Source organism: Brassica napus, chromosome C8 (genome assembly GCF_020379485.1).
Source record: "Brassica napus cultivar Da-Ae chromosome C8, Da-Ae, whole genome shotgun sequence".
In the NCBI taxonomy this organism is placed as follows: domain Eukaryota; kingdom Viridiplantae; phylum Streptophyta; class Magnoliopsida; order Brassicales; family Brassicaceae; genus Brassica; species Brassica napus.
This window is the reverse complement of record NC_063451.1, coordinates 26,331,345-26,472,174: the sequence shown is the minus strand read 5'-3', so window position 1 is coordinate 26,472,174 and position 140,830 is coordinate 26,331,345. Positions and strand designations below refer to the sequence as shown.

Below are 140,830 nucleotides of genomic sequence, written 5' to 3'. Positions count from 1 at the left end.
AGATTTCGCGCTAAGATAAACACTATATCGACAGTTGCGGATGGTCTGATGACGAAAATAAAAGTTAGTCCGACTCGGACGGACTTTTTTCCTCCGACAAAAAGAATGTAATTTATTTCTGTAGTAAATGTTAATAAACGCATTAAATTTTGTGTACATGCAATTACGATGAACCTTAAATATATGTCTTCCTTTAATTATATAAAGAGTAAAGGGAATGAGATGATTGTTTCGACTTTCGAGCAGGAATTGTCAAAACGTCCATTTAAAACGGAAAAACGTTGTCGTTGATACTATTTTTATTATAAATAACTTTAAAAATTAAGATGAGCAAAAAACTAAGAAGTATTTAAACGTAAATTAATAATAAAACATTATATATAGATATGGTTGACGAAGAATCTTTTCTCCGTCAGTGAGTATCATTATTTAATCACATGTCAAGTAACTGACGTAAGCACCAGTAGTATGTCGCGGAAGCACTACTAGGTCACGTAACTGTCACGTAGCAATCATGCGATGGCTGCTGGAGACCCACAATAATTTCCACTTAACAAGAATAATTAGTGTAACCATTAACCAATCATTGTTGCATGCATGCATGCATCGTCCATGTTATTTTCCAAATACTTTGTCGATACAATAAAGATAACAGTTTTAAATGTAAAAAGTAATCGTTTGAGTTAATTTTGTGGATTCTAAAATTTAACACAGACGAAGCAGCGACAAGTGGAAATTACGGAATAATCATTACATTTATGGTTAATCTATTTGCCAAACAAAATTAGAAAAATATCTGAAGTGAAATGAAAACAAAATATGATTGACCCACTATAACAAATAAGAACCAAGCACGAAATAAGAGGATGATAACTAAGAAGTCGTCACATGAAGGAGTAATCTGTGCGTTGAATGTTCTTTAAAGACGTCGGATTAGATTACAATCTCTCGTTGTGGATATTATCTTCATCTAGTTCGTACTTATTACTCATGGCTCCTCTATATAATGACAACTGCGAAATTGAGTAGCGTACTAAATAAACTAACTTGAGAGCAAAAGAAAGAACACGAAAACTCTAATGGCGGATCCTTTTAAGGAAAAAGAGAAGAGCTTAGAGGAGACCGCTACGTGGGCAGTCGCTGTGGTTTGCTTCGTCTTAATAGTCATTTCGCTTTTTATCGAACGTTTGATTCACAAAATTGGAACCGTAAGTCGTTCTTGTTCTTGTTCTTGTTCATTTTATCATGTTTCGTGTTCTTGTTCTGATTCCTACTCTGTTTTTATTACTTCTTCTTCTTCTCCTGCTCTGCTTCGACAGTTTCGTTCCTCTTCTCGTATGACTAAATCTGCTCTTTTTTTTTTTATGGCAGTGGCTTAAACAGAAGCACAAGGGGAGTCTGTATGAAGCTCTTGAAAAAGTTAAAGCAGGTGAATTATTTTTAAGGGAAACTATGAGCAATAGCTAAAAAATTATATCATGAACTAACCACCAAAAAATAAAGTGGTATTATTCTATGTATAATTATATTAATACAAGTTCTAATTATACCCTTATTTACATTTAAATTACATATTTTCTATTTTTGTAATTACATTTTGTTACATAAATTTTTTCACCCTTTTCATTTCATTTGCTTGATAACATGTTAGTTAAAAGTATTCAATTTTTTTATATAGAAATTCTCTAAGCTTTAGTATTGATTCTATTATGGTTATTAGACTAATTGATCCCCCCCCAAAAACATCTTTCGCTACCTAACTTATTCTTTTCCAATCATACGTTCCAAATAGGGAGAATTGCCAAGTGTGACTCAAAACTTGGAGTCAAACCCAAAACAATACCCCAACTTGGGTCAAAGGAAAAAGTAATCTAAAAGGCTATTGAAATTACAACTATCCCCTTGTGACCAAACAAAAAAACGGAATTTTTTTTACGTTTCTACCCCTCGCAAGTCGTCTGTTTAGACGACTTGAAAATAAGTCGTCCAGACGACTTAACTGAAAGTCGTCTGGACAGTTAGTCTTAAACATAATTTAAAAATTTTGTAAAAAATATTTTGATAAGTGAAAAATGGAAATTATGTAATTAACATATGTCTTAGGAGGTATAAATTAAGATATAACAAATTTCAATTGTTTTCAGCATAGATGAGTGAAAGTAGTGAGTCATGATATTCTTTAGTTTATGTTTCATCAACATATGTTGTAGTATTGTATGTGTTCTTAGGGTTAGATTTTGGAAAGCATTAAAACCGTTTTTGAAAATTTTTAAAATTACTTATGCGTGTTCATTTCTGTGTATAGTAAACATTATTTAAGTATAATTTGATTTTATAACGTGGTTAGTTAGTTAATCTAGTCATTTGAGTTTAGGGGTTCATTTTAGGGTCTAGGACGACTAAATATTAAGTCGTCTGTTGTACATTATCAGCCAGAATAAGTCGTCTAAACCGGACCAAACCTTAAAGTTTACCAATGTACTTTTAAAGCTAACCGGATTATTTACCCAATATATAAGGTGATTTTTTTCTTTTTTTGTTTCATTTTTCGCGAAATTCAGAAACCCTAACAGTTCTCTCTCAAAGGCGATTTCGAATTCCCACGATTTCCGAACAAACCATCGTTCTCAACGTCGGCTATCTATCTCACTTCATTCTCACCGTTGTCGCCACAACTTCTTCTAACCCTAGCGCCGCCGATTCCTCTAAACCCTAGCGCCGCCGATTCCTCTAAACCCTAGCGCCGCCGCTTCCACTATTTCCGAACAAACCGTCGCCCTCGCCACCGTGGTCACCAACGTTCTCACCGCCGCTTCCTCTAAACACTAGCGCCGCCGCTTCTTCTAAACCCTAGCGCCGCCGCTTCTTCTCTGTAAACCTTAGCGCCGTTTCTCTGTAAACCCTAACGCCGGTAAGTCATCAATCTCGAGGAAAAGATGAACATAAAACGTTGTCTCTATCACCGTTTCACGTTTATTTTTTCAGATCTATAACCGCAATGACGAGTACTCCAACTCCTTATGCGACTAATCAGGTCCGCTTTGTACTGGAAGACTTGTAAGTAATTTAAGTCGTCTGGAAAGTCTTCCAACTGGACGACTTAGTAGATGACTTAAATATAAGTCGTCCATTTGGAAGACTTTCCAGACGACTTAATTATAAGTCGTCTACTAAGTCGTCTGGACTTATATTGTTGTCTTTGATTATTTTGCAGACAAAAAGGATGGATATTCCAGAACTCCCCCGTAGGTTATACACATCAGGGGAAGAGCCAGAAGCCCACAATAGCATTTCGTATCATACGGATAACAACAAGTTGCATACTGCTCTTAGGGAAGAAATAAGTCGTCTGGAAGGTTTTCCAACTGGACGACTTACAAATAAGTCGTCTAGAAGGTTTGGACGACTTATTATAAGTCGTCTGGAAGGTTTTCCAACTGGACGACTTACAAATAAGTCGTCTAGAAGGTTTGGACGACTTATTATAAGCCGCCTGGAAGGTTTTCCAACTGGACGACTTACACTGGACTTCTAAAAATAAAATACACTGGACGACTTACACTGGACTTCTAAAAATAAAATACACTGGACGACTTAGTAGAAGGTAGTCTAAAAATAAAATACAATTGAAGGGATAGTAGAAGGTAGTCTAAAAATAAAATACACTTGAAGGGATAGTAGAAGGTAGTCTAAAAATAAAATACACTTGAAGGGATAGTAGAAGGTCGTCTAAATACACTTGAAGGGATAGTAGATAGTAGAAGGTCGTCTAAAAATAAAATACACTTGCTGTGGCTTGATACACAAAGACATACTCTATGGGTTTTGAGTATCTCCAGCAAGTTTCGAACTTGTCTATCACTTGTAACATGAATGGGAAGACTGCCTGGAGCCATCATCATTTCTGCTGGTAATGAGTAGCTAATCTCCACACTCACTGTTCTCATGTCCAGGTTATAATCTTCTTGAGCCATTGCAACAAGTTCAGCATGTGTTGAATCTTCATTCAATAAAAACAATCTTGCTCCTTTGAGATCATCAACCACAAAATCCCAACGGAAATCTCTCAACAACCATTCTCCATACACTGCATGTAACTGAAAAATCATCTGCAAATATTCAAAATAAAACACATTAGTAAACATAGAGAAAATGAAGAAGTTCAATAAACATTGCCGCAGACGACTTAGCATTAAGTCGTCCAGAAGACTTAAAGGTAAGTCGTCTAAAGAGGTCACTTTTGCAATTGAAAATTAAAAGGGACGACTTAATTCTAAGTCGTCCCGCTTTGTTTGTTAAAAAAAAAACTTCAGACGACTTATATATAAGTCGTCTACGAGAAACGGGCTAGTTTTGCATTTGACCGAATCGTGTCAGATCTTTGACTATTTCTGGACGACTTACAATTCAGTCGTCTCTGGGAAAGTTAAAATTTCAATATTTTATGAAAACTTGACGACTTACGTGTAAGTCGTCCTAGGTTAGTTTTGTAATTGAAAAATAAAACTTGAAATTTAACTTTCTCCAGACGACTTAGATGAAAGTCGTCCAGCTAAACGACTTAATTTAAGGTCGTCTGGGATAAGCAAGGTTTGACCAGAAAATTGGGAAAAATTCTGGACGACTTTGCTTTCCCCGGACGACTTTAAATTAAGTCTTCTGGAGGGACGACTTTATATTAAGTCGTCTGGTTAAAGTTAAATTATGAAGTTTTATTTTTCAATTACAAAACTAACCTAGGACGACTTACACGTAAGTCGTCAAGTTTTCATAAAATATTGAAATTTTAACTTTCCCAGAGACGACTGAATTATAAGTCGTCCAGAAATAGTCAAAGATCTGACACGATTCAGTCAAATGCAAAACTAGCCCGTTTCTCGTAGACGACTTATATATAAGTCGTCTGGAGTGTTTTTTTTTAACAAACAAAGCTGGACGGCTTAATTTAAGTCGTCCGTTTGACCAGAAGACTCATCAGTAAGTCTTCTACATACAGATGACTTACTAGTAAGTCTTATACGCGAACAGATCTTGAAAAAAAATTCAAATTCGTACCTTAAACTAGGTGAGATGACTTCGTTTGCACACAGGGTCTTCTCCAACCACCCAGAACCTCAAACGAAAGCAACCGTAAGTCAAAACGAAAGAAATATGGCTCTGTCAACCATAGCCCATATTTTGAATCAAAAGCTTGAGTTTTTTGGATGAATATAGAGAGAAAGTGAAAGAAATGTTGTTTTTAGTTCATAACAATTGAAACAGAGAGAGTGTAAAGAGATTTACGTGCATTAAAGGGCATTAAAAGCTCCAAACAGTTCGTACAAGGTTGTTGCCACTATTCATTGCAGTGGCAATATTGTAAATACTTGAAGAAGATGAGGTTGAGACAGTAAAGAAGCCATTTTCGAAAAAAAAAAAAAAATGTTAATGGCATTTTCGTAGATAAAATGCAGGTGTGGGGTTAAAATCTCAAAAAAAAAGGAGTCAAAAGAAAATGTTAGTTTTCTGTTTGACTCCAAGTTTTGAGTCACTTTTGCAAAAAGCCCTTTTTTTTATTGTAATCAGAGCTTCTGCTGTTGGGATTCATATCATTACTCTTAACAGTCGCACAAACACCAATCTCAAAAATCTGCATTCCCAAGAGTGCTGCATCATCAATGCGGCCTTGCAGCCCCACAGTACTTGAAGAAAGAAATAACAAAACCAAATTAGCATACGATGAAATTAAAAAAAAAAATCTGTGGAAGTGGAAGTGGAAGACTTCTATCTGAGTTAGCTGAATCTTACATCCCTAGAAGAAGTTTAGCCACCAAAGGTTACAACGAATGCCCAAAGGTAACTAATAGTCTCACATATGTATATTAAAACGACCATATGCTTCTTAATCATCCTCTCTAATTTTGACTGATGGGTTGGTTATCTCAGGGGAAGTGCCTTTTGTATCTGCTTACGGAATCCACCAGCTGCACATATTCATTTTTGTGCTCGCGGTGGTTCATGTTATTTACTGCATTGTTACTTATGCTTTAGGAAAGAGCAAGGTAACTACTCTTCGTGTGCATTCTTCTGTGAGAATCATGAAATGTTTATTGATTTTGTTTCTTGAGTATTGCAGATAAGCAAGTGGAAGCAGTGGGAGGACGACACGAAGACAGTAGTATATAAGTTCTCCAACGGTATGTGCTATTAAATGAGAGTATTGATCAGAAATAGTAGGCAGTTGTACGATGAATGCATTCTTGTTATGCAGATCAAGACTGGTTCAGGTTGGCGAAGGACACATCTTTCAGGCGAAGACATCTCAGTTCCTGGAGCAATACGAATGTTACGGTATGGACTGTTTGTTTTTTCAGACAGTTCTTTGGATCTGTCACCGAAGTTGATTACAAAACTCTGCGGCTCGGTTTCATCGCGGTATAACCCTCTTTTGTTTTCTTTTATCTACGGTTTAGTATAGCGTGAAGCGAGATAGCTAAAAGAATGTTTACTCTATATTGACTTAATGTACAGTTTTTATAATACAACCATCACTAACCACCGTAACAAACTCCGTTATAATACTCCTAATGCAAGTCCACTGTGGTTTAGTCGTCATTGGTCAGTTTTAATAAAATTTTATTGTTTTATCTTATTACATAATATTTATGTTTAATTTTTGAGAATCTTAACATGGGTTTCAACCTTTGAAGTTTCCCTAACTAGCCAGAGACAATTTTCCGAAGTTTTTTTTTTTGTGCTAAAGTTTGGTTCCACGTCGAAAGTTGAAAAAATCATAAGTAATATAAAAAATACAAGGGTGTTTTTCAAAACCAACTCATATTTTCAAGTCAAACACAAAACCAACCTTTTTTTTTTGTCCATACTATTCATCAATAAAATTTTCATACTATCCTTACGTTTTTGAATTATTCACAAAATTGCCATTTTTATTTATTTTTTTATTAATTTCGAAATTAACAAAAAACCAAATACACCCTAACCATTTCTTCTTATTTACAAAAATGCCATCATCATCAATTTTTCCAAACACCATGAACCACCATTTTTGAGTTCTAAAACTCTAGAATTCAATTTTCAACCATTTTTTTTCTCATTCTAACCCAAAAAACTTCATTTCCTCTCATCTCCTCTACATTTCCATCTAAAAAACTCTCATAACTATCATTTTCATAATCACAAACTTCATATTTTCAAGTTTTTTCATTAGTGAATCGTTAAAGATGCTTCTTTTTGCTCATATTTGGAGTTTGGACGGTTGAAAAGGTTGGAAACGAGCTTTACACATGAAAAATGTAACTATTTACATGGTTTTCGTTCTTTTTCAGATCTGTGTCGCGACGGTAGACTGTTTTGTATGTCTACGCCTCCGTGGAGACTTACGATGCAGTCTATTTGTCAACGCACGGGTTAGTTTTGCAATTGACCAGACAAATTTTTTTTCTAACGCAGACTTCCCCAGTAGTCTCCGTCTTTACCTTTGACAACAAAAATAAAACTTTCGGTAGACTTACTAAGACGTCTACCTAAAAGAGGTTAGTTTTTCATTTGACCGAACTTTTGACTTTTCAAAATAGACTTCAACGGAAGTCTACAAAATGTAGACTGCCAACAAAGTCTATAAAAGGTCAGTTTTGCATTTGACCAAAACTTTGACTTCGTGGAATAGGTTAGTTTTGTGTTTGACCAAAAAGTTTAAAAAGCAATCAAAAATTTATTAAATTGTAGACTTCATATGCAGTCTTCTTATCTTAAAAAAAAAATGTAAACTGCATATAAAGTCTACTTTTTATTTTGGTCAATTGCAAAACCAACCCGTCGGATTTGAGAGTAGACTCCACAAGAAGTCTACACACCCGTAGACGTTCATTTCAATCTACTGATTTGAAGTCAAACTTGGTCAATTGCAAAACTAACCTCTTTCTAAAAAATTCAAACATGTAGACTGCATATGAAGTCTAGTTCTGAAAGTCAAATCTTGGATGAATTCTGGTCAATTCCAAAAAGTAACTTTTTAAATTGTAGTTTGAAATGAAAGTCTACATGTACAAAATCACAACTTTTATTCAACTATAGAAAGCAACCCGCAAAATGGTCAATTGCAAAAACCAACCCAAAGAGTAGACCTATTTGACAGTCTACGTCTGTAAACTGAAAAGAACATCAACATCTTCAGAGACTGAATATTAAGTTTGCATAGAAAAATCTATACAAATGTGAATTTGTGTATTATTCATTAAATTTTTTCTAGTTTTTTGTTTGACAGTGTGTGTTAGTTAATCCTAATGGGTTTGAGTGATTTTGAAAAGAATTTTTTTTATAATTATGAAGGTATAATTCATTTGATTTGACAATGTTGTTAGCTAATAATTGTAGACGTATTTGTAAGTCTTCGTTTATAGTTTTGCTAGTAAGGCTGAGCTTGTTTCAAAGCTGAAGTCGGTGACTGTGGAATATAAATTTACATTCTCAGCATATAAGACAAGGAAAACTCTGTATGTGGCTAAGTGTCGTGTTCAAGGATGTGGTTGGAAACTTAGAGCAAGTGTGAAGCATGGGCCAAAGACATTTTGGGTGACAAAATATTCGAAAAGGATGAAGAATCGGAAAGGTTGAAGAATGTTCCTTGTGCATGATGGCTGTACACATGGTAAACTTCTTGAAATAACACAAGAAGATTATGATCTGGACAACAAAATTGAGAAGATGGTGCTAACCTATTCCTTACCAAACATCATTTAAAACAAATGACTCCGAATAGGAAAATACTCCTCTTATGCCTGTCACGAATAATCGACAAGTACGGAACTTGATCGAGTTATCTAAGACACACTTTGTACGCCATTGTGTATCAAGCATGCGCCAAATACACTAAAAAGGTTTTGATTGACTATATGTTAGATAATAAGTGTAGACGTTTTTGTAAATCTACAAATGTAGACTGCAGTTGAAGTCTACATCGTAAATTCTATTAAAAGTGTATTTGTGTATTATTCATCATATTTTTTCATGATTTAATTATTTTACAGTGTATGTTACTAAAATTTTAATGGTCTTGGATGAATTTCACAATTTAATGTGTTATAATTATACACTTGATACTTATTGCAAATTGTTCGATTACTGTTATTCTTGAAAATTTTTGGGAAAATTTTGTATAGATTTTCCTCTTCTCACATGTCTGTTAGTTATTATTTTAGCTTATGGTGGTTTTACTTGTTTGGTTGGTTAGATCTTGTGGAAAAATTGATATCTAACAAAAAATTAATAATATCATACAAGTGAAAACAACTAAAAATGAATACAATGTTTATAGATTATGCATTAAAAAATTATCTAAAAATTAATATTTTATTATGAAAGTTATTACAGAGCAATATATTAAAAAGTATTCTTGAGTATGTTTGATTTTTCATAATCTTGATACTTCAAATAAAGTCTTGGAAAAAGTACCTGCAAAATAAGATAGAGTTATGAGAAAAACATAAGATAAAAAATGAAATCATATTTTAGTAGACTTTTTATTAAGTCTACGTAAAGTTATTGTTTAGTAGACTTTAGTTGAAGTCTACACTAATGGAAAATTTTCATATCTAAAAGTGTGCATTTAGAAAATTTGAAAATACTTTGTTCTGGAAAATATTTCAAAAATGGTTTTTTGTCATCCTTGTAACAAAGCAAAAACATAATGTATGAATCTATAAATTTAGTTCATTATAAACACAAAATATCTTATAATGAATATATGGAAAGCTTACATTTTTGGGAAGATGATTTGAAAACATTGGAAGAGAATACCTGCAAAATAAAATAAAATTATGAAAAATAAGATAAAAATTAAAATCATATTTGAGTAAACTTCTAATGAAATATGCTTAAAAGTCAAGGCTAGTAGACTTCATTTGAAGTCTACCAACCGTAAGTTTTAAGTAGATTTCAAATGAAGTCTACTCTATCAAAAAAAATAGATCTGAAAAATAAATACATTAAAAATATGAAATAAGTTTAAATCTAAAAAACTTTTAAAAATATGATTTAATAGACAAAATAGTTATAAATTAAAGACATATTAACATGAATTTTAATATGTAACTTTATTTGAATATAAATACTAGAACACATATTTTAAATCTATAGATGTAAACCTTACATTTCTAGGAGGATAAGAGAAATCCTATGGAAGAAAATACCTGCAAAATAAGATAAAATTATTAAAGAACATAGAAAAAAAATTAAAGTCATATTTTTGTATGCTTAAACTTTGTGGTTTAGTAAACTTCATATGAAGTCTGCAAGTTTTAGTAAACTTCTTTAGAAGTCTACACTGTCTGATAATTTTCAGATCTGAAAAAATCAATATATTTTGAAATGTGAAAATAATTTTAAATCTGAAAATAATTTGCATAATAGAATTTATAAGGTAAACTAGTAGCAAATTAATGTAGAGAGCTTGATCTATAAATTTATTTGAATATAAACATGTAAATACATATTTAAAATCTATTAATCTAAAACTTACATTTTTAGAGGAGATGATGAAATCCATGAGTGATAATACCTACCAAAAAAAGATAATATTGTGAGAAATAAACATAAAAATACACATTTAAAATCTATAGATCTAAAACTTACATTTTTTAAAGGAGAAGATGAAAACCATGAATCATAATATCTAAAATGACAAGATAATATTGTGAGAAAGACTTGAGAAAATTTTAGAGAGAAAGAAGATAATGAGAGAGATTTAGAAACAATTGAGAGAATTTTAGAGAGAAGAGAGAAAGTTTTAGAGAGAAGGGAGAGAGTTTTAAAAACTTGTGCAGTCACTTTAGAGAGAGATTGTATAAATTTTGTTTATATAGGGAGACAAAAATGTAACTAGGTTAAAATTTACGATACTGTAGACTTCATTTGAAGTCTACTAAAATTAAAATTTTGGAATAGATCTTACTATAACATAGTAGACCTTTTTGGAAGTCTACTATAATAATTTAATTATTGTTGTTTATTCTTTATTATTTTAATAATTTTAATATATGATTTATTAAATTTATTTCTTTTTTTTTAATAGTTATAGTATATGATTTCACTTTTTTATTCGTAAGGAACTTAACTTAGTTTAAATATAATGATTTTTTGTAAAACAAATTGAAAAATATAGACTGAAAAAGACGTCTTCAGATAAATAGACTTTATTGTAGGTCTACGAAACACTAAACCACAAATCTCAAACCCTAAATGTTTTGCTTGATAATCAAAACGTCTCATTTATACAAAATATAAACTACTAAACATTAATATGTAGATTTAAGTTAATAAAACAAAATCTAAAATCTAACCCTATGAAATCAACTACTGAAAAACATAACATGTTAGAACCTTTTGTTTCTAAACTATGAACATAGTCTAACACATGATAACCAAATTAGTATATATTCTTCAAAATTGTTCGATTATATGAAATTTTAATTTATTTACTTCATATTATCCATTATATTGATGATTAGTTAAAAATATCACAATAATTATTTTTATACATTTTCAAAATTAAATTATTAGATCAAATTAGAGTGTAGACTACAAAACAAGTCTATAAAGTAGACTTCGTAGGAAGTCTATATATATGTAGACTTCTTTTATTACGTATAGACTTCCAAAGGAAAGAAACGTAAAATACATTTCTGTTTTTTGTTTGGTCATAAAGGTTAAATAGTACTTTCACTACTCCTTTAGGTTGGTTTTGCATTTGACTGAAAGTGGGGTACACTTTTACATTTGACTTGAATATTTGAGTTGGTTTTAGCAAATGTCCCAAAATACAATTTGTTTATTATAGATAATGTCTTACATCAAAAGTTGAAAGAAATCATAAGTAGTATAACTTACTTTTTGTTGTTGTTGTTTAGGCGCATTTTGCTCCTGGGAGTGGGAGCGAAAAGACGCCATATGATGTCTTCAACTATATTCGGAGAACATTAGAAAAAGACTTCAAAACTGTTGTCGAGATTAGGTTTGGATCCATCTACTTGGTTAATTTTTGTGATATCCACCTTGGAAAATATTTTCTTTCTAAATTGCTAAATTTGTGCAGTCCGGTTATCTGGTTTGTAACCGTGCTATTCCTCTTGACCAACTCCGATGGTAACACTCATTGGTTATTACCTCTCAAACACACAATATCTCTGCACCACAAAACTGACATCGGTTATCATTTCAAACAGGAATACATTCTTACCTATGATTACCATTCATACCTTTGATTGTAAGTATAACAAACCGCTAAACCTTTTCTTAAATTCTGTCCACTTGTCGCATTTATTTTAAACAGAATGAATGTAATCTACAGGTGGTACTAATAGTTGGAACAAAGCTTCAAGTCATTATAACCAAATTGGGTCTAAGAATTCAAGAGAAGAGTGATGTGGTGAGAGGCGCCCCTGTGGTTCAGCCTGGTGATGATCTCTTCTGGTTTGACAACCCCAACGTCATGCTTTTCCTTATCCATTTGGTTCTTTTCATTGTACAACGACTCAATATCCCGGTTAATCCTCTTTCGGTTTTTCTTTCTCCTTGGTAATAAACCTATGATTACTAAAAACCCTTCACTTTGCAGAATGCATTTCAACTTGCTTTCTTTGCATGGAGTTCTGTAAGAGACTCATTTCACTTTTCCTTCCAATTTTTTATAGGCCATACTGTTTCTTATATCATTAATCTTTTGGCATCTGCAGTATGAATTCGGTTTCAGTAATTGTTTCCATAAAGAACCTCAAGATATTGCCATTAGAATTACTAGGATGTGGACCCCCCCGCGAGATCGCGGGAGGAAAATAAATGTTAAGTTTTCAATATTATTTTAAAATGATTATACATCAAATGTTTAAAATAAATTAAAATTATTTTTTATTGATATAACTTAAAAAACTAAAGATAAAAAACAATATTCTAAATACCGTATTATAAAAAATATTGAAAATACTAATTCTAAAGTGACGCAACGCTTCAAAAGTATTAGGTTTAATAATCAATATTACTTTTAAATATTATTTTAGAAATGATTATATATTAAATGTTTTAAAATGATAATATATAAATTTTTGTTAATATATATATATATATATATATATATATATATAATATATAGTTAAAAATTAAAAAGATTGAAGATGAAAAATGAGATTATACGAATTTGATTTTAGATAAAATATATTAACTAATGTCAAAGTGGCAATTGGTGTGATTTCTTTGGTCAAACAATTGTTGTATATAAATGATTTATTAAAGTGATGCCATTGGTGTATATATAAATATACTAAAATACTAATGTCAAAGTGATGCCTTTTTTTAAAGATATTAATATACTAATGTCAAAGTGACGCCATTAGTGTATATTATGTATTTAATATATAAAAAATATTACTTTTATTGCATTTGACATTCTATGTCCACCTGCTGGTAAAACATTGCAGCACGTGCATGTCTAATAAAGTTTTACAACAATATTAATATTCTCAAAACTTTTATAGTATTTTATATAACTGACTTTTATTTTTTGGCAATATTTTTATAATTGATTAAAATTCAAAGATTAAATAACCCGAAGCGTGAATTTGTTGGTTAATGAGTAATAAACATTTTCTGAGTATTTTCACCATTGTAAATCATTGAGTTATACAAATCCTCTTGGAACCAAAAACCCATTGCCCCACGTGAAACCATTAGCCTTTGTTTCATTCCAGTCATCTCATTTCACCCAAAACGTTTGTTTATGTTTAATGCTAATACAGACTTCACCATCGCTCTCTCCTATCTACTCTTCATCTATTGGCTTTTTTTTGGTTGAGGAAGAACAACCGTTGTTGTCGTCACCGGACACAACTACCGGAAGAAGCAGCCGTGCCATCAAAATCCAACGAAATGGATCCAAATGATGGAGACGTGGAGGAGACAACACGGAGATCAAAATGAGACCTGCAATCTGATTTATTTTACAATGGAAATTGCATATAAAAAAATAATAAATCTGAGACTGGAGTTACTCTACCTTTTAAAATGAGACTTGCAATCTGATTTTAGAATCCTAACGTCCTGGCGACAACAACAAAGGTCGCTTGCGATAGTTTATGCAATAGTGGTTTTGTATTAACTGATCTTAAACAAATGGAATGAAAGGCTCTGAAGAAAAAACAAATGAATCAGATATTTCTTTCATACAACACGGAAATTAAATGTATAAATCGCAAGTTACGTCGTTAATTATTCAGTCGAAATATCTCTCAAATCCCTGATTTCCACTCACTGTCTGACCCCTATATTTAGTGACTTTATAATGAGTGTCGTCTTGTGTATTTTCTTATACAAATACTAATGATTTTCTGTAATACAAACTTCCCCATGCGAAACTCGTGATACGTTAACGATATTTATTTAAAAGTAGTAAGGCTTTGATCTCTACTTCTTAAAAACCATCAAAACCTAGTGGTAACTCTCACCGTAAACAGATCAACTATTCAATAATGACTGTGACTTAAAAGGAAGGAGAAGATGACATACCTTGACAGAGATCAAAAACAAATACAGAAAATGAAATAGAAGATGAATAACCAAGTATATTTTTAATAGATTTTTGCTGTAAAAAGTTCAATATATAGATCATGAAAAGGTACATCAAGGACAACTCTAGAAGGTGTGTGTTTTTTCAGATGAAAAGTCTTCAGAAAAAGTTGCGATACGACTTAAGAAATACACCAAAATAATTTTGGACCATTAGATAATTAAACAAACAATTACGGCCGTCGGATTGTATCTCTTCAGATTTTTTTGAAAAATTATTTTAATTAGGAAAATTTATGTTGCTAAGGGATGCATTGTTTTAAATAATAATGAAAACGTATGTTTGTTAAGGGATGTGTTGCTTCGATATATAAAAAATACTTAAAATTAGGAAAAATTATGTTTGTGAAAGGACACATTAATTAAATAAATAAAGAAAGTTTTGTCAAATATAATTTTTTGGCTGACAATAGTGAATTCAACGAAAGTGTTTTATGTCTTTTAGATGATAAAAACAAATAATTCTGACTATTGGGTTGAATGTTTAAATAAATTATGAAAATGTATGTTGGTTAAAGGATGTGTTGTTTAGATGAAAATGTATGATTTGGGTTTTTTAAAAAGATGTGTTGTTTCAAATAGATGACGGTTGAAAGAAGAGTTGCCATTGTGTCTCTTAAAAAGATGTGTTGTTTAAAATAGATGTCTGTTGATAGAAGAGTTGCCAAAAAAATTGATGACATCATCATCTATAGAAAGAGTGTTTTATATCCATAAGATCATAAAATATGAAAAATGTTGACCATTGGATCAAACTTTTTTTTTCCTATAAAAAATTGATGACGTCAGCTGTTAACACAAAATTGGTTTGCTATTATATATAGATAGTTGGGTAAGCTAAACATTAGCTTGACAATTGGTTGTGTGAATACTCGGGGAAAAAACTTTATTTAACTGACCAGGTCACAAATTTGCAGACTTGTTGTACAGATACTTTGCAGCTATATGACTTCCACTCTATGCTCTTGTCATTCAGGTAATAAAAAACATAATTTTCAGTGAGATCAATACATGATGATCTTAGTTTTTTTTATGACATTGTATTTGATGAAATGTGTGTAGATGAGTACTAGGATGAAGCCAACGGTATTCAACAAAAGAGTATCCAAGATGCTAAATAAGTGGCATCACAAAGCACAGAAAGAGACACAACATGGAAGACACTCTGAATCAAACACACCAACTCATGACTCATCTCCGATCCATCTCCTTCACAATTCCAACAACCAAAGCGGTGAAAGTTTTCCTAATCCTCGTCGTCCTAGCCACTCTGAGCATCATGACCACCGCCAGTTTTATGATCCTGAGTCTCAACAACAAGCAGCTGAATCTTCCACACATCTTTCTACTTCACATGAAAGTGCATCCATTGAACTTCCTACTATACGACCAGCAAACGCTTAAGAGATGTGGGTTCTTGCGCTACATATCCTGATTTCGTACAATTGTTATATATAAGCACTTTTAAATTACTACATGTTTGAGACCCTAACCATCTATAAAGATGGATGATGTATTCTCTGGCCATTCAAACAAGGGTTTCTCTAATAAACATACGTTTTGTTTCTGAGCGTTATAACGTCCTGAAACATCAGTGATGGTGACATTAATTGTTGATAGAGGTTAAATGGTCACTGTTCTCAGAAGACTCAGCTTCCGAAGCAACGTTACTTGATAGAAAAGCAGGCTGTTTCGCTTCTGAAGACACGTCTCTGACCATCCGTAACTAAGAGGTTTCCATCTCCGTCACAGAGATAACTCCAGAGGAGTCGTTGATGGGTTGGTCTTTATTAGCAACCCATATTACAGTTTGTACAGGAATGTTGTTGTACCATATACCTGCGTACTGACTTGTGGAATTAACAGGGGTGAAGAAACCAAACCTGAACATGCGAGGGCTGGAGAAAATCGTCACTGAGGTTTCTGGAGAAGAAAGCTCTTTCCTGAGCAAGACAGACACTTAACAACAAGAAAGCAAGAGCAAGAACAAAAAGACGTGCTCTCTTTGGATATAGCTTTTCTTTTCTCACTATCTTTACCAACACGGAAGCAAATAAAACTATTGAACCGATATTTTCTAGTATTGAATGTAGCATTTAATAAAATTCTACATACTAAGCATGATTAACCTAGAGACTCTAAATGGGTCTCTTATTTTTTTTTAATAATAAATGTGGTTTAAGAGACTCCGCTAAGAGACGGCAACATTTAGGTGCTCTAATGCAAGTATCTTAATTAAAGGTTTTTAAAAAAATTATTAAACAATTTTTTTTTAACATAAAAGTTATTTATTGAATAAAACATCATAAAATATAACATGTTAAACATTGAATTTTAAATAAAAACATAAAAACAAAGATTAGTAAAATAAACGAGAATAATTTGAAAGAAGCATCCGAGCTCAGTTGTTATCTTCATCACGTCCATATTTGCGCTATATATGTTCAACCAAATCATCTTTCAGTTGTTAATGCATTTGATATCATTTAAGATACGTGGAGGTCCAAAAAACGCATGCCATATCCAGAGATCATATGAAGCAACCGCCTCTAAAACGATCGTTGGTTTACCCGAACCCCGAGAATATTGCCATTTCCAAACGGTGGGACAAGATATTATGAGTTTGTAACCCTAAACCCGCGACACAACAAGAACAAGAACAGAACCTGATTATGTGTTTATAAAGAACAAGACTTGGGACTTTAAAGAGAGAACAAGAATAGTTTATAAAGAAATACTTGATTATGTGTTTTTAAAGAAAGACCAACAATACAAAGAGTTTATATACGAACTTTAACTACAACTCCGTGACACACCAATACAATTTGAATATGGACAATAAGAGAAGAATACAACCATGACACAAGACTACAAAACATGACACTTTACAATATTCTCGTGAGTACAGAACAACAACTAATGACAGACGACAAAAAATACAACCGTGACACAAGAGTCTTCCACTCTCACTGTGAACCCGTGACTTGCCTTCTTATGTACCTGAAAATAATGATACAGACGACAAGAAATGTGAACAATATAATATCAGAAGAGAAGCATGGTGTTTATCAACAACCTCGCACAGGATATTCCTTGCATCGCCTTCAAAAACTACTATCATTGCGCCATGAACCTAGACAACAAACCAAACATTATTGTAGTATCTAACAAAAGAAAAAAGATAAAATTGTTAAGAACAAGAAGGCGAAAACTTGTGGATTGTCTCAAAGGTTGATGCTTTTGAATGATAAAAGAGATTCACACGAACTAAAGCTCATCTAATCTAATACATAAGGACTGAATACACATAAAAGTCCAAATCTTTTTCTATTCAAGCTTTGATCTATATAACAAAGCAGAATAATGGAACAAGGTAGTCAATATATATCCATACTGACTTGCTCAGACATAGTGCTTTGGCTTTCTCGACAACCTTAACAGCGGTATGCTTCAAATCAGCATCAACATAAGGCACAACCTCTGCAGTTCCTGAACCAAAAACCCACAAATCATATCCATAAAAACAGAACTCTAGAAGAAGAAGACGTGTGAATGAAATCAAAGAGCTTACCGGGGCCAGCGAGACCAACGGCGGAGATAAAGCACAATCAACTTTACCTTTCGATTGTTGCTGCAGCTGCTTCGATTCTACTCAGATGCATGCGGTATGAGGGAGCCACAGAGAGAGAGAGACATATACAGCCTATTCGATTCGCCTTTCGATTCACAAAACTACCTCTTCGATTCGCCGACAATTTTTTACCGCTTCGATTCCCTTCTCAAACCAACACAATCACACGGTCCTGCCTTTCGAATCACAAAAAAAACCCTCTTCGATTGGCCTCCGACGCAGGCGAAATTAGGAAACGGGAGATGGAGAGAGAGACAGAGCAGAAAGGAGAGAAAAGAAGAACACGGTGATCAATTTCTTTTTTCCCTTCTCAAAAGAACAAGACTCAATCCAATGCAACCACGTGTCCTATAAGGGACGTTTCTTCTGAGCCCAAAATAGGAGATGTTTCTTAATTTAATTTCCCTTTTTGATTTTCTTTTAATCAAGATTTGCGTTAAGAAACCACCTAAAATACAGAGTTAATCCTGCTCTAATAGTTACTTCAGGCGGTGCTATAAACTAACTAAAGAGAGAGAAGTTAGAGAGATGAAAAGCTCTCGGGCACACTTTTAGAGATTAGTCATTACCCTCGTTGACTTTGTGTACCCGCTAGTTCTTTACCATTTCTTACTGCTTTCAAGCAAAAGTCATTATCCTTCCCAGCTCTGACACGACGCCTTGTTAGAATTGTTTCCTCTTTGAGCGAATATCCTCTGGTCATTAACCTCAAAAGGAACTAGTTTTCGACCACCATGGCCGGCGCCTTCACCGGCGAGGTTTCTGCGGCCAGCAGAAGAGCCTCTACCACCGTCCAACTTCCCCCACCACTGAAGAAATCCACTAAAGGGGAAATAATCGCCTGAAGACCAAGCTCTTAGAGTCGACTGGTACTCCTCTAAGCGGCTCCCGGCGGCTCAGCCTTTACGCTCTACTCCACGTACGACGCCGAACACTTCTCCCTACGACTCAGTCTTCTCTCGTAACCTGGAACGTGTCAACAAGGAAACACACAACACTTAGGACTATCTACACCGCACACCTCTTTTTAGGCTCTGTAATCTTCTCAAAATGAGACGTTTCACATCAGAGGAAAAAGGCAAGGGTAAAATCTCGGACCAACCAACGCGCCCAAGAGTTCGGATAAGAGCTTCAGACCTAGACACCAGTAGGCTCATCAGCGAGAATGCGCTCACTCTTATTGGGCGCATCACCAACCGGAAAGAACAGAGCATGGCGGCAGTGCTTCCTTACCTGACAAGGAAGTGGAACCTAGTTGGAAGAACGCATGGCTCCGACCTTGGAAATGACTGCTTTCAATTCTGGTTCCAAGATGAAAACGACATTCGCACAGTGCTAGCAAACAGACCATATCAGTATGGCCAATGGATGATTATTCTCCAACAATGGGAGCCCATTATCTCACCAACATTCCCCTCCCAAATCCCCTTCTGGATAAACCTCAGAGGGATTCCACTTTACTTCTGGGATGATAGAACCATAAGAGATATTGGGCAAGAGCTAGGAGAACTTGACGACTATAACATCACCAAAACAACAGCAAAGGTCAGAGTGATGATGGATGGCCTAAAACCTCTACCTCAAGATACGATTCTTGAGTTCTCTGCGGGTGAAGAATGTATAATTGCTCTGAAATATGAGAAACTTGAGAACTTCTGCACCTACTGCCTGAGACTGTCTCATATAGATCGAGATTGTCCTGATAAGCCCCCGGTGGCTCGCCTTGATGTCCAAAAACCAGAGAGATCTTACCACTCAAGGGAAGGACCCCAAAGGACACAACACTCTCCTAGGATTCATCATTCTCACCGCCAACACACGGAGAGGATCCCCTCCCCTACACGCCACACAAGAGAACAGACGGCTTTCCAGCAACGAGTTGATCGTCACGGGAATCCTTTTGGGGAATGAACGGCTTCTTACTATTCTAGAGCTCCACCACTCAGGAATAAAATCATCCCACCTACACAGAGACATGAGCCTAGACAGGAAACACATCGGAGCATACCACACAGATACAGTAAGGCTACAACATCCCCCCAGCCCTCTGCTCGTGGAGGGGAACAACCACGAAGAACACTGAATCAGAATGTGAGAAACTCCCCTGAACAAGTCTGGCGAGAGAAAACACAACATGTCACTCACAGGAGAACTGAGGAACCAGCAGGAGAGCAAACTCGACCACCCCTAGAACGTAATCTAGAGAGGGTAGACTTTCCCCCACCACAGTCTACATTACTACCACCACCTAGATCGACTGAAGAAGTTATGGAGGAGTTGCGAGAAGTCACACTCCAATACACCAATTGTGCTGACCCTGTCGAGAGTGCAGCGCGTAGACAGCGAGTGTTGGAGGGGGAGGTACATGGCTTAATGGAAAAGATAGCGGCATCTATTATTGAAGCGGAACAACTTGCTCTACAAGGGCGACTAGAAGGGAGTTTTGCACCAGGCCCTACGGCAGATAGGGAGTTAGAAACGAGTGCAACCGCTATCCCACTTGGCACAGCTCAACCTCCGAAACAGAGCAGGAAAAGAGGAAGACCTCCAGCGGCTAGGGAAATGCAAATCAGCCCGAAGGTCTTCAAAGGATCCAACTCGAGGAAGCGTAATCTAACAGCAGCGACAGCTTCACCGGCGAACCAAGCTAGTAGATCATCAAGGAGGAGTGGTACGGCAGGGACCAACATATCTCAAACTCCACCACAGATACAATTAATTCCGGCGAGCGAACGACAGCAGAGGGATTTTCATCGGCTGTCGCCTCCTCTTCCTTAGCGACTCTAAGTTGGAACTGTTGTGGTTTGGGAAATCCCATAACAGTCCAACGACTAAAAGAGATCCGAAGGAAGATCTCACCTGACATAATTTTTCTATCTGAAACGAAAAATGCAGATTCTTCTGTACTCAAAGAACTGGACCTCCTGGAGAATGATAAACGCTTTTTACTACCACCCAGTCGACCAGGAAGTGGAGGTCTAGCCTTGTTCTGGAGGCCAGAGATCGATATACAAATCCTCTCGTCGATCCAAAACTACATTGATACGCTGATCTCTTTCAAGGGTTTGACCTTTCACACGACCTTTATCTATGGAGAACCAGAGATCACTCACCGTCAAGCTTTCTGGAACCACATCTCGGACATCTCGGGCAATAGAGATACTCCTTGGTTGATCACAGGCGATTTTAATGAGATCCTTGACAATACCGAGAAAAGCGGGGGACCAGTTCGAATAGAAGGCTATTTCTCCACATTCCGCAGCTTCTGCTCCATCGCGGACCTATTTGATCTGAATCACTCCGGAAACTTCCTCTCCTGGAGGGGAAAAATACACAACCATCTAATACACTGCAGGCTTGACAGATCGATGGTAAACAGCGCTTGGTCATACCTTTTTCCATCGGGAAAATGTCACTACTTGGACTTTGAAGGATCGGATCACAGACCCATCATAACCTGTATCGATCCGACTAAGAAAAAAGGGGGAAGACTATTCCGGTATGACCGAAGACTCAGCATCAACCCAGTGGTTAAACGCCTAATCTTGGACACTTGAAACTCAGCCACAAACCTACCAGTTTGGCTACGACTGTCCAGGTGTAGACATGCCATCTCGGCTTGGAGTAAAGAACAGTTGGCAAACAACAAGCTACGTATTGAGAGTCTAAAGGCAGAAGTTGAAGCAGCTATGGCAGATACGGTAGGAGAGGACACTCTCATCGCACGACTCAACTTAGAGCTTCTTAGAGCCTATCAGGATGAAGAATACTTCTGGAGGCAAAGGAGCATACTCATGTGGCTTGCAGCAGGGGACATGAACTCGGGTTTTTTCCACGCAGTATACAAAGGGAAACGGGCCAGGAACCGAATTGCCGTGATTAAAAATGCTGAGGGTACTACACTGCTTGAGGAAGCACTTACAGCACAGGAGATAACCACGTTCTACCAAACACTCTTCACCACAAACTTTGGAGCGAACCTCCAACACGAGCCAAAGTCTGTAGTCGATCAAGCACTCACACCGTGTATCTCAGCAGAGACGAATGAGAGACTGATCCAAATACGATCACCGGAGGAGGTTAGGGTGGCTATGTTCTCAATCCACCCCGATAAAGCACCCGGACTCGACGGCTTCTCGGCTTGTCTCTTCCAGTCAAATTGGTCCACAGTGGGTGCTATCATCACAAAGGAAACACATGAGTTCTTCCGATCTGGATTGCTACCGGACCACATCAACGAGACACACGTAAGGCTCATCCCAAAGATACATAGCCCGAAGTTGGTATCAGACTATAGACCCATTGCCCTTTGTAATGTGGTCTATAAACTGATATCGAAAATAATCACCTTGCGACTGAAACCGATACTACACGGCATCATCTCGGAAACACAATCAGCGTTTGTACCGGGAAGGGAAATATCCGACAACGTGCTGATCATACATGAGACCTTACACTACCTCAAAACATCTAATACCAAGAAGAAATGCTCCATGGCGGTGAAAATGGATATGAGTAATGCATATGATCTGTTAGAATGGGACTTCATTCAACTTGTCATGGAGAGAATGGGATTTCATAGGACCTGGATAGCGAGAGTCATGTTGTCTATAAGGAAGGTTTCCTACTCGTACCTGTTGAATGACTCAATTCACGAATCAGTCATCCCGACTCGGGGGATTCGGCAGGGGGATCCGCTCTCCCCCTATCTCTTCATACTGTGTAGTGAGGTCCTATCTGGGTTGTGTAGGAGAGTGCAACAAGCAGGCCTGTTATCGGGGATCAGAATAGCAAGGGGATCTCCTCGGGTCAACCACCTCCTTTTTGCGGACGACACTATGTTCTTCATGGGATCCGATGAGTTAAGCTGTGATACATTAAACTCGATCCTACATAAATATGAAGCAGCGTCTGGAGAAACCATCAACACCGACAAATCGTCCATCACCTTCTCTGCGAAAACAGCCCAGGAGACTCGATCCCGAGTCAAATCTCACCTTGGTATAGCAAGAGAAGGAGGGGTGGGAAAATATCTCGGTTTTGCCCGAACATTGGGGGAGGAGAAAGAAGGATCTCTTCACATCGATCGTGGATAGGATGAGACAACAGGCTGGTAACTGGTCAACTAGGTTTCTATCAAGTGCTGGTAAAATGACTGTTGAAGTCAGTTCTCTCAGCATCACCGACACATGCCATGTCCTGTTTTGATTTACCCGTGAGCCTTTGTAAGAGGATACAGTCGGTGCTAACACGGTTTTGGTGGGATGGTAACGATAACAAGAAGAAGATGTGCTGGACCTCTTGGTCTAAGTTATCAAAACCGAAGAAACTAGGAGGACTAGGCTTCCGGGACATCCAGCTCTTCAACAGGGCGCTGCTGGCCAAACAATCATGGCAAGTTCTTACGAAGCCGGACTGCTTGCTCTCTCGGGTTTTGAGAGGTAAATACTGCCATAACACCTCCTTTCTCACGGTCGAAGCCACCTCTTCATGCTCTCACGGATGGCACGGTCTACTTCACGGTCGCGATCTCCTTGCACCAAATGTTGGCAAAGCCATAGGAGATGGCAATGCAACAAGAGTATGGAAGGATGCTTGGATAATGACTGACACATTGGTGAAACCGATAGGACCAGCTAACGAAGACGACATGGCTCTCTACGTCTCGGATCTCATACTGCGGGGCTCAAGTGAATGGGACAAACAGAAGATTTACCGCCTTCTCCCAATGTATGCGGAGAATATCCTTTGTATGCGACTAAGCCGACTGGGAGCGGAAGATAAACTGGTCTGGCCACTAAACGCATCAGGCACATACTCAACGAAGTCAGGTTACTTTGAAGCAGTCAAGCAACAAGATCAAGAGGAGGCACTGCAACACCAAGCGACGAATGCACACAGAAACCATCTCCAAAACTTCAACTGGATCAAGAACATATGGGGGGTGAAGACGGCGCCGAAAATCCAAGTGTTTATATGGAAGATAGTACAAGACGCCTTACCGCTAAGTATGGCTCGACAACGACGAGGCATCTTGACTCATCCGGTTACATGTGCGCGGTGTGGGGCTCCAGAATAAGCTGACCACCTTTTCCTCCACTGTAGTTTTACCAGAAGAGTGTGGAGCAACCTACCCACCATGTTGGCTTTAGATCTTCAGCCAACTAGAACTTTTGAACAAGCTCTAGGGACCTCTTCAGCACTGACTTGTCTACCACCTACGGGAGTATCAGTTAACATCTTCACGTGGGTCTGCTGGTGTATTTGGACAGCAAGGAACCTTCTTGTGTTTGAAAACAGAACACTAAACCCAAGTGATGTCATCTGTAATGCATTGCGTTTTAGCAAGGGAATGGCAGGAAGCTCAGACACACACAACAAAAGGCCAACACAGAAGGAACAACCTAAACGATAACAATGGGACTGGGGCTATCTCTCTGTTTACGGATGCAGCTTGGAGATCTCAAGATAGGACTGCAGGGTGTGGCTGGATCAGCTATGACCCATGGACTGGAGAAACGAGAGAAGGCATTTCTACGGAACTCTTTGTCGCCTCACCCCTAATGGCCGAAGCACTGGCGGTACGGGAAGCACTCCTACAAGCTAGGGCCCTTCATCTATCCAATATATGTCTCAAATCAGATAACCAGGTGCTTATCAAAGCACTCATCTCGAAACAACATCCGGTGGAGCTCTACGGAATCAACTTGGATATCAAGAATATATCATCATCTTTCTTGTCTATTTCTTTTGCTTATGTCCCTCGAGAATCAAACTCTGCTGCAGACGCTCTAGCGAAATCTGCCTTGTATCACGCAAACTCTATGCTTCGCTTTTAATCTTATGAATGGAATGTTTTGGTTGTTCAAAAAAAAAAAAAAGAATGTAGCTTTAAGGTTTTGAGTTAAATGACGCTGTGATGGTGTGTAATAAGCATTAATGTCTCGGGATATAAGTCCAAAATGTTGTTATGGAGAAAGGGTCAAGTGAAGTGGCACTATTCTAATTCTAAGGTTTCTAATGAGAAAAAGGATCAATGCGGATCAAGCTGTAGAAATATAGATCTAGCGGTCCATTTTGAATAATAAAAGTGAATAAAAAATTGTCTAAAATATTATAAAGTTTAGATAATTTATATTAAAATTTTATATTACTATTTATTTTATAACTAAATGTTTGAACAATTTAAGATAATATATATTATTGTTTCACAATTCTTAGAAAAAACTCAAAATTTAAATGATAAAACGAATAAAATATAGCATTGTGTAAATTCTTTTAATGATACGCATATATATAATCTCTTTGAATTAATTAAGAATCATTATATATATTATTTAAAATATTCAAAATCTATTAGTAATACATTATTTTATGAATACATTATTTTGTTGGTACGATAAGATAATGCAAAATGCATCTATTGACGGCGGTCTTCGTAAGTTTGACTGACCATATGACCCGTCGTTTACGACTTTTTTCACCTGTGAGAGTCATTTCATCTTCTTTTAGTAATCAACTAAACGCCACTGTCTGTCAAGTGTCACTCAATGAGATAATAACTGAGAGATCGTCACATGAAGGAGTGATCAGTGCGTTGAATGTTCTAAAAAGACGTTGCGGATCTTATCTTCATCTACTTCTTCCTTATTACTCATGGCTCCTCTATATATAGTGACAACTACGAAATGGCATAGTGTACTAAGTATAACTAAACTTGAGAACAAAAGAAGAAGACGAACCTCTTTGTGCTCTTAAAAATAAACTAATGGCGGATCCGGTAAAAGATAAGATAGTATATGAGAAGAATTTAGAGGAGACCGCTACGTGGGCAGTCGCTGTAGTTTGCTTCGTCTTAATAGTCATTTCGCTTTTTATCGAACGTCTGATTCACAAAATGGGAACCGTAAGACGATCTTGTTCTTGCTCATTTATCACGTTTCGGGTTCTTGTTCTGCTTCCTACTCTGTTTCTGCGTTAGTTGTCACTCTGTTTTTATTACTTCTTCTTTTTCCTGCTCTGTTTGATCATTCTTCTCTTATGACAAAATCTGCTCTTTGTTTTTTTTTTCAATGGCAGTGGCTCAAAAAGAAGCACAAGGGGACTCTTTATGAAGCTCTTGAAAAGGTTAAAGCAGGTAACAATTTTAACTTTTAAGAGAAACTATGAGCGATAATTAAAAAAATTATCATTCATGAACTAACCTACTAACAAATAAACTGATATTATTCTATATATAATTATATTAATACAAGTTATACCTTTATTTACACCTAAATTACATTTTCCAATTTTTTGTTTTAACCTTTTGTTACATAACTTTTTCTTCCTTTTCATTTCATTTGCTTTATAACATTTAAACAAAGTGATTCATTGTGATGGTTAAAAATATACAATTTTATTATATAGAATTGCTCTAAGCTTTAACCTAAATTTATATTTTTTTAATTGTAATCAGAGCTTATGCTGTTGGGATTCATATCACTACTTTTAACAGTCGCACAAACACCAATCTCAAATATCTGCATTCCCAAGTATGTTGCATCGTCAATGCGCCCTTGCAGCCCCGACGTACTAAGAGCTAGAGAGAAAAAGAAAGAATACAATGAAACAAAATCACACTACAAAAACAGCGGTACGACGGACATTCCGACGGAAAATGAAATCCTCGGAATATCCCGAGGAAACACAAAATTTGGTTTCCTCAGAATTTCCTCGGAATATACCAAGGGAATTCCGAAGAAATACTAATCCGTCGGAATATTCTTATGGAATACCGAGGAAAAACGTATTCCTCGGAAAAAACCGATGAACTCCGAGGATATATTTTAGCCGTTAGAGAGCCGTTGGGGGATTTTTAAAATTCCGAGGAAATTCCGACGAACTAGCCGTTGGCGTCGGAATTCCATCGGAATTTCCTCGAGCTGTCGGTAGGATTTCAACTATAAATACAAGCCCCCTCTTCCTCTTCATTCACTCCATATCTTCATCTTCCCTCTTACTCTCTTTACACACGAATTTGATTCATAAAAAACATGTCTTCTTCAAATTATTTTCGTTCTTGGATCGATCGACCTCATTTGGATCCGAACACGAGATTGCTTACGGAAGAATACCAACGAGGTATAATCGAATTCATGGGGTTAGTTCACCGACAACCGGAAGCAAAAAAAGGTATGTTAAGATGTCCTTGCTCTAATTGTAAAAATAGAAAGGTTATTAAAGAGTGGGATGTTTGGACTCATCTATATTTGAGTGGGTTTACACGAAGTTACAAAATTTGGTATCATCATGGGGAAACTGATTATGAACATGGTAGTACTAGCGAACCTCAGCCAGCGGTTAGATTAGAAGAACCAATTAGAACGGATGTAGATTATGGTGTAGGTACTGAGCAGATGGTAAATGATCATTTTAGAGGGGAAGATTTACCCAATGCACAAGCTAGGAGATTTTATGATATGTTGGATGCTGGAAAGCAACCATTGTACGAAGGTTGCAGAGATGGTCATTCAGTTTTATCATCTGCTACAAGATTGATGGGCATTAAAACAGATTATAATTTGGCTGAAGACTGTGTGGATGCGATTGCTGATTTTGTAAAAGGTATTCTACCCGAGGATAATGTAGCTCCTGGTTCATACTACGAGATTCAGAAACTCGTAGCTGGTCTTGGTTTATCGTATCAGGTAATAGATGTATGCAGCGACAACTGCATGATTTATTGGAGGGCGGATGAACAGCGGGTTACATGCAAATTTTGTGGAAAGCCTCGTTATAAAGATACAAGTGGAAGAGTTCCAGTGCCATATAAAAGGATGTGGTATTTGCCTTTGACGGAAAGGTTGCAGAAGTTGTATCTGTCTGAACGCACAACGCAACCAATGAGATGGCATGCGGAGCACTCAACAGATGGTGAGATCAGACATCCTTCAGATGCAAAAGCGTGGAAGCATTTCCAATCAAAGTATCCCGACTTTGCGTATGAGAGAATAAATGTCTACCTTGGATTATGTACTGATGGTTTCAGCCCGTTTGGCAAGAGTGGAAGACAGTATTCTCTATGGCCCGTCATTCTTACACCATACAACCTACCTCCAAACTTGTGCTTGCGACGAGAGTTTTTGTTTCTCTCAATTCTCGTTCCCGGACCAGAGCATCCTAAGAGATCACTTGATGTGTTTCTTCAGCCACTAATATATGAGTTGCAACAACTATGGGCTCAAAGTGCTGAAACATACGATGTTTTGTGTAAAGAAAACTTTCAAATGCGGGCAGTACTAATGTGGACAATAAGTGATTTTCCAGCATATGATATGTTATCTGGATGGACAACGCATGGAAGGCTATCATGTCCATATTGTCAAGATAACACTGATGCTTTCCAACTAAAACACGGAAGGAAAACATGTTGGTTTGACTGTCACAGGAGATTCCTACCACCTGATCATCCATATCGTAGGAGTAGGAATTTGTTTACGAAGACCAAGAGGGTGTTTGACAGTCCACCTCCGGAAATTTGTGGGAAAGATTTAAAGATACAACTAAGAGATTTTGGTGCAGAAAGGACGCCAGACGTCGGTGGACATGAGCGTTTTCCGGTAGATGCTGTTGGAGACCTACATAACTGGCACAAAAAAAGTATTTTATGGGATCTGCCATACTGGGAGGATCATCTGCTAAGGCATAATTTAGATGTCATGCATATTGAGAAGAACTTTTTTGACAATCTCATGAACACGATCCTTAATGTTCAAGGTAAAACAAAGGATAATTTGAAGTCAAGACTGGATTTAGTCGATATATGTGCTCGTTCAGAACTTCATGTTGATGAGAATGGTAGGGCTCCTTTTCCCATATACCGACTTGATGCAGAGGAAAAAGATGCGTTCTTTGATTGGATTTCAAACGATGTGGAATTTCCAGACGGTTACGCATCAAATTTGCGTAACTGTATCGACAGAAAGGAATGAAAGTTTACTGGCTTGAAAAGCCACGATTGCCATGTAATGATGCAGCGCCTCCTTCCGTTTGCCTTCAGGGAACTATTACCACGAAATGTTCATGAAGCAATTGCAGGGATAAGTGGTTTCTTCCGCTATTTATGCATGAGATCAGTGACTCTTGAAGGTATTGAAAATTTGAAGACTAACATAGCCGTGATTCAGTGCAACCTTGAGAAGATATTTCTTCCCTCATTTTTTGATGTTATGGAGCATCTTGTTATTCACCTGGCAAGAGAATTGAAACTTGGTGGTCCTGTGCAGTATAGATGGATGTATCTGTATGAGCGGTATATATTCCATTTGAAGAAGATGGTGAAAAATTTAAGTAGGGTGGAAGGTTCTATAGTCGCACAGATGATCAATGAAGAAACTTCAAACTTTGCCGAGTACTACTTTCCAGCAGAAGTTCAGACCAAAAACAGAAGACCTGCTCGGCATGATGATAGAGGCGAACGGGCAACATATCATGTTACGGTTCCAGACATTTTCACAGACGTTGGACGACTTAGCGGAAAACCAAAGGACCGTCGGCTTACTGAGCAGGAGCGCAGTAATTTGCAAACATATTTGCTCACCAACTGCGAAGATGTTCTTCAATATGAGGGGTAAATAAATTAGCTTACAAATTTTTATTTTAACATGTTGAAATTTAAATCTTAATTAATTACATTATTGTCATCATATGTACAGGATTTTCATGGCAGAAAAGCGGTTCGAATATAGATACGCCACAGAGGACGAGCTAGAAGAAATGAAGCAGAGAGAATTTTCTGGATAGATGTTTACTTATGTGAGTGCTTTAAACAAATTAAAATATCATTTATCACATATTTATACTAATTCACATTTATTGATATAACATATATATGTGCTATTAATATAGGTGTCTGCTGGTTTGGCCAGAGGTGAAACATTTGACGATTGGATACGTGAGATGGTCGTTGGACCAAAATTTGTTGTGAAGTCATATCCGAGATTTTATACTCGAGGATATGCATTCACAACTCAGAAGAGGAGACGTTCGAGTACGACTTATGATGCTGGCGTTTGTTCTGCATCAGGAGATGATGTATACTACGGACACATATGTGAGATTTTGGAAATCAAGTATTTGGGCATGGTTGAATTGCGCTGTACTGTTTTCTATTGTGATTGGCACGACAACACTCTAGATCGAGGTGTGAGAACAGATGCATTTGGTGTTACATCAGTAAATTCGAGGCGAAAGCTGCAATATTATTATCCTTTCATTCTTGCTTCTCAGGCCGATCAGGTAATCAAATGTTAATTATTTAGAATGATTCATCATCATGTGTATTAATTTATAATTTTACTAATAATTTTTTAAATGTTACAGGTTTGTTATATCAAGTACCCCCGGGTAAGGAACAGAGATGATCCATGGGTTACTGTTACAAGACTCAACCCGAGAGGCCGAGTTCAGAGAAGTTCTGAGCTGGAAGACCCACTACAACCAAGCACATCCGGCAACTTAAGTGCAGCAGAAGATTTAGCTGGAGTTGGCCTTGTAGTCGATTTAACCGACTTCGGAGAGGAAGTCGTCGTTCACGTAGAGGATGAACCAGTGATTGGAGAGTTTCACCAAGATCCAGATTCAGATTCATCTGGTGATGATGACTCGGAAACAGACTAGCATCGACTTTTTTTTTTTTAATAGATATTCCGACGGAATTCCGAGGAAGATAACGGTTTCCTCGGAATTACCTCGGAATATTCCAAGGAAATTCCGAGGAAATAGGGTTTTTAAACCGAAAATAACGTTTTGCGGTTTGAATAACACTTATATAACCCTTATTAAGTATCTTAGACTGATTATGAAGTCAAAAATTTGTTCCTTACCCTATAATAAACACTTTTCCGATTGTATGAACGAAATCCCCACAACATAAGAGAAAAACTTATACACTTTAATGAACGGTAAAGGGAATACTTTCAATTCGTTTTGTAATTTGTTATTTCATGGTTTATGATCATCTATACAAAGAATCCTCAATGGTATGCATTACAATTGTATAAGAAATGAAATACGGCAAAAAAATTGATGTTTTGAAACCCCAAACACTAGTTCCCCGGTATTTCCTCGGAATATTCCGACGGAATTCCGAGGAAGATAATGGTTTCCTCGGAATTCCCTCGGAATATTCCGAGGAAATTCCGAGGAAATAGGGTTTTTAAACCGAAAACAACGTTTTGCGGTTTGAATAACACTTATATAACCCTTATTAAGTGTCTTGGACTGATTATGAAGTCAAAAATTTGTTCCTTACCCTATAATAAACACTTTTCCGATTGTATGAACGAAATCCCCACAACATAAGAGAAACACTTATACACTTTAATGAATGGTAAAGGGAATACTTTCAATTCGTTTTGAAATTTGTTATTTCATGGTTTATGATCATCTATACAAAGAATCCTCAATGGTATGCATTACAATTGTATAAGAAATGAAATACGGCAAAAAAAATTGTTGTTTTGAAACCTCAAATACTAGTTCCTCGGTATTTCCTCGGAATATTCTGACGGAATTCCGAGGAAGATAATGGTTTCCTCGGAATTCCCTCGGAATATTCTGAGGAAATTCCGAGGAAATATGGTTTTTAAACCGAAAACAACGTTTTGCGGTTTGAATAACACTTATATAACCCTTATTAAGTGTCTTAGACTGATTATGAAGTCAAAAATTTGTTCCTTACCCTATAATAAACACTTTTCCGATTGTATGAACGAAATCCCCACAACATAAGAGAAACACTTATACACTTTAATGAACGGTAAAGGGAATACTTTCAATTCGTTTTGAAATTTGTTATTTCATGGTTTATGATCATCTATACAAAGAATCTTCAATGGTATGCATTACAATTGTATAAGAAATGAAATACGGTAAAAACAAATTGATGTTTTGAAATCCCAAACACTAGTTCCTCGGTATTTCCTCGGAATATTCCGACGGAATTCCGAGGAAGATCGGAATATTCCGAGGAAGATAATGGTTTCCTCGGAATTCCCTCGGAATAATCCGAGGAAATTCCGAGGAAATATGGTTTTTAAACCGAAAACAACGTTTTGCGGTTTGAATAACACTTATATAACCCTTATTAAGTGTCTTAAACTGATTATGAAGTCAAAAATTTGTTTCTTACCCTATAATAAATACTTTTCCGATTGTATGAACGAAATCCCCACAACATAAGAGAAACACTTATACACTTTAATGAACGGTAAAGGGAATACTTTCAATTCGTTTTGAAATTTGTTATTTCATGGTTTATGATCATCTATACAAAGAATCCTCAATGGTATGCATTACAGTTGCATAAGAAATGAAATACGGCAAAAAAAATTGATGTTTTGAAACCCCAAACACTAGTTCCTCGGTATTTCCTCGGAATATTCCGACGGAATTCCGACGGATATTTTAGTATCCGTAGGAATTTCCTCGAAATATTTTCATTTAACCGGGCAAATATTTCGCGAAAATTGAAATTAGAATTCCGACGGAATTCCGACGGATAGTATCCGTCGGACCCTAGGTTTTATAACCACGAGCCGCTTCTTCTTCCCCATTTCTCTCTTCTTCCTCTGCGCGGCTCCTCTCTCCTCTCCGGCGATTTCCTCCTGAATTTCGACGATATCTCCGGCGATCTCCCCCTTCTCTTACACAAATCATGTAAGGACCCTACCCCACTCTCTTAGGTTCTATTTGTTAGGTTTTTGTGTAGATTTGATAGATTTTTGTTAGGGTGATTGGTTAAGATTGTGATTTGGTTGTATAATAGGTTTAGAATTGTGATTTGGTTGAATAATTTGTTTTGTTGAATTGATTTAGAATTTTTTATAATTTTTTTATTTTTTTATTTATAAAATCGATTTTTGTATATAAATTCGATTTTTGTGTATAAATTCGATTTTTGTATTTTACAAAACGATTTTTGTATATAAATTCGATTTTTTGGATTTTACAAAACGTTTTTTGTATATAAATTCGATTTTTTGGATTTTACAAAACATTTTTAATATCTATAAAACTTTTTTTGTGATTAAAAACTATTATTTGGGATTTAAAAAAAATATATATATATATATATATTTTACAAATTTATATATTTATTAAATATATTTTTTTAATTTACAGGTCTCATGATGATCAGACCCGGCCTCGACAGCGTCGTGGTCGTGGTGGTACGGGGAGCCAGTCTCGGGATTCCAGCCATTTTCAGGATTCCCCTTCGCCCCACAGCTCCTACCATACATCTCCCTCTGCTGCACCCGCTCCTGCTCCTCTCGCTCCCGCTGCTGTACCCGCCCCTGCTCCTCCGGGTCCTCCGGGAGTGATGAGTGTTGCGGAGTTGGTTCGACAGCCCAGTCGTGACCATCTTCCCTATCTCACTCCGTATCCACATGGACGGGGTCAAACATGGTAATTAAACATATTTTTTTTTTCTTTAAAATTTGATTCATTATTAACCGTTTGTTCTTTTTATTAGGTTCAACCGATCCGGGAACGGGATCAGCGCATGGATCAACCGTATGATGTACTCGGCCCTCGACAGGGGACATCCGACTTTCACTCACTTCCCTACCGACAAGCAGCATCTGTGGTTTCGTCAGTTTGCGGTAAGTATTCTAATTTTTAATCTTTAATATAAATTTTCTACTAATTGTGTTTTTTTTTCAGCAAGAGTTCAACTGGAATTCCGATGCGACGCTCTTTATCTATCACCACTTCGTCCATAAAGTTATGGACAACTATGGGAAGCAGATCCACGAGTGGAAGAAGAAGTGGGAAATCAACAAGGTTTGTTTTTAATTTATTAAACAATTTTTTAAATTTATTAAACGATTTTTTAATTTATTTAACTATTTTTTTTTTATTAAAAGGTCCCAAAGTCGATAAACAACACGGTCTGGACGGAGTTGTGTGCGCATTGGGATAAGGAAGAGACGAGAGAAACTTCTTCCACCAAGTCCACCAACCGCAGGAGCGACCGTAAAGGGAAGGGCGTCTTCAAGCATAACTTGGGTGCTCAATCTATTGCCTCTCTGGGAGTTCGCATGGTAAGTTCAGTCGTTTTTTCTTCAATTATTTAAATTTTGAAATTTTATTTTTTTTTGTGCATTTCTTTTAATTTCTAATGTTTCTTTAATTTATGTTTTTCTCAAGGCGGAAGAAAATGATGGCGAGCCGGTTGATGATCTCGCCCTAATGAAGAGGGCGTATACCAACAAGAAGACCGGCCAGATTGATGACGGTCTTGTGAGGGAAGTGGTCACCCTGGTCCAAACTCAGGTGCAGGACGAAGTGTCTCAGCTTCAAACCGAGGATGACGCTTCGACGGCTTCGTCCAACTTGTCCCGGTTTCGAATCAACGAAATCGTTGAATCCGTAAGTTCTTTTTTTTTTTAAGTTTAATTCATTTATTTCTTGATTTAAATTTGGCTATTTTCTATTTCAGTCGGTTCCAAAGAAGAAGAGACGTTTGGTCGGTTTGGGTCGTCGCATCCGGTCGGTTCCTCCTTCTTCTGCACCACCGCCCTTTGTTGATCCAGAAGTACTTACGGCTCAGTTGAAGGATAATGATGATCGCATATCTTTGTTGGAGACCCAGATGGCGGCTCAACAGGCGGGCTATGAGGCACAGAGGAGGCTGAACCATCAAATGATGGAGATGATGCAGTGGATGTACCCGAACGAGGTGTTCCCGGACGTGCCAGACCCGTAGTTTTTTTTTTTCTAAAAACTCGGAATGTTTTATTTTTATTCGTGAAACTTTGAATATTTTCGAATTTAAATTTTAATTTTAATTTAAATTTTAATGATTTCAATTTTAATTTTATTTTTATATTTTCGAATTTAAATTTTTAAATTTTTATTTTTTAAAAAACAATTAATTTTTTTTAAATTCCGAGGAACGGTGTCCCTCGGAATATACCGAGGGACATGTTCCTCGGAATATAACGAGGGACCCCGTTCCTCGGAATATAACGAGGGACCCCGTTCCTCGGAATATACCGAGGGACATGTTCCTCGGAATATTCCGAGGGACCCCGTTCCTCGGAATTTTCCGATGAAAATTCCGAGGAACATTTCGTCGGAACTTCCGAGGATTGGACCATCGGAAAATCCATCGAAATATCCCGAGGAAGCTCTCCCTCGGTGGTTCATGTTATTTACTGCAATATTGTTACTTATGCTTTGGGAAAGAGCAAGGTAACTACTTATTTTTTTAATGTAAAATTTGTTCAGTCAGATACTTTGCACATCAAGTGATTCTAGATGTAATATTGTTTGAAACTTATAAAAAATCAGAGTAAAACACTTAGTAAAAAACGTATGTCGAGAATCAAACATCCATCATGTTCTTAAAAACGTAATACATCTTCCAATATTGTATTGATTTTGTTTAACTTGCATATTGCAGATGAGGAAGTAGGCCTGAGATGGATCGGGTATCCGGGCAATTTTAAGGTATCCGGATCCTTATCCGGCCGATCCATAATTTTATTATCTTTATCCGGATCCGGGGTTCTCGGATATCCGGGTGTCGGATATCCTTCTAAAAATTGTAATATCCGGCGGATATCCGGATCCGGATTTGGATCCTTAAAATAAATAAAAAATAATATTAATATAAATAAAATATTAAAAATAATTTAAAAATAAAAAAATATATAATGGTTTTAATTATTTTTACGTATAATATTATAAAATTTACATAAAATTTACATATACTATTATAAAAATGAAAATATATTAAATAAAGTTAGTTTTTATACATAGATATTACTATTTTTGAAATAGTTATTAATGAAACTTACGGATTCGGATATCCGGACTAAAAAATCAAGATATCCGGATCCGGATCCGGTTTTGACGGATCCAACATTTTACTATCCGGATCCGGATTCGGCCTCTCTAGATATCCGGATTTTCGGATCGGATCCGGATCGAATCTCGAATCGAATCCGGATCTCGGATAAAAGTCTCAGGCCTACGTGGAAGCACTGGGAGAATGAGACCCAGACGATAGAATATCAGCATTTAAACGGTGTGTACTCTATAAAATGAGAGTATTCGATCAGAAATAGTAGGAATTTTTACTATAAATGCATTCTTGTCATGCAGATCAAGGGAGGTTTAGGTTTGCGAAGCAAACATCTTTCGGGCGAAGACATCTCAGTTCCTGGAGCAATACGAATGTTACGCTATGGATTGTGTGTTTTTTCAGACAGTTCTTTGGATCTGTCACCGAAGTTGATTACAAAACACTGCGGCACGGTTTCATCACGGTAGTGAATCTTATAACCTATTTTGTTTTGTTTTATCTACTGTTTAGTATAAAATGAAATATGAAATCAGAGAGAGCTAAATGAATGTCTTCTCTATATTGACTTAATGCGTACACTTTTAATAATACAACTGTCACTGACCAACATAACAAAGTCAGTTATAATACTTCAAATTGTTATATCTGCAGAAAATGATCTAACATTAGGAACAATGTAGTTGGAAGGGATTATAAATGAGAAAATTGACAAAATAATCCACAACATTCAAAAATAAGCCAAAAAAATCTCCAATTCACAAACACGTCATTTTAACCTTCAACTTCTAGTCAAACACGAATAAATCTTATACTTTCGTTGACCAAACCATTTCAGTTTCGTCAAAAGTCAATTGTTTAGTGCCGTTAGTTTATATTTAACGGTTGACTTTTAATAAAGCCAAAATGGCTTGGTCAACAAAAATATGAGATTTTTTTATTCCAATTTTAAAGTTGAAGATTAAAATTGCTTATTTAAAAATATCTTAATTAATAATTGTTGTTTTTCTTTCTTTTTTTTGACATGAAAATTGTAGTTTTTCATATTGATTAGAATGACTAACCTAATCAAATATGTTCAAATAAGCTTAGATATAATATTTTTAAAAAGAATTAAAACTAAAAAAAATTAACAAAAAATCTTAATTAAAAATACAATTATAATGTAAATTCAGATATAACAAAAAATAATTAAGTGCTTATGTTAAAAAAAATTAAGAATTAAAACATAAAAGTTGAAGGTAAAACCCTAAACACGTTGTTGTTAGAAGTATGATCATATATACGCCGGCGGCTGATGTATAGAAACAGTTGCTGGAGTCAGCCGAAGATACCTTTCACGCATTCGCCTTCAGCCTTTTTCACTTGCCTCATCTTCTAATTATAATTGTATTTTTAATTAAGTTTTTTTTTTAAACAATTTTTAGTTTTTAATTCATTTTTAAAAATATTATATCTAAGCTTATTTGAACATATTTTATTAAGCTAGTGATTAGAATCGATATGAAAAACAAAATATTTTGTTGTAAAAAAAATAACAATTTTTAATTAAGATATTTTTAAGTAAGCAATTTTAATCTTCAACTTTTAAATTGGAAAAAAAATCTCATATTTGTGTTGACCAAGCCATTTTGGCCTCATTAAAAACAAACCGTTAAATATAACTAACGTCACTAAATAGTTGACTATTGACGAGAATGAAATGACTTGGTCAATGAAAGTACGAGATTTATTCGTGTTTAACTAGAAGTTGAAGGTTAAAATGGTGTGTTTTTTAATTAGAGTTTTTTTTGGCTTGTTTTCGAAAGTTGATGGTTATTTTTTCAATTTTGCCGATTATAAATAGTGCCCTATATATTAATCCTGGAGCATTACAACTTATTTTCGTAGCCACGTATCATCACAAGACTGATTCTTAGAATTGTTATAAAAATAAGTTGGTCCATATAAACATATACTATGGTTTTTATTCAACTAACTATCAAATTAATTAGTAGTGTACAAAAGAATATTTTTTTATTTCCTTAAATAAAAGCGACGGAATTACCTAATATGGTTAACATATATATGATAATTAATGATTATGAATCATACATATTTGATAACAATTTTTCTACCTCTCTCTTTTTTGTTTAAGTTTATACTATTAAAAGAAATTAAATAATCACATTAATCATATAATAAAAAATTAGATGTTTTCTTATATGTTATATTTTGAATTTTTAAAAACGACTATAAATGGTAAAAGTCTCAAATTGAAAATTTTGTGATCAATGGTTTAACTTTTTTTTGTTCAGGAAAGATACAAATAATCATATATCGTAGGGGTGAGTGTTCGGATACACGTTCGAGTTCGTATCGGGTATTTCAGTATAAAGGTATAGAACCCACTCGGGTATTTCTACATTTCGAGTCGAGTTTGGGTATTTTATGTTTGGGTTCAGATATTTTGGGTTGGGTTCGAATATTTAAATTTTGAAGAAAAATAAATAAATTATTCATTGTTTAAGTTTTTTGTATTTAAAATATATTTTAACTTAACTGGTTTTCTAATTTTTAAAATATTAAACTATTAATAGGTTAGAAAGACACTAATTTAATTGTTGTTTTGAAATTTTAGATTCAACTTTGTTAATGCAAGAAATAAGAGCTTGATATGTATTTTAAGTGAGTAGCAAATGATTTTGTCCATAATTATATGTATATTATCTAATTTTGAGCAATAAACATCATTAATATAAATATTTTAAATAAAATGAGAGAAGTAAACTAGAAATATAAATATTCATTCGGGTTCGGATATTACCCGTTCGGATACAGATATTACCCGAACTGGTGAAATAAGTAATTTGTTTTGTTGTTCTTGAATTAGATGATTTTTAGACCAAACTGGTGAATATATACTAGACAGACATTTATATTTCGAGTTTGCATTTATATTTTATAACAGCTTGATATATTAGATCTGAACACTAACCTGTTAATATAGTTTGCAGGTGATTTTTTTTCCAAATTTTGATTCTTAGATATGTATCTGGAGTGAAACTAATTTTTACAGATGTCTATTTTTAAAAACTGACACTTATGTAATTCACTGAATTCATAGAAGAAGTTAAAAAAAAAGAAACTTAACTAATATCAATGAAACAAAGACGGGAACGAAAGCACAATTTTATAGAGGTAGAAAATGAAATCACTTATGGAGAGTCAATAGCAAACAAATCGAGAGCAAAAAAACATAATCCCATTTCGTCATTATACAATCGATGTTGCCTATTTAGTTTTGGTGATTTGTGTCTGCCACAAAACTTAATTTCTTTTTGTGCATACGAAGTCTAAAAAATAAACAAAATGAGATGTAATACGTTAACTATTCAACAACGATGATATATTTAAGAGACCAACATTTGTATTCTTCATTTTATAATCGATAAAAATTATAATGTCGCAAAATGTTAAAATCATTTAATAAATAAACATTATTATAAAAACTCATTCCGCGTATGCGCGCATGTTAACATCTAGTATCTTACTATTTGTTTAGGCGCATTTTTGTCCTGGGAGTGGGAGCGAAGAAATGCCATATGATTTCTTCAACTATATTCAGAGATCATTAGAAACAGACTTCAAAACTGTTGTCGAAATCAGGTTTGGATCTATCTAATTGATTACTTTTTATCATCCAACTTGAAAAATTTGTCTAAATCTTTGCTAATTAAATTTATGCAGTCCGGTTATCTGGTTTTTAACCGTGCTATTCCTGTTGACCAAGTCAAATGGTAACACTCATTGCTTACCTCTCAAACACACAATATCTCTACACCACAAAACTGACATCGGTTTTTACTTGAAACAGGACTTCATTCTTCCCTCTGGTTACCATTCATTCCTCTGATTGTAAGTAAGTGGAAATAGGGGAAGGAGTCAGATTTATCCTGATGGTAGCAAAAATAACAATACAGTTTATAATGCTATGGCAGGAGGGATAATAAGCAAAATTTTATGGAAAAAGGGGGATACGAAATAACCATAGTGGATGCATCGAATGAACGTCAAGTAATTGATATTATCTCTCAAGGCCTATAACTTCTTGTTTCAGAGGGTGAATCCATTAAACTCGATCAACCATTAACAAGCAATCCTAATGTGGGTGGATTTGGTCAGGGGGATGCGGAAATAGTATTTCAAGATCCATTACGTGTCCAAGGCCTTTTGTTCTTCTTAGGATCTGTTGTTTTGGCACAAATCGTTTTGGTTCTTAAAAAGAAACAGTTTGAGAAGGTTCAATTATCCGAAATGAATTTTTAGATCTGTCTATTTCCCTTTATCAAATTCGTAAAAAAAGAAAGAACCAAAAAAATTATCAAAAGCCTTTTTGCCTCTCTTTAGACTTTCGATTTCGACCAGGTGTCAGGAATTACTTGTCTGATAGTCCTAATCCTATTATGTATATTAAGAAGAATTCACTTGACCCCTTTTTCTTTATTTTTCAATACAAATTTGTATTGAAAAATGGGATGGGGTGTGATGTAACTCTGTCGTTAATGACCAATTGAAATTGATAGAATGTATCAATAATCAAGAGTTTTTTTGTAATGTAATTAGAATGAAAATTTTTGACTAGATACTAAAATAAGATAAGGAAAGCAAGCGCAGAAAACATGGAACTATAAATTGGCGAAATAACAAATTTTAGGGACTATAGGGAGTATTACTTGTCTTGCGAGTCTTCGACACAAGAAAATGATGTCTAAAATTCTTTTTCTTGTGTCGATCTTGTCATTCTTAATTGTATTCGTTAAAAAATCATATTCTTAGTTTACATATATATTACTGTTTTAATATATCTATATTAATATATATCGTATATATAATTATTAATTAATATTATAATAATTAATAGTTAATTTTTGTAGTTTTATATATTTTAATTTCAAGTTTGATGAAATACTAAATAAATAAAAAATAAGAAAAAACTTATATTAGTTTAGACAAAATTTTAATGATAGATCTAATGATAAAAAATATTGTGTCAGTCGGGAAAGCAGAAAAATAAAATTAAGTGATTCCCCCCCCCCCCCCCCCCCCCTCTTTTTTTCAATCTTTGAAAGGTTAATAATAAATACTATATGTTCGTAACCTACTAATCTAATTAAGTTCATTTTTAAAAAGCACGATAAAAATTGTTCTGATTATTAGCAGTTCAACGGGACCCCCTCGAATCAGACAAAGAAGGAAGAGTTGGGCCCCGTTGAGTTCTTATGTTCTCACGTCTATAACTCAGTTCATCCAATTTCTACAGGGATGAACCTAATCCTGAATATGAACGATAAAAAAAAAATACCTATTAAACCGATCACAAGAATACCAGCTACAGTACCTATTACCCAAAGAGGAATCCTTCCAGTAGTATCAGCCATTTATCCCGCTTCCCTCCACATTTCATCGAGTGGTCATGCTAGAAACATAAACAGTCAGAGATAATTATGATATATAATCCATCTTTTATTTTGATAGTTTTTTCGATTACATGGATTATATCTGTTTGCACAAATACCTCGACGAGTGCCGCTCGTTAATACATAGAGTCCAATCAGCATATCTTGAGTCGGTACAGAAATGAGATCTCCAATAGCTGGAGATAAGAGATTCATATGAGAAAACATAAGTAAATGAGCCTCTGCTTGAGCTTCTAAAGATAAAGGCACATAAACAGCCATTTGATCCCCATCAAAGTCTACATTGAACCCCTTACAAACTAATGGATGTAAACAAATAGTGCGTCCTTCCACTAAAATGAGTTGGAATGACTGTATGCCTAATCTATGTAGAGTAGGTGCTCTATTCAGTAATACGGGATGCCCCTGCATAACTTCTTGAAGGATTTCCCAGACAATCGGCTTTTTTCACGAATTTGACTCTTAGCAACTCCTATGTTCGAAGCCAGATGTTGTCTAATTAGACCACGAATTACAAATGTCTAGAAGAGCTCTATTGCTATTTCGCGAGGCAATCCACAGCGATTTAATGAAAGTGAGGGTCCAACGACAATCACCGAACGCCCCGAATAATCGAGCCGTTTGCCAAGCAGAGTCTCGCGAAATCTTCCCTCTTTTCCTTCAATTACATCTGAAAATGACTTGTAAACCTTATTATGACCATCCCTCATGGGTTGTCCACGAATTCCATTATCAAGAAGTGTATCCACGGCTTCTTGTACCAATTTTTCTTGACACATTACTAATTCCCCTGGTGTAGAACACAACAAACTGAAAAACGGTTCTTAGATTTTGTCCACTTGCAGCCTTTCTTTTAAACAGAAAGAATGTAATCTTGCAGGTGGTTCTAATAGTCGGAACAAAGCTTCAAGTCATTATAACCAAATTGGGTCTAAGAATCCTAGAGAAAGATAATGTTGTGAGAGGTTGCCCTATGGTTCAGCCTGGTGATGATCTCTTCTGGTTTGACAACCCTAGCATCATGCTTTTCTTTATCCATTTGGTTCTTTTCACGGTACCGATTCAATACTCTTTCTCCTAAAGGTATTAATAATAAGATATTGATAATAAACCTATGAGACCACCCACAATGGGGGGTGTTGAAAGTGCTCCAATGAAGGTGTTGAAATTTTGTGTCTATCTACGTGGATTCAACAAGTGTTGTAAAGTTTCAACTGTTGAAACAAAAAATGTGCGGCCTAGCGCTGTCACATGTCGCTTCATGATTGGGCAGAAAACTTCTCATTGGTTTTGTAGATTTTTATTTTATTATTATTTTCACCCAATAATTCGAAAATATTTATATATATAAAACTTTTTTAAAAAAATATCAAAATTATATCAAAATTCAAAGATTTTTTTATTTATAAATAGAGACTACTCTCATTTCATCTGGATACAAAATAAAAAATCATTTTTCATTATAATCAACTATTTTTGTGTTTTAAATATGTTTTTGTTAAATAGATCCTAATAATAATTCTTATATGTTATTTTAGTTTTCAAATTAATTACAATCAAATTATTAATATGTAATTATTATGTTGTAAGAGATAAATATATAAATTAAAAATAGTGGGGTAGGATGTTGAAATTTTTAAAACAAACCATTGTAGAGGGTTAAGATGAAGTGGGTATTGAATAAATGAGATGGAAGAGATAGAAGATAATGTTGAATGTTAAAAATGAAAAAGTAGGGTGTTGATAATGAAATGGGTGTTGAAACCATTGTACATGGTCTGAGTACTAGTAACTCTTCCAGTTTTGCGTTTTTGACGGGAAAAGTGTATTTTCGCGTTTTTGGCGGAAATTTTTTTTTGCGGTTTCGTCGGGAAAATACGTTTTACCAATTTTGGAGGGAAAATACGTTTTACCAGTTTTGGAGGGAAATGAGTTTTTCGGTTTTGGCGGGAAAATACGTTTTTCCAGTTTTGGCGGAACAATACGTTTTTCCACTTTTGGCGGGAAAATGTGTTTTCCAGTTTCGGCGAGAAAATAAGTTTTTCCTGGTTTTGGCGGCGGAAAAATACGTTTTTCCGGTTTTGGCGGGAAAATACGTTTTCCCGTTTTGGCGGGAAAATGCGTTTTCCCCGTTTTGGCGGGAAAATGCGTTTTCCCCGTTTTGGCGGGAAAATGCGTTTTTCCGGTTTTGGCGGGAAAATATGTTTTTCCGTTTTGGCGGAAAAATGTGTGTTTTCCGTTTTTGCGGGAAAATGCGTTTTTTCCGGTTTTGACGGGAAAATGTGTTTTCCGGTTTTGGCGGGAAAATAAGTTTTTGGGGGTTTTGGCGGGAATATACGTTTTTTAGGTTTTGGAGGGAAAATGCATTTTTCGGTTTTGGCGGGAAAATGCGTGTTTCCGGTTTTGGCCGAAAAGTGTGGTTTTACTGGTTTGGCCGAAAAGTGTGTTTTTATGCAAATGTGTGTTTTACGTTTTTTGAGAAAAAACGCATTTTGCGGTTTTGGCGGGAAAGTTTGTTTTTTAGTTTTTGCGGAAAAATGTATTTTTCGGTTCTGGCGGAAAAATGTATTTGCAAAAAAAGTAGAATTTACGGTTTAAAAATAATATTTTGACCTTAAAAGGAAGTTTTTGTCATTTATCATTTTGGACCGAACTAGATGCATCTGCATCCAGATGCACCATCAAGACTCACCTTCATTTGGGTGATAATTTGAGATGAGTTTTTAAAATTCACCTGGGTGATCCATCTGGATGTAGCATTAAAATGCACAAAACGAACATCGATTTGCATCTTCGCCAAGATGGATCACCTGGTTGAGCAAACGAACAGCACCTCACTTGACTTTTGGTCATAATAATACGCGGGAAAAAACCATTATTTAACTGACGAAAATCACAAACTTGTAGACTTGTTCTACAGATACTTTGCAGCTACGTGACTCTTCCACTCTATGCTCTTGTCATTCAGGTCATAAAACATAATTTTCAGTGAGATAAATACATGATGATCTTAGTTTTTTTTTTTTTCTGACATAGTGTTTGATGAAATGTGTGTAGATGGGTACTAGGATGAAGCCAACCGTATTCAACCAAAGAGTATCCAAGATGCTAAAGAAGTGGCATCACACAGCACAGGAGGAGACATATCACGGAAGACACTCTGAATCAAACACACTTCACCATGGCTCATCTCCGATCCATCTCCTTCACAATTCCAACAACCGAAGCGGTGAAAGTTTTCCTAACCCTCCTCCTTCTAGCCACTCGGATCATCATGACCACCGCCAGTTTTATGATCGTGAGTCTCAACACCAAGCACCTGAATCTTCTACACATCATTCTACTTCACATGAAAGTGCATCCATTGAACTTCCTCCTATACGACAAGCAAACGCTTAAGAGATGTGGGATTCTTGATTTACATATTTTAATGTCGTACAATTGTTATATTACAATAAGAACTTTTACATTACTAGAGTTTTGAGACCTTAACCATCTACAAAGATGGATGATGTTGTTTAATAAACATATGTTTTGTTTCTGAGGATTCTAACGTCCTGTGACATCAGTGATGGTGACATTGTTGATAGAAGCTTTAGGTTCACTGTTCTCAGAGGACCCTGCTTCTTCTGAAGCAGCAACGTTCCTTGTTATAAACGCAGGCTGTTTCGGTTCTGGAATGTCTACAATCTCGCTGCTGAGCATTGAACACATTGTAGCAACACTTGGCCTATCGTTAGCAGATTCTTGCACACACAAAAGCGCAATATGAATGCATTTCCTTATTTCTTTCTCAAAAACTTGCTCAAAGATCACAGGATCCACCAGTTCAGTAATCTCCCCTTCGTTCCAGATTGACCATGCCTATTAAAAACAGAGAAGCTCAGAATAGTCTCAAGAGAGTTATAACACTTAGTATAGTTATGAAAGACTTACATAAGCCAAAAGAGTTGAATTTGAGTTTCTTCTTCCACTAACAATCTCTAAGAGTATCACTCCTAAGCTGAAAACATCAGACTTCTCTGAAAACAGTCCTCCCATTGCATATTCTGGTGACATATAGCCGCTGCATGATGCATATACCGGTTTAGTACTGTTTTTGTAGAGAAGGTGTAACATATCACATATGGTTAGAAACTTAGAAGGAAGTAACTTACTATGTACCAACGACCCTTCTTGTGTTTGCTTCATCTTTATTCCCTGGGAAAATCCTAGCCAAACCGAAATCAGATATCTTGGGAACCAGATTCTCATCTAACAAGATGTTGCTAGCTTTTAAATCTCTGTGAATGATTCTCAGCCTAGAATCTCTGTGAAGGTACAGAAGACCTCTACATATCCCATTGATTATGTTAAACCGTGTCTCCCAAGCAAGAAGTTTGGCCTTAACCGGGTCTGAACAGCACAGTAACTTCTATTAACATTGGAACAGAGTTTTGAAACACACACACAAGATAATGTAACACTTACTGAATAGATAATAGTCTAAGCTTTTCTTGGGCATGAACTCATAGATTAGCATCCTTTCATCTCCTGCAATGCAGCAACCAAGTAACTTCACTAGGTTCCGGTGTTGCAACTTAGATATCACAACCACTTCATTAACAAGCTCCTCAAGCCCTTGTCCAGATGCTCTTGACAGTCTCTTCACTGCAACCTCTTGCCCTTCTTGCAACTTCCCCTGCAACGAAAACAATGTTAAGAGTTATTGGAGCCGGCATAAACTCTTGTTGCCATAAGTCATAATACTTACTTTGTAGACAGGACCAAAGCCGCCTTGTCCGAGCTTATTTCTAAGAGAGAAGTTATTAGTTGCTGCAGCCAATACTTGAAACTCAAACAATGGTAGCTCTTTCAACTTTGCTTTATCACCACCAGCTAAGGCTTCTACTCTGTTGAAAATCTGCTCAGCGTCTCTTCCTTTCTTTCTCGCTGAGAACCAATCCAAGATGTTATTAAAACCAAAATGTCCAATGACTTAGAAGAACAAAACATAGTACCTCTTCTCTTCATGACAAGCCGCCGTGCCATGAGACCACAAGCTGCCACAACAAGTATACCTCCAGCCAGTGATGAACCAATAATAACCGGTCGTCTGTCCGGAGTTTCTAGTAGAGAGTTGGCAAGAAGTAACAAAATTAGTAAAACTGCAATGTTAAGAGTCCGACTGGTAACATGAAGAACAAATAATAACTGCGGTGCGGTTCTATCCGTTACCATTCAAAGCCTTAAGTAAGAATAGGAGTAAAGGAATAGTAATAACTTAACTGATTTCTGAATGTGCAAGACGGATATAAAGATCCATTCCACCAGCAGGCAACTCCTGTGAATCAACTAAGCTACCATTCCAAATCATGCAACCATAACCTAACCCATGAGCACAAGCTATACAAGAACATGTCCGCAAACAAGTCCTTAAACACTCTGGCTCACTAGCTTCTGATCTTATTGCAAAGTCAGGCAGCTTCATTCTCCTCAGCCTTGTAAACCCATCAGCACTCCCGTTATTGTTCTGTCTCTCACACTGCAAAGGTGTCCTTCTTGTGCATCCACCAGTCCAGTTCCCATTGTTCCACTCTACGAGGCTCCTTGGCCTAAACCCTTTAAAGCAAGAACACGGCGGGTTCTTCCGTGGGTTGCACGTAGTGAATGGACCGCATCTTCTGTAGATATCACACTCGCTTGCCGGAACTTGTAACCCCACCGTCCAGTTTCTCCTAGCTTCATTCCAGTCCCTCCTGATCACAGATCCTCTATAGTCCATGTACAAGTATCTCAACGTGGAGTCATTAGCATATGACATGGTGACTGATCCGTTAGTATCATCATTAACCGTGAATCTGAAAAGAAAGATGACTCCTGGCTCCACATCTGGTAAACCATTAAACATCTGCCCGTTCCAGGGACCACTGCGCCACACCGTGGCGTTATTATCATCCATGTTCATGATGAAAAGCTCTGGATACGCAGCGAGAACGAGTGCAGCGGTGTAGCTCCCTGGAGAAGGATCTGAAGGGCTTTTCCATGAAGTTATCGTGATGTTCTCTCCTGAGGCTCTTGCGTTTGTTCCGACCACCATGTTTGGTAACCAAGAATCAGTTGGGTGCCTGAAACTCTCCCAAAGAGTTGTTTCGCTGTTGTCATCTTTTAGCACGAGGTTCCCTGTATCCAAAAGCTCAGCGACGGTAGAGTTGGAACGGGCTTGAGTAGTGACGTTAGTTGACCATAGAACACGCTTCTGACCATCCGTAACTACAAGGTTTCCTTCTTTTGATACGGAGATAACTCCAGAGGAGTCGTTGATGGGGGTATCTTTATTAGCAACCCATATCACAGTTTGTATAGGAATGTTGTTGTACCATATACCCGCGTACCGGCTTGTGGAGTTAACAGGGGTGAAGAAACCGAACCTGAACGTGCGAAGACTGGAGACGATGGTCTCAGAGTCACTGAGGTTGCCGGAGAAGAAAGATCTTTCCTGAGCAAGACAGACACTTGACAAGAAGCAAGAGAGTGTAAGAGCAAGAACAAAAGGACCCATGCTCTCATGAAGTCCCATAGCTTCTTTCCTAAACCGGAACCAAACAAAACAGAGCTAAATATGGAAAGATTCTAGTATTGAATGTAGCATTTAAGAAGCATAAGGTTTTGAGTTAAATGACGCATTGATGGTGTGATGAGCACTAAATATCTCAGGAGATAAGTCCAAATATTGTTATGGTGAAGGGGTCAAGTCAAGTGGGCATTATTCTAATTCTAAAGATAATGCAAGAAGCATCACTATACAGTTTACTATTTTTTTTCTGTTAACGACGGTCTTCGTACGTTTGACTGGCCATATTGGCCCATCGTTTACGACTTTTTTCACCTGTGAGAGTCATTTCAATCTTCTTAAAGTAAACAACTAAACGCCACTGCCTGTTAAGTGTCAATCAGTGAGACGATAATGCCTGCTTTGTTGTTGATAATTCTCTATTTAATTACTTATCGTCTCACTGATTGACAATGTCCGCTCTGTTTGTATATATTAATTTTAATATATTCTAGTTAAATTTTAAAAGGTCAAAAGTTTAATAATTAAAGAAACATTAGACCACAATTATCGCAGATGATAATTGGAGTTTCTAAGCTCATGGAGCCCACATAAATGGCAAAATTTTGGTTTAGTTACGGGTTTAATCATGCTCTTAGAACCTATAATTTATATGAATTTTTAAAAGGTTGGTGGTGCAAGATCAATGTTTCAATTTCATGGCTAACTCCAATTCTATAGGTTGTATGCAATTTGGAATTTTTTTTATTCGGTCTCTACTGATAAGGGTTATTGAAATTTGGTTTAGTTACGGGTTTAATGAATGGTTCGATTCGTTCCGGTTCTTCCAGCAACCTTCGTGTGTCTTAACTGACTTCGTCGGAGAACAAAAGTTCCCAAGATTTTTCTTAATAGTAAGGAAACGATTCAAAAATAAAACATAGCAAATTTAACAAAACATGTAGCAAAGTTTTAAACAACAACACGCTCTCAAGGTTTTGTCTTAACATAAACGATCAACCACACGAGATGGCATTTAGGATAATTTAAAATACGAAGGGATCTAAATAGAGATGTTATTATCATGCTGCATTGCATCAAACGCTAACAGCCACACACTTCACCAGTTCAGACACCCCATCGTCAACGACAACATCACACGACTCCATCTTACCCCAAATCTCTCCTCCTTGGCGTCTTTCCAAAGCGATCTCCGCACAGCAAATGATCTTACTGCCCTCATGTTTTTTAGGAAAGAAGAGAGCCAGCTTCTTCTCGCCGTAGCTCACCGCATCACACCACTTCGACTGAGAAGTCTCAGCCGCCAAAAACTCTTCCAAACCGTTGACAACACTCCAACACCTCTGCTTTCGATCAAAAGCCCTCAAAACCGCCTTCCCGGAACAATCGTGGTAGTACAAGACATCATCAACCACACACGCACCCTCCCAGTCCTCAGAGTTCATCATCTCGTCCATCACTTCCCATTTCTTTCCCACTGGTCCATAAACAAAAGAGTTGCGGTTGATGCAGCCTTTCAAGTAAACCTTACCCTCCATCACCACAGAGTCAGACCAAAAGGGGCCTAGACCTACAGCCATGTCTTCCTTAACCAACTTAGCCCCCCAGGATTGTGTTTCTGTATCGAACACTGTCACTGCCTTCCTCCACCCTTTCCACCACCCACCACTCTCCTCAATCACATGACAAAACGAATCACCGAGTACATAAACCTTCTTCCCGACCGCGTTAACCACTTTAAAGGACATGCGCTGAGGGATGTCGGGGATGGGCTGCACCGTGTGAGATGTGCAGTCAATGCTGAGCGCGTCGATATCGTTAAACACATACACCTTCGAACCAACAGGGACATAGCTTCCACGGGAAGACATGGTGGGAAGTGACTGGACAAGGACCAAGCGGTTAGTGCAGTTGAGTTTCCTGTGAAGGATGTAGAGATTGAAATCACCGGTGTTGCTGTTGCGGAGGACGGCGAAGAGACGGTGTTGGGTGATGCCTAGCTGAGATCGCCTCTTGTAGAGCTTAGACGAGGCGATGAGTTTCCGGAAACTCTTGGAGACGAGGGAGAGAGTCGGGTAGTGGCTTCTGGGTACGCGAGCTACGATGTCAAGGGTAACGTCGTTTGGAAGTGACGGAATCAGAGGAGACACTGACAGCTCCGAGAATCGCTCCATTAGTTCAGACATCTGACACAGCTTTGGTTGAGTGAATCAGGAAATTAACCTGAATAAAAAAAAAAAGGAAATATGTTATTGGTTAGCCTAAAAGACTAAAGATTACTCGCTGATTCCAAGTTCAGACATCATTTCAAGTTCGGACATTTCAAGTTCAGTTCAGACATTTCAAGTTCAAACATTCCAAGTTCAGACATGTTCAGACATTTTAAGTTCAGACATTCCATGTTCAGACAACATTTCAAGTTCAGTTCAGACATTTCAAGTTTAGACATTTCAAGTTCAGACAACATTCCAAGTTCAGACAACATTTCAGGTTCAAACATTTCAAGTTCTTTCAAGTTCAGACATTTCAAGTTCAGACATTCCAAGTTCAAACATCATTTCAAGCTCAAACATTTCAAGTTCTTTCAAGTTTCAAGTTCAGACATTTCAAGCTCAGATTCCAAGTTCAGACATTTTAAGTTCAGACATTTCAAGTTCAGACTTTTCAAGTTCAAACATTTCAAGTTCAAACTTTCACGTTCAAACATTTCAAGCTCAGACATTTCAAGTTCACACATTCCAACTTCAGATATTACAGGTTCAGACATCTCCTCGTATATCCTCTCAAGCAAGAATCACAAAGAGTAAATAGCTAAGAAGCTAGGAAGCTGACTCCAAGTCCAGACAGAGAAGTACCGAAAGATTAGGATTCACTCATAAACAACAACATACATACATAAAAAAGTTTCAATCTTTACCAGACTATTGGTCAAGAGATGTACGCAGGAGGTACAATCGGACCATTTTACCACGCATATTTCAACAAATAACCCCCAAAAATATTACACTCAGATTTCAACAAATAAAGATAAAATCGTAAAGAAACCAATCGAACATGAGAAATGGAGAGTGAAAGTAAGAATACTTCAGATTTTGAGGACAAACCTGCAAATGGCGAGAGCAACCAACTTAGGGTTTCCGTACGACAACACTCTGAAGACCACAAGAGACGACGAGTTGCATGAGAGAAGAAGAAGCAGAGAGTGTGGGATAAAATCTCTTAAAAAGGAGTTAAAAAGTTAAACCAGTGTCGTTTTACTTTGGGCCTAAAATAAAATAAGTCTTATTACGAGGTCCAGTGGCTAATATTTAAATTTCACTACTTCTTAGAAACCATACCCAAAAAACCGGTTCGGTTCGGTTTAGTTACGTTAAAATACACATACGATTCAGATCTTAGCTAAATAAACCAAATCGCAGTTCAGTTTGTGCTTCGTACGTTTGAACGAACTGTATTGCAATAGCTTTGGAATACTCTGTTTGAACCGAGACTGTCGATAAACTAGTAAAGAGAAAGGACGAGTTCTCGTCGGTAGTTCAAGACAAAGACGTGTTTTATTAGATCAATGTCGAAACAGTGTTACAAAAGGGGGGAGAGAACAAAGGAATTAATCCGGCGAAAGCTGGTTCGTCGGACCGTACAAGTCGGCGAGAAGTAAGATAAGAAACCCTAAATCTAGCCGAAAGTGAGTGTAATAGTTTACGGATCCCCTCCTTGTTGCCTTTTTTCCTCCTTTTATAGACACATGCTCGTTAACCTAATGTGCTTTGTCCTGACGGGCCTCCTCGAGTGGTTGGGCCGACGTGTCGGGCCGCTGACTCGAGTCATCGAGCCGACGACTTTCGGTTGGTCGTCTGGCCGATCAAAAGCAGTCTAAAGCTGAGTCGATCACCGGCTCGCAAGTCGACGAGCCGACTTTCTTTGTTGTGATCATATGTCTGGATAATTGTTTTGTGGGCCTTTTGGGAGGGCTAGGCTCATATCCAACAGTAAGTCCCCCCAGTTCGCTGGTGAATAGCGTAGCCGACTCAGCGAATTTGTAAGTAGGGTTTGCAAGACAATTGTTCCAGGTTTATGATCTTACTCGATTCCTCGACTGTATGAGCAGCTCGTTTATTCTCACTCCATGATTTGACCGATTCGATTTGGACCGGCGGTTTCTTTCGGTTTTGATTTCGACTGTTGGTCTCGATTCGAACCGGTCTTGGTTTTCCTCGAGAAGTTGAAACGTCGCGAGTCGTGGTGAGCTTCACGCGCCCAAATGGGCCGGTCTAAGTCCATCTAGGCCTAATGATGACGCCTCGGGGTGCGATGCGCTCCTTGCCTTATAAATACCCCCCCCCCCCCCCGCATCTCATTTTCTCCACTCTTCATCCGGTTCAGGTACTTTCTCTCTCTTGCTTTCTGCTTCTCTCTCTAACTTTGTAGTCTTAGTCCTTTGAAAATGTCGTCGGGCGGTAATGGTAGGCTTTCCAGGGCACAGAAAGGGAAGACTGTGGCGAGAGCGACCGAATCGAGTCCAGCTCGTGTCGTCGAGTCGAACTCTCTCTATGACTTCGAGACGATTCATCGTGAAGCCATGAAGTATACGGAGAATATGGATATGCCTCAGCGAGTCCTCGTTGCTGAGTCGGCACGTCAACTCCGCGAGGAGAGAGAGGCTGCTTCGTTGATTGCGAGAGACAGTCAGGGTGGGGCAATTGAAGGAGAGGCTTCTCTCCCTGACTCCGTTCCATGTTGTTATCACCCCGAAGGGATTTTCGAGGATCTCCCGGCTTTGGCGCCGAAACAGATGCGTTCTCCTGTCGTGGAAGGACAAATGTGGGAGAACGTCGAGGAGACTCGTTCGACTCCTAGCAGCGTGAAAGCTTTGCTGAGAGAGTGCGGAGGAGTCGGAGTGACTTTCCTAATCCCGACGAGGTCTTAGAGGCCGTGGTCCCCTTCGTTGGGGTTTCAGTGTGTCTACGAGTCATACATTCAGAGCGAGACCAAGCTCTGGTTTCCGATTCCTCGACTCATCACATCTTATGCGAGACGTCGTGACGCAGCGATGAGCCAGTTCTTGAATGGCGCGTTCCGTATTTCGGTAGCGTTGATGGTGACGGCGGCGGAGATCGATATCTCAATGAGCGTGCGGACTCTTGAAGAGCTGACCTACGTTAAGTCTATGGGGGACGGATTGTTCTCGATTCAGATGATGCCCAACTATAATGTGATTGTTGACCACCCCAGCAGGACGGCCAATTGGCAGCGCTTCTATTTTTATGTCAAATCTGATGGTTTCTCCTTCGAGGAGCCGCCCGGCGATTCCTTTCGATTTTTATGGAATCATAAGCTCGGTAGAGCGCTGTTGTTAGCTTATCGACTATTTCTTTCTTTTATTTTCTGACTAACGAGTCCTCGTTTCATTGCAGTCGATCACCCAGATTCGGCCTCCTATCTAGAAGAGTTCATTGCTAACGCTCGTGCCGTCGTGTCGCGTGTTCAAGTAAGTTGGAAAGACATCACCGTCGAGAGGATTCGAGGAGCCATCGATAGGATTTCAAAGAGTAAGTTTTCTTTTCGTGATTGCATATTTTTCCTGGCTCGCGTCTGTTCACTCGAGGCCTTTATCCGGATCTGACTCGTCGACCTCTTGCAGGGGACTGGAGATCCGATTTACCACCTTTGATTACCGGCAACAAGCGGCGCTTTTCGATATTCAATCGTGCCGAGCAAAAGGTGATTAACGCAGCTAGAGAGATGAAGGAACTTCCGGACTTGATCGCACTAATCAAGAAGAAGCTGAGCGGCGGGAAAAAGACATCTTCTGCGACTCCTGTTGGGGTCAAAATCGATCAAGACGGAATCAATGTCTGAAAGTCCGTAAAAATTGGCATGAACGTTTTTACGAAAAATAAATCTTTGGAAAAGATTTATTCTTACGAAGAGCCATGCAGAAGAAACACGAGACATCAGAGAAAAGCCCGAAAAAAGTCGCACGGTTCGACCGAGGTCGAGCCAAGCTCGGTCGTTACGTAGCGACCAAGCTCCGTCTCGCTCGGTCGCTAAGTTACGTCCGAGCATCCATCTTGCTACGTAGCGACCGAGCTCGACCCTCTAGGATAAGGACGCTGCTGACCGCGGTGGAGGATACTGCGATATAAAGAGAGAGTGTATCACCGGCTTCTAGTTTCGATAACACGGGAGGAGTCGTAAGATACTGTTTGAGTTGTTTGAACGCCTCCTCGCACTTCTCGTCCCAAACAAAACGTTTGTTTCTGTGCAGTAGCTCGTAAAAAGGGAGGCATTTATCTGTGGACCTGGAGATGAAGCGGTTCAGCGCCGCGATCCTCCCCGTGACTCGCTGGACCTCTCTGCTATTCTTTGGACTAGGGAGGTCTAGTATGGCGGTGATCTGCTTAGTTTTTGCCTCGATTCCTCGCTGGGTGACGATGTATCCCAAAAATTCGCCTGAGGTGACGCCGAAGGTGCATTTGGCCGGATTGAGTTTCATTTTGTATTCGTGCAGTGTTTTAAAGCACTCTTTTAGATTGTGCAAATGGTCCGTCGCGTGGAGTGACTTTACTAGCATGTCGTCGATGTAGACCTCCATCGTCTTCCCCAGTCTGTCGGCGAACATTTGATTGACGAGTCTTTGGTAAGTCGCGCCGGCGTTCTTAAGACCAAACGGCATCACTTTGTAGCAGTACGTCCCTCTATCAGTGATGAACGATGTCTTCACCCGATCATCCGGATGCATCATGATCTGATTGTAGCGTGAGAATGCATCCATGAAGGTCAGGAGCTCGTTTCCAGCAGTCGATTCGACTAGTCTGTCGATATGCGGAAGCGGGTAACTATCTTTGGGGCAAACCTTGTTTAGATCGGTAAAGTCAACGCAGATGCGCCACTTCCCATTCTTCTTCTTGACGACGACCGGGTTAGCCAACCATTCGGGGTATCGCACTTCAGTGATTGAACCAGCTGCGAGGAGTCGCTCGACTTCTTCGTTGACAGCTTTGCTTCGGTCGTGGCCGAGCTTGCGTCTCTTCTGGCGGACAGGCTTGATGGTTGGATCGACGTTAAACTCGTGGGACGTGATGGCGGGATCTATTCCTTTCATATCCGATGTCGTCCAAGCGAATGTTGATACGCTCTTCCTCAGGAAGTTGACGATTGCCTGTTGCATCTCTTCGGAGAAGAAGGCGCCGACTCGGACTACTTTGCTTTAGTCGGAGTCGTCTATCGCGACTTCTAGGATCTTGTCTCTTTGAGGTTAGATTTGCTTTGCTACTGCGTTGATGCGGGGAGTCGATTGTTGCATCTTCATCGTTGCAAATAGTAGATCAAGAGCAGCCTGCTGGTCTCCGCGAAGTGTCTGAACCTGGCCGTTCAGTCCTGGAAACTTCACGCACTGATGGTACGTCAAGGATACTGCCTTGACTGAATGTAACCAGGGGGTCCCGAGGATCATGTTATAAGGAGACTTTGTTCGGATGACGGAGAACTTGATTGTGCGTGTCACACCGCATGCATACACTAGGAGTTTGATTGTCCCGATCATCATCTCGGAAGCTCCGTTGAATCCTGTGAGGGAGCGGGATGACGGTTTAATGTCACGCAAGTCGACTCCCATCTTATCGAGCGTATCTCGAAAGATCAGATCGACCAAACTGCCAGTAACGATCAGAACTTTAGCGACGTCACACTTCACGATTCTTAATTCGACGAGTAGGGGGTCGTTATGAGGTAGGTGGACGCCGATGGCATCGTCAGGTGAGAAAGTGATAGAGGAATCATTCTCAAGTTTCGATGGCCATTTCTTCGAGGTTATTGCCTGCCGTCGATGGTCCTTTACTGACCGGACCGAATCGCCGCAAGAAGGTGAGCCACCCATAATTACGTTTAAGAAATTCGGCTCGACGATCCATTTGTTTCTTAGTTGAGTTCTCAAATCGCTATGTGAGTCCTCAATAATGGGTTCGTGTTTGTCGTCATTTTTGGACTTCGCTTCCTCGAGCTTTCGTCGTAAGTCTGAACGTTTAGGTCGACTGAGCTTGATCCTGAGATCTTCTGATTTTGAGTTGAGCTGATCGCGAAGATCGATGACTTGGGGCCTGAGATGGGATCGAGCACTGGATTCCACGACCTTTCTGGCCCTGGAATCTTCAATGATTGAGCGAAGATTGTTGTTAAAGTCATGGATGCGATTGGTTGTCTGCGACTTTTGCCTGAGCTTGTTCCTCAAGTCGTTTGATCCTTCTGGTCCGACGTTCTCATTTGGTCGCTTGCTGGAGTACTCGTGCGAGTCGTGGACCTGTTTGTCCTCTTCTTCATTTGAGGAGGGACTTGGTCATGCGAGGATGACTTGGACACGTCGACGATTACGAGGTTGCTCTTCTTTGACTTGTGCTTCGCCCTCGTCTTCATCTCGCTCTTCTGGCTTGTCATCCTTTGTGCGCTTTGGCCGAGTTCCAGACTTATCTTGATTCTTCTGAGCTTTATTTTCTTTGTTTTTGCTCCAGCTCTTGGTGTTGTTTGACCTGGGCTTAGGAAGCTTGACGTTGGTTGTTCCGTTTTCGTAGGATGAGAAGACGGCATCGACCAGATGTCTTCAGTTCCTCGTGTCGTGCGCCTTGGACTTATGGTAGCTGCACCATAGGTTTGGCTCGGCTGGGACAGGATTCGAAGTTGAAAGGTGCTGAAGAGCATTGCGGCCTCTCGTCGTTCTCCCAGACGTTCCAACCTTTCTCGCGTACGACGACAGTCGATCCCGAGGACGGATTTTTGTCTTCGACCACATAGACGAAGCTCTTTGGCTGGTTAGGCTTGTTGCCTGAGGCGTGTTGTCGAGGTTCTTGGCGTGCCTCAGGAGCTTTTGGAGCAGTCGCCGATTTAGCGGCCGTGTTCAGTTTCTTGAGTATCGCTGCTGTATCTTCTTCCATTCGGATGAAGTTGTTCGACCTCGCGATTGCGTGCTGGAGCGAAGTGGTGGGGTTTCTGTAGAGATCTTCGTAAAACAGGGACTTGAAGTAGAGGGTATTCATCAGCGCGTCGATGGCGACGCTGTCTGGAATTTGCACCTTCGAGGTGACCGTTTTGAACTTTTCCATGAAGTCACAGAGGCTTTGGTTCGCCCCTTGAGATAGATTCCAAAGGTCAGATAAGGTCGTTCCTTGTCTCGTAAACATAATGTACTGCTTGAGGAATGCGGTCGTCAGGTCGTGAAAGTTATGGAGAGGTGACAATAGCCAGCGTCTCTTTCCTCTTCGGAGAAGTTAGTTCGACCCATCGCGATATTGAAAGCAGTGATGTGGTCGGTTGGGTCTGCCTTTCTGGCGTATGTCAGAAGGTGGATTTTTTCGGCTGGTCGGTACCGAACGTCGGTGACTCGCCGGGAAAAAGGGGTTTTTAGGGTTTCGGCCAGGACGTGTTCGATCAGCGGCACTGCCGTAGGCCCTTCGAGCATTCGGTCTTTCATGTCCAGGAATGACTGCTTGAGCTCAGCGAGTTCCCGGACGGTGACGAGGTCTACGCCACCAGGTGTTTGAACCTGGGCGGCGTTTGTGTTCGTCGTGTTTTTGGCGCTGGCTGTTCGGTAAGTGTCGAACAACTGTTTTCGGACCGTCGAGGCCGGATCTCCTGAGTTTCCGGCCAAAGGAGCGGCGATGCCGGCGAGTTGTTCGTTCGTCGCCTTCTGTACGGCGTCTTGCTGTGCCATCCTCTCGAGTATGGTATCTGCGAAGGCCGCTGCTGTCGGGGCGCCTCCAGTCCTAGGTGACTCGTCATCGGACGGCGAGTCAGGTCGAGCCATGATCTTTGCTGACGCTACTCCGTCTGCCCCACGGTGGGCGCCAACTGTTTGAACCGAGACTGTCAATAAACTAGTAAAGAGAAAGGACGAGTTCTGTAGGTGGGTCAAGACAAAGACGTGTTTTATTAAACCAATGAGTCGAAACAGTGTTACAAAAGGGGGAGAGAACAAAGGAATTAATCCGGCGAAAGCTGGTTCGTCGGACCGTACAAGTCGGCGAGAAGTAAGATAAGAAACCCTAAATCTAGCCGAAAGTGAGTGTAATAGTTTGCGGATCCCCTCCTTGTTGTCTTTTTCCTCCTTTTATAGACACATGCTCGTAAACCTAATGTGCTCTGTCCTGACGGGCCTCCTCGAGTGGTTGGACCGAGGTGTCGGGCCGCTGACTCGAGTCATCGAGCCGATGACTTTCGGTTGGTCGTCTCGCCGATCAAAAGCAGTCTAAAGCCGAGTCGATCACCTGCTCGCAAGTCGACGAGCCGACTTTCTTTGTTGTGATCATATGTCTGGATAATTGTCTTGTGGGCCTTTTGGGAGGGCTAGGCCATACCCAACAGACTCTTTTACTTTTTGGACAAGGAACACGTAAATTTTTTGTTGAAATGCAGATTTAGCTTCGTATGAGGTCTAAAACTTGCCAGAGAAAAACACTAGCCATTCGTGAAAATAGGTACACGCAGAAAGTCTCTTTAATTGGCTGTTACTATTTTATTATTCACCACAAAAATTGAAAATCTTGGTGTACTTAGTCAAACATTATTGTAACAACCCGGTTTTGGGTAAACCCGTGGGATTTAATTTTAGTTATAATTTCCCTAACCTTTCTCGATTTTGACCAATATTCTGCAACTATATATTGTGTAAATATCTCCTACCTAAAACCTAAAGACGTGCGCCGCCAATGGAGATGTTATGCTCAGCGAACCCATACCCTTGTCAATCTCATCATCACCAGCCACCGTCCGTGCCCCATGAACAATCCAGCACCGAGAGCCACCGTTGTGATATCACCACCTTTGTTCATTGTCCCGGAGCCACCATGTCACGTTTGAGTTATGGGCTGATCGTCAAAGATCAATCGTCATTGTTTTATGGTTGGCACGATATTATGATCTGAGAAGCATAAGACGTGAGGAAGAAACGAGCTAAGAGTGAGCCACCATCTCATCACCGTCAACCACTGATTCGCGCCGCCATGAGCCGAAAGTCACCGTAGGTGCATTCCATGTCATCGGAGATCCATGTCGCCGTAGTCCAAGTCGCCGTCAGCACCGCTCGTCAACTCCATTGTGATCCCGATTCATGATCATGTGATGTACGTAAGACCATGTGACGTTCACGTTACGTAAAGTTCTCAACACGTGCTCATTGGTCAAGCTAAACCAAGGTTAGGGTTGTATACCTATATACTTGATTCTTACGTCAAGTTTCTATAAATTTATACACCATAATCTAATCATAATCACCTTTTTCCTTTGTGTAATAATGTTTTATGTTCCAATTGGTCCGGAGGTGCCACTTTCTCAAGCCAAGACGAAAGGCATTATTATACTAAGACGTTTCCTTGTTTCACAAGTCAACCTGTTTTGCTTCTTGGTTGATTTCTTTATCTCCAATCTTGACTAAGGTGAGGGTTTTTCTTGAGCTTCTCTTACACAGCTTAGGACCTCGAAAAAGTATAATTTATTTCTAATGTATTCCGTCTATGTGAAATCGAAGCTGTCATTGTTTGCTTAGTTTTAGGTTCTTTGCTTAACCGGAACTAAGGTGTTAGATGGTTCAACAATGTTTGTTCATTAATAATTGATAATATATATAGTATATTGATGTGATTTGGATGATAGCCGACCATGGGTGTATCGGCTGGAGACAGTACATTGGGTGTGGTGGATGCTGCGGCACAGCGTAGTCGACCTGTTGTGCCAAGGCTTGGAGGTCGATAAATCGTCTACGGGCGTGTGTTACCGAGCACATATTCGCTGGTGTTTTTGGCCTGTTAGTGGGCAGCGAGTGTGCACCTCGCTAGGACCATTGTTTGATCTCTGGATATTTTAGGTACCGTGTTTGCAACGTGTTAGGATTAAATTATATTTATCCGGAGTGCTATGTTTGGATCCATGGACTTCGGGTTTAGTATCTCATACCTCACTGAGTGACTTCCCTGTTACTCACCCCTCTCTCTTCTCCATCTCAGGTGAGACTGACGAGTTTATGATATTTGGACGGATTGGTGCTACTGAGCTTTTTATTCGGATTTTTATTTGGGCTTTGGGTGAGTGTAATTGGATATATGGGCTTTTATTATACGAGATATTGTTGGTGGCCTGCTGTTCTCCGGATCGGAGGTGAAGATTGTCACAATTATATGCTATTGATCCACTTGTAGTTAAATAACTGGTTACCGTCGTTTATCATTGAAATATAAGTGATCAGATGATCATGTCTGAGTCTAACTCCGTACACTCAACGGCAAATTATTATATATATAAAAAAGAAGTACCGTAGCAGTCAAGTAACATACATCATTTCAGGGCTCTGTTTCATTTTAGGACGCTGTTTCTAGTTGAAATTGTGAATAAAACTTTTTGTATCAGTTGAAACATTCAAAGTATTGTACTTTATTTCATTACATGACACTTGTCTTTTTATGCACCACCAAGAATTAAAAAATTTGAAAAAAAAATAAAGTCAACCTAATTTGGTATAGCAGCCAAACGCGTATGGCTGCTTTGGTCAATTTAGGATGGTTGAATCAATGCAAGTAGTTTGAAAATCAAACCATCTATTAGGTTTCATTCATATTCATATCTGAAGGAAGATCTCTTGCAAACACATAGACAAGAAAGATGAGTACTCTCTTTTGATCAAAAAAAGAAAGAAAGATGAGTACTCTTTACTTTCCTTACTTGCTTTTGTTAACTATGTTCTCAACTTATAGCTTTGCAAATATAACCACATCTAATCCTTTGTCGATAAGACAAACTCTTAGCTCTCCTGATGGATCCTTTGAGCTAGGATTCTTCAGTCCAAACAACAGCTCTCAAAACCATCAATACCTTGGAATCTGGTTCAAGAGAATCACTCCTCGAGTCTACTTTTGGGTAGCCAACAGAGAAACCCCAGTAACGAGCCTCACTGCTAATCTCACAATCAGCAGTAACGGAACTCTCATCTTGCTCGATGAGAAACAAGAACTTCTCTGGTCATCTGGAGAAGAAACTCTCCTCACATCAAACCAATGCCATGCTGAGCTTTTAAACTCTGGAAACCTTGTGGTCGTAGACAACGTTACAGGAACATATCTATGGCAAAGCTTTGACCATCTTACAGACACCATGCTTCCTCTCTCTTCTCTCATGTATGATCTCCCTAACAACACGAGACGCGTGTTGACTTCTTGGACAAGCAACACAGACCCCTCTCCCGGCGAGTTTCTAGCCGAGCTTACTCCTGAGGTTCCACCGCAAGGACTTGTGTGGAAAGGCTCGTCGCCTTACTGGAGAAGCGGGCCTTGGGCGGAGACTAGGTTCTCAGGGATACCAGAGATGGATGGAACTTATGTGAATCCATTGACAATGGTCCAAGACGTGGTCAACCGGACAGGAGTTTTGACTTTCTGTGCGTTGAGAAACTTTGATGTGTCGTACATAAAGCTAACACCAGATGGGTCGCTGGATATTCACCGGAGCAACGGTGGAACCAATGGGTGGATCAAGCATTTTGAAGGTCCTAGAAGCTCATGTGATCTGTACGGTGCATGTGGGCCTAATGGTTTGTGTATGAGGTCCATTAGTAGTACTACTCCAACATGTGCATGCTTGAAAGGGTTTGTGCCAAAGTCAGATGATGAGTGGAACAGTGGGAACTGGACTCGTGGGTGTGTGAGGAGAACGGAGTTATCATCATGTCAGGGAAAAGATACATCAGATGGGTTTTACCGTGTTGCTAATATGAAGCCTCCGGATTCTTATGAGTTGGTAAGCTTTGGTGATGCTGAAGAGTGCCGTCAAGGATGTTTGAGGAACTGTTCTTGCTTGGCCTTTGCTTATATTAAGGGAATTGGATGCTTAGTGTGGAACAAGGAGCTATTGGATATGGTTCAGTTTGCTGAAGAAGGAGAGTTTCTTTTCATCCGTCTTGCACGTTCTGAGTTAGGTAAGTCTTAAAGACATCACAAATCACATTCTTGTTTTTGTTTTTGTTTTATATTGTCTTAGCAATATGGTTTACAGTTTATTTTCTTGGTGATTCTCTCAGCTGGAAGCAAGAGAATCAAGATACTCGTTGTTATTGCTATCAGCATATGCATGTTTATAATCTTGGGGCTTGCAGCTTTTTGGTGTTGGAGATACAGACTGAAACAAAATGGTGAGACTCAATCTCTTTTGTTTTCCCTTCACTTGGTCATAGTTCATTTTGTTGTCAGAATCTAAATGATTGAAGCTCTTAAGTACTAATACATGGATGGATACTTATAACTCATAGGTGAAGCGCGTGTAGCCATGGAGACTTCAGAAGATTCTTGGAAGAGTAGTTTGAAGTTAGAAAATGTCTCAGGTTTAAATTTCTTTGAGATGCATACCATACAAACTGCAACTGATAATTTCAGCATCTCAAATAAACTTGGTCAAGGTGGATTTGGAACAGTTTATAAGGTAAAAATATAATCTCTACTTCTCTTTTCTATTTACTGTTTTCTTGTTCCCTTGATGAGACTCTCTCTGTGATTACAGGGGAAGCTACAAGATGGGAAAGAAATAGCTATAAAACGTCTCTCTAGCAACTCTGGAGAAGGCACAGAGGAGTTCATGAACGAATTAAAACTCATCTCAAAATTACAGCACAGAAACTTGGTTAGGCTTTTAGGATATTGCATTGAAGGAGAAGAGAAGCTATTGGTTTATGAGTTCATGGTGAACAAAAGCCTTGATACTTTTCTTTTTGGTGAGCTCCTACTTCTTCACCTACCTCTTCATTTCTCATTGTTCTTTTGTGACTTACATGCTGATCGGTTTCTCTTTATCTATAGATTTGAAGAAGAAGCTGGAGATTGATTGGACTAAGCGGTTCAATATCATTCAAGGTATTGCTCGTGGACTTGTTTATCTCCACCGTGACTCATTCCTCAGAGTTGTACACCGTGATCTTAAGGCCAGCAACATTCTCTTGGACGAGAAGATGAATCCAAAGATATCAGATTTTGGATTGGCAAGGATGTTTCAAGGAACTCAGAATCAAGACAGCACTGGCAGAGTGTTTGGAACTTTGTAAGAATCACATCTCTTCTCTCGGTTATGTTGAAATCAAAGGTTTTTATTCTAAAGTCATTATGTATTTGAACAGGGGATACATGTCTCCTGAGTATGCATGGACAGGGACATTCTCTGAGAAGTCTGACATTTACAGCTTTGGAGTTTTGATGCTGGAGATTATCACTGGAAAAGAGATATCAAGCTTTAGTTATGGAAAAGAAGGCAAGAACCTTCTTGCACACGTAAGAAACAGTTAAAATCTCATTACAATCAAGTTGAGACAAATCTTGGTTTCTTGATGGTTTATAGTTTTTTTTCATTGTAACAGGCATGGGAATCTTGGAGCGAAACTGGAGGAGCAGGTCTACTGGATCAAGACATTGCTGATTCTGACTCAGATTCAGTTGAAGCAGTGATGAGATGTGTTCAGATAAGTTTGCTATGTGTTCAGCATCAAGCAATGGACAGACCAAACATCAAACAAGTTGTGACAATGCTGACGTCTACAATGGATCTTCCAAAGCCTAAACAACCAATGTTTGTTTTGGATACGAGTGACGAGGATTCTCTGTCTCTCAAGTCTAATGATGCCAAGGATTTGTTCTCTGATGATGAAAATAAACCGGTTCAGGAGTAACCGGAATCCCCTAATTAAGTATTGAACCGATTCTTGTATATATGGTTCAGTGTGGATCCAGAATGTAATTGAAATTGTTTTTTTCACAAGGGAAATAACATCATACTATATTTAAAGTACCAGGAATATCATAGTGTAAACTAACACTACAAGAAAACAGCGGTATTCTGACGGACATTCCGACGGAAAATGAAATCCTTGGAATATCCCGAGGAAATTCCGAGGAAATTCCGAGGAAACACAAAATTTGGTTTCCTCGGAATTTCCTCGGAATATACCGACGGAATTCCAAGGAAATATTAATCCGTCGGAATATTCTTATGGAATACCGAGGAAAAATGTATTCCTCGGAAAAAACCGATGAATTCCGAGGATATATTATAGCCGTTAGAGAGCCGTTGGAGGATTTTAAAAATTCCGAGGAAATTCCGACGAACTAGCCGTTGGCGTCGGAATTCCGTCGGAATTTCCTCGGGCTGTCGGTAGGATTTCAACTATAAATACAAGCACCCCTCTTCCTCTTCATTCACTCCATATCTTCATCCTCCCTCTTACTCTCTTTACACACGAATTAGATTCATAAAAAACATGTCTTCTTCAAATTATTTTCGTTCTTGGATCGATCGACCTCATTTGGATCCGAACACGAGATTACTTACGGAAGAATACCAACGAGGTATAACCGAATTCATGGGGTTAGTTCACCGACAACCGGAAGCAAAAACATGTATGTTAAGATGTCCTTGCTCTAATTGTAAAAATAGAAAGGTTATTAAAGAGTGGGATGTTTGGACTAATCTATATTTGAGTGGGTTTACAAGAAGTTACAAAATTTGGTATCATCATGGGGAAACTGATTATGAACATGGTAGTACTAGCGAATTTTGTGGAAAGCCTCGTTATAAAGATACGAGTGGAAGAGTTCCAGTGCCATATAAAAGGATGTGGTATTTGCCTTTGACGGAAAGGTTGCAGAGGTTGTATCTGTCTGAACGCACAGCGCAACCAATGAGATGGCATGCGGAGCACTCAACAGATGGTGAGATCAGACATCCTTCAGATGCAAAAGCGTGGAAGCATTTCCAATCAAAGTATCCCGACTTTGCTTATGAGAGAAGAAATGTCTACCTTGGATTATGTACTGATGGTTTCAGCCCGTTTGGCAAGAGTGGAAGACAGTATTCTCTATGGCCCGTCATTCTTACACCATACAACCTACCCCCAAACTTGTGCTTGCGACGAAAGTTTTTGTTTCTCTCGATTCTCGTTCCCGGACCAGAGCATCCTAAGAGATCACTTGATGTGTTTCTTCAGCCACTAATATATGAGTTGCAACAACTATGGGCTCAAGGTGCTGAAACATACGATGTTTCGTGTAAAGAAAACTTTCAAATGCGGGCAGTACTAATGTGGACAATAAGTGATTTTCCAGCATATGGTATGTTATCTGGATGGACAACGCATGGAAGGCTATCATGTCCATATTGTCAAGATAACATTGATGCTTTCCAACTAAAACACGAAAGGAAAACGTGTTGGTTTGACTGTCACAGGAGATTCCTACCACCTGATCATCCATATCGTAGGAGTAGGAATTTGTTTACGAAGAACAAGAGGGTGTTTGACAGTCCACCTCCGGAAATTTGTGGGAAAGATTTGAAGATACAACTAAGAGATTTTGGTGCAGAAAGGACGCCAGACGTCGGTGGACATGAGCGTTTTCCGGTAGATGCTGTTGGAGACCTACATAACTGGCACAAAAAAAATATTTTCTGGGATCTGCCATACTGGGAGGATCATCTGCTAAGGCATAATTTAGGTGTCATGCATATTGAGAAGAACTTTTTTGACAATCTCATGAACACGATCCTTAATGTTCAAGATAAAACAAAGGATAATTTGAAGTCAAGACTGGATTTAGTCGATATATGTGCTCGTTCAGAACTTCATGTTGATGAGAATGGTAGGGCTCCTTTTCCCATATACCGACTTGATGTAGAGGGAAAAGATGCGTTCTTTGATTGGATTTCAAACGATGTGGAATTTCCAGACGGTTACGCATCAAATTTGCGTAACTGTATCGACAGAAAGGAAGGAAAGTTTACTGGCTTGAAAAGCCACGATTGCCATGTAATGATGCAGCGCCTCCTTCCGTTTGCCTTCAAGGAACTATTACCACGAAATGTTCATGAAGCAATTGCAGGGATAAGTGGTTTCTTCCGCGATTTATGCACGAGATCAGTGACTCTTGAAGGTATTGAAAATTTGAAGACTAACATAGCCGTGATTCAGTGCAACCTTGAGAAGATATTTCCTCCCTCATTTTTTGATGTTATGGAGCATCTTGTTATTAACCTGGCAAGAGAATTGGAACTTGGTGGTCCTGTGCAGTATAGATGGATGTATCTGTATGAGCGGTATATGTTCCATTTGAAGAAGATGGTGAAAAATTTAAGTAGGGTGGAAGGTTCTATAGTCGCACAGATGATCAATGAAAAAACTTTAAACTTTGCCGAGTACTACTTTCCAGCAGAAGTTCAGACCAAAAACAGAAGACCTACTCGGCATGATGATAGAGGCGAACGGGCAACATATCATGTTACGGTTCCAGACATTTTCACAGACATTGGACGACTTAGCGGAAAACCAAAGGACCGTCGACTTACTGAGCAGGAGCGCAGTAATTTGCAAACATATTTGCTCACCAACTTGCGAAGATGTTCTTCAATATGAGAGGTAAATAAATTAGCTTACAAATTTTTGTTTTAACAAGTTGAAATTTAAATCTTAATTAATTACATTATTGTCATCATATGTACAAGATTTTCATGGGAGAAAAGCGGTTCGAATATAGATACGCCACAGAGGACGAGCTAGAAGAAATGAAGCAGAGAGAATTTTCTAGATGGATGTTTACTTATGTGAGTGCTTTAAACAAATTAAAATATCATTTATCACATATTTATACTAATTCACATTTATTGATATAACATATATATGTGCTATTAATATAGGTGTTTGCTGGTTTGGCCAGAGGTAAAACATTTGACGATTGGATACGCGAGATGGTCGATTTCCCCCTGAATTCCAACGATATCTCCGGCGATCTCCCCCTTTTCTTACACAAATCATGTAAGGACCCTATCTCACTCTCTTAGGTTCTATTTGTTAGGTTTTTGTGTAGATTTGATAGATTTTCGTTAGGGTGATTGGTTAGGATTGTGATTTGGTTGTATAATAGGTTTAGAATTGTGATTTGGTTGAATAATTTGTTTTGTTGAATTGATTTAGAATTTTTTATAATTTTTTTATTTTTTTGTATTTATAAAATCGATTTTTGTATATAAATTCGATTTTTGTGTATAAATTCGATTTTTGTATTTTACAAAACGATTTTTGTATATAAATTCGATTTTTTGGATTTTACAAAACGTTTTTTTGTATATAAATTCGATTTTTTGGACTTTACAAAACATTTTTAATATCTATAAAACTTTTTTTGGGATTAAAAACTATTATTTGGGATTTAAAAAAAAAATATATATATATATATATATTTTATAAATTTCTATATTTATTAAATATTTTTAATATTATTAAAACTATTTTTTGTAATTATTAAACTATTTTTTATTTATTAAAACTATTTTTTTTTATTAGTTCTATTTTTATATATTTATTAAACATTTTTAATATCTATAAAACTTTTTTTGTGATTAAAAAATATTATTTGGGATTTTTGTTTTTAAAAAAAAAATATATATATATTTATATTGTATAAATTTCTATATTTATTAAACATTTTTAATATCTATAAAACTTTTTTGTGATTAAAAACTATTATTTAGGATTTTGTTTTAAAAAAAAAATTAATTTATATATTTCTATATTTATTAAATATATTTTTTTTAATTTACATGTCTCATGATGATCAGACCCGGCCTCGACAGCGTCGTGGTCGTGGTGGTACGGGGAGCCAGTCTCGGGATTCCAGCCATTTTCAGGATTCCTACCATACATCTCCCTCTGCTGCACCCGCTCCTGCTCCTCTCGCTGCCGCTGCTGCACCCGCTCCTGCTCCTCCGGGTCCTCCGGGAGTGATGAGCGTTGCGGAGTTGGTTCGACAGCCCGGTCGTGACCATCTTCCCTATCTCACTCCGTATCCACATGGACGGGGTCAAACATGGTAATTAAACATATTTTTTTTCTTTAAAATTTGATTCATTATTAACCGTTTGTTTTTTTTATTAGGTTCAACCGATCTGGGAACGGGATCAGCGCATGGATCAACCGTACGATGTACTCGGCCCTCGACAGGGGACATCCGACTTTCACTCACTTCCCTACCGACAAACAGCATCTGTGGTTTCGTCAGTTTGCGGTAAGTATTCTAATTTTTTACTTATATTTTTAATCTTTAATATAAATTTTCTACTAATTGTGTTTTATTTTCAGCAAGAGTTCAACTGGAATTCCGATGAGACGCTCTTTATCTATCACCACTTCGTCCATAAAGTTATGGACAACTATGGGAAGCAGATCCACGAGTGGAAGAAGAAGTGGGAAATCAACAAGGTTTGGTTTTAATTTATTAAACAATTTTTTAAAGGGCAATTGTCCAAAAGAACACCTTTCAAGTTTATGTCACAAAAATGACACCAGGAAATGAAAGTCACAAAAATGACATTCATTAAAGGGCAAAATGTCACTACTACCCTTGTGTTATAAGAATAAAAAAAACAAACAATTCATTTCCTTCACTCGCGACTCTTCGAACCGTGTCGTGTTCGGCTCGGGAATCTTCAAACCCTCACCGGCACTGTCGTCTCCGGCTCGCGAATCATCGTCTCCGGCTCGCGAATCATCGTCTCCGGCTCGGGAATCATCGTCTCCGGCTCGGGAATCATCTTCTCCGGCTCGCTAATCATCTTCTCCGGATCGCTAGTCATCTTATTCGGCTCGCTAATCATCTTCTCCGGCTCGCTAATCATCTTCTCCGGCTATCTAATCATCAGCGTCACACTCTCTACTCTCAAAATCGGACACAAATCACTATGTAACTTTTTAAAATTAGGGTTTTTGAATTAAAATTTGTGAAGCTTGCGTTTTGATTTTGATTTGTTTGTTACTCTTTCTTATTAACCAGCGAAGCAAATGAAAGACTTTTGAATTGTGGGAACACAAAGTTGTTGGAGCATAATTCATCTCTTTGAGGTATGTTGCAGATTTAACCTTCTGTGTGTTTGTACAAATTTATAAAATAAAAGTTTGTTGTCTCTTGCTGCATCTATTGAATGTTTTTAGAAGATTTCCAGAAAGCATTTGTTGCTGCATCTATTGAATGTTGAATATTGAAACTCGTATGGTAACACATTTTGAAACTTTTTTGCTTGGAGTCTTGTTTTGATTAGGAATGTTGATATTTTTGATAGGGTCTTGAATTTGCTTATGAGTCTTTTGTTGCTTGTGAAACTGTCTAGTGTTTATAATAATTTCAGGAAACATTTGTTTTTGATAGGGTCTTGAATTTGCTTATGAGTCTTTTGTTGCTTGTGAAACTGTCTAGTGTTTATAATAATTTCAGGAAGCATTTGTTGTGTTATTTCAGGAAAGCCTTCCAGAAAAGTTTGAAATTTTTTTTCCTTGTTTACGCAGGATAGAAACAAGATGGGAGATTCAGTGCCTCTAAAACTAGCACTGCCAGAGCTGAAGTATCCTATTGGTTCACAGCCAAAGCAAAAGTCAGTAATCAACCAATATTCCGGCTCAGAGTATATCTCCATTGTTGACAGCATCCTAAAACCAGATGAGATGATAAGAGTCCGAGGATCATTTCTGGGACCTATAATGAAGCTCAGTGAGAGAGGATTGAAGTTATCAGCAAAGATGGTCTACGCCATTCTCACTAGAAGCATCGTTTCTGTCAAGGAGAATGAAGCCTGGTTCCATTTCGGTGCGCAGCCAATGAGGTTCTCTATAAGAGAATTTCATATGATGACAGGCTTGAAATGTAGTGGTGCATTAGAAGGACCACGAAGGGAAACCGATAGATTTAATTGGGAATTGCTAAAGGGGCGTAGTCATAAGTTAAGTGACGTGGTGGAACAGCTCAGAAACACAAGAGAAGATGCTTCTGAGGAGAGAGTATGCCTCGCAATGCTCATCCTGGTAGAGAGCATATTATTGCGGAAGAGCAAAGGAGGGAGTTTTCCTTTGGAATATGCGAAAAATGCACAGGATATGACATATCCATGGGGGAAAGAGGCTTACATTGTGCTCCTGAAGTCAATTCAAAACGCTGTCGCGAATCATTTGGAGAATAAATCCAAATTTGAGTTGCAAGGTTATCCTCTAGTATTCCTTCTTTGGATACTAGAGTCGATTCCTTTGCTAAGGAATAAGTTCAGTAAGTGTGTACCAACAGTTGAGGTTCCTGGGCCGACTTACTTGTGTGAAAAATACACTGAGGTAGAGAATCCATCACTTGATAGGGTTTTACAGGTTGAAGCTGATACAAAGGTAAGCTTTTCCAAGTATATGTTTCTCAGTTTATTTGGCTTCTTCTTTTTAATATGTTTCTCATTGGTCTTTTTTAAAATACTCTCAGCTGAAGGTCCATTGCATACTACCTTCTATTCCTCATGATCCAGAAGATGATATCTCCATTGAAGACAAATATAGTGACGAGCTGGAAACACTGAAAGATGTAACAAAGAAAGGGTACAAGCTTACAGCCGATGACTGGGAAAATAGGTGTGTAGACACATTTGAAACATTGGATGCTCTTATTCAAATGATGGCAAATAAGGAGACTGGCCAAGCTTCTACTCCGATTGATGAGGATTCAGTAAATGAAAAAGTGAACAGGATCATTGAGGTAATGGAGGAGAATCTGAAGAGCATGAAGGATCGAATGTCATTACTGGAAGAAGAAAACATGCATCTTAGAGCCCGTGTGTCAGAGTTGGAAGGAAACAACAATGTTTTTCCCACTAACGTGACACAACAGGTAAATTCTCAAAACATCTTCTTTTACATTTGCATTTTCAAGTATTTTTTGGAAGATCTTGTACATATTCTTGAATGCCTTCCTAATATTTGACAAACAGCGATCCAGTGGGACACCTTTATCTCCAATGTCTCACACGCAACCATCGAGTGAGACGCCTTTATCTCCAATGTCTCAACAGCCTAATTTGACACATGAGGTATGTAACAAATAAATATTGTTGAGTTTTGAAGTAATATTTGAAAGCTTTTGTACTTCTTGAATGCATTCCTGATTTTTGCAGGAGACAATGATTGAATCAGCTGCATCTCCAAAGTCTCAACAAAATGAGGTATATGCTCAAAATTTTTAAGAAAATATTTGGAAATTCTTGTACAAAATCCTGAATGCCTTCCTGATTTTTGCAGGATTACACGCAACCATCGAGTGAGACGCCTTTATCTCCAATGTCTCAACAGCCTAATTTGACACATGAGGTATGTAACCAATAAATATTGTTGAGTTTTGAAGTAATATTTGGAAACTTTTGTACATATTCTTGAATGCATTCTTGATTTTTGCAGGAGACAATGAATGAATCAGATGATGACACTCCTGCCCTTGATACTCAAGTATTCTCTCCTAATCTGACAAAAGAGGTATATGCTCAATGATATTGTTTTCACAGTTGGAGTTTACAAATTAGTTTTGGGTGATTTTTTTTACATATAAAGGCTTTTCTGATTTTTGACAGAAAGAAACAAGTGAGTCACCTGCTGAGAGGCCATCCAATCCTAATCAGGATGGAAAACCAGATGATGAGGTAATATTTATTCTAGAAATTATAGTTGAATGTATTCATGATGGCCTTTCCTGATATTTTTTTGCAGATTGTGAGAGAGAAATTAACAAGGGAGTCACCTGCTGCTCAGAGTCAAGTTTCGCAGAAAAAAACAGTGGAAATGAATGAGACACCTTCTTCTCCAATAGCTCCAAAGAGTATTGAAACTCCCGTTTATACTCCAAGTCAGACTCAGGAGGTACATGGTCAAAAACAAAATCTTGGATTTTTAAGTTAATGTTTGGAAGCTTTAGAACGTACTCTGGATTGCCTTCGTGATAATTTTTACAGATTGAGAGAGAGCCATCGGATGACACGCCTACCCTTGATAGTCAAGTTTTCACTCCTAATCTGACAAAAGAGGTATATGCTCAATGACAGTTGGAGTTTACAATTAGTTTTGGGTGATTTACATATATAGACCTTTCTAATTTTTGGCAGAGGGAAACACAAACCTCTACTGATGAGACGCCACCCAAAACTAATCAAGAAGAAGGAAAAACAAATGATGAGGTAATATTTACTCTAGAAATTATAATTGAATGTATTCATGATGGCCTTTCCTGATATTTTTTGCAGATTGTGATTGAGTCACCTGCTGCTCAGACTCAAGTTTTGCAAAAAGAAACACTGGAAATGAATGAGACACCTTCTTCTCCAATATCTCCAAAGAGTATTGAGGCTCAAGTTTTTACTCCAATTCAGAAACAGCAGGTAAATGCTCAAAAAATCTTGGAGATTTCAAGTAATGTTTGGAAGCTTTTGTACGTGTTTTTGATCCCCTTCCTGACTTTTTGTTTTTTTTGCAGACGGTAACAGAGGGAACGTATGAGGCTACACAGCCATTGACTGAGATCATTTCAGCAAACAATAAAAAGGTAAGCATAGAAATGTCTTTCATAAGTACAACTTGAATTTTAAATTGTAGAAACTTCTTCATAACTACCTCTTTTATTTTATTGTTATTACAGAAGGATACACATGCTGTGCATCACACACCTTCCTCTCCATTGTCTTCACTAATTGCACTAGTTATTGAAGAAAATAAGAATGTTTTGGTAAGAAAAAATATTTAAAATGTTTATGTAATATTTTTCTATTCAACTAACTCTTACCATTTACTTTTGTCTTATAGAGTGAGACAGAAACTGCGACCCAATATTTTTCTCTAAGTGAGGGAGAGGAGACACAATCAAACAGAAAGAATTAAGCAGAAGAAAATCTCAAGGATACTACAAAACATACAACTGAGCTAGTTTCCACAGATGTTTCGAAGACACAACCTCTTACACAGCCTCTTACTCAGCAAACACAGCACCTTCAGACAAGTGAGGGAGAGCAATCCGATGAGACACCATCAGAGCAGAATCAAGCAGAAGAAAATCTCAAGGATACTACAGAACCTACTACTGAGCTAGTTTCCACAGAGCCTACTACTGAACCTACTACTGAGCATGTTTCGAAGATACCGCCTATTATTCAGAAAACAGAGCATCTTCAGACAAGTGCTATAGATTTTTCATAAACAAACGAGGTATGCATCGAGTATATTTGATCTTTAATTATTATTCTAACAATTTGAAACCGCTGATGTTACTGAATCTTCATTTTTCATAGGTTGAAGTAAGCAGGCTTCTAGCTCACTTTCAAATAGGCGCAGAGGTTGAGATTTTGTCTACTGATGACGAAATATGGTATCCAGGAAAGGTTGTTGATCTTAAACTGTGTGAAGGACTAGAGGAGCTGACAGTTGAGTACACGACACTCTTCGCAGACCAACATAGACTTCAGAAACTTCAGGATACTATCACGGCTGACAAAATACGTCCTGCAACACCAACTAGTGACCAAAAATCCTTTGAGATGATGGATAAGGTAGAAGTCTTTTACAACAATGGCTGGAGCAGCGGACAAATTAGCATGGTACTTGGTGATAACACATACTCGGTGTGTCTCTATACTTCTATGGAAACTATTCTATTCAAACATTCAGATTTGCGAATTCATAGAGAATGGAAAGATGGAGTCTGGAAGATGGCAGATAAGGTAAATCATAACTTGAATTATACTTCACGTGAATTGTTTGATATACATACATTTTAGTTTCAGGAATGGTTTCCAGAAATTCCGATTGCAACAAATTTGATAATATTTTGCTTGGTGTCTATTGTTTGATTAAAGGTGAAGCCTGATAAGAAAAGGAAAGCTGCTGCCTCATCACAAAATTCAGGAATGGATAATGTTTTCCTAAGAAGGAGCGAGAGGGTGCCTAAACGATCTAGAGACACAAAAACTCCATTCAAGTCTGACAGAAATCCGGCTTTAACTGTAATACCTGAGATTATACCTGCAGTTGATCCGTTTTCAACTCCTGCGGAACATAAGCTTTCAAGGCTTCAAAATTGGATGACATTAAAGCCCGGCATGCATGAAACGTAAGCATGTTTCTGTCCTTGTCTATATATTCTTATATTTATGTATAAAAGGTTTAGTAATTCCTTTGAATCTTTAATCGACTGCAGGTCCCTATCAATCAATGATAATAAGATAAGGAAATCTTTCTTTCAAAGCATGGAAAATGCAAAAAAGGACCTTAAGAAAGAGGTAATTTCTTTACATATGTTCTTGCCTTGAGCTTTTTTTTAAAAAAAAATTCAGGAAGGATTTGTTTAGTTTCAGGAATTAGATAGTAACAAAATAGATAATGTTTGCATTTTTTTTTGCAGCACATTGATGGAGCCTTTGCAATGCTAAATTGCAGAAGAAATGAGAATGCTGCTTGGTTCCACAACTACAAGATTCCAAAGGCGTGCTTCCTACCTATGGAGTTCTTGCATTGCTTGCTCTCTCATGATTTGGCTTACAAGAAAGAAAAGGTCAAAGGTAAAAAGATTTTCAACGATTTATTTAAAGATATTGTAAGAGGGAAGGTATATCCAGAGAAGACATGGGGAGAAGATGTTGATGTTGTGTATGGGATTACTCTTGGAAAAAAAAGCAATGTCTGGATTGGGATGGAAATTCATTTGAAGAAGAAAAGAATCACAGTATATGATTGTTTTCAAAAGGAAAGCAACAGCATTGATATTCCTCAAGTGAAAAAGTTGGCAGGTATGTATAAACAATTTGTATTTGATGTATTCAACTGTTTCTTGGTTTGAAATATTCAACTGATTCTATCTTGATATTGATTTTTAAATATGACAGTGTTGATTTCTGATCTGCTGGTGGAATCTTCTGGTGATGAGGTAGATAAAGTGAAGATGATTCCATTTGAGGTTGAGCAGGCACAAGGTTTACCCAAGACAAAACATCCTTTCAACTGTGGGATATTTCTTGTCAAGATTCTGGAGTGCCAGTCATTGAAGATAGGAGACATGACAAAGATTAATGATGACAATGCATTGGAGCTAAGGAGAACCTTGTCTTGTGAGATCTTCAACCAATTTGTGGATGAGAGCTTTGGGAAATGAGAATGATGCATCAAAACATTTTTTGTTTTAGTTAAGACTCGGTTTTAGTTATGACTGTTTATTTTGTTATGTTGTTGGCGTCTGGTTACATAAGAAAGATTGGAAGGATATCAAGTATTTTTTTGGGTATCATATATCTTGGAAGGTTAAATAATGTTTCTGGATGGGTTTCCAGAAAAAATTGTAAGCTTAAAATTGTGATGTTTACAGACAAAAAAAAAAAAAAAAATTAGATCCAAAAAGGATCGAACCCAGAGGGAGAGAGTTTGCGTATTTGGATAGTGTGGGATTTTAGCCACTAGGCAAAGAAGAATCATCTGTTAATGGATTACATTTAATTGTATTTAACTCCAAACTGTAACACAAAAAAAAATTAAAATTGATTTTGAATCCACCACTTATCGAACCCGGGGATAGAGAAACTTTTGTGTTATGAAATGCCTCGGTTTAACCGCTGGTCTGAAGTGAATCATCTGTCAAAGAATATTACATAAGCATACTTAAACCAATTAATATAGGATAGGTTTCCAAAACCAATACCTTTCGATTGGAAAAAGACAAAACTCTTGCCGTCTCAACACTCTCGCCGTTTCAAACTTCACGAATCTCACTCGTCTCCGCCTCTCGAATCTCTCTCTCATCTCCATATCTCTCGATCTCCGACGAAAACCCATCTCCAGAACTCTCTCTCTCTCGATCTTTTACGCGAGCTCTCTCTATTCTCCGAGAAAAACCATTTCTATAGCTCTATCTCTTTAAGGTATGTTGCAGATTCAACCTTATGTGTGTTTTCTTTCTGAGAGATTGGTCTCCTGGTTTTTGCTTGTGTATAGACTTGCTCGTTTTAACCTAATATGATTGGTAGAATTCTAGTTCATGTGAAAGCATGTGTATAGACTTCAGAAAGGATTTGTATTGTTTCAGGAAACCCTTCCTGCAGATTCAACCTTATGTGTGTTTTCTCCATATCTCTCGATCTCCGACGAAAACACATCTCCAGAACTCTCTCTCTCTCGATCTTTTACGCGAGCTCTCTCTATTCTCCGAGAAAAACCATTTCTAGAGCTCTATCTCTTTAAGGTATGTTGCAGATTCAACCTTATGTGTGTTTTCTTTCTGAGAGATTGGTCTCCTGGTTTTTGCTTGTGTATAGACTTGCTCGTTTTAACCTAATATGATTGGTCGATTTCTAGTTCATGTGAAAGTATGTGTATAGACTTCAGGAAGGATTTGTATTGTTTCAGGAAACCCTTCCTGCAGATTCAACCTTATGTGTGTTTTCTCCATATCTCTCGATCTCCGACGAAAACCCATCTCCAGAACTCTCTCTCTCTCTCGATCTTTTACGCGAGCTCTCTCTATTCTCCGAGAAAAACCATTTCTAGAGCTCTATCTCTTTAAGGTATGTTGCAGATTCAACCTTATGTGTGTTTTCTTTCTGAGAGATTGGTCTCCTGGTTTTTGCTTGTGTATAGACTTGCTCGTTTCAACCTAATATGATTGGTAGAATTCTAGTTCATGTGAAAGCATGTGTATAGACTTCAGGAAGGATTTGTATTGTTTCAGGAAACCCTTCCTGCAGATTCAGCCTTATGTGTGTTTTCTTTCTGAGAGATTGGTCTCCTGGTTTTTGCTTGTGTATTGACTTGCTCGTTTTAACCTAATATGATTGGTATTATTCTAGTTCATGCGAAAGCATGTGTATAGACTTCAGGAAGGATTTGTATTGTTTCAGGAAACCCTTCCTGCAGATTCAACCTTATGTGTGTTTTCTTTCTGAGAGATTGGTCTCCTGGTTTTTGCTTGTGTATTAACTTGCTCGTTTTAACCTAATATGATTGGTAGAATTCTAGTTCATGTGAAAGCATGTGTATAGACTTCAGGAAGGATTTGTATTGTTTCAGGAAACCCTTCCTGAAACAAGATGGGAGATCCATTACCATTAAGACTAGCACTGCCTGAGCTGAGATATCCGATTGGATCAGAGCCAGAGAAGACGATATCGATAAACCAACACTCGATAGTTGCTTATATCAAAACTGTTAAGGAAATTCTAGGAAATGATGAGTTCAACAGAATAAGAGGGACGTTTTTGGGACCGGTGATCAAGCTTGGAGAGAGGTCTTTGAAATTATCAGCTAAGATAGTGCACGCAGTTCTCACCAAAAGCATCAGGACAGTGAAGAGACACGAATCCTGGTTCCATTTTGGTGCTCAGCCAATGAGGTTCTCTATAAGAGAATTCCACATGGTGACTGGTTTGAAATGTAGTGGTGAAGCAAGAGAACCACGAGAGGAAACCGAGAGATTTAAGTGGGACTTCCTAAAAGGGCGTACTCATACAGTAAAGGACGTGGAGAAGCAGCTCAGAAACACAAGAGAAGATGCTTCTGATGAGAGATTCTGCCTTGCAATGCTCCTCCTGATTGAGAGCATACTACTACAGAAGAGCCTTCTCGACGGTGGCACAACTTTTACTTTGGATTATGTGAAAATAGCGCAGGATATGGATGTCTTGATGACATACCCATGGGGGAGAACAGCTTATAATTTGCTGTTAAAATCACTTCAGAGAGCTGTCGACAAAAGCCTCGACAAAAACAATTATGATTTGCAAGGATTCCCTATGGCATTTCTTATATGGATACTTGAGTCAGTACCTTTGCTACAGTATGCATTCAGTCAAGTGGTTCCTATTCTGAGCGTTCAACCGTCTACCCCAATATTTTTGTGTGAGAAGTACCTTCAAATAGCTTCTCCACAGCTGATAGATGTTCTCCTAATTGAAATCAAAGATCATGTAAAGTTTTTACATTATTTTTTTCTTGTTTCTGTTTTGCCTTATGATTCTCCATTTAAAAGCTAATTATTTTTATGGTTTCAGCTTAAGGTCATATGCATCCTACCTCCTATTCCTAATGATCCAGAAGCTGATGTTTGCATGGAAGACGAAGCTAATAAAGATCTGGATGACATGGCCGATTTATCCAAGAGAGGTTATAAGTTTAAAATTAGAGATTGGCGAAACATGTCAGTAGACCTATACGGTGCTAATGAACAAATAAGAAGAGCATCTTTACTGTTTGGGAATGGAGGGATGAGTCAAGCTTCTTCTTCGTATCAGGAGGAGTCTTTGGAATCAAAGATCAACAGAATCAGCGAGATGGTGGGAGATAATTTAAGGATCATGAACGATCGTTTGTGTTTGATTGAAAAAGACAGGAAACAGATTAAAGAACGTGTGACAAAACTAGAGAAACTACAAAGAGTTACTTCATATGAAACTCCAAACAATGAGGTAACTTTTTTTCGGAAATTAAAATTAATGTTTATCTAGTTCTTGATTCAGTTTTTTTTTTGAGTTGTCAAGTAATTTTGGAAGATGTTATACATATTTAGGATTGCCTTCCTAATTTTTGTTCTACTTGCACAGACTGACACAACTCCATTTCATGAGACGGCTTCCAGACAAGGTGAAGCCAATACAGATCAAGCAGATGAACAACTTAACAATGAGGCAAGTATAATTTTGAAAACTGTTGGTATTTATAAAATTATGAATTTGGTTGTACTTCAATTAATTTTTGGAAGTTCTTGTACGTGTTCATAATCCCATTCCTGACTTCAGGATACACGAGAGCCTATGAATGAGATCACGAAAGAGACACCTGGTTCTCCAATAGCTCAACAGAATATTGAGACTCCAGTCCTTACTCCAATTCAGACGCAACAGGTACATTCTTTAAAAAAATGGACTTTTCAAGTAATTTTTGGAAGCCCTTGTACGTGTTCATGAAACCATTCCTGAATTCAGGAGACTCACGAGCTTATGAATGAGAACATTTCACCAAACATTCAGGAGACTCACGAGCAAAATAAGGTATTACTTTTATTTTAAAACCTTTAATAAATATAAAGCAACTATCAAAATGACTGGATATCCTTGAATCTAAACCATCACAGGATGTAGAAAGCAGAGTTCAAAATACCTTTGAGATCGGAGCAAATGTGGAGATTTCATCACAAGATGACAATACTTGTCATAAATGGTATCCAGGAAATGTGTTGGCAACATATTTGGTTGATGGGGTTGAGATGGTGAAAGTTGAGTACTCCGCACCGTCTCTGGACGAAAAGAAGAGGAAAAGGAGTGTTGAGACACGTGTATCAATTGACAGAATACGTCCTCAACCACCACCTGAGAGACCTGGAGCGAAGAAAAGTTATGAGCTAATGGATGACGTAGAGGTGTTCGACAATGGTGCCTGGTGCGCTGGAAAAGTTAAAGTCATTTTGTTTGATGGCACGTGTTTTGTCTCTTTGAACAATTCTACTGAACAAATTTACTTCAACCATTCTGAGATGCGAAAACCAAGAAAATGGGTAGATGGTGTTTGGAAGATGACAGAAAAGGTAAAACAAATGCCTTGGATAACTTGAATTGAAAAATAATGTCATTTGTTTAATATCTCGGTATTGTTTTTCAGATAGAAGAAGAGCAGACGCAGAGTGTGAATCCAAGTGAAGGAGATGGTGATAAAAAGGTATGAAATATTTATACATCATACTAGGAATTAAGATATAAATGTATCTGAATTTTTGTCATTCAAAAAGGGGAAGGCGAAGGCTGTCGCTTGTAAGAAGAAGAAGAAAGCAAATGCTCAGCCAGTAGATTTGCTTCCTTTTCTACAGCGAGAAGAGAAGAGGCCAATACGACCTAGAAACCCTCCTATGCCTGTAACACCTGAGGTAATCCTTCCAATTGATCCATTTGTGACACCTGAATTTCCTCGGTTTTCAAGGCTTGCACACTGGATGGATCTACGGGGCATATATCGTGTGTAAGCAACTTTTTGTCCTTGCATAAATATTCCTAATTTATTTTGTAAAAGTTTCGATTGATACTAGTTAATTTTATCAACTACAGACCGTTTTATATCAATGGAAGAGAAATTGAAAAAGAGTTCTTTCAAAAAATGGACGATGCAGAAAAGAATCTCAACAAAGAGGTAATCAACACTCTGTTCTGTCTTCTATTTATTTAATGTTAATAATTAATGTGGTTCTGGATGATGCAATGTGATTAGGAAAAGGATATGATTGAGTTTTGTATTTACAAACTCTGTTTCGATTCTTATTGAGTGGTAATAATGCTTTGTGGATATTTGATTGTGTCATATGTTTAGGAAGAGGTTGAGTTGAGCTATGTTAGATGTCCATGTTATAGCAGTTCTATATGAAGTTTCTAACTATATTGTTACATTGGCAGCACATAAATGTTGCATTTGAAATGCTAAATTGTAAGAGGGTTGAGCAAGGTGCTTGGTTCCGCAACAACAATCTTCCAGCAGCATGCTTTGTACCAGTCAGATTCTTAGAAGTGGTTGGGTACGCTTATGAATCTGTCAGGAAGCCACATAAGAAAAAACAAACGTTATTGGAGGGCTGTGTAGGCGAACTTGTGAAAGGTTTAATACATCCAAAGAAGGTATGGCTGGAAGATGTTGATGTTATATATGGTGTCATTGAAGATAAGTTGAGCTATCACTATATTGGGGTGGAGATACAATTGATTGATAACACAATCACACTCTTCCATTGTGGTCTTCCAAAAGCAAATATCAAACGTGCTCTTAATCAAATCCAAGAACTGGCAGGTAAAAACTCTTTGTGATTTATTAATTTTATCATTCAGTGTAGAAAAATCAGTTTTATTTATATTGTTACATTGATTATGGATAGGATTGTGAAAGTATGCGTATCCTGAAAAAAGAATTTTAGCTAATTTAGAAAATAAAAGTTTGTCTCTTGCTGCTTGTGCTTGTGATGCATTTTTACATATTCATTTTGTTGTCTGTTGGTGATTAATTTATTGTATAATTTTGGGTATTTATGACAGTGTTGATTAGTGCCATAAAGATGGAACTTCTTGGTGAAGAGGTTAATTTCGAAGATATCAGTCCATTTCAAGTTAAGTTTGCAGAAGGGCTTCCAAAGACAAAATTTCCATACAACTGTGGTATTTTTGTTGTGAAGATGCTGGAATGCAGGTCACTGGGATTGAAGAGCATGGCTAATATAAATGATGAAACTGCGATGGACTTACGAAGCAAGCTATGTTGTGAGATCTTCGACCAGTTTATGGATAAAGATTTCCAGGAAGGTCAAAGGAAGTGAAAATGTCATATTTGTTCTGTTTTTTACTCTGTTTTTCTACTTTGACGTTAATTATCCCTAACGTTTAAGTTTAAGTTTGTAATGAATTATCCCTAACGTTTTTTTCATTTAGATTGTTATTGAAAATTTTTTAGGATGTCTTGATGAATTGTCAAATGCTTATGGTACTTTTAGGATGGGTTTCCAGAAAAAGAGTGAGAAAGCAAAATGCACCATAGCCTAGCAAATTCCTTTAAAGTTTACAAAAAAAATGAAAAAGAATGTGATCCGATGTCAATTGAACTCGTTAACTTTTGAATATTTAATTAAAAACAGAAAAAAATGTGAGTATACACAACGGGTATCGAACACGGCTTATTGTGTGATAAGGGTACGCTAAGAGTAGAAGGGCTTGCCACTAGGCTATGGTGGATATTCGATAACAGTGTAAATGTGAATTTATTTAATCACCGACGATAGATTTATATAATCTGGATATCATTTTAGGTATTCAGGATAGCTTTCCAAAAACAAATTCCTTTAATGTTTACAAAAAAAATGAAAAAGAATGTGATCCGATTTGGATTGAACTCGTGAACTCTCGAAAGATGAATAAAAGTGTGCTAGGCTTAGGTGAATCATCTGATATATGTGTCCACATAAATGAATTTAACCGCATTTTATGTCAAATTCAGGATGGCTTTCCAGAAACGAATATGAAACCGAGATTAGCCAGATATAAGACCACTAATCCTCTACATTTTAATCAGTGTTTTTGTTTTGTTTTGACTGAAACACAACACAAAAGAAGATGATAGCATGAGATTACTCATAATGTGGTTTCTTAAAACAAATCATAATGTGGTTTCTTAAAACAAATCATAATGTGGTTTCTTAAAACATAAGCTTTAAAACATAAAAAAAGAGAAGATCATAACATGAGATTACTCATCCAACAGCCACTTTTCCTCAAGCTTACACCAATCAGGAACTTTGACCTTCACATCAGCAAGCATTCCATCCGCTTCCATGAGTTCTTCTTTGAGTTTTTCCAACTCAGCAGTGAAGTCAAATTTTCCTTTAGCCTTAATAATCTCTTCAAGCAACTCGATTTCGGAAGCAATGGAATTTGCTTTGCTGGCTGCCTGATGCCATTCAATTTCAGATAGCTTGTGTTCGTTGGACAAACGAAGAAGAGCCCTGTAACGTTCCACAGTTTTCGCCTTTCCTTTGTTGAAACCATCGGAAGCATCAGATCCGTAAACCTCCTTTATGGGACGCTTCATCATCTTCTTTGACCCTTCCATTGAAACTTGATGAATGAGAAAAGAATAAACACAGAAGAAATGAAAGTCAGTAAAAGAGAGATCTGATATCTTCCCTTGTATATATAGAACGAAAAGTAACCCTTCGATTACTATAAAATGGTTTAGAAAGCAACCTTTCGATTATTGAACGGTTACTGAGATAAATGATGTCTGTTTTAGAAAGGAACCGTTAAAAAAAAAATCTGATTCCAAGGGGAATCGAACCCAGGTCGAGACAAGTGTATAAGTTTCGAAAGATAGGTGGTTTAGCCGCTAGGCCGAGGAGAATCATCTGGTAGATTTTTCCACATAAACTTATTTAACCGTACAAATTGTGATTAGCAAAATTTGGAGAAAAAAAAATAAAAATATACACATCTCCAGGATTCGAACCTGAAATGTCTGGGAGGAAAGGCGGAATAAGGTATACCACTAGACCAAGTGTGTTTCAATCGTTAGGTGAAGTAAGTAACAGAATATATTTCTTTTATCTGTATTCAACTATAATTTTTAAAAAAAAATCTGATTCCAAGAGGTATCGAAACTAGGTCGGGACAAGTGTTTCAGATTTGGAAAGATAGGTGGTGTAGCCACTAGGCTGAGGTGAATCATCTGATATAAGTGTCCACATAGATGAATTTAACCGCAAACGTTATATTATAAACTTTGGAAAGAAACTCTGAGTTTCAGGATGGGATTCCAGAATAGTTGAATATTACTGTGTTTCTTTCTAGCAAAGAAATTTGAACTAAAATTGAAATGAGATCAAAAGATAAGATTGTATAGTACAAAAAATAAGGAAATTTCAAATTGTGATTTAGAGTTTTGGAGAGTAATACATTAAAACCTAGGTTGTATATTACAAAAATCAAATTTTCCATCAGCTTTGATAATATCTTCAAGCAACTCGATGTCGTTTGGAAGAGACTCTTCGATTCCTGAGATATATGCTTGAACAAAAAAAAAAAAATCAACCATTACTCGTAGGAGAGTCGAACCCGGGTCGAACAAATGTTTCGGTATCATAGGTTTGGTGGTTTAGCCGCTAGGCTAAGGAGAATCATCTGTTAGTTGCTTCCACATAATTGAATTTAGCCATATAATTTATAGTATAATACATTGGAAAGATCTTTGATAGTTCAGGATGGGCTTCCAGAGTATGCATGAATAATATACATGAATATTAGTGTGCTTCTTTCTTAAACTAGAAAAAAATGAAATGAGATCAAAACTAAGGATTAATATCTACATATTTGGAAAATTTGATAATGTGATTTGCAAATTTTGGAGGAAAAAAAATATATATATACACATCTACTAGGATTCGAACCTGGAGATGACTAGGAGGAAAGAGGGAATTAAGGTGTAGTAGCCACTATGCCAAGTTGATTTCAGTCATTACATGTTGTAAGTAAAGTAATATATTTCTTTTATTTTTATTCAACTTAAATTTTTTTAAAATAGTATGGGCATCGAACCCGGGTCGAGTCAAGCATTACAATTTCGACAGATAAGTGTTTTAGCCGCTAGACCGAGGAGAATCATCTGTTACACTTTTCCACATAAATATTCTAAACATAAAATGTTGTATTATAAACCTTGGAAAGGAACTCGGGATTTCTGGATGGGATTCCAGAATAGTTGAATATTACTGTGTTTTTTTCTAGCAAAGAAGTTTAAACTAAGAATTGAAATGAGATCAAAAGATAATGTTGTATATTACAAAATTTGGAAGAAATCATACTTATTCGGGATAGGGTTCCAAAAGAAAAAATGTATATGGTCTGGTGCATATCATGTAACCATCAAATAGCCAACATCCAAATAATAATCAATAAAAATGTAGAACTTCATCCTATAGGCCTCTCGCATGTGCTCTTGTTGTGCCCTCCTGTGCCACATCTGCTGCACTTGTGGGACTGAGATTTAGATCCAGGAACCCCAAACTCGCCAACGGATCTCTTTCTCTTTGTAGGAGGGCGTCCACTTTTCTTTTTGGTAGCTGGAGGTGGGCAAGACAGTTCATCAATATTCTCTGGATAGGTGGACGTTGACAACTCTCCACCAGGATGTATGCTTTCAGCATAAGCTTTAGCCCACGTTTCTGTCAAGTGAGAAGCATCAACAAAAAGGTTTTCATCTCTCTTGATATGCTTAGCAGCAGCGATGGCATGGATGCAGGGGATCTTGTCAATGTCGAAAACATTACATGTGCAATGCCGCTTCTCCAAGTCAACAACAAACTTCATTGTTTCATTCTTCACCTCAAACTCGCTTCGATCAACTTGATACACATTCAACAACATTGCGGCCCCTAACCTAGATACCAATTTCTGCACAACTTTTGGAGTAACCAGGTGCTTATGTTTCGCAGCCGCTTCGCGTCGCTCAAAAAACCAAGTGGTCATCGTCAATCTGATAGTTTCAAGGAGAGAGATAATGGGCAACTCACGAGGCATCCTCAACATAGAATTGAGAGACTCTGCAATGTTGGTAGTCATGATATTATACCTGTTCGCAGGCGCATAGCTTCGTGCCCACTTCCTAAAATCAGAATCTTCCAGATACTTAGCCAATTCAGGACATTTATCCTTTATGTCCTTGAAGATTAACCAGAACTCGTGACACGTATAGGCATCAGCAGCGCTTTCCACCAGAGGTAGCAACCCAGTCTTCGCATATGTAGGAGTGATGTTGCGGAGCAGATGGATCCTGCAAATTCCATGGTGAGATAAGGGATATACATCCTCCAACGCTGAAGAAATGGAGTTAGCCCTGTCTGATACAAAAACAAGATCCGAAGCGTCCGGGATCTTCTGGCTCAAACCTCTAAAGAACCATTTCCAAGAGGCGCCATTTTCTGCGTCAACCACTGCAAAGGCGAGAGGATATAGATGATAATTCCCATCTTGAGCACAAGCTGCCAATAAAGTCCCATTGAATTTTCCCTTCAGAAATGTACCATCTACTGCAATAACTCTCCTCATCAATGAGAATCCCCTTATCGAAGGACCAAAAGCCACAAATGCATACTTGAACTTTCCTGCAGCATCCACATGTTGATAAGTCAAGGAACCAGGGTTTGTTTCTGTGATTTTATACAACCACCTAGACAAATTGTAATAGCTGTCTTCAGGAGTCCCTCTAACCAAAATCTGAGCTTCTTCTCTCACTCTCCAAGCTTGTTTGTAATTGATGTGAACACCATGCAGCATCCTGACCTGTTCAATGATCTGTTTCGGTTTGAGACCTTCCTTTTTTTCTCCATAATTGCTGCAAATCAAAGAACCCAACAACTTTGCAGATGCTTGTCTGTGGTTGGCTTTCCTGTGTGTTGTATCGCATGTATGCTCATGAACATACTTTTTAACAACGAAAAAATCTGAAAGAGGTAGCTTGATAGCACGCATCCTCCACGTGCAATTTTCATCAACACAACTCAAAAGCACTCTTGACTTGTTAGAAGAGACAGTCTTGTACTCAAACTTCCACTCTAAAGCCCATTTCTTCATCCTCAACATCAACTCTCTCTTTGTCTTAAAATAGCTATTCACCTTAATATCGCCAGCTCCTCTCGTGGTTGGTGAAAGTCCAATATGGACAGGGCTAAAATCCGGAAGAGCATTCAGAGGAACTGTAGAAACACCTTCATATAGAAGACTCTGCAAAAGTCGAGTAGTTCTGTAAGGCATAATACTTGATTATGAAGCATATCATGCAAACACAAACAGAAAAAGGGAATTAGGGACAATGTACCTGTTTTTCTCTCTGCACAGTAGAAAGAATCATTGGATTGGCATTCAATGGAACAGGAGAAGCAAATGTATCAAAAGCTTGAGTGTTACAGCTAGCTGGATCAGTACTAACCTGCAAAAGTCCAATATGGACAGGACTAAAATCCGGAAGAGCATTCAGAGGAACTGTAGAAACACCTTCATATAGAAGACTCTGCAAAAGTCAAGTAGTTCTGTAAGGCATAATACTTGATTATGAAGCATATCATGCAAACACAAACAGAAAAAGGGAATTAGGGACAATGTACCTGTTTTTCTCTCTGCACAGTAGAAAGAATCATTGGATTGGCATTCAATGGAACAGGAGAAGCAAATGTATCAGAAGCTTGAGTGTTACAGCTAGCTGGATCAGTACTAACCTGCAAAAGTCGAGTAGTTCTGTAAGGCATAATACTTGATTATGAAGCATATCATGCAAACACAAACAGAAAAAGGGAATTAGGGACAATGTACCTGTTTTTCTCTCTGCACAGTAGAAAGAATCACTGGATTGGCATTCAATGGAACAGTAGAAGCAAATGTATCAGAAGCTTGAGTGTTACAGCTAGCTGGATCAGTACTAACCTGCAAAAGTCGAGTAGTTCTGTAAGGTATAATACTTGATTAGGAAGCATATCCTGAAAAGTATAAGGAAGAAAAAAAATCATACAAACCTTAACACACAAACAACAGGTTCCATCAAATGCTCTAGTCTTGGAAATGAAAGTTCTGAGCTGACGAGTATTACCTATCGAGAGTGGGGGGAAACTTTCAATAATACATTTCATATCCAATGAAATACCATAACTCAAACTGATTTCTTCCTCTTTAACACTAAAATCTTCAGAGACAATCTTCATCAAATCTTCATACAGTAGATCTTCTTCTATGGAAATGATTGATGCATTCCTCTTCAAATCAACAAGAAACTCCCACTGGAGATATTCTTTTGAGATCCATTGTCCACAGATGCACAAAACTTCCATTGTTCTACAAAATCAACTTCAATTCATCAACAAATGAATAATGTAAAACAAAAACTAGATAATGTATAACAAAATGAAATGATTCAAACCTTAATCAAATCAGACACACGAGAGAGAGAATGAGATGAATAGACGTAGAAACGACAGATCAATTGAGAAACGACGACGACGACGACGACGATAAATAAACGGAGAGACGACGAAGACGGATCAACGGAGAGGCGAAGACGACGACGGAGAGACGACGACGATGACGACGACGGAGAAACGACGACGATGACGACGACGGAGAGACGACGACGATGACGACGATGGAGAGACGACGACGATGACGACGAGGGAGAGACGACGACGACGAAAGACAGCGATGAGGAGAAGAAGAAGCGATGAAACGAGGACGGCGACAATTGATTTCAAATTTTTCTTTTTAATTACTTAAAGAAGAGGGCATAAGGGTAAATTACCCCTTTAGTGAAACATATTTTTGTGATTTCTGATCCTGAGTGCTAGTTTGGGGAGGAAAACTTTGTTTGGTGTTCTTTGTGTCATTTTCTCTTTTTTAAATTTATTAAACGATTTTTTAATTTATTTAACTATTTTCTTTTTTTTTAATTAAAAGGTCCCAAAGTCGATAAACAACACGGTCTGGACGGAGTTGTGTGCGCATTGGGATAAGGAAGAGACGAAAGAAACTTCTTCCACCAACTCCACCAACCGCAGGAGCGACCGTAAAGGGAAGGGCGTCTTCAAGCATAACTTGGGTGCTCAATCTATTGCCTCTCTGGGAGATCGCATGGTAAGTTCAGTCGCTTTTTCTTCAATTATTTAAATTTTGAAATTTTATTTTTTTGTGCATTTCTTCTAATTTCTAATGTTTCTTTAATTTATGTTTTTTTCAAGGCGGAAGAAAATGATGGCGAGCCGGTTGATGATCTCGCCCTAATGAAGAGGGCGTATACCAACAAGAAGACCGGCCAGATTGATGACGGTCTTGTGAGTGAAGTGGTCACCCTGGTCCAAACTCAGGTGCAGGACGAAGTGTCTCAGCTTCAAACCGAGGATGACGCTTCGACGGCTTCGACCAACTTGTCCCGGTTTCGAATCAACGAAATCGTTGAATCCGTAAGTTCTTTTTTTTAAAGTTTAATTCATTTATTTATTGATTTAAATTTGGCTATTTTCTATTTCAGTCGGTTCCAAAGAAGAATGGACGTTTGGTCGGTTTGGGTCGTCGCACCCGGTCGGTTCCTCCTTCTTCTGCACAACCGCCCTTTGTTGATCCAGAAGTACTTACGGCTCAGTTGAAGGACAAGGATGATCGCATATCTTTGTTGGAGACCCAGATGGCGGCTCAACAGGCGGGCTATGAGGCACAGAGGAGGTTGAACCAGCAAATGATGGAGATTATGCAAAGGATGTACCCGAACGAGGTGTTCCCGAACGTGCCAGACCCGTAGTTTTTTTTTTCTAAAACTCGGAATGTTTTATTTTTATTTGTACAACTTTGAATATTAACTAATATGATTTCAATTTTAATTTTAATTTTATATTTTCGAATTTAAATTTCAAAAATTTTATTTTTTTAAAAAAAATTAATTTTTCTAAAATTCCGAGGAAATGAACCCTCGGAATATACCGAGGGACTAGTTCCTCGGAATTTTCCGAGGGTTCAAATTCCGAGGAAATAAACCCTCGGAATATACCGAGGGACATGTTCCTCGGAATATACCGAGGGACCCTTGTTCCTCGGAATTTTCCGAGGGTTCATTTCCTCGGAATTTTCATCGGAAAATTCCGAGGAACATTTTGTCGGAACTTCCGAGGTAAATTCCGAGGACGTTCTCCCTCGGTATATTCCGAGGAGATTTCCGACGAACTGGTGGTCCTCGGAGTTTCCTCGGAAATTTGTTTCCTCGGAATTCCGTCGGAAAATTCCGAGGGATTTCCGAGGGAAATGGAATTTCCGAGGAGTTATTTCCGAGGACTTGTTTTGTCGGTATGTCGTCGGAATAACGTTATTCCGACGACATACCGACGATTTTTTCTCTCAGTATGTCGCTGTTTTCTTGTAGTGTAATAGCAAATAGAAGAGCAATTTTTTTAATTTTTTTAACGTCTGATTAATTATATTCTTATAACAATGAGAAATGTTACATAGATAATTCTATAGCCGATAATTCTACCACCTTATGAGAATACATGTTTAACTGTGCCACTCCGAACCGTCTTATGATATACATGTTCGATGGTACGCTATGTACCATAACGAAGATTTTTTGTAACTATTTTCTTTATAATATACATAATTAGCATTTTCTGAGATTTGAACCCCTGACTTCCTGGTGTATAAACATTAATGAATCTTTAGTCAAACCACATGATTAAGGAGCTTATACTTTTTAATAGATTTTATATAGTTTTTTTTTTTGACAAACCGCTTTTAGTATATTTTAGTTAGTTTGAATAGTTTTTACTGACTTTTTAAATATTTTAGAATGTTTTGTGTATTTTTAGTTTCTTTTGTAGTGTATTAAGATATTGGTTAAATCTATATCTGAACCAAATTCGAAAAGAATCGAACTGAATCCTATCTAAATTCTCTTAAAATACTTTAGGGGCATGAACATCTAACTTAATTAAACAATAGCCTCTTCTTCTTTTATGTGGGATTCTATGTTTTTCATCAGGTTGCTTGATTTTTCTGTCACATTAGAGTAACACTTAGCTCGTTTGTTAATAGTATATAGCAAGTATCTATTTGCAAGATCTTTCAAGTGATTGGGATAGTTTAGATTCAAACATGAAGGTTTGAGCCTCTTCGCCGTGTTGTGGTGGTGGTTTCTTTGAATGTTTGCAACCAGGGTCGGCTGAGTATACAAGGCTATACCAATTTCTTTTTTTGAAAATTTTATGTTCAAATTACATATATAATAGTACATTAAAATAAATATAGTGTAATAAGATAATTTAACTTCTTACAAAGTTTAAATAAAAATAAATGTAATTTTTTATTTTAATTTTTTTTTAAAAAATTTAATAATTATAAGGTCCAAAAAAATTTTTGCTATAAAAGTTTAATAAGTAAAAGGTAGCTCGTTTGTTAAATAGTAGTATATAGTAAGTATCTATGTGTAAGATCTGTCAAGTGATTGGGATAGTTTAGTTTCAAACATGAAGATTTGAGCTTCTTTGCCGTGTTGTAGTGGTGGTTTCTTTGAATTTAGTGCGACCGTTCCTGACCATAACAATTTTATTTATTAAAAAAAATTATGTTCAAATTACATATATAATAGTACATTAAAATAAATATAGTGTAATAAAAATATAACTATGTAAAAATAATTTAACTTCTTACAAAGTTTAAATAAAAAAATAAATGTAATTTTTTATTTTAATTAAAAAATAATAATAGTTATAAGGTCCAAAAATAATTTGCTAAAGTTTAATAAGTCGGGTCCAAATTCTTTTTTTGCCCTAGGGCCCATCATCGTATTGAGCCGGGCCCTGTTTGCAACTAACCATCTTGGGCTTATTTACACCGATGTTACAAGTTGAACTCCGTTCATTACTCCGGTTGATAAGCAGAAGGTTTCTAGTTTCTACAAATGGAGTCGGGAACGAGCTTAGCCTGATGATTAAGCTCAAGGTCTCAATCATACAAATCAATGGACGAACAGAAGACACGTGCTTGATGGGAGCTTATCCTCATCCTGTTGTTGTCTACTGTTCTTGGGTTTTATTATATTAAAAATTTGTATTTCATTTTGCTTTTATTTCTCGTCTTCCTTCGTAATCTGGCTCTTTAGTGGCCCAAACTATGAATCTTTATATATAAAGTTGGTTTTTTCCCTTCTTATGACATGTGGAAGGGGAGTTTGTTGACATGTGTCCTCATGTTTTTTTTTTGTATTTAAATTCTTTTTCTTTTAGATTATTGCAATTTTCTCCATCAATTTCTAATTGTGTATTATCTAATCCTTCTCATACTTATTGGTCTCTAAAATTCAAGAAATAAATAAAATAATCTTTATATATAAAGTTGGTTTTTTTCCTTCTTATGACATGTGGAAGGGGGGTTTGTTGACATGTGTCCTCATGTTTTTTTTTGTATTTAAATTCTTTTTCTTTTAAATTATTGCAATTTTCTCCATCAATTTCTAATTGTGTATTATCTAATCCTTCTCACACTTATTGGTCTCTAAAATTCAAGAAATAAATAAAATAATATAAATATATTTTAAATATTTAATTTATTCACACCTAAAAATAGCAAGACTTTTCATCATTTTATTATTTTTACTAATTTTTATTATTTCATTTACAAATTATATTTATTTCAATATTAGTATCATAAGATAATCAAATTAAGAATAAGAAACTAGACAACCAACACATAAACTAAAAAAGCAGGACAAAGGAAGAATAATAATCGAAAGGCCAAAGCCACCAAAAAGCAGGAAAATATATGCCTAAAACACCGGAATCACAATCAGTAGCTAAAAAGAAAGAAACACCTCACAGACTAAAAAAGAACATACAATACGGCATGCAACTGAAAAAACACAAAGCTCTGGATAGAAGGGACCAAAGCTCCAAGAGACTAACTCCGCACACCTATACCAAGGAAAACACGGAAAGAAAAGAAGCAACTTGAGAGAGGGAGAATGGAAGACAACCACCAAAAAATCAGAGACTAAACTTGAGACCAGAAATAACCTTCCAAGCCCACATAGCATACACGAACGAAAACATTATCCAAATCTCGACTGGCAAACATGGTGAAAGGGAGAGCCACCAGAGATGCGATGAAAGCTGCAAAGAGATGCAAGAATAGAGAGGGAAAGGGAGACGGAGCGAAATCAGAAAACTATGGAGCCGTCCTCGAGCTATATATGAAAGAGAGCATAGAAGTCAGAACACCAAAAACTGGATCTTGAAAACCAAAACGAGCAGAGACTATTGACGGTAAGCCAACGACGAGGAATACAAAATCAAAGGCGAATAAACTCTGACCCAACCAAGGAGATGCAGTTCCTAACATCAGCTGAAATCTAAGGAAGAAGAGGAGCAATCAATATTGACTGGAACAGCCTACAATGCCGTGGGAAGCAACCGAACAACTGAAAACTCATAAATCCGTTCTGCAACAAATACCATATAATCTCATAGGTGAAGAAGGCAAGAAGAACAAGAGAAAAATGTGAGTCTTTTTCCGGTGATGGTGAGAAGCACCGCACACCAGATTTGTAACGAAATACATAGACGGTGAGGACTCAAGTTTAAAATATGGGGAGAGGGCAAAAATCATCTTAAAAATTATAATTTTCAAAAGTATGAAAAAAATATAATACAATTTTGACGATGAAACCGTTAATCTTAGAATCAACAAATGCGTAGATGCAAAGTTATTGAAATTCAATATTAGTTTACGTTAGAGGCTCATTTGACTACTAACAAGTACTATATACACAACAACACATTATTAAAAAAAAAACAAACGCAAAATATATTAACTTATCACCTACTACATAACAAACTAAAAACATCAATTAATGATCTTAACAAATAAAAACGATAACATAATTACATTATCCAAAAAAAATCATGTTCTTAGCAATAATAAAACAATATTCCGCGGACACCCCCAAGTATAATATAAAGTCGACAAAAAAAAAACTACTGAACTTGCACTTTTTCAGAAATTTGTTGAATATAAAATGAATTAAATACCAACTTCGGTTCCGCTTTTATTCATTTTGTCTTTCTTTTTTTAACACTAATTATATTGATCATGAAGAAATACTGGGGTGGAATGCAGATGTGAAATACAAGGCCGGCGGTAATAACCACGGAAACTAGATCGACGAAACCACAGTTTCCCGGTAAAGAAGTTCTAACATAGGGAGACAAAGAAAATTACAGATCCATAAACTAAAGGATGAAACCTTCTAAAGCTGATAAACATTTAAAACCAACAAAAGAAATAACAACTCAAAACCAGTAAACGATTACGATCATGCGTCCATCTTCACTAAAAACCAAGATGATAAAGGTTCCGTTTTTGTTCATTTTATCTAAAACCCATATTTATCCAAAATTATATAAAATAAACCAAACTGAACATTGTCTATATATATACTTCAAAACTGCCATCCAAAAATTTATATGATATCTTAGTTGTTGATCATATCAAGTGCGTCTTAGATACAATCCTTTTGAGAATCACAAGCGTGCAAATATGACCATCGGATCGAGAGATCCTTAAAATTGTTTCTAATACATGCGAAAGATTTCATATATATATATATATATATTAGATGTTTCACAAAAGATAAAAGCTTTATAACATACTATATATTTAGGGATTCTTCTCTTCCACCTCCCTGCCAAGAGCGATGTCCATCTTCATCTTGTTCATCTCTTTCTTTGCTTTTTCAACTTCTTCTTTCGTTGGTTTGTTCCTCTCACCGTCTACAAATTAACAGACAAAAAACATTACAAAATTAAGAACAAGAACTAAAAATGCATAAAAGAAATTAACCAAAAAACAGTAAACCTGTCTTCTTCACTTGGGTACGTAGGGCTAGGGTTAGCACTCTTCTTCGCTTCCACAGAGCTCATCATGTTAGTATTCATCTTGAGTTGTAATAAGAGAATTGGGAAAAATGGAAGTTATTTTATAGGCAAACTCACCACCTGTGAAATGAAAAATTTGTAGGTCCCCCTTACTTGGCAAAGCTAATTGTTACAGTTTTTGTAAAATCCCTCTACTAAATATCTAATACAGTATATCATAAATTTATGATAATTATAACTCTATTATATTTGTATTTCCTACATTTTTGTAAATTATAGCTAAAATATAACTAGAGTTTCCAAGGTTTCTAAGTTTTTTTATAAGCAGTTTCTGAGGTCTGCTGATTTATAGAGATATTATTGATACTTATATCAATAAAAAGTTATTTGGTAAATACTTTATTGATGTCTAGGGCACGTCCAGCTCATCACATACACTTTACAAGGTCAAACAGATAGCTCTATTTAAAATTCGACGGCACGTCCAGCTCATCCCCCCGCTGCCCCAGCTTCTTATTAAAATGCTTGTGGTGGCCTCCTGGGTCCTGGCGCCCTTCGTCTCACATTTGTTCTCTTATTTGTGAGTGAGAAAAAGAGCATAAAGGTCAAAATAAATTATACTTAAATAACACATTAAAGAGATGTTTACATGTAATACTGCAACCACCAATCCCTTCATTATTTCTCTGCAAAGTATAATCGGTACTAGACCCCATATGTAATTATAACCGTACAGATATGATTAGGACATGAAATAGTGACAGTTTTTTCTCTTCTTTTTTCTTGATGTCGTCAAACTAAATAAGGGAATAAGCCGAGTTTTTAAATTGAATCTGGGTTTATTTTTATCGAATTTAAAGTTTTCAGTCATGTACAAATATTAAAGTTGTAATACGGTTTTGTGTCAGTTTTACTCAACTCCAAATCAGTTTGATTTCAATTCTTTTAATAAGATTCAGCAAAAAAAAAATTCAATATCACTCGATTATGTTTTTATTCATTTACCTAAAATCCATCAAAAATTTATTTGAAACCGTGCAACATCACCAAAAATAAATCTAAACATTGTCTAGACTTTGATTTGACAAAAGATCCATAAAATATATTAGCTATTGATTATTTTTTTGCTTAAAGCTATTGATCATTATATTGACTATTGAGTTCCTCTTCAAAATGAATTCTTTTGAGAAAGTTCAAAAAAAAAAATTATTTTGAGAATCAGGGTTTATTCATAATTTGGTTGGTGTAAATTCTGTGATAAATAGGATCAGGGTTGATTCATAGTTAAAGATCGGACGACTATTTTTTGTTTACGAAGCCTAATACATAGTATATTAATGATAACCGCATTTATTTGTATATTTTGTTTTTCTTATTAGTAGGGGTTATTGGTTGTTGTATTTTAATTGATTTGAAAATCTAAACTAAATCTAGTGTTATTGGTTCTATGATTTTCAAATATGCATTAAAATAATGTGTTATTGGTTTAATGATTCATAAATTATGTATCAAATCAAGTGTTATTCAATCGTACGAATTTACTAATATATTTGATTTTATAATGGATTTGAATGGATTTGTTTGGATTTTTTAGTTAGAAATACAAAAGACTCAAATCCGAAGGAAAACCTCTGGATTTGCATATTTTACTTGGATTTATAAATATTATATGGATTTCTAAATTAATCAACATATATAAACCAATAATGCTTAAAGTATAAATTAATTGACCTTTGTAACGTTTTGATGTAGTTTTGGTTTCGATGTGGTGGCCCACTGCCTAGTGGGCCTTGTGGTCCAACATTTTTCTTGAAATTTTTCTTTTTTGGGACATTTATTTTCCAAAAAAAAACAATAACGGACCAGAAAAAAAAAAGCAGAAAAGACTACAGACGAAAAAAAAATTGTGATCACAAAACTAATCATTTTCAGAAAACCCTAAAATTTCTGTGGGCGTCAACATATAATGAGAATCTTCCGCAGACGATCACGTGACAGGTCAGGGTTAGGTGTATTGGTCAAGCTGACTTAAGCATTCCAGACTGAATTTGACTAGGTTTATGATGTATAAATCAACAGATGTACAAAACCCCAAGTGCTTCTAGTATACATCAATAGAACTTTAATAATGTATTCTCTATAATTCTTTACAACTTACCCTATTTAAAAGAAATATTTATTATCTATAACTCTTTAGTATTTTTTTTACATTTAAAAAGTTATATATTACATTTATTCCTTATCAAGTAACATAAATAATTTCTAGACAGTATTCAAAAAATAATTTGTTTATGTGTCGTTACCATATTCATTTTCACCAAAACAAGATCACTTAGTATTGAAAAATTGTGACATAACATTCTTAATTATGAAATGTTTAATTTCTTTTATAAATATTCATATTTTTTACAAATTTTTTTAAATATGGTAATAACTATTAATTCATACATCAACCATTAAAGTATATTTATTTATAAAAATTACTTTTATTAATATTTTGAAATATAAAATTGACTAATATTTTATTTATGTTTCTCATTTGGTATATATCTATATATTATCAAAAAAATTTGTAAGTGTGCCTTACAAATATAAAACTAGAACAACACTAATCAAATAAATTTTCGTTCATAGTTAATTGAAGGAAATTTTATTTAAATTTAACTGTTCATTCTGTAAATTAACAAATTGATTTTTACCAGTTTAGCATATTTTAACTAAAATAACAAAAGCCAAAATTTATTAACATTTATATAGATTTAAATATATAATTTTACATCTAAGGGATAATATTCATATTTAAATAAATAGTCATTATCATATAAATAAAATGTTATTTTTAAACTAAATTTTCAAATTATCATAAAAATATTTTTTAGAAAATGTAGTTTTAGTTCTAGCAAAGTTTAAATAAAATAAATTTAAATTAACTAAACCAATTTTTTCCTAGACATTATTTGAGAAAGAAGTTGCTTATATATCATCACCATATTCATTCTCACAAAAAGATGACATGACATGAAAAATTGTGACATAACATCAGTCGATTATAACCTGTAATTCTTTTACAAATATTCATATTTTTGGCAAGATTTTTTAAATATAATAATAACTATTAACTCCAAAATCAACCATTAAAGTATATTTTATTTAATTTTTTTTATTAAGATTTTTGAAATATAATAATGACTTATTTTTATTTATATATATCAAAATTATTTGTAAGTGTGCCTTACAAACATAAAATTAAAATAATGATAATCAAATAAATTTTTGTTGATAGTTTAATTGAATGAAATTTTATTTAAACTTTATGGTTCATTATGTAAATTAACAAAAAAAAAAAATTCCAGTTTAACATATTTTAGCTAAAATAAAAAACTAAAATTTATTAAAATTTATATAGATTTAAATAAAAAAAAATAAAAACTAGGAGATAATTTACATATTTTTAAATAAGTAATATAATAATTTATTTTTATACAATATAATTTTAATTGTATCTAGTTTAAATAAAAAAATTTAAAATAATTAAACCAAATCAAAAGAAACAAAAATATATATATTTACATTTTTGGTTTTATTTTTCCGAATCGATGTAATTAAAATATAAAAATAATAATGTTAACATGTGAATTAAAATTAAAATTAAAATATATTTAAAATTATTACTTATTCTTTTTTATTTTTTTATTATTTCTCATATATTTTTTAATGGTTACCGGTTTGAGTTGTTATATTATGTTTTTTTTTTGGTTTCAGGATTAGATGTGGGTGGGCCTTTTGGTCCAACATTCAAATTGTTCATTAGAATTCGTTTGGATATTTCCCTTTTCTTTGGTGAAATCCTTTTGGTCCAACATTCAAATTGTTCATTAGAATTCGTTTGGATATTTCCCTTTTCTTTGGTGAAATGGACATTTCCCTTTTGCACCAACATAGCCTTTTCAAATATATTAACATAAAAAAAAGGAAACCGATGTTCTCATAAATATATTTACATTTTGTCAAACATCATTGATGGATTAGGAGTGTTCGATGTGCGACGCTCACCCATAATACCGAATATAGATTGGTCCATATGGACCGTATCAGATTGGTCCGCTGCTTCTGCCCACCAGTAAAAGTTGTAAAACCGCAAAGTTTAGGGATCTTTAATTATGCTTGTTTCTTGTATTCTAAGTTATCCAGTTTTCGAGAGACATAGATTGTTGATGCTTCCTCAGCAGTCGCGCCATTAGAAATTCCATTGTGAACAGTGCATCGAACGGAGTCCTAGACTCCAGGTACTTTGGCTAAACCGCTTTTTCTCCCTTACGTGTGTACGTATTCTCCAGAGCTTCTCGGTATGATCTCACCTCCTCCGTGAATGCTTCCAAGTTTTTCACATTCCCGACCACCTAAATTTGAACAGATCGAGATATATGTATGAAATTAAATGAATATATACAATCACATTCATAATAGCTTTCTTGTTGGAAAAGTTACTCACCTCTTCCGCAGTCTCGCCGGCTTTGACGTATGATTTCCGGACACGAACTGGTTAATGTTTTTATAATTCTAGGCTTCTTAGCTTTTCTAATATACTTTAGATTACAACTTCGTATGATATTTTGAATTAAAACATTTGTAGACATATACAAATGTCTACAAAATTGTTGATTAAAAATCATGTTTTAAACATATACTTTAGCCTACTTACAAACAGCTCTTAAATATTTTAATAGATAGGAAATAAATTTGTCAATGAATGGTATCACGTTTAATCTAAAACTAGGTTAAGACCAACGCAATTGCGCGGGCTGAACGTCATATTATTATTTATTTATGTACATTTGTGTATGATGTATATAATTAAATTAGATTAAGCACCTAAATCAAAACAATACCTCTTGGTAATTAAATCAAAACAATCATTTTATTTATTTAATATGGTATATAACTAATTTCAATGACATACACATAGATATTTAGTACATTTTAATATAAATATTTATTATTGACATTTTACATAAAATATTTCATATAGTACAATTTCTAATGTGCGATTTTTTCAATGCAAATTTCAAAATTAAAATATTAAGGTTTCAATACATTTTTAGAAACTAACATATTTATGTATTTTATATGTTATATAGTTTAAGTTTAAACTATATTAATATATAATATGAATATCTATTAAATGAGACTTTGTATTCATACGATTTATGATTATTTGTAGCTTGTTATTACAAAAAAAAAGTTAAACTATTGATCACAAAATTTGAGTGTGAGATATTTAATGTTTTTAGTAATTTATAGTCATTTCAAAATTTTAAAATATAACATATACAAAAAATATAATTTTGTATTATATGGTTAATGTAATTGTTTAACTCTTTTAATAATATAAAAGTAAACAAAAAAAGAGCTAAGATACAAAGATTGTTATCAAATATTTATTATTCATAATCATCAATTGTCATATATATATATATATATATATACGTTAATCATATTAGGTAATTCTATAGTTTTTATTTAAAGAAAATTCGAGAATATTATTTTGTACAGTATTTATCAATTTGATAGTTAGTTTAATAAAATGTATAATATAAGTTAAGATGAACCAACCTATTTTTTAAAAAATTTTGAATTCATGATGACACGTGGCTACAAAACAATGTTGTAATGTTCCTCGGTTAATATATAAGAAATATAATATATAAGAAATATTCCGTGTTCACCTTACTTAATGCTTGATTAATTTAATGTCAAAGAAAAACGCGCTAAAGAAAATTGCATAAAATGTGAAATGTCTACTTAAATGCACAGACGATTTTCCTTTTTTTTAAAATGATGATTATATAATATACTCTCCTAAGTACATGTGTAGAGATTTTAATTAATGTCACACGATTCGGTCTATATTTTGGATCATAAAAAGACCTCTAATGAAATATTAATTTTGTATTAAAAGGTCAATGGCATGAATTGTAATAAACACATGAAGAAATGTTATTAATTGTCAAAAGCTCCATAATCGAACAACTATTACAAAAAAGGAGAAAAACAATAAGCGTCAAAAGGAAAAAAAAAAAAAAAGAAAGAAAGGAAAACTAACTATTAAAATTATGAATTTAAGGAAACTAGTATTAATTCCTCGAGGTTGCACCCCAATATATATATATATTAATTTAGAAGCCCTAAATCGCTGCTATAACTTTCTCTCGAAGATTGAGCTACAATGTGTTTGTCTACGGAGACAGCGGAGCTTCCTATGCATGTGGTGACGGATGAGATTCTCACGAGATTGCCTGCTAAATCTCTGATGAGATTCAAGTGCGTTTCAAAGCTCTGGTTATCGCTCATCCGCTCACGTTATTTCTCCAACCGTTTCTCAAAGGTCCCATCCCCTCGTCTTTACATGTGTTTATGGGATCAAGCCACCATTGGTGACAATGAAACATACACATTGGCTCCTCTAGACACTAGGCCTTCAACGTCCACCTTTGTTGTTGACGACAATCTGCCCGACCCAGCGATTGGAGGTTACATCTTGCAAAATCTTGGTGGCTTCATGATCTACGTCTATAGGAGAGAGCCCCATATCTATAACCCTGCCACCGGACAATTGATAGGCATCCCCTTAAGAAGTTCCGACCACATCGTCGTACCTCCTGGAGGAGAAAAGGTCGTCACCTATTATTTCGGATACGACCCACTTAGCCACAAGTACAAAGCGGTCTCCTTGATTAGCGTATTCTTAGAGGAAACTAAACAAGTCATAAGTTCAGTGAATTATATCTTTAGCCAAAAAAATAAACTAGGTTATTGGAACAAGGCTGCTCTAACCACTACAAGAAAACATCGGCATACTGAGGGAAAAAATCGTCGGTATGTCGTCGGAATAACGCTATTCCGACGACATACCGACGAAAAAAGTCCTCGGAAATAACTCCTCGGAAATTCATCTTTCCTCGGAAATCCCTCGGAAATTTCCGACGGAATTCCGAGGAAATGAATTTCCTCGGAATATTCCGAGGACTTTTTTCGTCGGAAATTCCTCGGAATATTCCGAGGAAGATGTCGTCGGAATATTCCGAGGGATACACTTCCTCGGAATATTTCCAAAATTAAAAAAAAAAATTATAAATTTATTTTTTTAAATTGAAATTCGAAAATATAAAATTAAAATTGAAATAGAAAAAATATTTAAAATACAAAAAATAATAAAATAGTTTTTATAAATAAAAAAAATGTTTTATAAATACAAAATTAGTTTTAATAAATATAAATATTTTTATAAATATGAAATCATCTTTTTATAAATACAAAATAGTTTTTATAAATACAAAAAATAATAAAATAGTGTTTATAAATCAAAAAAATGTTTTATAAATACAAAATTAGTTTTAATAAATATAAATATTTTTATAGATATGAAATCATCTTTTTATAAATACAAAATAGTTTTTATAAATACAAAAAATAATAAAATAGTGTTTATAAATCAAAAAATGTTTTATAAATACAAAATTAATTTTAAAATATGAAATCATCTTTTATAAATCCAAAAATCGAATTTATATACAAAGAACGTTTTGTATATTTAAAAATAGTTTTTATAAATACAAAAATAAAAAAATAGTGTTTATAAATCAAAAAAATGTTTTATAAATACAAAATTAGTTTTAATAAATATAAATATTTTTATAAATATGAAATCATCTTTTATAAATCCAAAAATCGAATTTATATACAAAAACGTTTTGTAAAATCGAATTTATATAGAAAAAACGTTTTGTAAATACAAAAATAATAAACAATTTATAAAACAAGTTCTAAATCAATTCAACACAACCAAATCACAATTCTAAACCTATTACACAACAAATCACAATCCTACCCAATCACCCTAACAAAAATCTATCAAAAAACTTCTAAAATCATCAAATCTACTTAAAAACCTAACAAATAGGACCTAAGAGAGTGGGATAGGGTCCTTACATGATTTGTAAGGGAATGGAAAGGATTCGCCGGAGAGATCGTCGCGAGAGAAGGTGGAGAACGCCGGAAGGAGAGAGAGATCGCCGGAGAGGAAGAAGAGAGAAATGGGGAAGAAGAGAGAAATGGGGAAGAAGATGCGGTTCGAGTTTATAAAACCTTGGGTCTGACGGATATTTTCCGTCGGAATTCCCTCAGTATTTTCAATTTCAATTTTCGCGAAATATTTGGCGGCTTGTTTGCCCGGTTAAATGAAAATATTCCGAGGAAATTCCGACGGCCACTTAAATATCCGTCGGAATTTCCTCGGAATATTTTCATTAATTCGAGGAAAAAGAATATCCTGTGCATATATTTCTATTAATTTATATTGTTCCTCGGAATTTCCTCGGAATATTCCGAGGAAATACCGAGGAACTAGTGTTTGGGGTTTCAAAACATCAATTTTTTTTGCCGTATTTCATTTCTTATACAATTGTAATGCATACCATTGAGGATTCTTTGTATAGATGAGCATAAACCATGAAATAACAAATTTCAAAACGAATTGTAAGTATTCCCTTTACCGTTCATTAAAGTGTATAAGTGTTTCTCTTATGTTGTGGGGATTTCGTTCATACAATCGGAAAAGTGTTTATTATAGGGTAAGGAACAAATTTTTGACTTCATAATGAACGTAAGACACTTAATAAGGGTTATATAGGTGTTATTCAAACCGCAAAACGTTGTTTTCGGTTTAAAAACCCTATTTCCTCGGAATTTCCTCGGAATATTCCGAGGGAATTCCGAGGGAATTCCGAGGAAACCCTTTTCTTCCTCGGAATTCCGTCGGAATATTCCGAGGAAATTCCGAGGAACTAGTGTTTGGGGTTTCAAAATCTCGAATGTTTTTTTATAAACGAATCGATCGATGGATTTATGTCCAGAAACGCATCGATCGATCACTAAGATGGAACAAAGCGTAACAATGTGATCGATCGATGAGATTATCCCATCGATCGATCTAGGATATCAAGTGTTCCTCGGAATTTCCTCGGAATATTCCGAGGAAATTCCGAGGAACTAGTGTTTTGGGTTTCAAAATCTCGAATGTTTTTTTATAAACGCATCGATCGATGGATTTATGTCCAAAAACGCATCGATCGATCACTAAGATGGACCAAAGCGTAACAATGTGATCGATCGATGGGTATATGTCCAAAAACGCATCGATCGATCACTCGTTCGTCGGAATTTCCTCGGAATTTTGTGAGGAACACATTTTTCCTCGGAATTTCCTCGGAATATACCGACGGATTAGTGTTTCCTCGGAATTCCGTCGGTATATTCCGAGGAAATTCCGAGGAAACCCAAAATTTGGGCTTCCTCGGAATTTCCTCGGAAATTCCTCGGGAAATTCTGAGGATTTCATTTTCCGTCGGAATGTCCGTCAGAATACCGATGTTTTCTTGTAGTGAACTCCAACGGACTTTTGTCCTCACATGCCTTCCAAAGGAGGAATCTCTATCGATGCAATTATTTATTACTTGGCTTTGGTGGATAGAGATCGATTTGTGGTTGTTAGTTTCGACATTAGATCTGAAGAGTTCAACATGATCCAAGTACCCAAGCTGCATGAAGATGCCCCGGTAGATACCCCAGATCTGACTCTTTTGGAGCTTGGAGGAAAAGCAACTCTATGTGACCCAACCAATCTTAGAGACAAGGGTGTCTTGGCCTTATGGACCCTGGAAGATGTCGGGAGCAAGAAATGGTCGTCCAAGAGTTTGGTTTTGAAGCCTTCTCAGCTGCCTTTAGTCGACAGCATTACATTCAGGGTAAAAGGTACAACTCAAAACGGCAAGGTTTTCCTGATACCAAAGGATTTTCTTTCTCCTTTTCACATTCTCTCTTATGATATGCAAAACAATGATATGAGAAAGATTGAGATCAAAGGTATACCGGACGTCTGGTTTAATATGTACGAAGAAGCTGACCTACATTTTGATGTGATGTTTATGGACCAGAGTGAGAGCCCAATCTATATTGATTTCCTGTCCTGTTTTGACTGGGGAGATGGAGATTGAAAGATGGAAGAAATCAAACATATCACGGAATAATGAATCTGAAAAAAAAAATCCAAGAACATCAGAGATTGTAGAAATTAAAATTGGTTTAATCCTTATAGTACAAATTTATGCATTTTCTATATTTATTCTAAAAGAGTAGCAATACTTTTTCATAAACACTTTTGTGCTTATTCTTGTTATCAAGAGATATTAAACCCATATGCTCTTTGAAGAGTAGCAAGTCTAGTTAGGATTCTATTTCTAAAATCAACCAAGTAATTCGAGTCGACAACCTGATACTGTCTTCACCGAAACAGAGCTTCGACGAGAATGCTGCAAGTAGAAGAAAAACAAAACGCGTATTCAATAAAACCACCATAACTAACTCAAACAGAATAGTTCCAATTCTTTTCCCTCTCTTTAGAAGATATTCCAGGCTACGTAAACTGATAAAGTAGTCGTCTTTGTCTCTACAAGAAAGCTGAATCCACCTGAGTATTGAACTATATATATGTATATATATGGTTCAATATGGCTCCAAAATGTAATGCAGTTGAGCTGATTTCTCACAAGGTAAACTGAAATTGTTCAAAGAAAATAACGACTAACGAACATCAAACCATATTGTAACGTACCATGAATATTATACTGTAAATTTAACAGCAAATAAAAGTGCAATTCGAAGTTATAAAAATCATTATACACTCAAAACTTCACCAAAAAAAAAAAGAATTTTGTAGGAATGTCATATAGTTAAGAGCCTTGCAAATAGATAACCAAGAGTAGATTGTCTCGTTAACTAACCCTAATCAGCGTTAAACGTTCTCTAATGATTGTAACACATCAAGATTCTAGTAACATATATTTCTGGCCTTCCTATATACTACACGAATCACAATAATTGAGCTTGTTATAGTCTTCACCTCGAAGTTGTTGCTCGTGGGGATAATAAATATAAGCTATATATATATATTCTTGCATATATGAAATACCTAGAACCATCCTCATAGGTAAGATACATAACTAAAGATGGAGATAATATATAGAAAAAATCAAGATGTCATAAAAGTAATCTATATATAATAGCAAACTGAAATTTGGAATCTGCTGACATCATCTTTTTTATAGGAAAAAAAAAATCAGAATCTAATGGTTGAAATTGTTTTAATTTGATGATATAAGAGATAAAAAGTTATCTTCCTTTGAGTAGCTGACATCATCAAAAACTGTCGTTGTCATCTTCCCCGAATCGTTTCCTATTCTCAAGCAACACAACTCTCAAGTCACAACCCTTAAATGGTGTCCCTTATCAATCTATATATCTATGTTCCATGTTTTCAACACATCATTCATCCGTACGTCTTTTCACGCAGAATCTCACAATCAATTTTTACGTGATCGCCTTCGTAAAAAAATTGACAAATTCTCGCTATCCCCAATTTTCTAAAAGATCTTGCGTCTTTTAGCGTTGTTAATCTTTCATTTTTATGTGTACATGTTCGGCTGAATCTCGTCTTCTTTTTGGCTACGAGCAATCTGTTTCTCTAATTATTTTTTTATTCCGATTTTTTGTTTACGAAACTCCTACTTTTGTTTCTGTTACTGGTATTTTATGATTCGCTGTGGTTTTAGTTTTTCGTTAACTCATGGTTGTTTGGTGTTGCATCAGACAAAGTGGCCTTATCTTGTCATATTATATTTTCTCTAGAACAGTAGTTATTGATGGTTTTGATCTAATACTTCTATTTATAACTTTTCTTTATCGACTGACAACTTCTTTCTAATGGAATGGATGTAATTTCAAGTGGTTGATGTCTGGATTTTAAAAAACTTGACAGATCGTTGGGAATTTGCAAATGAGAGGTATTTTAGATTGCGCAAACAATTACTATACTATGCTCCGGCATAGCCTTAACAAAATTCTCAAGAGCAGAACTCATATGTAGGTGAGCACGTTTTTTTTTTACTGAACAATACTTTCATTAAGACTGCAGCCTGAACTTACAAGAGGAATGACAAACATACAATCCAAACTGCTCAAAATATTGAGAAGCGAAGCAGACAGATAACAGGTTATCTCCTGATACTAAAGCTCCGCACAAGGAGCAGGGCCGGCCATGGGCCAAGCCCAATGAAACATTCGCCTTGGACCCCCAAAATTTTTGAAAATTTTTATATGTAAATAGGCCCCCAATTTGTAAAAAAAATTTTTTTAGGCCCCCAAATTTTTGAAGTCTTCAACTCCAAACTCTCAGGGCCGGCCGTGACAAGGAGACTCATGAAACTAAGAAAATTACATATACGATCAGTCAAAAGTCACAACACTTCCTTCTTAAACCAAGGTAAAGGATCGCTGGAGACATTGAAAACCAAAGATCTAAATAGACAGGACCTACAGAAATTAAGAACATGGTACGGACCCCAACATTGTATAACCCGGCGAGGCCACAATGATAGTTGTGGGAGACCAACAACATCTGATAGATCTATCAAAAACAAAGGCTAGAACTTTAGAAGCCAAGAGTAACCACCAGGACATGCGTCAGAACAAACACTACCGGCAACCGCAATTAGACGAGCCATTGACTACGGAAAGAACCCAGTCCGGCAAGACCACCAACGGCAAAGACGAGGAAACTGAGAATGCTTTCCTCAAGATATCGCATCCGTACAAGGACGATCTTCCACGAGCAAGAGAAGCGGTTACGAGGAGGTCACACCCAAACACCAGCATCGACAAGGCCAACGAGCGCTACAACAGCAAGGGCGATCACAAGACATGGAGCAAACTAACCACCGCAAGGTGAGCACGTTTAAGTGAGGAACTCTGGACTCATAAAGCGTGGAAAGTTACAAAATCAGTGGATGACAGTTTTAAACTATATTTCTTTGTAACGTGCATGTGTATTAAGAAAATTAAAATTTACTAACTCAACATAGTAATGATGCCGTGATAGTTAAAATACTAACTAATATAAACAGTAAATAAAATATTATTTACCAGAAACAATATAAGATTTTGTCTAATATAAAAAAAATTTCTACAATAATTTGAAGTGTCACTGTAATTAATGGTAACTGTTTATATATTGAATTAAATGGTGCTGATTAAGAGTTCCAGTTTTAAAAGAGCAGTAATAAAAATAACACCTTTTTAAAAAACTTGTGTTTTGTATCTACTAAGACTTTGACCTTGATGCTTGTTGATAGTCATTGCAAAACATAAACAATCTACAGTTAATTCTTTAGGTGTTGATAGATATTAATATATATTTTTATTTTAATGTAAGCAAAATAAACTGTATGATACAAATATATTATGTATTCCATGTGGCCATAAGCTCTGTGAAAAGTGTTTAATTAGTTGACTACAAATAAACGGTCTTTGTCCTTTAATTATGCCGTTATTGTTTACCTTAAACAAATTACTATTTTAATATAATTAATTATAATGTAATATTTATAAAGTACAACACACCCATATTTACTTTCTCTTTTTAATATTGGTCTATATTTTTCAGATGTAATTCATTATTTTATTTAAGAACACCAACTAAAACATTATAACAATTGTTTTTCTTATACTTTCCGGTTTTACTCTGGATGAACTTAACTTGTAAAAATAGTATTAAATATATTTGGAAATATTGTGACCAAATATATATCGGCTATTTCTGACTTTGTAGTATAAGAAAAACCAACTTAAATGTAAAATAACCGCATAGATATTAGGATCAAATCTACGAATGGTGGTGAGTAGTGAGATGCAAGCATATTTGACGTTTCCAAAAAAAAAAATTGGGAGTGTTTAGTGGACAAAGATGAGTTGTTTTTTTACGTAACTGCTATAATTTTTAATTAATTTATTTAAAACATAAACAGTTGCCCTCTCTGAAAATTCTTTTGTACGATTTTGTCATTTTCGTTTGATTATTATGAGAAGTGAGGAAGACTCACGTTTATAGAACCAGCAACCAAACATTATTTCACCAATTAGTAACTTGACATAATCCTACAATACTGATTTTATGATTTATGTTTTGATAACGTGTTCAATATGTATTGCAGTGCATCCTCATATACCACATAACCTTAAAGTTAAAACTGCTATTAAAATGAGTAATTCATTATTTTTGCAACTGGAAAAGTGGGGCGAAACACAATTATTAATCCTGAATTTCGAAAACGAGTAGATCTATCTCCATTTCTCCAAAACAGTCAACTTGTTTCTAGAAATCTCATTTTTTTTTCCATGATTGTGTTGAAGATGATAATCCTCAAGCCCTTTATCTTCATGGTTTGGAAAGTTTATGTGTATTTGGAGAGCTACACAATGGATGCTTTTATATTGAAAGAGCCGCAAACATTTGTGATGAAAAGGCAATAGTTATGAATGCTCTCATTTTTGTATGTTTTGGATTACCTGAATCTGGAGTTGATGTACTTGACAATAGCTGACTGGAACAACAACTTAAATGCGGTGACTTCATATGCCAAAGAAATCGAATTGACTTTGTTGCAATTTTGTGTTACTGGTCATGGTGTACTTGAAGGAACTTGGTATTGTCCATTACCAGAATGCGAGTTTAACCATGCATTTTTTCCATGTTCACTTTGTTTTTTTATAGGCACTCTATTATTATTAAAAATCTATGTTAACTTGTAATATCTATGTTAACTTGTAATATTTAGTTTTATGTTTCAAACGTTGTCAACTGTTTCTTTTTATTATTGTGAATATATTTGACTACTATACATTTGTGACCCAGCATGGTTAAATAGGTACACGCTGAACAAACGCTAATGATTTCAAACCGTGTCTGCGGTAATGTAATATTGATAAAATTGAAGTTGACTCTCCTGCGAATATGGACAAGTTAAGAAACGCGTGAACATTGTCGTGAGAGTGTTTCTTTAATCTTCTTGCAGACGAGATGAGATAACATTTTTGTTTACACATTTTGAGACTAATACAATTGATAATTTTAAATAATTATCGGAAATAATGAAACTACATAAGTATAAATATCAATCAAATATAAAATTTCTACTAAAACAATTGATAAAATAAAATTTTCGATTAAGTTGAATAATTGCCACTTTGAAAAGTACTTATATACGAAGTTCTCTATTAAATACTTAACTGAATATGTTATGTAATTAAATTACTGAAAACCGGTATAACTGAAGACATTAATTTTATGTTTTAACCATTGTAACATTTGGTTCATACCTTTTGCAAGTGCATGACTGTGCGTATAAATGATTTCTTTGTTGAGAAAGAGTGGCTACAACTTCAATCATGGAACTACCTGAAGATATTGTATGCGATATTTTATCGAAGATTTTCAATCGGTCAAATAAAGATTTTGGAATTGTAGATTGGTCAATAAAGAGATTTATAGAATCTCAAAATCGTCTTTTATTTTTTAAAAATCTAAAAATTAGGAACGTATTCAAACCTCCATGCAATGAGAGGTATATTTCTAAACATAGTAACTTCGTAGACGATTGTGTTCTTCTTAATAACAATGTTGAAGCCATGTTTTTATCTGGCATAAATGAATTCTATTTTAAAAGAGACAAACATAAAGTTCTCAAAGGATTAAAACATGCCGCAAGTTATATGCATGCAAAATCCATGTATATATTAGGTATTAATGTTATTGGAGATGGTGATTTAACACAAGGCTCTACATTAATTAAGGAGATATTTAATAGCAAAGGAATATTTCAGCTTACAAAATGTTATACAAGTCTTAAATCGCTTTCTTTGATGCTTTCAATGAAAAAACACAATTTTTATAGAGACATTTTGGACGGAATAGAAGTGCAAAAATATTGTTATTGTGTAGATTGTTTAGTATAAAAAGAACTTGTTAAATTCCTTAAATATTTTTATAATTAAATAGTAAAAATGGTTTATTATTTCTCTAAGAGGTTATTAAATGTTTGAATTTGTAGCATACGATTTATTTTGCTTACATTAAAATTTAAAAATATATATATATATATCAATAGTAAAATAATATTTTCAGTGATTATTATGTTTAAATTTATAAAAAAAAATTAAAATATTAAACTAATTGAGATGAATGTAACTTACCATATGTAACTAAAATCTGGAACAAAATAAAAATACCAGTTGTATTGTACCTTAATAAGGTTTTTTAATATTATATATTTTAGGGTTTTCTGCAAAAAAAACCCTCAATGTGGTTTTTTTTGCAAATTAATCCGCGAACTCAAAAACCCACGGGTCAACCCTCCAAGTGCCAGTCAAACTGCAATATAACCCTCGACCGTATTTATGTGTATTTGACTGTGTATAATTTTAACATTTTTTCAATACTAGGTCGTTTTGGCGCTAATTTTTTAATGAAAAAATTTTGTTGAACTCGTGGTTTGAAATTTGAACCTTAAATACCATGTGCATGCTATATAACCATCTCGGCCAACAAATATATTTGTTTACTTAACAAACGCAATTATATAGATTTCTAAAACGAAATGACCTTGTTTTTCTCGGACATGGGAGCTTGCGTAAATGCACAATGAAGGTGGGGTTCAACAAATTTTTTTCATTAAAAAATTAGCGCCAAAACGACCTAGTATTGAAAAAATGTTAAAATTATACACAGTCAAATACACATAAATATGGCCGAGGGTTATATTGCGGTTTGACTGGCACTTGGAGGGTTGACCCGTGGGTTTTTGAGTTCGCGGATTAATTTGCAAAAAAAAACCACATTGAGGGTTTTTGCAGAAAACCCTATATTTTATTATATGCATCATTGGTTGATTTAGTTAAATACTTAATATTTTAAACATGTTTTGATTGCAAAAGCATAATTATAACTTTAGATCAAACGGTGTGCCGGTACCATTAGAAGGAAGCTCCTGACTGTTTTGGTTGTGGTGCTGTTGTTGACCTTCTGCAGTTGAACATGTAAACAATGGCAAAGAAGCCCCCGCCGCAGTTTCATGGGAAAGCGCCGGTGCATGTGCTTTCAACAGGGGCATGGAAGAGGATGAAAGCGGCGTTGAAGAAAATGGAGTTATGTGATTAAAAAGTTATAGATGTTCTACCGGTACAATATAAGAAGGCGGAGACATGTTAAGGAATGGAACTAAGTTTTGAAACAGTTTGGTTGGTCCTGCGTTTGAGCTTGGAAGAACTTTTACTTAAAGTTGCATCCCTTGGCTTAGTGTCTAAGCAATCCACAAATGAAATACCTAAACAAAATTAACCAAGTATTTGAAAATGTTTATATTTAATTTAGTATTGTTTCCCCCGCGAACCGCGGGGGTCCGAATCCTAGTACACGTAATAACGATCCGATGTTTCAAAAAATTTATCCTCTAGAAATTTCATTTCAACATTAGCATAATATGGGGTAGAGCAGGAATAAGAAGGAGGATAAACACAACGATGAAGAGAATAATAGCGTAACAAGTCCATTTTCTCGAGCTCTTTTGGTTCTCCCTCGCGTCTTGGAGCTGATCAGTCCCTCTTCTCACAAACGAGCTCGCCTTAGCCACATGGCTCTCTATATTGTTAAGCTGCTGCCCTTGCGCTTCCACTAAAGCCGCCATGTCCAAGAAAACTTGGTGCAACTCCAGTAGATTCTTCTCAATCTCCTTCACCGCATCATGTCTTTCTTGAATCTCAGAGATCGTGTCCATGATTTGACCTCTTCCTTGCTCTTGAATCGCTTTTTGGAGGAAGTTTTCACTCTCACCGCTTGCTATCAAGTTATCGATTGTTTGCTCGTCCGCTTGTTCTCCTGTTATCGTGAAATACCTTCACCAATTCCGACATAGTCATTATTAATAAGGGGTCTAACTCACGTTCAAAATCTAGCTCGAAAGTGAAAGATTTATGTCAGATGTGGAACATTTAATAGTCATATATCCTTGCAACACAAGAAGACAAAACATAGCAAGCTTGCAATACAAGAAACCTAAAAGTGGAAATACCTGCGCTCTACGGTTTCTTTATACTCATCGTTCATCCGTGCACGTAGACTTTGGAAACTATCCATCAAATCCTTGAGCTTCTTCCCAAGACCACTAACCACAGAAGACCGGGTCCTATCCGTAGACGAACCGGGTCCACAACCCGGGACATTACGGCTGTTAGCGTTGGCTTTCTCTAAGGCTTCTAGCTTCTGCTTAATGATTTTGACTCTCTTAAGGACCTGACCTACGTCAGCATCCATCTTAGCTCGCAGCTCCTTGACCTTTTTGGCATTGTGCACCGTCTTGCACTCTTCGTTCGAGTCTTGAAGCTTCTTGTAAAAAGTGTCGACTCCTTTCATGTCATCTTTTACATTTTCGACGTCCTCAAAAAACTTGTCGAGGTTCATCGTTTCTTGACCTGCCTCCACATCCCCAAACTGAGCTTGGTTCCTCTTGAACGAATTTGAGAATAAATCATTCATTTTTTACTCTTTTTGAAAAAAAATATGTAACAATTATTATTTTTGTGATTTTTTTTTTTTCTTTTCAATGCTTTTGAATGATGATGATCATCATTGTCATATTCTGTCAGAGTACGAGGAGGTTTTGTTGGGAATGAGAGTCGCAAGCAGTTTTGGTAATTATCTAAAATTGGTTTAGTGGCATAACTTTGTCTTAACTAAATTAGCTAACTTTTTGAAAAAGACGTAGTTACCCATGTAATGGGCCGAGCCTAAAGCCCAAATAAAAGTCCAGTTCTCCTTGTATCATCTTCTTCTTCAATATTAACTTGGTTTTGACTAAAACCTCAAACAAACCCTACTGAATCGCTTCGTCTCTGATCGGAGGAAGTATCTGGCAATGAATGTAGAGGATGAGGGAGCCGCGGGGGCATTGGCTCCGCCGACTAGAGCTAAGCACATTGGTATAAGAGCTCTAAAGAACAAAAGCGTCACCGTCTCTTTTGATGAGAAAGATCTCAGGTATCGTTAAAAAAAATCTAAACTTTCTGCTGTTTCTTTGGAGTCAGAGTCGATACTCAATCTGGGTATCTTTAATGGATGTTTGCTTACGTAATTATCTGATTTTTTTGGTGTGTTCCTTTAAGTTCTGTTTTGTGCTATTCATCATCATCATCCATATGTTATTTGGATAGTTTCAAGAACAGTATCATGTTTTTTATGATGCATGAGTGATCATAGTTTATGATATGTCAGAGAGATTTTTAATGCTTCAATCATTTGTGGATATTGTTTCTTACTATTTTGTTTGAAACAGAGCCTGATGCTTCAACTTCTGGTAACTTTTCATAATCACTTTAGTTTTCAGTTTGGAGATAATTTCACGTTTTGATTGAGAAAGAGAGCTCTACTAATGGTTGATAGTTTTGTCTCTGTAACTTTAGAGAACTGATTGATTAGAATCGAGAAGTTGCACTGTTGAGTCTTTTTGTCTTCATTGAATGCTTTTGCCTTAGGTATGCATGTTCTGATATTTGATGTGTGTTTCCTTGTGGGTCAAAAGGAACGACGATGTATGATACAGGGGAGCTTAAAGTGACTATGACGACAAGCGAGATATCTCGTGAAGAGGATGAGCCTGTTCGCAGGGAAAAGACCCAGTCAACAGAATCCGATGGTTCCACGGCCAAAGCCTCCACATCACAGCCGGCGCCTTTGAGGAAATCCAAACCCTCGAAGCAGAACCGGAGACACAAGTCAAGCACCAAAACCATGAAGAAAAGAGATAAGAAGAGAACAAGCAAGAGGGATCAAGAGTTCACGTTAGTAAAGAGAGATTTGTTTTGTTTCCCTTTTAGTGACAAGCTTTCATCAATCACATTTGTAATGTCTAGAGACTAGCGCAGAGAGAACAAAAGATACATTATTAACCACTATCCTATGTTGTTCGTTAAAGAAAATCAGTAACATTCACGTTAACAACAAAAAAAGAAAACAAAAAACTTCTCTGGTCTAAATCTTCTCTTTCAGGAATCAATCTCTCTTGTTCATTCTCATCTTAGCTTCGGTTTCCCCACTATAAGGAGCAACGTGGAAAGCGTATTGCTGCATAACAGAGAAGACAATCATCTCAAGAACCACAAGCACGTTTTGCAGAGCTTCCCCAAGCTGCTCCACCTCCAGCCAGAAATGATGCGACTTTATCAACCCCAATCCCACCAATACCTCAAGCACTACTCCCTGCACCAACACACAGGTTTCTCAAGATCAAAAGAAGAACAACAACAATGTGATAATCCTAAGTCTATTGAGATGAGACTGTGTATATATACCTGCCAAAAGCAGAAGAATACTATCCCTTGAATGCACATGAACTTGGTAAGCGGCTTATGAGGCTCCAACTCTTTAGCAAAAACATGGAAAAACTTCACCAAAGAATACAAAGCCAAGTATACCGAGACGTTTAGAACAACGGTGAAGATCCAGCTCAGCCACGGTGGATAAATCCCGAGAAGCTGCAGTGATATCATCAAGAAGGAACACACAGGGCGGATAACACAGAACTGCCACGTCCAGTTATTGAGCTGTTCCAGCGTGCTGTGATCCAGATGTGTGGTCCGAGGAACGAATAGCGTCATTGGAAACGAGTGGTGGATCTCTCTCCCTTTAATCTCATCAGGGATGATCTGTCCGCTCGTGGATATGTTGAGGTAGCTATACATCAACGCCAAGAACTTAGCAATGACCTGAAACAACAACAACAACAACAAATCAAGAAACAGCCATAGAGAGGGAGAGACTCAAGAATCGAGTTAACCTACAAGTGCCTCATAGCAATCTTTAGCGGCGTCTAGAAACATGAAGAAGGGTTTGCTTCCTTTGGCATCAAGCAAGCCCAAAAAGGAGGTGATAGCGTAAACGGGAGCCATGAGGACAATGATGAGAATGGCTCTCTGCTCTTTAGGGTTCTTCCAGTAGAAGAGGTGCTGTGATATGAGCTGCATGGTGAAGTGCATCGAGAGCAAGACGCAGAACACGGATCCCATCACCGTGATCTCCGAAGGAGATAGAGTTGACAAGTCAACCATTCTGCATCGAAATTGAGAAAAAAAGTTAACTGAATGATTCATTCACAAAGTTTCTGACTTTTCAATCAGATGTTATACTCTAGAGAAACCCAGAATCAAATTAATTCATGAACGAGCTAAGAGATTCCAAACCAAAACGAATAAACAGCTGAATCGAGCTGAAAAGGAGACAACTTTCTTTGAAAGCTCTTCAGGGTCACTCAAAGATCGAAGCTTTATGCAGAGAGGAGGATCCAAACCTGATTGAAACAAGCGGGTGACGTCTATTGAAGAAGAAGACGATTCAAGATGAGAACTTCACCGTACTGTGATGGTAACGATTCTTCAAGTAGTGAAGCTGTTCTTCATTGACCGGTTGAAAGCAAGAGACAAGTCAACGTTTCTAGATGAAAAAGTTAGACACTAAAAAAGAAAGAAGCAGGAAAGTTTTTTTGGTTGAAATGTTCATAAAAGAAAATTAAGACTCATTTCTTTTTCATTGGTCAATGCATTTAAATATTATAATTTATGGATTTTTTGAGAACTATATAATTTATGGTTGAAAAACTTTTTTTGAGGTTATTATAAGGGAAATTGACTTTTTCTGACGGTCATTTTGTAATGTAAGAAAAAAAAAAGACGCAAACGTTTTAGCAAACATTATTTGTCACGCAGGGATGATGCTGTTACAACCGACGAATATGCTTTAGTTAATAAAATAGCGACTCTTTATCTTAACGTTTATGTATATCTCGTGTTCCTAATGTCAACCTTACGATAGGAACGTATGAGACTAGCAATGTCTTGCTTGCACACAAACTCAACATCTTTTATTATGTTACTTGTCATTAACCTAACTTGTAAGTCCATTCTTGTCTCTATATTTACAATATGTATGTATATTCTGTTTGCAAATTCTCTCAAGTTGTTGTAGACAAGAGAACATAGAGAAGACACTCTTATTCTACAAGAAAAGATTTGAAGTTTGGAGATATGGCATCGGCTTTCAGATCACCCACAAGGTTGATTTTTGTATTTGGTGTAATGGTTTTGTGTTCGGTTTCTCCTGTCCGTAGTTGGAGTAAAGAAGGTCATATTCTTACATGCCGAATTGCTCAAGTAAGTTGATGATCCAGTGGGTTTTATATAAATGAATTATGCATACAAGTAATACTATTGGGATGTTAAGCCATACCAAGTTTAAAGATTCTTGGTAGAGAATTGGTAGTTCTTACAAAAGTCCGTGTGTGTTTATGTGGTGTGAACAGAAACTTTTAGAAGCAGGACCGGCACATGCCGTAGAGAATCTACTACCGGATTACGCAAAAGGAGACTTGTCCGCATTATGTGTGTGGCCAGACCAGATCCGACATTGGTACAAGTACCGTTGGACCAGCCCTCTCCATTTCATCGACACTCCCGACCACGCCTGCTCTTACGAATACTCCAGTAAGCCATAAACCGTGGCCGTTTCTAGCTTACTATATCTACTTTGGTTCTATTGGTCTTGAACCGTAGTTAACTAATACTCATACGGAACAAGGTGAAAATAATTGAATTTTGATATATAAAACAGGGGATTGTCATGATCAACATGGGTTAAAGGATATGTGTGTGGATGGAGCAATCCAAAATTTCACGTCTCAGCTTCAGCATTACGGTGAAGGAACTTCTGATCGTCGATGTAAGTTTTTTATTTATTTATAAAAATATACAAATACTAAGTCTATATAATTTGCCATTTCTCTGATAATTTTATTTTGATTACATTTCTTCATCTTCAATTTCAAAGATAACATGACTGAAGCCCTTCTGTTCTTGTCGCATTTCATGGGAGATATTCATCAGGTTTATTTCATCATTACACATTTCTTGTCAGATATTTTATTTTAGTTTGTAACATAGTTATAAATTTTTCTTTTACATAAAAGCCGATGCATGTCGGATTCACAAGTGATGAAGGAGGAAACACAATAGATTTACGTTGGTACAGACACAAATCAAATTTACATCATGTAAGGCTTCTTTTTTCCTCTTACAAATTTGAAGAACTTGATTACGAAAAAAGATTACCTAATAAAGAAAATGTGAAGGTATGGGACAGAGAGATCATTCTCACGGCTCTAAAAGAATACTACGACAAGGACTTGGATCTTCTCCAAGAAGATCTTGAGAAGAACATCACCAATGTACTAACCAGTTGTATATATTTACTATAATTTTCATATATAATCGTTTGTTTATACCGTGGGTTAAATATAAATGGGTTATCCTATATATTAGGGATTATGGCATGACGATCTATCTTCGTGGACAGAATGCAATGATCTCATCGCTTGTCCACACAAGTAAGTTATAAATTATAAAGGTTGACAAATATAGATTCCTATAAAAATTTGGGTTCGGTGGAGGAATTGTAATTTCTAAAACAAAAAACTATAGATAAAATGGATAATTCTTCTTGTATGCGCAGGTATGCTTCGGAGAGTATACAGTTAGCTTGTAAATATGGTTACGAAGGCGTGAAATCCGGTGAAACATTATCAGGTATGTATTGTTTGCTTATAAAAGTATCTTGTACGCAAACAAAATAACCAAAAGAAAATTAATATAACTGAGTTGTGTCTAGTTTCAGTTCAGTTTTGAGTTTCTTGATAAACGATTAGGAGTGACCTAAATCAGATTGTCAATGTTAAAAAAACATTTTCAATATGGTAATGGCATACGACAAATGTCCTTCCAACCACAGCAAATAACTTATACATGCTTTATTCGTCTAGAGATCCAAACGACTAGCGAAATTTTAAATGTTGGAGGTATTAGTCTTTTCATACTACTTATGCAAATAAAACAGAGTGAAGGCTAATGACATTGATTAGATCGTTTGTTAAAAGACATTATAAGAAATAGTGATTAGTGTTGGTGTAAGACTAGCCATGATACTAGCTAGAATGTCTTCAGAAAGAGTGATCTCGTCACATGTACACATAGTCATCATGAACCGAGATTATAAAGAGAACATATGAGGAGTTCAGTGGGTTACGAAATTCAATTTCTTGATGTGAAGAAGATTATTCTCTCTTTTTGTGATACAAAACTGATTTAGAGGTTAATAAGAAAACTGATTTCCGGAAATATATACTTATGCAGAGGATTATTTTGATACAAGGATGCCAATAGTGATGAAGAGAATTGTTCAGGGAGGAGTTAGACTAGCCATGATACTAAACCGGGTTTTCAGTGATACTCATGCTGATGTTGCTGCCACTTGAACCGATCCAGACCAGACCGGATCATCAAAGCATTTGATTAGGAGATTATTTGGTCATTTCGCAAAGTTAAATAAGACTGATCGAATATTCATTTCTTTGTAGCTATTTCCATTTGACAGCTAATGCCTGAGGGCTAGTTATTTATACAGATGTGTTTAGGATTAGGTCATATATTCCATTGTGTGTTTGTTTTATAAACTATGACATGTTAAAAATAAATAAGAAATCTAAAAGAGAAAAATATAGTACTACTATTGATCACGTGACTCTTGACACTACATTGGATTTGTACAAAACAAAAAAGATAAAACGAATCGACCAAAAAAAAAAAAAAAAAAAAAAAAGATAAAACGAAAAGAAAATCAACAACCTAGAGACTAAACAAGATCACCACTCTTTAATATGAGATTTCACTCTAATAAACTACATAATAATTCTGAAGAAATCAACAAAAATATTTAATATGAGAAGCAGCAGTTTAGGATCCAAGGAAGTTTTTCGTGGAGCCAAAGATAGAAGCAAAAGAATTAGCAAAGCCAAGCAAGATCCCAACTTTGACTTGCCCTCTCTTTGGTATCGGACGGCCACCTTGTTCTCTGGCATCTCTCCTAGTTCCATTTCCGCCGTTGATCATGCTGACTTTTCCTCTTCCTCCCATTTTCTGCTTATCGAAGTCTATCGAAGTCAAAAGTCTTCTGGAAAGTCTGAGAAGAAAAAAGTAAGTCTTTAGGAAAGTCTAGAGAGAAGAAGAAATGAGTAAACTGAAGAACAAGAATGTTTGATTTGTTGCAAGTTACAACCACAAGAGGATCCATAGGTCTTTATATAAACGTTAAAGTGCTCTCCAAAATAACCTTGGGTTTGGCTAATATTACAAGTTTGATCAATATATTATTCACTATCTGCTTGAACGTTTTTGCCCCTCGCCGCCCCCCTTGGATTAGATTAAGGACTCGACTGGTTTAAACGCAGCGGTTGCGGATTGGATCAGATTAAGGGTCCGACTGGTTTAAATGCAGCGGCTGCGGGTGCGGGAGTTTGCGGATGCGAATGGCTGCGGTTTCAAGCGTTATTAAACGATTTGTATGACTGGCACAACGTTTGAAAATTGTTGCGTTTGCGGGATATTTGTAATTGGTTGATTATAAGATATTGCAGCGGTTTAATAATAAATTATCCATATTAACATATTATAACAGTATAAAAATATTAAAAACATACTATTGTAATAAAATATAATAATTAACAATATAATATGATTAATAAAAATATTATGTTCATGAATAAAAAATTTAAATTAGTTGAAAGTTATAATTTTAATAAAATTTGTTTCGAAGATTTATATTAAAACTTTTTAAAAAATATTTTATTTTGTTTTATATATGTGTATATCTTTATATATGTGTGTATATTAATGTTTAATTTTTTTAATAAATAGTTAGTTTAAAGTTTTTAACTTTTTATAAAACAAATTATGATACTGTTTGTGAATTTTAATTAATATATAAAATATGTATATATTTTTAGTATAATATTTCCATTTTTAAATTTTAATTTTAAAATATTTTTAAAACCAATTTTATTTTTATTTTTCCACCTGCAACCGCAAACGTTAGCTGGAACCATCTTTTGATTTTAAGAGGTTCAGAGCAGTTTGGAGTGATTTGTAGCGGTTTGTATGATTGTTTTGAAACGCTGTCAACTTGTACCAACCGCAAAAACCAGTCGGACCCTAAGATCTTACTTTAATTTATTTTTCTAATTAACTCGATCTTATTCGATTTTGTTTAATAGGGGTTTTGTTGATCAGATTAGGGTTCTCCAGAATTCTAATACTTTACTCTAAGGTATATTTTACTAACAATGAATTTATGGGGTTATTTTAATTTTTTATATTTTAAGACTAAAATAAATTTGGATAACTATTTATTTGTTTATTCATGTTACCAAACTTAAATTGTTATAGTTTTTTTTTTTTTTTGATAAAAGCATTCATAAATTGTTATAGTTTCGTACTAAATATCATTTTAGTTTTATTATTGGTTATTTTTTGTTTCGATACAAGGATTTTCATTATCAATTAATTCTTATTAGTTAATTTATAAATTGGTTAGTAATGACTAATGAAGATAATGATCTTTTGATTGCTTCGAGAGTTGGTAAACCATGGTTGTAATCTAAAAATGCACAATAGATAGACTCTATCCAGGTGCATTGCATCAATGGCTGCAAGCTTAGAATCAATAATTAGTTATGAAGAAAAGTAAGTAGCTTTATTTAAAAGTGGACACCAACTTGTAATCCCACTAAGGATAAACTCGAAAGTTATATCATAAGGTTGGATTGGTCATCTAAAAAGCGACAAAATATTCTGACAGTCTTAAAGTGCTCCATGATGATTAATAATAATAATAATCTACTCTCTCTGTTTTTAAATGTAGGTAATTTTAGTAAAAAGAGTTCGTTTCACAATATAAGTAGTTTACATATTTCAATGCATTTTTTTCATTTATTGGATATTGTGTGACCAATAAAATAATGTCAAGCTTTTTATAATTGGTTGAATTAATTGATTAAATGATATATTTTTTTAGATAACAACTTTTTAAATATTTGTGTTTTTAGGTAAAACTACTTATAATTAAAAACAGAGGGAGTAATAGATATTCCATTCCATTTTGCACCAAATTCACAAAAAGCTTACATTTGTTAGGTATTCACCGAAAGTCAGACAAATGAAATGTTTCTTAATAATTTGCAGACTAGCAACAAAATTCACGTGAGAAAAATAAGGTAACACGCCTTCGAAAGAATAAAAAATAATAATAAGGTAACTGTTGTAAAAATAACGAAAAAATCTATCTTTATTCATAACATAGAAGTTCATTATATAAGAGATTACACCGTCATAGATAAATGGAAATATTACAAATCATAATCTCTTGATTATAATCCATCCACAATCTGGTTCATAACACTCCCCCTTAGATGTCATAACCATTTAGAGCTTGTAAAGTGTTTTAATGTTGTCTCATTAAAACCTTATCAGGAAAACCCAATTGGGACAAAACCATGGTGAAGGAAAAAGAGTACAACACACATTACTCCCCCTGATTTGGACATTACTGAAGGTCCCTTGGACCTCTCCAATTTTCTGCAATCCGTGGGTGATGAAGATCTTGGACAGAATATGCTTCGTCCTCGAACATGATAGTTGGTTCTTCTTTACCATCGGTTATGCCATAATCTGATCGAACATATTGAGTCATCGACCTCAAATACACACACACGAAATCTTGGATGATGTTGTTGTGATATGCGTGTACCACCATGTGTAAAACATAACCTGTCTGAAAAACAAATCAACAAAACCAAATAACCCCTCCTCTTTGGGCTGGTTAGTATAAAATAAACCAAAATCAAAGGCTTCTTCATCGTCCTTCTTATGGACCAATCAGATCAGTGTCTAAAACAAGACTTCTGCATCGTCCATCTCAGGACTAAATGGACTTATTTATCGTCCACCTTTGAACAGAATGGATCAGTGTCCAAAACAAGTGATCTCACGCCCATGTACTAGATAATGGGTGAGACTGGTCCATATTAAATCTCTTGAGTACAATTTTCTGTATATACTATTTGATGCACAAAGATTTCATTGTTAATGTACTCAAGCTGTAATCCCAAACAAAACTTTGTTTTCCAAGATCTTTCATCTCAAACTCTTTCTTGAGATATTCAACTGTTTGGGAAATTGTATCCAGAGGTTCCTAAGATATTCAGATCATATACTTTGATGATTATCAATATTGTTATCGAGAACTTGTTGTACTTTCAGCTCAATACCCTCTAGTACTTTCATTATCCAGTGGACCATATAAATATGCAGTCACTACATCAATTTGCTGCAAGTCTAATTTTCTCTCTTATATAGCCAGACTTATGAGAAATCTAAAAGTAGTTGCATCCACCACATGGGAGTATGTCTCCTCATAATCTATTACTGATCTTTGTGAGAATCCTTGTGCAACATCAGCTTTATATCTCACGATTTCTATTCTTCACAAGACCCATTTATATCCACTGGTTTTAACATCATATGGCGTCTTAATCATATGGCCAAATACGCCTTTCTTCCTTAAACTATTTAACCCCACGTTTCCATTCAACAATCTGTTCTACGAGTGCGCACTCTTATATTGACGTGGGTTCATGATGCTCGTTTATATTCATAAATTCAAGTGCTACCTTGTATGCAAATAAATCATCTTATGTCAACATTCCTTATTGGTTCCATTATGTTCCAGACATGATATAATCGATTGAGATTTATTATTATCAGGACCTTTAATACTTTGCAGCTTGGCATCCCAAGCTACATTGTTTGGTACCTGTACCTTAGAGCCGGCCGGCCTAATCTCCATGTCTGGGATGGTTTCCTTAGTAACATCGGATTTGGATTTTGATTATCATTCTATGCACCTTTCTTTTGTTTTCGAAGATTCTTATCTTTTGGAACCTATTTGGTCTACCACGTTTCATACGTTGTCTAGACTCTGTAGCAACTTGAATGTGTCTCTTCTTGGACATCAAATTCGTTGGTGCTTTACAAGCTGGTTTATATATGACTTAGTCATTCTTTTTCGGGTCAGCAAATGTGTCTGACATTTGATTATCTAGCTTTGTAAATGTATAATCTTTGGACGTCTATTTCACATTCTTTAATCTGAGGATCTTGCCAAGACATTGATGGTTGATTCCATTCTATTTCTTTTACCATTCTTTTACCAGCTTTATTATTTTTCTAAAATAATCCGTGTACCTGGCCTCAAATATAATCATCCATAGTTGGCTCAAAGTACTTTATTATTGTGGGAGAATCATATCCAACATATATCCCCATCCTCCTTCTGAGTTCCCATCTTAGTTCTCTGTGGTGGAGCAATTAGTACATAGACAGCACATCCAAATGTCTTATGATGGGGTATGTCTGGCTCTTGGCCCGTTAATAATTGTAATAGGGGATATTACAATGGCCTGATGCGTATTAACTTAGGTGCATGTAAATTTCGTGTGGTCCAAGCTGTGAATGAGAGTTTTGACCTCATAAGTTATGGTCTATCAATCAGCTATTTGTGTTTTAAAAGATTTCGGCCAAGCCGTTCTTGGTATGGACATGTATCACAGAATTGTCCTCACTTACCGCATGGACATACCATAATCATTTAAACACTTGAGACATGTATTCACCAGTATTATCTAGACATATAGTCTTTATTTATGAAAAATAGGTTCGTAGCCGTTTTACTGGTGATGGCCTAATGAGTTTCCCTTGTGTACATGCTACACACGTGAGATTCTTTGGGATAACTCTTCTTATCTTTTAATGTGTGCCTTTTGAATATCAATTTTTGCATCATGTTTGGACCAGGATGGCCAATCCGGTCGTGCCATAAAGTGTATATTTTCGCAGGCTTTTAGCTTCTATCATACTGATCTATGCATAGTCTAGGTCAGTAGAGAATGCATGTATAGTCTTTTGGACTTATTATGGCCTTGGGCGATTTTATATATATATATGAAGGAACTCTTTGTTTCCTTCGCCCATTGTTTCAATATGGAAACCATTCATTCTTATATCTTTAAAACTCAATAGGCTGCTCTTGCTCTTAGAGCTGGGTGAATATAAGGAATCACTGATTTCTAGATGCATACCCTTAGGCAATAATATATTAGCCTAGCCATAGTCTTCTTTCAGACTGGCGATACCTGCTTTAGTACTTATATTGGCATTTTTCAGTGTACTCATATAGAAAAATTATTCATTCATTTAATCTAAGCTGATAATGTAATATAAATAAATTCAAGGAGATAAAAATCAGAGAAAGCATACAAGCAAAACAATCACACAAGTTTGATGTCGAAATCAGATTATCAACTTGATTCTTTTAGGCAATCATAAGTCTCATATTCCATAAGATCATCTTGATCATGTTCGAAATTATTTTCACCATCTTTATAGACCAAGTGGGTTTCAGGATTCTTCCCTTTCAGACTCTTTTTGATAGAGGTCACAAAAATGTTTGGGAGTCCTTCATATCTTAGCCCAATGGTTCTCCATTCCACATCAATGTCACACTGATTTGGTCGAGCTTTGTGGTTTAAAGGATATACCACGGCCACTGCCTTGACCATGGCTCAAATTGGGTTGATACCTATGGCCTCTGCCATAGTGATTCCCACGGGCAAATGTTTTATAGTGCCCATGGCCACGTCCTTTCCACCCTCCACAGCCATGGCCGTGTGGTCTATCATTCTGGACGTGGTTACCTTCTCTCTTTTTTTCTTCTGCGGCCTTATTGGTATCAGGTAATGCGGTTAATCCAGGAGGTCTCAATTCACTGTTTCTCATCAGTAATCCATTATTTTTGCCCAGCTAGCAATAGACTCATCCACAGACTTATAGTCCTGGATTCTGGGATTCTTCCAATCAAATAGGGTCTTTGGTAATAACATTGTTCTTTGGTGATCATATCTCGATTTTTAACTATGTCCAAAGGTCTAGAGGATTCTCTATAGTCAGATACTGATCTTTGAAACTCCTAATAAGATGATGGCTAATAATTAATATTGCCATGTATCAATCTTTCTCATTTGACATTATCGCCTTTTGTGATTCATTCACCAAGTCTTTTGACTTTAGGATAAACTCAGTATCCAGTGCCCATTTCAAATAATTATCTCCTGAGAGATTTAGGGCTGCAAAATCCAAGTTGATTTTCGACATCTCAAATCATATATCAATCAATTTTAGATCTCATAAAATATTTAACATACGGCCGTAAAACAAGACATGATATCAAGTCAATACATTTCTAATAAGCAAACAAGACACACGGCCAAATGTGATATAATGCAATAAGGTCATACGGCCAAACTGATATATGATGCATAATAAGTCACACAGTTTTATCAAGCAAGGGTATCGACCAAACAAGAAATTTCTATATGTTTTCATACGACCATATGGTTATAATGCAAACCTAACATACTGATTCTATATGTACAGGAGTGGAATTATGGAACCTCAATATAAAACAATCAGATCATGCAAAGGTGATAATAATCAGATCATGCGCATAACATAAACATGTTGGTCAGGATGATATATGATGCAAACTGGCCACACGGCCAAGTAGATATGATGCACTCAATCTTAGCAATCGGATTCTATATGTGTAATGGTAATATTAAAACATTCAATCAAGGTTTAGCAATTAATCAATCAGTTTCAGGTATGAGATTTAGCTAGACGAACAATCAGATTCAATTAGGTTTTATCAAGACTAGCAATTAGATCAATAATCAAAAATAATCAAACGGATTCAAGCATTACACAATTTAGGGTTCCATCCAAAAATAGGGTTTCAATCATGAAAAGCAAAACAATCAGTTTCAAGGCTGATTCTATCAATTTTATTAATCAGTTTCAAGGCTGATATTTATCAGTTTCAAGGCTGATATTAGCAAGATGGAATCAAGCAATCTGATTTTAGGGATACACAAATTAAGGTTTAGGGTTTCAATTCGAAATTAGGGTTTTATATTATAACATATTCTAACATGCAATATTAAACCACAAATCATTCAATCAGGATATAAAAACTATCAATCCTAACTCACACGGATTTAAACCTCAAAGAAACATTCAATCAATCAAATAAAACAATCGATGCACACGTAATTTAGGGTTTACAGATTTTAAAACAAGCAAAGCAATTTCAATTCATTCAGATTCGAGTTTAAACAATCTTAGCAACAGTTCTAGGTGATCAAAACAACCAATGAAGATTCAAATTCAAACAATCAAAATCGATTTTCAAATTAGGGTTTAAGGTTTCGAATTTGATCTTAGATCAAAGGGGTTTGATTTGAGATTCAAAAACCATTAATGATTTTGATTTTAATTGATCAATAGATCAATCTCGATTTAGGGTTTGGGGTATCGAACTTTTGAGCTTTGATTTACTCAATAGGGCTTTTATGTATTACCCTATGGTTTTCATAAAGATTAGGATTTTAGGGTTTCATTTTTTATCAATCAATCCAAATTCGATTATAGGTTCTTAGGTTTGGAATTACCTTTAACTTAGATGATTGTTGAAACCGGACCACCAAAGATTATGAACCGCGAGCTGCAACACAAACGGGAACGAACGCGAGCTATCCGCGAGCTAGACACGAGCTGATCGGGTACGCCTTGATCGTCGGGAACGCGAACGGTATGCTTGCGTGCCAATCGCTATCGGCTTGCGGACGTCTGATCAGGAACGCGAGCTGTCCGGAATGCGGGCTGAGGCTGAGATCGGATTGAGATCGTCTGAAGCTGAGACGGGGACGCGAGCTGGAACAGACGCGGGAACAAGAGGCGCGATCGGATTAGGGTTCGTCGGTTCGCCGGCTAGGGTTAGGGTTTTAGGGTTTTGTTCTTTTGGTTTCTTAGCTTAGGGATTTTAGAGTTTCGTGCTGATAACGTGTTGTAAAAGTAATAAAAAAGTCTATCTTTATTTATAACATAGAGGTTTCTTATATAGGAGATTACACCGTCATAGATAAATGGAAAGATTACAAATCATAATCTCTTGGTTATGAGCCATCCACGGTCTTGCTCATAATAGTAACACCAAGTTATCGAGGGAAAATGGAAATGGGGGAATATATACACTGATACACACTACAGTCATGAGTCATCCTATGGTTAAGAACAGCCGGCCAATAATGCAAAGTTTATTAAACTAACTTTTTGTATATAAGTAAATATTAAAGTCCTAAAAAGATATAAGGTGTCCCTTAAAAAACTTATCTGAAAAATTGAACAAGCCCAAAATATACATGATATTTTACTCTACTGCTAGAAAACAAATGATCAGGGGCTCAAGGAGATTTACACATCACAACCAGTGAACCAGGGGCTAAAGGAGGGATGATGATTTCAAATCACGTTATTATTTACAGCGTCACCACGGACAGTATTTTGTTTTTACTTTTTACCTTTTTACAACACCTTGGAATTATACTTTACTTGTATTTTCTGATCAGTATCTAAGTCATTATTGTTTTTTTAAATACAATATTGTCAACATCTATGCTTTGGAAGCAATTGCTATGTGTATTAATCATCTTTCTTATGCTAGATGTGTGTTCATGCTGGTGTGGTGTTGCTGTCTCTTGAGTTCTCTTGTGCCTTAATCTTCTGTTATTACTCTTGATCCAGTTCTTATCTTGTTCCACCGCTTTGTTCCATCTTTCTTCAAATGTTTGAAGTTCCCATGTCGATTGCCTCCTTATCTATTTTGTTTCATCAAAACCATACAAACACTATGATGCTAACTCTTGTCCTTCTATTTGCAACCGACAACATACCTAAGAAGAATCTGATGGAGATTTACTCACCGAGGTTCTCGAATTATGGCCATGTCTCTTGAAAATATCAACAGAAAAAGAACCATAAAGGTGTGAGCTATTTTTTAGTTAGAGGCCAAAAGAATGGGAAAATGAGAAGTGTGTGCTTTGAAGTAATGAGCTGCGGTATCAGAGAAACAACGTTATATAGAAAGTTCTTTCATCTTGGGATCATACATTCATACCTTCTTCTCAGAGTGTCCACTTTCACCTAAAGTTTGAATGCCTTGATGAAATATATACTCACTATCCACGATCCCCACATTCTTCGTTCTATCTCCCTAAAACGGTCAAAACCGTGCTCACAGTTGAAGATATATGAAAATTTCTGAATGACACGTAATTTTGTGAATAGAAAGAAGAAAAGGTGACAGAGTTGGCTAGTGTAATATAAGTTTTTGATGGGGCAACCATAATGTTAAGTTCAGTAAGAATGTTTTAGACTATATATTTCAAGGTTTCAAAAGAACTAGATTTTTTAATTTCAGCAAGATATAGAATAAGTTAACAAAATCTTGAATGAGAATCACGATTTGTAAAGAAAAAATAAGAGCACCTGTGCACAATATCCTAGTTTCATATCCATCCCCCATCCATGAACCAAATCATTCTACAAAAGCCAAAACAAAAATGAACTCAAGTGAAATAATTACTAACCGCAAGTGAAAATTTACCTGTATAAGATTCCAAGTGCAAAACCAAGCAGCTCTTGAAAACACCGGAGCCATTCCTTCAACAAATCTACATAACAAAGTACAATATCAATTATGTATACCATTCACAGAAATAATTTATCGCCTGCTAAACCATTACCCTGTGCAAGGAGGATCTACGCTTGCGTTAGAACACTTTCTATTGCCTTTACTGATGTAAACTCTCCTGTGTTTTTTGGCATCATTGTAAAACAAGTACTAAATGCATTGAAAACAAACAAAAAGCTCTCCTAAAATGAATAATATGGACCTATGAAATATCTCTGAACTAGAACGGACTGTGATTTTGTGGTGGATTCCACTAGAGTTTGAGTCCAAAGCCGGTTGAGATATCTCCAGTCCCTCTGATTTAACTATCTCCAAATACCTGAAGAAAAATTCTGTCACACTCAGTTCCTTCACGCTCATGATAACTGTAGGAAGTTTACCTCTCTGGTGAGAAATTCTCTACTCCAAGATCCTCATCCCAAATAAATATATAATCATAAATTGATACAACATCAGGATGGAGAAATCGTTTCGCAAACCACCTAAAAATCAAGAGAGGAATATCATATAAACACAATGTTACACAATTGAACATCAAAACAAAACATCATCTCTGTGATATTATCTTCAAGAAAGAAAATAACCATTTAGTCTGGTCCTGTGCAACTATATGTATGGCCTTTGAACTCCACTCCAGATCCAACCATTGATCCATATTACCATCGTAGTGGAACAGAACAACCGTGAAATTCGCTGGAAGAAACTGAGAGACCCAAGAGTTTCACATTAAAATGAAACCTCTGTAAAAAAAAAATTGCAATACCTTCTTTACAATAGCGTCAACGTTACTCTTTTGCTTAATTCCTACGGGTATGGCCAACAAGTTACGGTTAGTCATTTCTACACCCTGTGTTTAACAATCACAACACACATTAGAAAGTCTTTTAGCTATGGAGCTATATATTCAATCATAGATGCCACGCTTCTTGATGAAATAGCACTAACCTTTGACCTCAAACTACTACTAGACCAGAGAGGCTTCAGTTCGAGGTCCGTTCTAGGCTCTATGATACCACGAGGCAAGCCTTTTAATTTCTGATCGACTGGTTCTGATTCCTGGATACAGTCCATAACTTAACTTTACATTAAACTAGAAAATAAGATTACTTAGGAATTTAGGATATCAACATGTTACCTTAGCCATGTCAATGGGATAATCTGATTCTTCTAGCTGAAGGATAGATAGAAAAAAAAGAGAGTTTACTTATGAAATAATCAAGTCACCACATTCAAAGAGATCAAAACGATAGGTTACAACATTACATCTGTATCTTCGAATTGAATATGTGTGGTCTTATACCAAAAGATCAAAAGTGCTGTACATATGAGAGCCAAGAAGGACTTTATTCTCCACCAGGATTTACTCTGCAAGACTCAAAGCATTATGTTGTTGAAACAGTATAATAAACCCAAACACAATTGAGGAGGTGCTATAAAGAGAAACCAAAGCTTACCACATCTTGAGCGTTGTTTCTTTTCTTAACAAGTGATGGTTTGGTCGTAGACGGTAAACCATGTTCCATATTCTTTCTGATACACAATCAAATAAAACCCCCTAAGACAAGTTTTGCAACAAAAACAAAAAAACTTTTAAGATCAGAAAACTCACCAGACTGCCTTTGTGTTGTCCCAATAACACAGAACAGGAATACAATTTAACCAGGCCGTACTTGTCACTTTGTCAGTGAATCTCAGTATGTTGTTAGGCCTCTATTGTTTATAGGTTTACCATATGAGTTCATTTCATGGTATTATGTTGTATCAAATACATAGCCAATGAAAATTACCATCTAGTTATGTTACGTGAACTAAAACTTTAGCAAAAGGAAAAAGTTTGAAGACATCTCAAAACGGCAATAGCGGTAAAACGTTATAGTTTATATTACCAAATATAGAAGAACAAAGTTAGCAAGTTTGTCTTATTGATATATAGGTGGTTGACAAGTGATTTTGTAAAATAAGTCATGCATGACGTTAATTAAATACTTTTAAGTCTCATTGCATTCCTTAGGTAAAGATAAAAGAGATTGAATAGCCAAAAGTGGAAGAGTTTCAATATGCAACGGTATAAACATAGATCGTTTACCCCGTCAAGAAAACTAAGGCAATAAACTAAACGTCTCCCTCTTTTTGCTACCAAACAATGATGAAACAATGACATCATACGTAGCAATTGATCAGCTCAGAGAGATCGTTCTAGCTGTTGATTGTGAGTTTTGCATATGCATATTACCAACAAATGTTTTGTGTATCAATGCAACCCAAGTTAGAGTCTTGAATATACATAAACCAGTTTTTTTTTTTTTAACATTAATGATATATGTACACAAAATACGCATAAATAATCTCCATGAACCCAATCAATGTAGTGAGATCATCGGGAGAAACACAAAAACATTCGATGCCAAACTCAACTCAACTCAATGTGGTTGCTGGAATGTTTATTAAGCCAATGGGTGATATACATGATAAAGAAAACAGTCTTTCAACATTCTTGAATGGAGTTTGAGTTGGAGGAATCTCTTGATGAGCTATGTTGATGCTGAGACTTTGAGATGTGTTGAGAAGGATGAGGCACGGGCACTGGATGAGCAATGAACGTAGGGATGTTGTCTCCTGGCATCAATACTGACACACCGTTCGCGTAAACAGTCATCTGCATATGGATTACATCAGAGAATCAGTCATTCATAAACTTAATGGAAACAACATTATTATTTTCCATGAGCCAAGAAAACATAAGCAAATGAGAGGGAATTGAGTGGGGAGAAGACAATGACAGATCTAAAAACATCTGTCATTGTTCCCCAACAGCAGCTCAAGTTAAAGAGGAAGAAAAGAGCAAACACACTTGTCTTAACTTTACATTTATGGGTCCTCTCATGTCTTTGAATGCTTCTATCTAGTTTTTCATCACATGGTTTTTGGTCCATGACCATGTAAAATCAATCATTAATGCCAATCAGTCTTTATCAAAACGAGTATATCTAACATGAAAACAAGGGGGATACAAAGGAGGACCCATAATCATCAGGGAAGGACTAATTCAAAATTAAACTCACTTCTCAAAACACAAAAAGAGATGAGATACAAAGAAGTCTCCAGGAAACTATTACCACAAGAATATGACACTGAAAAACAAACTCTTTAAAGTGTTACCCACTTCTCCATAATTTCATTCAAGTTCACATATAGATTGAGATCTCATTGGTATAGGACAATTCGAGCTTTCTGAGTCTGTTCTCTTAAGAATAGAGTCAGGAGTACTATGCAATCTCAATGAAACTATTTAACCCTCAAGAACATGACCAAACTCTAGCCTAGGAGGAATGTTAGGTTTCAAGAAAGCTTGTGGGGGCCATTTGTGTTCCTAGGACATGTCAGTCGCACATGGTTTTAGACTTAAACGTTATACCTCATTTTCCTTTACAAACGAATCTAGCCTCCAACAAACAAAACTTTATTACACTTAATTTCTTGTCTCCTTCGCCATTAAATGAAGAAGACGAGAAAAAAAAAACAGGAGATTCAAAGTGAAAAGAGAAATCAATGAATGCATCACCATGACACCATATATACATATATACTCAAATAGTGTATGCATGTGTGAGTGAAGAAGCTTATTGAGACATCTTTAAACGTTAATGATGTAAGAGCATGTGCATTGTTGGGTCACTTTCGGTACTCAAAATAGTACACAGAGTCAAAACCCTATGATGTTTTATTCTTCTGATTTTTTGCATGAGCGTGTTCACATCAAAATGAAAACAAACCCTCAGATTATAAATGTAAATTTTTTAGAATAATATGTAATTTTTTAGAATAATTAATCAAAAGACTAAACCTTTTGTCTAAATTAAACACAAACTTAGAAAGAAAGCATCATAAAGAATGAAGCTTTTATCCAATTTCAGATTAGTCAAACTGTGTCAACACTTAACAGTACTTAAGCAGACAAGAATACGACAAAATAAGGAATCTGTGTTTACGACTTAAAGTACTTGCCTTGGGAGATTGGTAACCGAGCTTAGATGCTGCTGACCCACTGAACCCGACCCGAGAATCTATACCCAAAAGGATCCGACCAGAAGAGGAATCTGGGTTAGTGGTTGTTCGAATGAGTTTCTCGAAGATAGCCATGAGGAGGAACATTGAGATGAGAATGGCTGTAGCTACGAAACCAAATGAGACTGCGTTAACTGAGTCCTCGTCGAATCGAGATTTACATGGTTCTTCTCGCCGGAGATTCATCGGAGCTCCAATGGGTGGCCATGGTTGATGGTTCGTGCTCGTCTTCAACCGCTCAAGCTCTCTCATTTCCGATATTGAAAGTTAGTTTGGCCGTAGTGTTGTGAGTTCGTTGAGGTGAAACACAGAGAGATGTGAGTAGTGAGAAGTGAGAACTGAGAACTGAGAGATGAAGAAGGAGAGGAGAGGGAGCAAGTGGGGCTAATATGTGAGAATGTGAAAGTTTTGGGATTTTAATAGAAATTGTTTTAAAATTGTAACTTTTTGGGGACATACATGTTGTCCTTTTATTACACAGCTTTTCTTGAGAATTACAGAGAGAATAGTGATGTTTGTTTACTAAAATCTAGTCATGCATGCTCGCTGTCCAATATGAATTTAGAACAGTATATTATCTTGAATATGTGTTGATTTTTAAGATGGTAACAAGTGTTTTTCTTTGACAACTTGATAACAAGTGTTTATATAAGGGAATGAGTAGTTGCACTCGATAACCATATCTATAACTTAATCTTCAATATTTATTTTTAAAATGTATTACCAATCTTTTACCAAATTTAGAACTCATAAAAACACTTTCCGGATTCATTTTAACATCACCACTACGTAATCTTTTTTCAAAAATAAAAAAATCATTATGAAGTAAAAAATAAAAAAATCATTATGAAGTAAAACCATGTATGGTGTGGCACAATGATAAGTCACTTTAAGAACAAAGCCTAAACTCACTAGAGCATCATTATTGAGAGTTTTTTAGGACGGAGTTCTTATAAAAACATAAGAAATTATTTCTTAATTTTTAATTACATCGTGAAGATGCTCTTCAATCCCAAATCTACATACATCATGCACAATCGGTTTGGGGGTCCGGCTCAGACGTTTAGATGAGGTTGGTTGCTGGAAAACTCTTAACCAAAAAATCTTGTAAGCTTCAAAATTATTCAAATGTTGTAAACTTAACAACAAACCTATTTAATAGTATATCCTTTGACCAAAAAAAAGTATATCCAAAAATGTACAACATTACCAAATCACCCACAAAATTCGTAATCATCTAAATAAACAAAATAATTTGAAAGTACATCTTGATAATCCTAGTCAAGCTAGAAAAATCTAAAATCTCAACAACAAACAAAATTTCAATATATCTGATTTTATTTGTGATAATTTCATTCATTTAATACAAAATCTCAATGAGTAAAAGTAAAATATCTAGTTTTGTATTTTACTCAAACTATTCTTTTATATTTATTATTTCGAAATATCAAATGTTTTTTTTAAACACTATCAAATGTTAAAAATAGGGAAAAGGAATATTTTGATTCGTTGAGATAGTAGGAGACAAAGACCAAACAGTTAAAGAAAAAAACAGAGTAAGCACTCTGCCCAAAGTTTCTTCTTCTTCTGTTATATCTCTTTCTCGTGAGGCCCAATGTAAATTCCTCGCACGGATTCAATTCAACTACCCCCAAAAAGCTGAACACTTAATTTTCTCTAAATTCTCTTTCTTTCTCCAAAAGAAACGAAACTTTCAACCATTTTCAAAAGACCCTTTTAAAGCTTCACAATCTAGAAAAGGTTTATTTCAACATTCTGATAAAAATGAGTATGGAGGCTGTGAAGAAAATGCTTCGGAGGGTGAAGGAGGCGGTGAAGAAGACCAAGAAGAAGAAGAAACAGACTATGTTTCAGTATGATCCATGGAGTTACGCCTTGAACTTTGACGATGGAGGAGAAACTCAGAGATTCTCCGGCGACTGTAAACACTGCAAGATCACTTTGATTTATGTTGTTTCTGTCAAATTTTGACAAGTTATCTCCTTATCTCTCTCATCTGCTTACAGTTTTGAAGCAGTCCACATTTGTTTCCGTGTCTACCACTCGCTCTCTCTTCTTTTGTCATTTTCCATCAAACTTAGCTAAAGATAATCTTTTCTAAAAACTTGAATAGTATTTTGTTTCTGTGTACTGCAAAAGATTGAAAGCGTTTGGCTCTTCTAAGTTCGAGTCAAGCTTCTTGAAATCGATTTAGTTTGGCAACATTTGATATCGTAAATCAATGTACAAATTCCAATGTAGAAACCGTAATTACTTTGTTGAACACTTTGAAAATATTGTTATTCAAACCTTGAACACATTTATTTGGGTACTAATCTTTGTGTAAGTTCTAACGTTCAAAACATACCTTGCAAAGATCGTAATTAATTAGTATTTCTTTGACCATTTTGAAGTTAGATATGACTAAATAATACTATAATTAGTCAAAGATCTTTTTTAAAAAAATTAGTTAAGATTCGTATTTGAAATCACTTCAAGTGTGAATTTATGTTTATCAACTAATAAATTTTGAATCCATGAGCGAAACACCATTGACTCAAAACACACTTTCCTATAAAAAAAAAAATAACACCATTGACTCGCAAACACTTGTATTAAAAATTGCCAAAATCTTTGGAACATAAAAATTCCAGGCGAGAGACAGATAATCAAGAAAGACGCTTAGGAAGTACATTAAAGAACAGTGTACAAAATAAACAAAGAAGCAACTTTTGTGGTAATCACAAGAAAACTATTGAACTAGAGAAACTGAGCTTGCATTTTGTATAAAGAGTGAACTAACTAACCATTATCAAGAAAAAATATATGCAAGAACAATGTGATTGATCTGAATATCAATATCTAGCCACTTAACCCATAACACATCGTTTCTTGATAAAATATGAATACTATACACAACATTAAATCATCAAATAAAACAGAGAATCAGACAATCCTATGTTCTGTCTCCACCACATCTATCATTCAACCAACCAACAATATCCCCACGAACAATCTCAACGTTCTCATCAGTCTCACCGAACAACATCGAATGCATCATCCCTTCATAGATCTTCAACGTCTTGTCCTCACTCTCCGCACTCTCATACAACTCTCTACTCACCTCAGGATCCGTCACAACGTCCGCGCTTCCGTGCAGCACAAGGAAAGGAACGCTCACATCCTTTAGCTTCTTCCCCAAGTAATCCGTAACCCTAAGCAGCTCCATCACCGTCCCCAGCCTCGGCTTCCCACCGTACCTCATCGGATTCCTCTTCGCGATGGGCTTCTTCTCCTCCACCTTGATGCACTTCTCCAACAGATCTTCTGTCGGAACAATGGCCCATGTCGGAACGAGACTAGAGATCGTGATCAGGATCCGATCGATCGGCCATTTAGGTCTCACCTTGTCGGAGATTTTGCACATCGGAGCGACGAGAACGGCACCGTCGAACCCCGACGGATCTAGGAAGTGGACCAGGAGAGAGATCGCTCCTCCCATCGATTCTCCGAAGAGGAACCGTGGCAAGGTTTGATACTTTGGTTGTTTCTTGATCGAATCGAAGAAAGAAATGAGGTCGTCGACGACGAGGTCCACGGAGGGGACGTAGGCGCGGACGCCGTCGGATCTACCGTGGCCTTCGATGTCGAGAGCGAAGCAGGCGAAGCCGTTTTGGGCGAGGAAGATGGCGGTGGACTGGAACGTCCAGCTGATGTCGTTGCCGTAGCCGTGGACCATGAAGATGATGCCACGTGGAGGAGACGAGGAGGGAGAGGGGAGCCACGAGCGGGTGAAGAGGTTGAGACCTCGAGGGGATTTGAAGTAGGATTTGGAGCCGGTGATGCCTTTGAGGTTGAAGTAGTCTTGTTCTGGGGTGTCTCCCCAGAAGTTGATCTCTGGAGAGAGATCGTGATCAGACATCGATCTAGTTCGAAGACGGAGAGATTGTGTTTTTGTTTTTGTGTCTTGTGGTTCTGATGAATGATGAGTGGTTTAGTTTGACTTTTGAGAACGTTAACGCGTTTACTATTGCTTTTTGTTTGGGCCTTCGGGTTTAACTTTGGGCTTAAAAGTAGGGTTAACGAGTCAGGCCCAAGTGAGTATCCTGATTTGTTTATTAGTCTATGTAATTTGGGATATTTGACAAATCACGATGACAGAAGTATACAAAAACTATATACTTCTTTTGGTAATTTATCTGAATCATGACGATTACAGTATCTCAATCGTGTTTTGCCACGTGAAAAACCTTCAAGACTTATTCACAAGAGACTTGTGATGTACATTTCAGAGAAAAAAACTGTAATAATGAAGTTTTGTATAAAATAATTTGAATCTTTAATATATCAGAAGAGTTTATCTCTTCGTAATTTCGCTTAGTGTGTGTATTTTCCACTCAACCGAGGTAGATGAGGTAAATCCTTTTGATTAGGCCTCGGACGGATCGAATATCCAGACAATTTTAAGATATCTGGATCCGGATCCTTATCCGACGGATCCATAATTTTACTATCCTTATCCGGATCCGGGGTTCTCGGATATCCTTCTAAAAATTGAAATATCCGGCGGATACCCGGATCCAGATTTGGATCCTTAAAATAAATAAAAAACAATATTAATATATATATAAAATATTAACAATAATTTTAAAAATATGTATATAATGTCTTTAATTATTTCTATGTATAGTATTACAAAATTTACATAAAATTTATATATACTATTCTAAAAATAAAAATATATTAAATTAAATTAATTTTTATACATAGATATTACTATTTTTGAAATATTTATTAATAAAACTTACGGATCCGGATATCCGGACTTAAAAATTAAGATATCCGGATCCGGATCCGGCTTTGACGGATCCAACATTTTACTATCCGGATCTGGATTCAGTCCTTTCGGATATCCGGATTTTCGGATCGAATCTGGATCGAATCTCGGATCGAATCCGAATCTCGGATCGAATCCGGATCTCGGATAAAAGTCTCAGGGCTACTTTTGATCATGCAAAGATATTAAACTTTCTGATCTTGCATCGTACCAAAATATAATCTATTTTTTTTATTGCGTTTTAATACGAATAATATTATGATCCATGGAGTTTAGGCTAAATATCTCATTTCTATTTTTCTAAATAAATAGCTTTTTTTTTCATTTTAAGATATTTTCGTATTAACTATCTGCACAGTGTTACAAAAGTAAAACTATTTGCACAGATTTTATATTCTAAATGAAAAAAAAGTGATTAGTAGAAGATTCCATGACCTATATATCTCTTGTTTGTTTGTGGAAGAGTGGATATAGTCAAAAAATCCTTCAAATGAACTTTTGGTATGCGCATTTTCAATATTTGGATGGATAAGAATCACCGGTAAAAAGCGAGATTTTAGCAATACTTTGACCATTCTAACGAAGTTAGAATTTCACTAATCACCATGTCCCATCCAATGGTGTTATCATCGTGCAAAGTTATCTCTAAAAGAATGTTAGTATTATATTAATATCTCTGATTACCTGCATGGAGACACATATTATAAAACTTTTAAAACAACACGAGTTTCTTTCAAAACCGGTCCAAGCAGGCCTGTCATTTTTATCCGAGATCCGGATTCGATCCGTGATCCGATCCAGATCCGATCCGAAAATCCGGATATCCGGAGAGGCCGAATCCGGATCCGGATAATAAAATGTTGGATCCGTCAAAGCCGAATACGGATCCGGATATCTTGATTTTTTAGTCCGGATATCCGGATCCGTAAAATTTATTAATAACTATTTCAAAAGTAGTAATATCTATATATAAAAACTAATTTTATTTAATATATTTTCATTTTAATAATAGTATATATAAATTTTATGTAAATTTTGTAATATTATAAATAGAAATAAGTAAAAGCATTATATATATTTTTATTTTTAAATTATTGTTAATATTTTATATTATTAATATTATTTTTTATTTATTTTAAGGATCCAAATCCTGATCCAGATATCCGCCAGATATTATAATTTTTAGAAAGATATCCGACACCCGGATATCCGCGAACCCCGAATCCGGATAAGGATAGTAAAATTAAGGATCTGCCGGATAAAGATCCAGATATCTTAAAATTGTCCGGATACCCGATCCGTCCCAGGCCTAGGTCCAAGAGTGAAACCATTAAAATTTCACTAATCAAAGTTTTATGAGCAACATTATTGGTTAGTATCTAAAAACAAGTATCTAAACAAATTAATATTACTATTTTAATACAATTTATCTATATAATTCAATTGAATTTTCTAAAAAAATTAAAATGATCAATAAATAGACAATAAGTGCACACATGACATTAAATGTCCTCGGCATCCCCAACAATGACACCAAATTTGATGTTGAAATTACAATAAATTTGGTGTTTTGGTGTCATAATCTTTTTGTCATCTCCAACAATGACACCAAATTTTACGACAAATGTAATATTATATATTATTTGATGTTTTCAATTCTTAAAGTTTTCAATTTATATTATTTGTAATTGATAAATAATTATTTTATCACATTCAGATTATTCTTTATAATATATTATTTGTAAGTGAAAAATAATAATAGTTGTTTAGTGATTTATTTTGAAAATGAAAATAAAAATAGTTTTAAAAAAATTTCAATTATGTGAAAATAAATTAAAAGTACAAATAACATAATATATTTATGTTTAATTACAAATTTGATAGCAATGGAACTATATTATTAAATGAAACAGAATAAAATATGTATATTAAGATTTGGTGTAAAAAATAGTGTTACACCAAATTTGGTGGAATGATGTCAAATTTGATGTTTTGCTGAAGATAAAATTACACCAAATTTAGTGTTTTGGTGTCTTGTTTGAGATGGCGTGATGAGTTTCTTATAAACTCTAATTTTAGAATCTCAGTACACTCTCTTTCCTATTTTTCTAATTTGTTTTTTTTTTTAATTTTAAAAGCGAAGAACTCCCTAAATACTTTACTGAAGGTGCTATAACTTCGTACATATAAAAAGGTATTTATTTTCTAATATCTCAGATCGCCTTCCACAAGATTGTATTAGAGTATTTTTAGTAGGGAGTTTCTCAACCCAAGTCTCTTAAATGTATATATGTAGGCCTGAAACTTTTATCCAAGATTCGGATTCAATCTGAGATTCGATCCGGATCCGATCCGAAAATCCGGATCTGATCCGAAAATCCGGATATTCGGAGGGACCGAATCCGGATCCGGATAGTAAAATGTTGGATCCGTCAAAGCCGGATCCGGATCCGGATATCTTAATTTTTTAGTCAGGATATCTGGATCCGTAAGTTTTATTAATAAATATTTCAAAAATAGTAATATCTATATATAAAAATTAATTTTATTTAATATATTTTCATCTTTATAATAGTATATATAAATTTTATGTAAATTTTGTAATATTATACATAGAAATAATTAAAAACATTATATATATTTTTATTTTTAAATTATTGTTCATATTTTATATATATTAATATTATTTTTTATTTATTTTAAGAATCCAAATTCGGATCCGGATATCCGCCAGATATTACAATTTTTAGAAGGATATCCGACACCCAGATATCCGAGAACCCCGGATCCGGATAAAGATAGTAAAATTATGGATCCGCCGGATAAGGATCTGGATCCGGATACTTTAAAATTGTCCGGATACCTGATCCGTCCTCGGCCTATATATATGTATACATAAATATATATTTAATTATGGATATTTCAAAAAAAAAAAATTTATATCACTATTTTATTAATAATATGTATTTTATTATATTTTGAATTTTTGTGCTACAAGCCTCACTAATATGCTCTTAACCTTCCGTTACAGATGTATCCAGTCGTGTCAGTCAGACTCAAGTCCAACGAGTCATTATGTATTTTGGTCTCATACAAAATTTCTGGTACCTATCTTAAGCTAGTCGGGTTTCAAGTGAAGTAGGTTAGGTTTGTCTCAAACTCAGCCCGAAAATTGAAAATGTTTTATTTTATATCCTGCAATTATCCGTAAACATTTTTTTTTTTTTTTTTATTAACCAGGATGGGTTCAGGCCTTCGGCCTTAATCCCCCTGAGCCCGGAACCAGCTTGCGTCTGTATCCTCCAAGGGGCCTAAGTCATTCCGATGACCGGGGCTCGAAATCGTGATGGCAGACACCTCAGCCGAGGCCCGGTTTAAACATTGTTATAACTTATAAGTGATTGTGGTTGTAGTATTTGAAATCAATCATAATAATGTGTAAACTGCAGACGCTTACTTTATTAAACATCAGTATATACATATTTGCCGCGTTTAAACTAATACTATAACTATAAAT

At 36.2% G+C, this 140,830-nt stretch overlaps 19 protein-coding genes and 2 long non-coding RNA genes across 28 annotated transcripts; 12 read left to right on the top strand and 9 right to left on the bottom strand.

Annotated features, from left to right (window-relative positions):
- Positions 1-306: 306 nt before the first annotated feature.
- Positions 307-6,965, top strand: LOC111198537 (MLO-like protein 2). Of its 2 annotated transcripts, XM_048766346.1 has the most exons (6): positions 307-1,208; positions 1,372-1,429; positions 5,566-5,835; positions 5,926-6,041; positions 6,116-6,176; positions 6,251-6,965. In XM_048766346.1, exons 3-6 carry the CDS (start codon positions 5,826-5,828, stop codon positions 6,418-6,420), a joined length of 357 nt encoding a protein of 118 aa, XP_048622303.1. In that variant the 5' UTR covers positions 307-1,208; positions 1,372-1,429; positions 5,566-5,825; the 3' UTR covers positions 6,421-6,965. The 2 variants fall into 2 exon arrangements, with proteins under 2 accessions (XP_048622303.1, XP_048622304.1); XM_048766347.1 differs by lacking the exons at positions 307-1,208; positions 1,372-1,429 and having other exon boundaries at positions 5,449-5,835.
- A 4,937-nt stretch (positions 6,966-11,902) lies between these two features.
- LOC125575419 lies at positions 11,903-12,622 on the top strand. Its single transcript, XR_007327797.1, has 4 exons — positions 11,903-12,007; positions 12,089-12,138; positions 12,219-12,259; positions 12,344-12,622. It is a non-coding gene; the product is annotated as an uncharacterized LOC125575419 (long non-coding RNA).
- Positions 12,623-13,590: 968 nt separating this feature from the next.
- Positions 13,591-18,208, bottom strand: LOC106367009. 2 transcript variants are annotated; one of them, XR_007327796.1, is made up of 4 exons: positions 18,009-18,208; positions 17,687-17,743; positions 14,042-17,610; positions 13,591-13,968 (listed from the first exon to the last, which is right to left on the bottom strand). It is a non-coding gene; the product is annotated as an uncharacterized LOC106367009 (long non-coding RNA). The 2 variants fall into 2 exon arrangements; XR_007327795.1 differs by having other exon boundaries at positions 17,687-18,174.
- Positions 18,209-24,558: 6,350 nt separating this feature from the next.
- On the top strand, positions 24,559-25,080 carry LOC106363081. Its single transcript, XM_013802883.1, has one exon. The coding sequence runs from the start codon at positions 24,559-24,561 to the stop codon at positions 25,078-25,080; it is 522 nt and encodes a 173-aa protein (XP_013658337.1).
- Positions 25,081-44,910: 19,830 nt separating this feature from the next.
- Positions 44,911-48,463, bottom strand: LOC106367005 (G-type lectin S-receptor-like serine/threonine-protein kinase At1g11300). 2 transcript variants are annotated; one of them, XM_022708207.2, is made up of 7 exons: positions 46,823-48,463; positions 46,555-46,662; positions 46,308-46,486; positions 46,025-46,238; positions 45,712-45,949; positions 45,491-45,620; positions 44,911-45,418 (listed from the first exon to the last, which is right to left on the bottom strand). In XM_022708207.2, exons 1-7 carry the CDS (start codon positions 48,111-48,113, stop codon positions 45,104-45,106), a joined length of 2,475 nt encoding a protein of 824 aa, XP_022563928.2. In that variant the 5' UTR covers positions 48,114-48,463; the 3' UTR covers positions 44,911-45,103. The 2 variants fall into 2 exon arrangements, with proteins under 2 accessions (XP_022563928.2, XP_048622296.1); XM_048766339.1 differs by having other exon boundaries at positions 46,025-46,235; positions 46,823-48,459.
- A 549-nt stretch (positions 48,464-49,012) lies between these two features.
- On the bottom strand, positions 49,013-51,335 carry LOC106367011 (F-box/kelch-repeat protein At4g38940). The gene is made up of 2 exons (XM_013806692.3): positions 51,212-51,335; positions 49,013-50,330 (listed from the first exon to the last, which is right to left on the bottom strand). The coding sequence occupies exon 2, from the start codon at positions 50,291-50,293 to the stop codon at positions 49,184-49,186; it is 1,110 nt and encodes a 369-aa protein (XP_013662146.1). The 5' UTR covers positions 50,294-50,330; positions 51,212-51,335; the 3' UTR covers positions 49,013-49,183.
- A 7,805-nt stretch (positions 51,336-59,140) lies between these two features.
- Positions 59,141-63,914, top strand: LOC106367012 (G-type lectin S-receptor-like serine/threonine-protein kinase At1g61360). 2 transcript variants are annotated; one of them, XM_048766338.1, is made up of 9 exons: positions 59,141-59,530; positions 59,748-59,958; positions 60,098-62,058; positions 62,161-62,271; positions 62,389-62,558; positions 62,637-62,847; positions 62,933-63,170; positions 63,247-63,397; positions 63,484-63,914. In XM_048766338.1, exons 3-9 carry the CDS (start codon positions 60,786-60,788, stop codon positions 63,790-63,792), a joined length of 2,463 nt encoding a protein of 820 aa, XP_048622295.1. In that variant the 5' UTR covers positions 59,141-59,530; positions 59,748-59,958; positions 60,098-60,785; the 3' UTR covers positions 63,793-63,914. The 2 variants fall into 2 exon arrangements, with proteins under 2 accessions (XP_048622295.1, XP_013662147.1); XM_013806693.3 differs by lacking the exon at positions 59,748-59,958.
- Positions 63,915-69,459: 5,545 nt separating this feature from the next.
- LOC125591948 lies at positions 69,460-71,566 on the top strand. Its single transcript, XM_048766881.1, has 6 exons — positions 69,460-70,311; positions 70,400-70,801; positions 70,902-71,000; positions 71,085-71,132; positions 71,209-71,277; positions 71,365-71,566. The coding sequence occupies exons 1-6, from the start codon at positions 69,460-69,462 to the stop codon at positions 71,452-71,454; spliced, it is 1,560 nt and encodes a 519-aa protein (XP_048622838.1). The 3' UTR covers positions 71,455-71,566.
- A 1,597-nt stretch (positions 71,567-73,163) lies between these two features.
- On the top strand, positions 73,164-75,211 carry LOC125591691. The gene is made up of 5 exons (XM_048766337.1): positions 73,164-73,667; positions 73,803-74,056; positions 74,144-74,225; positions 74,348-74,732; positions 74,829-75,211. The coding sequence occupies exons 1-5, from the start codon at positions 73,485-73,487 to the stop codon at positions 75,092-75,094; spliced, it is 1,170 nt and encodes a 389-aa protein (XP_048622294.1). The 5' UTR covers positions 73,164-73,484; the 3' UTR covers positions 75,095-75,211.
- Positions 75,212-76,868: 1,657 nt separating this feature from the next.
- LOC125591690 lies at positions 76,869-81,407 on the top strand. The gene is made up of 3 exons (XM_048766336.1): positions 76,869-79,935; positions 80,022-80,103; positions 80,364-81,407. Exons 1-3 carry the CDS (start codon positions 79,826-79,828, stop codon positions 80,766-80,768), a joined length of 597 nt encoding a protein of 198 aa, XP_048622293.1. The 5' UTR covers positions 76,869-79,825; the 3' UTR covers positions 80,769-81,407.
- LOC125591947 lies at positions 77,019-79,815 on the top strand. The gene is made up of 9 exons (XM_048766880.1): positions 77,019-77,894; positions 77,979-78,392; positions 78,528-78,611; positions 78,723-78,827; positions 78,909-78,974; positions 79,058-79,507; positions 79,582-79,638; positions 79,709-79,730; positions 79,787-79,815. The coding sequence occupies exons 1-9, from the start codon at positions 77,019-77,021 to the stop codon at positions 79,813-79,815; spliced, it is 2,103 nt and encodes a 700-aa protein (XP_048622837.1).
- Positions 81,408-84,407: 3,000 nt separating the features above from the next.
- Positions 84,408-86,249, bottom strand: LOC125591946. Its single transcript, XM_048766879.1, has one exon. The coding sequence runs from the start codon at positions 86,247-86,249 to the stop codon at positions 84,408-84,410; it is 1,842 nt and encodes a 613-aa protein (XP_048622836.1).
- A 13,869-nt stretch (positions 86,250-100,118) lies between these two features.
- On the top strand, positions 100,119-100,725 carry LOC106453798 (F-box only protein 8-like). The gene is made up of 2 exons (XM_013896003.1): positions 100,119-100,616; positions 100,702-100,725. Exons 1-2 carry the CDS (start codon positions 100,119-100,121, stop codon positions 100,723-100,725), a joined length of 522 nt encoding a protein of 173 aa, XP_013751457.1.
- A 2,634-nt stretch (positions 100,726-103,359) lies between these two features.
- LOC106453800 (F-box/LRR-repeat protein At2g40920-like) lies at positions 103,360-103,944 on the top strand. The gene has a single exon (XM_013896004.1). The coding sequence runs from the start codon at positions 103,360-103,362 to the stop codon at positions 103,942-103,944; it is 585 nt and encodes a 194-aa protein (XP_013751458.1).
- A 7,246-nt stretch (positions 103,945-111,190) lies between these two features.
- Positions 111,191-112,485, bottom strand: LOC106455032 (syntaxin-125-like). Its single transcript, XM_013897092.3, has 2 exons — positions 111,907-112,485; positions 111,191-111,730 (listed from the first exon to the last, which is right to left on the bottom strand). Exons 1-2 carry the CDS (start codon positions 112,368-112,370, stop codon positions 111,298-111,300), a joined length of 897 nt encoding a protein of 298 aa, XP_013752546.1. The 5' UTR covers positions 112,371-112,485; the 3' UTR covers positions 111,191-111,297.
- Positions 112,486-113,754: 1,269 nt separating this feature from the next.
- LOC106451710 (transmembrane protein 184C-like) lies at positions 113,755-115,403 on the bottom strand. Of its 2 annotated transcripts, none has more exons than XM_013893672.3 (4): positions 115,177-115,403; positions 114,671-114,938; positions 114,182-114,595; positions 113,755-114,089 (listed from the first exon to the last, which is right to left on the bottom strand). In XM_013893672.3, exons 2-4 carry the CDS (start codon positions 114,935-114,937, stop codon positions 113,883-113,885), a joined length of 888 nt encoding a protein of 295 aa, XP_013749126.1. In that variant the 5' UTR covers position 114,938; positions 115,177-115,403; the 3' UTR covers positions 113,755-113,882. The 2 variants fall into 2 exon arrangements, with proteins under 2 accessions (XP_013749126.1, XP_013749127.1); XM_013893673.3 differs by having other exon boundaries at positions 115,070-115,361.
- A 390-nt stretch (positions 115,404-115,793) lies between these two features.
- LOC106451712 (endonuclease 1) lies at positions 115,794-118,442 on the top strand. The gene is made up of 9 exons (XM_013893675.3): positions 115,794-116,035; positions 116,185-116,365; positions 116,493-116,600; positions 116,709-116,764; positions 116,848-116,931; positions 117,010-117,105; positions 117,200-117,264; positions 117,390-117,463; positions 118,067-118,442. The coding sequence occupies exons 1-9, from the start codon at positions 115,910-115,912 to the stop codon at positions 118,186-118,188; spliced, it is 912 nt and encodes a 303-aa protein (XP_013749129.1). The 5' UTR covers positions 115,794-115,909; the 3' UTR covers positions 118,189-118,442.
- Positions 118,443-127,175: 8,733 nt separating this feature from the next.
- LOC106405139 lies at positions 127,176-130,191 on the bottom strand. Of its 3 annotated transcripts, none has more exons than XM_013845737.3 (15): positions 130,021-130,187; positions 129,866-129,941; positions 129,675-129,776; positions 129,547-129,582; positions 129,357-129,467; positions 129,175-129,258; positions 128,996-129,114; positions 128,792-128,893; positions 128,614-128,730; positions 128,464-128,529; positions 128,325-128,391; positions 128,207-128,260; positions 127,836-127,931; positions 127,642-127,668; positions 127,176-127,536 (listed from the first exon to the last, which is right to left on the bottom strand). In XM_013845737.3, exons 2-15 carry the CDS (start codon positions 129,932-129,934, stop codon positions 127,291-127,293), a joined length of 1,296 nt encoding a protein of 431 aa, XP_013701191.1. In that variant the 5' UTR covers positions 129,935-129,941; positions 130,021-130,187; the 3' UTR covers positions 127,176-127,290. The 3 variants fall into 3 exon arrangements, with proteins under 3 accessions (XP_013701191.1, XP_013701192.1, XP_013701193.1); XM_013845739.3 differs by having other exon boundaries at positions 127,329-127,536; positions 127,612-127,668; positions 130,021-130,191; XM_013845738.3 differs by lacking the exon at positions 128,207-128,260 and having other exon boundaries at positions 130,021-130,190.
- A 499-nt stretch (positions 130,192-130,690) lies between these two features.
- Positions 130,691-132,882, bottom strand: LOC106404877. Its single transcript, XM_013845528.3, has 2 exons — positions 132,417-132,882; positions 130,691-131,067 (listed from the first exon to the last, which is right to left on the bottom strand). The coding sequence occupies exons 1-2, from the start codon at positions 132,726-132,728 to the stop codon at positions 130,897-130,899; spliced, it is 483 nt and encodes a 160-aa protein (XP_013700982.1). The 5' UTR covers positions 132,729-132,882; the 3' UTR covers positions 130,691-130,896.
- A 298-nt stretch (positions 132,883-133,180) lies between these two features.
- On the top strand, positions 133,181-134,762 carry LOC106405091. Its single transcript, XM_013845696.3, has one exon. The coding sequence runs from the start codon at positions 134,262-134,264 to the stop codon at positions 134,466-134,468; it is 207 nt and encodes a 68-aa protein (XP_013701150.1). The 5' UTR covers positions 133,181-134,261; the 3' UTR covers positions 134,469-134,762.
- Positions 134,763-135,319: 557 nt separating this feature from the next.
- Positions 135,320-136,476, bottom strand: LOC106451713 (caffeoylshikimate esterase-like). Its single transcript, XM_013893677.3, has one exon. It carries the CDS (start codon positions 136,396-136,398, stop codon positions 135,433-135,435), a length of 966 nt encoding a protein of 321 aa, XP_013749131.1. The 5' UTR covers positions 136,399-136,476; the 3' UTR covers positions 135,320-135,432.
- Between the last annotated feature and the right edge of the window lie 4,354 nt (positions 136,477-140,830).

Coding starts and splice junctions, on each gene's coding strand:
- LOC106367011 (XM_013806692.3), bottom strand. CDS start 50,293: ATGTCTGAACTAATGGAGCGATTCTCGGAGCTGTCAGTGTCTCCTCTG.
- LOC106455032 (XM_013897092.3), bottom strand. CDS start 112,370: ATGAATGATTTATTCTCAAATTCGTTCAAGAGGAACCAAGCTCAGTTT. Junction 111,731..111,906: donor AAAGAAACCGTAGAGCGCAG/GTATTTCCACTT, acceptor GAATTGGTGAAG/GTATTTCACGATAACAGGAG.
- LOC106405139 (XM_013845737.3), bottom strand. CDS start 129,934: ATGGAACATGGTTTACCGTCTACGACCAAACCATCACTTGTTAAGAAA. Junction 128,392..128,463: donor GTAGATCCTCCTTGCACAGG/GTAATGGTTTAG, acceptor TTTGTTATGTAG/ATTTGTTGAAGGAATGGCTC. Junction 128,261..128,324: donor GCACTTGGAATCTTATACAG/GTAAATTTTCAC, acceptor TGGCTTTTGTAG/AATGATTTGGTTCATGGATG.
- LOC106453800 (XM_013896004.1), top strand. CDS start 103,360: ATGCCTTCCAAAGGAGGAATCTCTATCGATGCAATTATTTATTACTTG.
- LOC106451710 (XM_013893672.3), bottom strand. CDS start 114,937: ATGGTTGACTTGTCAACTCTATCTCCTTCGGAGATCACGGTGATGGGA. Junction 114,596..114,670: donor AAGATTGCTATGAGGCACTT/GTAGGTTAACTC, acceptor TTGTTGTTTCAG/GTCATTGCTAAGTTCTTGGC. Junction 114,090..114,181: donor TATTCTTCTGCTTTTGGCAG/GTATATATACAC, acceptor GTGTTGGTGCAG/GGAGTAGTGCTTGAGGTATT.
- LOC106453798 (XM_013896003.1), top strand. CDS start 100,119: ATGTGTTTGTCTACGGAGACAGCGGAGCTTCCTATGCATGTGGTGACG. Junction 100,617..100,701: donor TTAGCCACAAGTACAAAGCG/GTCTCCTTGATT, acceptor AAAATAAACTAG/GTTATTGGAACAAGGCTGCT.
- LOC106363081 (XM_013802883.1), top strand. CDS start 24,559: ATGTCATCTGTAATGCATTGCGTTTTAGCAAGGGAATGGCAGGAAGCT.
- LOC106367012 (XM_013806693.3), top strand. CDS start 60,786: ATGAGTACTCTTTACTTTCCTTACTTGCTTTTGTTAACTATGTTCTCA. Junction 62,059..62,160: donor TCTTGCACGTTCTGAGTTAG/GTAAGTCTTAAA, acceptor TGATTCTCTCAG/CTGGAAGCAAGAGAATCAAG. Junction 62,272..62,388: donor ATACAGACTGAAACAAAATG/GTGAGACTCAAT, acceptor TATAACTCATAG/GTGAAGCGCGTGTAGCCATG.
- LOC106405091 (XM_013845696.3), top strand. CDS start 134,262: ATGAGTATGGAGGCTGTGAAGAAAATGCTTCGGAGGGTGAAGGAGGCG.
- LOC125591947 (XM_048766880.1), top strand. CDS start 77,019: ATGGGAGATCCATTACCATTAAGACTAGCACTGCCTGAGCTGAGATAT. Junction 78,828..78,908: donor CTCCAATTCAGACGCAACAG/GTACATTCTTTA, acceptor TCCTGAATTCAG/GAGACTCACGAGCTTATGAA. Junction 79,639..79,708: donor AAGGAGATGGTGATAAAAAG/GTATGAAATATT, acceptor TCATTCAAAAAG/GGGAAGGCGAAGGCTGTCGC.
- LOC106404877 (XM_013845528.3), bottom strand. CDS start 132,728: ATGAGAGAGCTTGAGCGGTTGAAGACGAGCACGAACCATCAACCATGG. Junction 131,068..132,416: donor TCGGTTACCAATCTCCCAAG/GCAAGTACTTTA, acceptor ATCCATATGCAG/ATGACTGTTTACGCGAACGG.
- LOC125591690 (XM_048766336.1), top strand. CDS start 79,826: ATGCCTGTAACACCTGAGGTAATCCTTCCAATTGATCCATTTGTGACA. Junction 79,936..80,021: donor CTACGGGGCATATATCGTGT/GTAAGCAACTTT, acceptor TATCAACTACAG/ACCGTTTTATATCAATGGAA. Junction 80,104..80,363: donor AAAAGAATCTCAACAAAGAG/GTAATCAACACT, acceptor TTACATTGGCAG/CACATAAATGTTGCATTTGA.
- LOC111198537 (XM_048766346.1), top strand. Junction 6,042..6,115: donor ATGCTTTAGGAAAGAGCAAG/GTAACTACTCTT, acceptor TGAGTATTGCAG/ATAAGCAAGTGGAAGCAGTG. Junction 6,177..6,250: donor AGTATATAAGTTCTCCAACG/GTATGTGCTATT, acceptor CTTGTTATGCAG/ATCAAGACTGGTTCAGGTTG.
- LOC125591691 (XM_048766337.1), top strand. CDS start 73,485: ATGATGGATAAGGTAGAAGTCTTTTACAACAATGGCTGGAGCAGCGGA. Junction 73,668..73,802: donor TCTGGAAGATGGCAGATAAG/GTAAATCATAAC, acceptor GTTTGATTAAAG/GTGAAGCCTGATAAGAAAAG. Junction 74,733..74,828: donor TCAAGTGAAAAAGTTGGCAG/GTATGTATAAAC, acceptor TAAATATGACAG/TGTTGATTTCTGATCTGCTG.
- LOC125591948 (XM_048766881.1), top strand. CDS start 69,460: ATGGGAGATTCAGTGCCTCTAAAACTAGCACTGCCAGAGCTGAAGTAT. Junction 70,802..70,901: donor CCACTAACGTGACACAACAG/GTAAATTCTCAA, acceptor TTTGACAAACAG/CGATCCAGTGGGACACCTTT. Junction 71,001..71,084: donor AGCCTAATTTGACACATGAG/GTATGTAACAAA, acceptor TGATTTTTGCAG/GAGACAATGATTGAATCAGC.
- LOC125591946 (XM_048766879.1), bottom strand. CDS start 86,249: ATGCCTTACAGAACTACTCGACTTTTGCAGAGTCTTCTATATGAAGGT.
- LOC106367005 (XM_022708207.2), bottom strand. CDS start 48,113: ATGGGACTTCATGAGAGCATGGGTCCTTTTGTTCTTGCTCTTACACTC. Junction 46,239..46,307: donor GCTTTGGTCCTGTCTACAAA/GTAAGTATTATG, acceptor TTGTTTTCGTTG/CAGGGGAAGTTGCAAGAAGG. Junction 45,621..45,711: donor AGAAGGGTCGTTGGTACATA/GTAAGTTACTTC, acceptor TGCATCATGCAG/CGGCTATATGTCACCAGAAT.
- LOC106451713 (XM_013893677.3), bottom strand. CDS start 136,398: ATGTCTGATCACGATCTCTCTCCAGAGATCAACTTCTGGGGAGACACC.
- LOC106451712 (XM_013893675.3), top strand. CDS start 115,910: ATGGCATCGGCTTTCAGATCACCCACAAGGTTGATTTTTGTATTTGGT. Junction 116,036..116,184: donor TTACATGCCGAATTGCTCAA/GTAAGTTGATGA, acceptor TGGTGTGAACAG/AAACTTTTAGAAGCAGGACC. Junction 117,265..117,389: donor CTCATCGCTTGTCCACACAA/GTAAGTTATAAA, acceptor TTGTATGCGCAG/GTATGCTTCGGAGAGTATAC.